The sequence below is a fragment of the Nicotiana tabacum genome, chromosome 4 (assembly GCF_000715075.1).
Source record: "Nicotiana tabacum cultivar K326 chromosome 4, ASM71507v2, whole genome shotgun sequence".
In the NCBI taxonomy this organism is placed as follows: Eukaryota; Viridiplantae; Streptophyta; class Magnoliopsida; order Solanales; family Solanaceae; genus Nicotiana; species Nicotiana tabacum.
In genome coordinates, this window is record NC_134083.1 from 28,390,382 (window position 1) to 28,534,560 (window position 144,179).

Sequence of the window (144,179 nt, forward strand, 5' to 3'; positions counted from 1 at the left end):
GCTCTTCTTGTTCTCAAAAATTAATCCTACTTTTACTTCCTCAAGCAATACATTGTGCCTAAGTATTTTACACGGTGGAGATTCTTTCAGCTTTCTCCTCGCTCTTTTTTTTTATTTCTTAGAAGCAGTAGAAGTTTCAGCAATTTCTCCAATTGTATCTGATGTTATCAGTATAGTTTATGTATTTTCTTCATCTTCGTAGTTGCTTATCATTGCAGGAGATAACAAAAAACTTTGTTGGATTGTGTGTTGGTTATCTATTTACATTATTAGTTGTCCTTATTCTTCTTGGGCCTCACCAAAGTGGTATGAATTTATTGTAGCGGCAGGTAATTCTTGCAGCGTTCCATATTCTGAAGCAGCCGTAATGTTAGAAGGTTGTTGCTCATTGTCTACTTCCATTATTGGTTGCTCTAGTTCATGTTGATAATCAACAAGTTGTTCTGAATCTATTGTATGTGCAATAGATGGTTTGAATATTGCAGATTCTGATGTAGCTATACTGTTAGAAAGTAGTTATATTTTTTCGACGACAAAATGGCAATTCCTGAAGGCTAAATCAGTTGTTAGCAAATGTATACAGGTTTTGAGTTCTTCATCTGAATTACAAGCATCCCTTTACTTGTATTTAGTTTGATATCAAACCATATATTTAGTGAATATTTGGTTGAATCAAAATCTGTAACTTCACTAATTCTCTTCAGGAAAGTATTGAATGATACTTGTTTATTAAGCAGAATAAGTTTTGTATCATGATCCAAGTATTTATAATCAAAAGTCCACCTCAAATTGAAAGTAATAACAAGGAAAATCGAACTAATCGTGCAAAATGAAAAGGCAAAATGACTTTCGGGCTACCTAAACTTGCACTTGTTTGTCATACCGGTATATAAACTTAGAATTTTTTCATTTAAACACTTCAACTCATACATTTGCATAATATTAAACCCTTTCGCCCATCCGACCATAGCGCGTGTATTACAAATATGCATACATGGCCATCTAATTAGCAAAAGACCACTAATATTACTACACATAAGGGGGCACCAACTCCCCCCTTAACCAATTTTCTAAGTCCTACTTTTTATTTCTTTCTCTTTCTTCTCACCATGGCTAGTTGAGATCTAATATTCTTCACTTATCTATAATACAACAAGAAGAGACTAGAATAAGCAAAAAATGAAAAGAAACAGCGAAGAATAACTCTCGCTGATGGCTCTAGAGGATTCGAACAATTGAATTTCTTGTAAATTTATATGTGGGTCATTGGGTGTAAGAATGTTGGAGATGGGTTTCCACTGATCTCTGCTTTTGAGTTCAAAAATCACACATTTTGAAATAAAGTAAAGAATTCTAGAAGAATTTGTAAAATTCAAGAAAGGAAAGTCTAAATTGACGAGGAGATTTAACCATCTTCTCCACTACCACAACAACACAAAGCAACTCACATTTCACCATTGACACCTACACGCAAGAAACCCTCAACTATTCGATCGCTTTCAACTTTCTCCACAATTATTTTTTACAATCATCACTTAACACCTACTTCCAACTACCTTAACCACCGGTCACAATCATAGAAAAATTGAAGCTTGCTATTACGCCATAATCACTAGCCATATAAAAAATTCTCTCTCGAAAACACCTTCAAGTTGTCCCCTAGAACAACTAGTAGTAACACATTTTCTCTAAAAAATTATATTAAAAAAAAGGCAATCACGAAGTGGGGGAAGAGGATTTGGAGGAGAGGAGGAGAAGGAAGCAGCGAAGTAAGGGATTGGAGAAGATGGAAGAGTTAGGGGGATTGAAGGGACAGAAGGAAGAAAGAGTGGAAGGGAGTGGTATTTGGCTAATTCTATTTTACATAAAGAGGGAAGGGTGAAGGAAGAAACGAGGGGTTTGGAATTTTCCATTTATTTTTTTTATCCTTTTGTTCTTTAAATCAACAAAAAGATCAAGAAAATTATATTTACGTGCCTTATAGCAGTGATGTGCATGCATTGTTGCCATGTCAGCTACCCCTCCTCTATATAGGCGTAGTCAACGGTCATAGTGGTTTATAATATTCATTTCAACAATTAGGAGTGCTAAAATGGAAAATTCCTAAGTTTATGTACCGGTATGACAAATGAGTGCAAGTTTAGGTGGGCTGAAGGCCATTTTTGCCAAATGAAAACTTCAGCATGTTTAGTGTCAAGTGTTAGGAAAATGAACAAAAAAATTAATTAGAAAATTACATACTGCAAGACAAAAACTTAAGCATGTTTAGTCTGAAGTTATAGCAAATGAACTAAAAAACTTCAGCATGTTTGGTATGAAGTCTAAAGTTTTAGCCTTCATAAATTAACATACTGCATGACAAAAACTTCAGCATGTTTGTCTTGAAGTTTTAGCAAATGAACTAAAATACTTCAGCTTGTTTAGACTGAAGTTTAGGAAAAAACTAATGATAAAACTGTTAAATGCAGGACAAAACTTCAGCATGTTTTGGTATGAAGTTTTAGCAAATGAACTAAATATTTTTAGCATCCATTAGCAAAAATTCATTAGAAATTAACATACTATAGGACAAAACACTTAAGAGTGTTTATCCTGAAGTTTTAGAAAAATAACTAAAAATTTTCAGCTTGTTTGGACTGAAGTTTAGGAAAAATCTCATGACAAAACTGTTGAATGCAGGACAAATTTTTTTAGAAAATTACATACTACAAGCAAAAACTTAAGCATGTTTAGTCTCTAGTTTTAGCAACTGAACTAAAAAACTTCACCATAATATAAATGTGATGACCCAAAATGTCATCTTTAAATTTAATAAGTAATTCTGTATTTTAAGACCTCAAAAAGTATCATTTATCATTCCTCGACTTGCGTGCACAGTCCGTAAAATTTTCCGAAAAGTTTTCATGTGAAAAATGGATTAAAATATGAAATAAAGCCTTAAAACTCAACTGAGTATACTTTGGTCAACATTTTAAGCAAACAGATGCGGATTAGTATTTTGATAGTTTCGGTAGCTCCGTATCGTGAATTGAGACTTGGACGTATGCCAGAAAATTAATTTGGAGGTCCCTATCTCAAGTTATGACCATTTAACGGAAACTAGTAATTTAAAGGCTAAAGATTTTCAAGTTTGACCACGGGGTTGACTTTTTGATATCAGAGCCGGAATCTGATTCTGAAAATTTGAACAGCTCCGTTATATCATTTATGACTTGTGTGCCAAATTTGAAGTCATTCCGGATTCATTTAATATGTTTTGGCACGAGATTTGCAAATTGAAAAGTTTAAAACTCAAAGTTCGAATTGGGGTGTGAATTGTAATTCCAGCGTTGTTTAACGTGATACATGTAACAACCCGTTCGTTCGTTCTGAGAGTTATAGCCCTGTTTTCCCCATCTATCCTTATTTATGTGTTGTTCAGCTGTGTTGAGTTGTATCGGGTTAGTTGGTTCGGGTCCGAAAGGAACTCGGAGTGAAATAAGACACTTAGTCTCATAATTGAGAAATTTAAGTTAGAAAAGTGGATCGGATATGGATCTATGTGTAAATGACCTCGGAATTTAATTTTGATGATTCCAATAGCTCCGTATAATATCTTAGGACTTGTTGGTATATTTGGTTAAGGTCCCGAGGGGCTCGGGATGATTTTGAATAGTTAATGAGAAGTTTGGAAGTTGGAAATTTCATAAGATTAAAGTTTCAAGTGAGTTCGCATAAGACCTAAATTTCATTGAGCATAACACTCATTATACTAAGTGTTATATGGTTTATTACCTGTCAAATGAAACATCTTTGAGTCTAATTTCTAACGCTTCAAACCGTTCGTCATTTGGACATTCCTACAAGAAGTTATGACCAAATTACCAAAGGCTAGCGGAGGAGCCTGCGGATGCGAAGCATCCGAGGTCGCGTTCGAAAGAGAGGCTGGCAGTGAAGTGCTGCCATAGCGTCCAGGTCCGCATCCGACCTTCAAAGAGGAGTGAAGTGGCGAAGCATCCAGGTCCGCATCCGAAACCCAGAAATCTGGGCCTATAAATACAAAGTCGGGGAAGGGAGATATTTTGAGTATTTGGGGGTTAGGGTTCTTGAGGTGAAGGGACGATTTTGAGCTCAAATCAAGTCCAATCAACCAAGGTAAGCTGTTAATGATGTTTTGGGTTGATTATTACTCAATATACATGATTTCTAACATCATTCTTACATCCAAATACAAGATTTCATCATCAAATCCTCAAGAACACAAAAATCACCAAAGTTGTGATTTTTCAAGATTGATCTACTAGAGGTAATTCCAATGCTTCAAACTCGTTTATTATGAGTAGTTAGAAGTATTTGAAGCATTTGTTACAAGTTTTAATGGTTGAAAGATTGGATTATAAAACTCTAGTTCATGGCATGAATAGTACTTTTGAGAAAATAAGAGAGAAGGTGAATGGTAATCTTGGCAATGAAATTTATGAATACAATGAAACTATGGAATGGGTTACTAATGTTGGTCCCAATGGATGTTGATATTGTAGATTGAAGTTGCTTAGTAAAGTAGATCGTTGTATTATCATTAAGGGGTGAATTTCAGTTTCGGATCGTTGGCATTGAATTGAGGAGACAAGAAAGCATTCAGAGGTGGATACGCACGGAGTGGAAATTTCCTGAGTATTGATTAGCTTGCTCGATGTTGGGTTCATCTTGTTGAGGTAAGTAACGATTGTAAATATAGTCCTGAGGGTATGAAACCCCGAATTTTGTATCATTCTATTATTTTGAAGTGACGCACATGCTAGGTGACGGGCGTGTGGGCGTGCACTGTTGGGGATTTGTGACTTGGTCCGCCCCGTAGCAACTGTAAAGTTGCATACTTTGTTGAAACCGTTGATACTTATATGATTTAGAAAGAATTTCTGTAAATTGGGCTGAATGCCATGTTTGGGCCTTGCGCCAATGCTGTTTGGACCCTTAGGGGCTGTTTTGTATCATCCTCTCACTGTTTTCGATTGAAAATCTATACTCAGTCATGGTTATACTTGTTTAATGCATAACTCAGTCTTATGACTCTATTTTGATGCATATAAATGTTTTGGACTGAATGCCTTGTTTTACTGAAATGCCCGAGTGGCTTGAGATATTTATGACTGAGTGAGGCCGAGGGCCTGATTTGTGAGGATGAGTGTGGATCGGGGTTGCCCGCCTGCAGCATACTTGTGACTGAGTGAGGCCGAGGGCCTGATTTGTGAGGATGAGTGTGGATCGGGGCTGCCCGCCTGCAGCATACTTGTGACTGAGTGAGGCCGAGGGCCTGATTTGTGAGGATGAGTGTGGATCGGAGCTGCCCGCCTGAGGCATACTTTATTATTATTATCGCACATGAGTTGTCCGTGCAGATTATAGTGCTTGGGATGAAGGATCCCTTCCGGAGTCTGTACACACCCCCAGTGAGCACAGGTACCTACTGAGTGCGAGTGCCGAGTGCTGAGTGATTGTGAGGTATGCCTGAGTGGCAAGAGTGATTGTGAAGTATGCCCGAGTGGCAAGAGTGATTGTGAGGTATGCCCGAGTGGCAAGAGTGACTGTGAGGTTTGCCCGAGGGGCTGTTTATGATTTCATCATTTTTACTCACATTTGCATTGAGCCTTTGTTTGAAAAAAACTGTTGAAAAATGTCTTTAAAATGATTTTTACTGGAACTGGGTTTAAACGAGATGTTTGATTCAAATCCTGATTTTTAAGAGCATGTGGTATTTTGCTGAGATTTCCTGATATGAACGTTACATGCTTTATTGCTCGTCACTACTGCTCAGTCTTTATTTATTGTTGTTACTTACTGAGTTGGCGTACTCACGTTACTCCATGCACCTTGTGTGCAGATTCAGGTGTAGCTGGACACGGTAGCGGTTATTGAGTGTTCTGGTTGCAGGTTTTTCTCGGAGATAGTAAGGTAGTTGTTTGGTGATCGTAGCCCCTGCTCTTCTCCCTCTTATCTTCCTCTAGTTGTATTTAGCTATTTTCCAGGCTAAGTTAGCCTTGATATTGTTAGACAGATTATAGTAGATGCTCATGACTAGTGACACCCCGATGTCGGGCTTTTCTTTTCTGCACTTCTGTTTTTCTTTGATTTGAACTCTTTAAATGGAGGTTTTTACCTTGAAATTATCTTTGAAATGAATATATTGGTTTGTTTTGGAAATGAGTCGGCTTGCCTAGTTCCACGATAGGCGCCATCACAGCAGGGTTAGTTTTGGGTCGTGACAAATTGGTATCAGAGCCTAGGTTACATAGGTCTCACGAGCCATGAGCGGGTTTTGTAGAGTCTTGCAGATCGGTACGGAGACGTCTGTACTTATCTTCGAGAGGCTGCAGAACTCTTAGGAAAATTTCACGTTTTTGTATTCTATCGTGCAAAATTTATTTAGTTTGAGACATAACTCTTTTAATTCCTTCCACGCATCTCGTATGCGCACATGAGCGCTCGATATCAGTTGTGCATCGTCGGTTTGTGATTCTATGAATGAGGTTCGAGATGTGTATTATGTGTTTTGGTGATGGGCTAGTCTGGAGGACTTGAGGCCAGGTTTAAATCGTAGTTTTGGCTCGGTAGCTTCAGTTGTAATCTATACATTTGGACTCATATGTCCGATAATGTCCCTACGAGTGGAATTGTGGCTCGATGAGCAGTGGAATGGCTTGTGGTAAGTATGACGTAACTGCGGGAAGTGTTAAGACTATGTGAATGTGACGAGAAGTGTTTTCTTGAAATGTAAAGGAAGGCCATTTGGTGCTTGGATTTTCATTTTGATACGACGTACCGTCTCGAGTGTGAATGTTTTGAAGGATCTTTCACGTTGTTAAATTTTGGGGCAAATTAAACTCTCATGTATGTCAATGAGTTTGAACTCAAGAAGAGTAAATGGTTGTGTAGTAATGGTGGTTGCGAATGGGTATTTTGATGTTGATGGCTCGAGAAAGATAATATTTAAAGAGGCTTAGAGTCGGTAACATTTTATTGGTTTAGGTGCGAAAGAGATACATTTTGATTTGATGCAGCGGTTGGGTAGAAAAGTATAAGGGAAGACATGATGGGAAGAATTTCGCGGTGGTTGAAGTACTAGCAGGTCAAGTAGGAGAAGTAGAGGTTGAGAAGTTTCTTAAAGGAGATGATTTAACCGAAGTAAGAGTGGCAGATTAGCATATGAATTCACTAGTAGGGTAGTCGTGTGCCTTGAGAAAGTGTAGAATGGTTTGGAATCGTGTTAGTATGTGAATCGGCCTGTAAACTCTATTTGGAGTGATGGTTAGTGTACAAAGGAAAAATTTAATATGGCAGAAAGGAGTATGTTTGAAATGAATAGAGGCGTGGAGATCTGATTATCGTGTCAGGTGCAATATGACTTGAGTTCGGAAGGTATTGTTGACGTATAGTTGATGTCAATAGGGAAAGTGCAGACTTATACAAATAGTGGGCGAGCATGAACTCAGGAGAATTTACGGATTTAGTGGTCGTTGCACTCAGTGCAGTGTCATTGGGAAATGTCGGTAAGGAATTCCACATGTGGGTTATCTCCTGTGTGCAGCTAGCGGTGGCGTGATGTTGATGAAGCTTTGCGAGGAATATTACTTGCTACCCGGTAGGAGGTCGTGTGTGTGATTTTGGCTGGAGATTCAGAATGTTCATGAAAGGCTTAATAAAAGACTTCGAGAAGTCTGGCAGGTTAACGGTGTGAGACCTTGGTAACTGAGAAGGAGAAATCCTTACGGATTTTAATTTTATATAATTGCAGCTTAAGGCTAAGTGGGGGAGTCTTCTATTGACGAGTTGATTGCACGGTTATGGGTCGTATTAGTTTCGGTTCGGGGGTATACCAGTGAGTCAGTTATGAGTTGCAGAGGTCGAGATCGAGGATGACTCGGGTAAAGGAATTTCTGGACACAAGTTGTATTACACTCTATGGTTATAGGAGGACCATAAAATAATTGAGCGGTTATTCACAGAGAATATAGTGTACATGGAGTGGAAATTTGCTCGGTTGCGTAAGAGTGCGGGTTACTCTTTATTCCCTTATTTGTTGGTGTGCTAATGGGGCACATGTCGTTTCAGTCCGTTTGGTCGGTTAATTCAAGAATTGAGTAGAGTGGATGACTCTCGAGAATGGTTCCAATGGATTCAAGATTTATAAATATGGCTAGAAAACTGGGAGTTGCATTGAACGGTGTTGAGACTCATGGCATCTTATATCATTGTGAATTATGCATTTCAGTATCAAGAAGGTGAAGGAAACAGTTTTAGGTTCACATAAAATCTCTTCGGAGTAAGCATTTTTGGTTGTGGAGCCTTTGGAATACATAAAAAGGGAATTCGGCGGCTTATAAGCCTTAGGACGGCCTGATTCTATGCTAGAGTTCGTGGGGTAAGTTTTAGTTAAGGATAGTAGTGTTCTAACAAGGAAAAAGTAGCAATTTGAAGGCAATTTAGAAAGGACTTGGAGAAATAGGACAGCTTGGTAGTAGGTTGGGTTAGCACAATAATGGGTATGATCGGTTCTTTGGATACTTATGATGTGGCTAGTATCTACAGGTGTTTCGTGGCAATACTCTCGAATTTGGAAACCTGTGTGGCTTGGTGGAGTTAGAGGAATTCAGTTCAGATAGCTTGGTTATGTGCAAATGGATTTCAAAGTGTTCATGATGGGTTCTACCATGGTTTGAACCAGATATTTTCTACCGATGTACGGAACATGTTGTGTGTTATGGTTTCCTCCTAGAAAGAAGCAAGAAAGAGGTTTCTGACTAATAATGTATGTAATTTGCTAGTGACTCAGAGTTGATAATGAAATTCTTATGCTTGTCATATGATGGCATAACAGATATGGTGTGTTGTGCGGGAATAGGATTTACATGTACCAGGTCACAGTTCAGTTTTGAAGGGAAGGACATAAATTCTTAGGCAGCATGAATGGTTTCCGATGACTAGGTGGCACGAAAGAAGTTTCAAAGTATTTCTCGTGGAAGGATTGTGTATGAGAGAGGTTTTAGGCATTCGGGCGATGGAGGTGGAATCAAATAGGGTGATTCATGTATTCTATGGAATTGAAGATTGGGAGTTCTCATGAGCAGATTATTTCATGGTGGTAGACTGTGAAGTTGTGGCCGGAGCTAGCCAGATGATGGAAGGTGTTATGATTCCGTCATTGTGGACGTTCGGAGGTTGTTTATCTATTGGTGGCTGACCATAGTTGATTCGGGGCCCATTGGTAGGCCCAATTAGGATGTGTATTCTACACCGAGCCGGATTGATTGGCTCCATACTACTATTGTTGAAGGATGTGCCATTCGGTTGATGTGAAGCTTATTCGTGTTCTGGAATGATCTGTGAGTTACTCTTCTATGCTACGAAGAGTTGTGATTCATTGGTTATATGCACATATGGTGCGGTTCTATTATGGCCTTATAGCGGAATTTGAGCGAGAATAGTATTGGATATTGCTTGGTTGATGACGTATTGGTCACGTTCTTTCAGATTTTATGTGGCATGGTGTCGTTTGCTTCTCTGTGGTTATAGTAATGTACTTTGGGTACTTGATGTCGAATTGCGCATGGTTATTGATTTTAGCAGGGTGGCTTGAGGTGTTTTATATGGACCAATATTTGGATAGGGTCGCGTATTGCAGCAGGGTTATGTGGAAATATGATCCCTTATGTAAGATTCGTATATTATGGTTCTGCGGTGTGTAATGGGTTATTAGCATTGCGTTGGGGTGGTACTCGTCGAGCTTGCGGAATGGTTCTCCTGTTTGGGTCATTATTACGATTGGGTACATTTGGAATGTTGCTATCTGGTGCACGGATTGCACGGGTTGTGGCTTTAAATTGTATTGATGTGTCATGTCACTAGAGTGGTCGTGCTGGAGGAGACGAGGTCATTGGGCCTAGAATGGATGCTATCAGATTGATTGTGGTATAATTAGGAGGATAATATCGGAAGTCGGCTTTGAAATTTGCTATAGTTCTTGTAGAAGGAACGGGAGCTCCATGACATGTTGGTCTAATGAATGGTTATGAATTCGGTATGTTTCTTTTATCATCGGTAGTGTACGAAGGTTTTAGAACGAGGTTTTGTCTGATATGAGGTTTATTACCAGCACTTATTGATTTGAGTCGATACTGTGATTTGAAATCATTGCTTCGAGCATTCGAGCTATGCGGTATTTGAATTTGAGTGTTTGAGTTATGGTTACGGCTTTTGGTACAGCTTGTTCAGACTTATACGGTATGTAGAAGCGAACTTCTAATCTTATAAGAAATTTCGGATGTCGTAAATTTGATTCGAAGGCTTGTGGGCTAGGTTGAATTGAGGAATTTCAGTTATGCTGTGCTATCGGACTTGTATGGGTTAGAGTGATGTGGGATCACCCCCGGGTATGTGCATGGGAAAGTTACACAGTGATTTGATGGCTTTTGGAACAACTCTGGGCATGTTCGAGGACGAACGTATGTTTAAGTGGGGGAGGATGTAACGACCCGGTCGTTATTTCTGAGAGTTATAGCCTCGTTTCCCCCATCTATCCTTATTTATGTGTTGTTCAGCTATGTTGAGTTGTATCGGGTTAGTTGGTTCGGGTCCGAAAGGAACTCGAAGTGAAATAAGACACTTAGTCTGATAATTGAGAAATTTAAGTTAGAAAAGTGGATCGGATATGGATCTATGTGTAAATGACCTCGGAATTTAATTTTGATGATTCCAATAGCTCCGTATGATATCTTAGGACTTGTTGGTATATTTGGTTAAGGTCCCGAGGGGCTCGGGATGATTTCGAATGGCTAATGAGAAGTTTGGAAGTTGGAAATTTCATAAGATTAAAGTTTCAAGTGAGTTCGCATAAGACCTAAATTTCATTGAGCATAACACTCATTATACTAAGTGTTATATGGTTTATTACCTATCAAATGAAAGATCTTTGAGTCTAGTTTCTAACGCTTGAAACCGTTTGTCATTTGGACATTCCTATAAGAAGTTATGACCAAATTACCAAAGGCTAGCGGAGGAACCTGCGGATGCGAAGCATCCGAGGTCGCGTCCGAAAGAGAGGCTGGCAGTGAAGTGCTGCCATAGCATCCAGGTCCGCATCCGACCTACAAATAGGAGTGAAGTGGGGATGCGAAGCATCCAGGTCCGCATCTGAAACCCAGAAATCTGGGCCTATAAATACAAGGTCGGGGAAGGGGGATATTTTGAGTATTTGGGGGTTAGGATTCTTGAGGTGAATGGACGATTTTGAGCTCAAATCAAGTTCAATCAACCAAGATAAACTATTAATGATGTTTTGGGTTGATTATTACTCAATATACATGATTTCTAACATCATTCTTACATCCAAATACAAGATTTCATCATCAAATCCTCAAGAACACAAAAATCACCAAAGTTGTGATTTTTCAAGATTGATCTACTAGAGGTAATTCCAATGCTTCAAACTCATTTATTATGAGTAGTTAGAAGTATTTGAAGCATTTGTTACAAGTTTTAATGGTTGAAAGATTGGATTATAAAACTCTAGTTCATGGCATGAATAATACTTTTGAGAAAATAAGATAGAAGGTGAATGGTAATCTTGGCAATGAAATTTATGAATACAATGAAACTATGGAATGGGTTACTAATGTTGGTCCCAATGGATGTTGATATTGTAGATTGAAGTTGCTTAGTAAAGTAGATCGTTGTATTATCATTAAGGGGTGAATTTCAGTTTCGGATCGTTGGCATTGAATTGAGGAGACAAGAAAGCATTCAGAGGTGGATACGCACGGAGTGGAAATTTCCTGAGTATTGATTAGCTTGCTCGATGTTGGGTTCATCTTGTTGAGGTAAGTAACGATTGTAAATATAGTCCTGAGGGTATGAAACCCCGAATTTTGTATCATTCTATTATTTTGAAGTGACGCACATGCTAGGTGACGGGCGTGTGGGCGTGCACTGTTGGGGATTTGTGACTTGGTCCGCCCCGTAGCAACTGTAAAGTTGCATACTTTGTTGAAACCGTTGATACTTATATGATTTAGAAAGAATTTCTGTAAATTGGGTTGAATGCCATGTTTGGGCATTGCGCCAATGCTGTTTGGACCCTTAGGGGCTGTTTTGAATCATCCTCTCACTGTTTTCGATTGAAAATCTATACTCAGTCATGGTTATACTTGTTTAATGCATAACTCAGTCTTATGACTCTATTTTGATGCATATAAATGTTTTGGACCGAATGCCCTATTTTACTGAAATGCCCGAGTGGCTTGAGATATTTATGACTGAGTGAGGCCGAGGGCCTGATTTGTGAGGATGAGTGTGGATCGGGGTTGCCCGCCTGCAGCATACTTGTGACTGAGTGAGGCCGAGGGCCTGATTTGTGAGGATGAGTATGGATCGGGGCTGCCCGCCTGCAGCATACTTGTGACTGAGTGAGGCCGAGGGCCTGATTTGTGAGGATGAGTGTGGATCGGAGCTGCCCGCCTGCAGCATACTTTATTATTATTATCGCACGTGAGTTGTCCGTGCAGATTATAGCGCTTGGGATGAAGGATCCCTTCCGGAGTCTGTACACACCCCCAGTGAGCACAGGTACCTACTGAGTGCGAGTGCCGAGTGCTGAGTGATTGTGAGGTATGCCTGAGTGGCAAGAGTGATTGTGAAGTATGCCCGAGTGGCAAGAGTGATTGTGAGGTATGCTCGAGTGGCAAGAGTGACTGTGAGGTTTGCCCGAGGGGCTGTTTATGATTTCATCATTTTTACTCACATTTGCATTGAGCCTTTGTTTGAAAAAAACTGTTGGAAAAATGTCTTTAAAATGATTTTTACTGGAACTGGGTTTAAACGAGATGTTTGATTCAAATCCTGATTTTTAAGAGCATGTGGTATTTTGCTGAGATTTCCTGATATAAACGTTACATGCTTTATTGCTCGTCACTACTGCTCAGTCTTTATTTATTGTTGTTACTTACTGAGTTGGCGTACTCACGTTACTCCCTGCACCTTGTGTGCAGATTCAGGTGTAGCTGGACACGGTAGCAGTTATTGAGTGTTCTGGTTGCAGGTTTTTCTCGGAGATAGTAAGGTAGCTGTTTGGCGATCGTAGCCTCTACTCTTCTCCCTCTTATCTTCCTCTAGTTGTACTTAGCTATTTTCCAGGCTAAGTTAGCCTTGATATTGTTAGACAGATTATAGTAGATGCTCATGACTAGTGACACCCCGAGGTCGGGCTTTTCTTTTCCGCACTTCTGTTTTTCTTTGATTTGAACTCTTTAAATGGAGGTTTTTACCTTGAAATTATCTTTGAAATGAATATATCGGTTTGTTTTGGAAATGAGTCGGCTTGCCTAGTTCCATGATAGGCGTCATCACGGCAGGGTTAGTTTTGGGTCGTGACAATACAAGACCCCGAGTAAGTCCGTATTATGTTATTGAACTTGTTGGTATATTCGTACGGGGTCCCTAGTACCCTGAGAGATATGGATTGAAATCGGATCAAGAATTGGACTTAAGCAAAATCTAAATTTTTGCCTTATGTTGTAATCGCACCTGCGGATTTTTGACCGCAGGTGCGAGCTCGCAGATGCGAGCCTTCCATTGCATATGCGCCCAGGCGTGTCAAGGCTTCGATCGCAGAAGTGGACAGCTTCTCGCAGAAGCGTGTCCGCAGATGTGCACCAATCACGCAGATGCGGGCCTGGCCTGACCTGGGGTCTTCGCAGGTGCGGCTATTTTGCGCAGAAGCGGATGTCGCAGGTGCGACAGGAGTGTCCGCAGATGCGGAACTTCACCTTGCAGCCTGGCATCGCAAATGCGAGCTTTGTCTCGCAAATGCGAGTCCGCAAATGCGGAACTTTTATCCGTAGATGCGAAAATGACTAGGCAGATCCCATAAATTCGAAAGTCGCCATTTTTACTCATTTTTTAGTTTCAAGACTCGAATTTAGGCGATTTCAAGGTGGATTTTCACGACTTTGAATTGAGTAAGTGTTCTTTAACCAAAAGTGATTATATTTTACAAATCCATGTTTATATTCATCATTTATTTCGGATTTAGATGGGAGAAATTGGACTTTTTTTATAAAATCTTTCAAAAACGAAAAGTTAAGATTTGAAGGCCTATTTGATATCGGAATTGGACAATTTTTATATGGTTGAACTCGTATCGGAACGGGTGTTCGGATTTCGCGAGTTTTTCCGAGATTTGAGACGTGGGTCCCACTGTCGAATATTTTAATGAATTTCAAAATTTTATCCGGAAAATTAGTAAATTATTATGAAATTAATTCATATGATTCGTATTGAGTATATTGAATTGTTTATGAATATATTTGAAGCTTTTGGAGATGAATTTAAAAGGAAAAGTTGTGGTTGAGTAATTGATTGGAATTTGCAAAGCGAGGTAAGTGTCGTGGTTAACTTTGACTTGAGCGAATAAAACCCTTAAATTATTTTTATGTGAATTGCATGTGAACGACGTATAGGCAAGGTAAAGAGTGTCTATACGTCGTCAAATTAATTGTTTGCCTGCTTACTTGAGAAATCATAAATTATTTTAAATCATAAATTAATTATTATAATAATTATTTATCTCCTATTCTTTGTCAAGTATTAATTCTTGAATTTCTGTATTAATTGTTACATGCTATTTGAATTGTGTGTTTTAATTGTTACTTGACATTTAGCATATTAAATATTAAACTACCTATTTTCTCTATTATTCTCATAATAAATTGTTATTTGTCATTGTTTGGTTCATAAATAAATTATAATTATTGTGTGCCTTGATGCTTAATAATTTTTCATTGGACGTGGTATTTATTGGAATAAGTTTTATTACATTTATGAGTTGTTTAAAATTATATTGGGGGAACGGGTTGCACGTCGCAACGAAAATGAAAGTGTATATATATATATATATTGGGGATCGGATTGCACGCCGCAATAGACTTATTTAAAAGTCTTTATATATACTTGATTGAAATAAATATATGACAGACTTGATTAAAAGGAATATATTGGGAGAGTGGGTTGCACGCTGCAGCAAAATTGAATGTGAATATATTGTGAGAGTGGGTTGCACGCTGCAACAGAATTGGTTGAAATAATAATAGATTATGACTGCTGAGTTGGCTTCAATTATTATAAATGAGTTACCTGATTTATTTCTATTATTTGTTGTTGTTATTAATATTGCGTACAGGTTAATGTAAGTGAACCGCCTTAGCCTCGTCACTACTTCGTCGAAGTTAGGCTTAACACTTATCAGTACATGGGGTCGATTGTACTAATACTACACTCTGCACTTCTTGTGCAGATTTCGGAGTTGGTCCCATCGGCGTACTATAGACTTGCTCGGATTTCAGCTACCAGAGGAGACTAGAGGTATAACTGCACGACGTCCGCAGTTCTGAAGTCCCCGTCTATTTTACTTTAGCTGTGTGTTTATTTTCAGACATCTTTATTTGTATTTATTCTAGAAACTCGTGCATTTGTGACACCAATTCTGGGATGGTATTTAAACACCGTTGTTTTATGGATTAATCATTATATTTCAGACTTTACTTCCGTATTTTTTTCTTTGTTATAAATAAATTTAAAAATTATTTAAAAATGGCTAATATTATTCTAACGTTGGCTTGCCTAGCAAGTGAAATGTTAGGCGCCATCACGGTCCGAAGGTGGGAGATTCGGGTCGTGACAACAAAACTTCAGCATGTTTGTCCTGAAATTTTAGCAAATGGACTAAAAAGATTCAGCTCGTTTATACTAAAGTTTAGGAAAAAGCTCATTACAAAACTGTTGAATGCAGGACAAAACTTCAGCATGTTTTGGTATGAAATTTTAGCAAATGAACTAAATAACTTCAGCATGCATTAGCAAAAATTCATTAGAAATTAACATACTGCAGGACAAAAACTTCAGCATGTGTGTCCTGAAGTTTTAGAAAATGAACTAAACACTTTCAGCTTATTTGGAACTAAAAAACTTCAACACAATACAAAACTTCAACATGTTTGTCCTGAAGTTTTAGCAAATGAATTAAAAAGTTTCAGCTTGTTTATATTGAAGTTTAGGAAAAAGCTCATGACAAAACTGTTGAATGCAGGACAAAACTTCAGCATGTTTTGGTATGAAGTTTTAGCAAATGAACTAAATAACTTCAGTATGCATTAGCTAAAATTCTTTAGAAAATTACATAATGTAGGACAAAAGTTTAAGCATGTTTAGTGTGAAATTTTAGCAAATGACCTAAAAAACTTTAGCATACTACAATACTTGAGTATGTTTTGGTATGAAATTTTAGCAAATGAACTAAATAACTTTAGCATGCATTAGCATGAATTTTTAGCTTGAACGTGAAACAATTTCACGCTATATTAGCATGAATTGTTTAGCTTGTATTTGATTAAAACTTCATAATTCAACGTGAAATAACTTTATTCTATATCCCCTATGCAAAGTTTTTTGAAGATCAATAAGTGAAAACTTCATGTTTTATCCGCCAAATAACTTCATGCAAGTGTGATTAAATGAGCATTAGTGAAAATATCTACAGGTGTTAATTGAATTCCGATTTTGTTTTTTAAGTTTAAAACTTAAACAACATGATGAATTACGAAAATAATTGCACATCAATTAGTTTCAAAAAACTAATTCGACTTCTGAAAATGGATTGCAATACTTATAATATAATTTTGAATTCGGAATTTGAATCTGGTTCAACACTTTCTGTTTTTTTGATAAAGTTGCTGAGAGGAGAGGAGATTTGAGGAGGGACAGAGTGATGAAGGAGAATGGTAACACGATTAATGCGTGATGCATCTTTATATCTTTTGTCAGGAGTGTAATTATATTTTTATTACGTATTTTTTGTAAGTTGGCTACCAAATCAATAATTTTTAAAAATAGGGTACAAGTTAAAAGGTGATACAAATATAGATTACGGCTGCAAATGTCCGTAGGCACGAGACCCAAACATACAATTCCAATTATGTCTTCCTTTCCCGCTCTCTCAATCGCATTTCACAAACCCATTTCCCGCCAAATCCAAAACGTTTTACTACTTTTATCCAAACCCTAACAAATGTAAACCAAGTAAAAGTAACATCTAAATCAGAGGAAGGAAGAGAGCAACAAAACCTTGATCGACGATGAAGATCAGATCCATTAAGATGCGAGAAGCTCACAAGAGCAGCAATGGCGTTGGGTCGTTTTGCTCGGTTTTATGGGATCAGCAAGGCGAACACATTGTCACTGCGTCTTCGTCTGATTCTTCAATTTGCATTCAAGATGCTTTTTTGCCAGCTAATCCCCCTAAAATTGTTCGACATCATAGAGATGGCGTCACCGCTTTGGCTCTCAGCCCTAATTTCACCTGTCTTGCCTCCGGATCTGTTGACCATTCCGTCAAACTCTACAAATTTCCTGGTATATGCTCGCTTTTCTCTCATCTCAAGTAGTTTGTGTCCACCGTCGAAATGGAAAGTAGAGTAATTTCAGTTAAGGGATAAGGAGTTTGTTTAATTCATTTAGTTTTCTGCTTCTCAGTTTCCTGTTGTAGGCAAAATGATTAATGAAGCTCTAAGTTGACCGAAAAAGGAATCTATCTGAATTGTTTGTCAAGTTATAATGAACTACTTAGGCGTGCATAATATTTCTGTTAAATTTTGTAATTTTTAATGTTTTTTTTGTATCATATGTATACCTGAATTTTGTGTTGTTTTTTCATGATTTTATTTCCAGAAAATGAATGTTCTGGACAAAGTGGTCAATCGTAATATTTAAGGTTAATTGTTTGAACAGCCAGAGTTCTGGGAGTTGGGGGGAGGTGTGCTGTTATCCGAACATCTCAAATATTGCATTATTTACCTTGGAAAATAGTATTTTTGTCCTGTTGCTATTCTACCAAAAAATCGTCAATCTTGTCCCATATAAGTTGGTCCCTTCATAAGAATCCCTTGTGACCACTGGTTCATGAAACCGCTAACCATACAATAGTGTATACACAATTACTTGTGTTTCTCTCATAAGGATGGATTTTCTACTATAATTTAGTTAGGACACCCTTTCAGTTCACGATCTATATGAGACCACATTATTTGTTAGTGTCAACATCAAGCTGGACTAAGGTGTTAGTTTGAGAAGTTGAGCTGGTCCTTTGTTTTGTTTTCCAACATTTGCAGCTGCTAACTATGATGTGGAATTTTTAGATAGTATGATAAAAATAAAAAATAAAAGTGCAGGTAAGGTCTTCATTCATTTGGCTCATACAAAGCTTTTCCTTTTGAACTATTTTTCTTGACATCAATTTTAAGGGCTGAATACTTGAATCAAATGCCGCGAACTCCTGAACTAAGTTATGAGAGTTTGGCAGCTTCCCAGCAACCTTTCTTGTGCTGGTTGAAGTGAAAAGTTTGTCTGCATATCTTGCCCCATTCACACCTCTCCACCCCTTTACATAAACGCAGAAATAGGACATAGTTGGTAAATAGAGTTAGTGCCTACGCCGGTGAGAGATAGCTGGTACCCCGTGAATTTGTCAAGGTGCCCGCAAGCTGGTGCGGACACTACAATTATTAAAAAAGAGGAGAAAGAGGAAGAAAAGAAAAAAAGAAAATAGTAGAAATATACCTCAACCCTTTCATTTCTTCCTCATAATCTTAATCTTTTTTTGCCTTGTGAATTCTTTTCCTTGATTTGGTTCCTTTCATCCACTTGTCTGTGTCTAACAGCTCCAGGCATTGTCGCTAGCTAATTAACAGAACTGATCTGGAGATATAGTTCTTTAATGATGCCTTAACAATTACTAAATCCATTTTGTTTTATTTAATGATTTTTGGATTGTATGGAGTTTAAGACATTGGTTTGACTTATTTATTATACTAGTGATAGTGGAAAAAAATAATAACATAATGGTTGAAAAGTTATTTTGATAGGGGAAACATCACATCAAAGTTTAAAAGGTTGAATAATTTAAGGAATTTGAATTCTTTAAAGTTGTAAAACTAGAATAAATATGGAACGGTGTCAAACATTTTGAGATGTCTCTAAATGGAAAGACTGCCATATAGATTGAAATGGAGGCATATACCAACTTGTCTTTTTATGTTAAATCTGGATTCTGGAATATCTGTTTGGTAGTCCAGCTGTTCATCAATTGCTGTTTACTGATTGCCATCTTGATTAGTTGGTTGTTTTGATTATTTGCATCAGGAGGGGAGTTTGAGACAAATATTACCAGATTTACATTGCCTATACGGACACTTGCTTTCAACAGATCTGGAACAATGCTGGCAGCTGCTGGTGATGATGAAGGCATCAAACTTATAAATACCATTGATGGCTCGATCGCAAGAGTTCTTAAAGGACATAGAGGGTCCATCACTGGCATAGCTTTTGATCCCAAAAGTGAATACCTGGCTTCAGTTGATTCAATAGGGACTGCCATGATCTGGGAACTCCAGTCAGGGAAAACAATTCACGTTTTAAAAGGAATAGCTCGTGTCATTGGTTCTGATTTTTCTTCTATGAACATAGTTAGCTGGAGTCCTGATGGGGAGCTATTAGCTGTTCCTAGCTTGAAAAATGATGTGGTGATGTATGACAGAGACACTGCAGAAAAACTGTTTTCACTTAGAGGTGATCATGTACAGCCCATTTGCTTTTTGTCGTGGTCACCAAATGGAAAGTATATGGCTACTTCTGGACTAGATAGACAAGTTTTGATATGGGATGTTGATAAGAAACAAGATATTGATCGGCAGAAATTTGATAATAGGGTAACTTGTATGGCGTGGAAACCAATTGGCAATGCATTGGCAGTAATTGACATCATGGGAAAGTATGGTGTCTGGGAATCAGCTGTACCTTCTTCAATGAGATCTCCGACGGCAAATGTTCCTGTTTTAGGTTCTAAAAATGGTCATGGTCTTCTTTTCTTTGATGAAGAGGAAGAAAACCCAAGTGCATCTGGCAGTTTAAGTGACCTTGGAGAAGATAGCCACGGTGAATCTGAACCATTTAGCAGAAAAAGATTACGCAAACAGCATAGTTATGATGATGATTGGGAAGAAGACGTTAAAGAAGAGTTTGAGTTGCTTCCAAAAGCTGAACTTCGTAAGAAGGCTCCTCACAGTCACAGGGATAGTTCAGATAATAAAAGAAATGAGCTCAAGAGTGTCCCAATTTCTGCAGGACAAAAAATGCAAGAAGCTTTTCAGCCAGGCACAACTCGGCAGCTGCTTGGCAAAAGACGCTTTCTATGTTACAGTATGCTTGGCAGTATAACCGTGATGGAGCATGATGGATACTCTCACATAGAGGTATTGCAGCTTGTTTGTTTTTGTATCTTTGTCTTTATATCTATTTGAAAACTTTTTATGTTATTTTTATTCTTACTATACAAAGTTGAACTTTGAACATGTTTCAACAATCATCTTTATTTCAAGTGATTGGCTTTTAATTGTTTCATGGCTAGAAACTGTGATCTTCAACTTGTCATCCAGAACTAACCAGGGAAAAAACAGCCTACCGATAATGCAAGCCATGTTGAGAGGGCAATTCATCTCATGTTTACCATCGACCTACGTATGAATGAGTTATTTAACTAACATGATAACTTCAATGCAGATTGATTTTCATGACACAAGCAGTGGTCCCCGAGTCCCTGCAATGACTGATTATTTTGGTTTCACAATGGCTTCTTTAAATAAAAATGGAAGTGTATTTGCAAATCCATGCAAGGGTGAGAAGAATATGAGTACGCTCATGTATCGTCCTTTCAGTAGCTGGGCTAATAACAGTGAGGTTAGTGATTTAATCTTTGATTCCAACTAATCCGTACATCAAAATGTTTCAGAAGTCTGGTGTTATGAAACTTGTTACTTCTGACATGGCTAACTCTGATTTAATTATGCAACATCAGTGGTCAATGCGATTTGAAGAGGAAGAAGTAAGAGCAGTTGCACTAGGAACTGGTTGGGTAGCTGCTGTTACAAGTTGTAATTTTCTTCGCATCTTCACTGAGGGTGGCCTGCAGGTATATATATTCAGATATTGTATGCTTAGGGTTTGTAAGTTGGTTCCGTTCGTGCCTTCAAAAATAATCTCCCTTAGTTTCAAATTGAATTTTTTTTTTCGACTTCATGTAATAGTAAGAAAATAACATTCACTAGTAATAGTTAATGGAGGTCATTCCCTTGTAATAGTTGATGGAGGTGCAGTTTGAATTTGTGTTACTTATTGACAAGGGTCTCTAGTTAATGATGGACTGGTTATTGGTTTATTTTATACCTTTGATGTTTAAGATAGGTTGTGAAATTGGTCATTGTTTTAGCAGTATCCGAAATAAACCTATGACAATCAACTTGAGATAGATGGAGTATTTCAAATGTCGTGGTCAATCTTTTGATTATTCTGGAAATGATTCTGAGACAGTTCCTTTTCTTTTGTGGATTGAAATACAAGAGACACATTCTTTCCCTCGACGGACCAGTGGTTACTGCAGTAGGCTATAAGGATGAACTTGCAGTTGTCACACATGCATCTCCCCCTCTTCCCTCTAACGAACAGGTACAGTTCATTGTTACATCATGTGGTTAAATTCTTTTATTTCACGTTTTGATGCATTGTAAATCCCTGTGAGCAGTTATCAGAATATGAAGAATTAATTTCAATAAGGCTATACAGTGGCTGCTTAATAAAAGGAGATATTAGGTCAATTTTGACAATGTTTCACAGTAGATTACTTATCAAAAAGTTGTGTCACAGTAGATCTTCACAACTTATTATTTAAAATGTCCTTGTTCATGGTGTACACTGATCAGATTTCAATCTGTCTGAATGATCACTCAAAGCTCCACTGACCAATACTCCTTTCTTAAACAAAGAATTTAATAAATTCTAACCTTTGTCTAGGCTTATGCTTGTTACATGCATGTTAAGCTTGTCTTACCCTTCCATATGTTTTTGACTTGGTCTGAAGAAAATAAATTCATTTCAAATGAAATGGATGGAGCTCAGGACTAACAATTTAGGGCCTACTTAAACTTTGCTTATAACCAAGGCAGATCATAACTATTCATGTTGATTAGAGATAGCAGGATTTGCTATGATTTGGTGGAATATATAGTTGTTTTTCTTCAGTTCCCTGGACTCGGATTTTATATTTAAATTTAGATATATATAAGTACTTTTTTGACTGATCGATTGATGATGATTGGAGAAGAGGTGGATTGGTGTATTGATCATAGAACTATTTGAAATTCCATACAGATTCTTGAATTTAGAGTCTTCAATATTCGTAATGGAATACAACCTCGCCGAGGAAGACTTCCATTGACTCCTGGTTCATGTTTATCATGGTTTGGTTTTAGTGAAGAAGGCCATCTTAGTTCTTTTGACTCTACGGTGAGAAATCATTGACCATTAAATCAGTGACCAGAGATTATTCTTAAGATTGCTAAATTTAAACTTGTTTTCTTAACTGCAAATATAGGGTGTGCTAAGGGTATTTACTAATCAATATGGCGGCAGTTGGCTTCCACTTTTCAGGTATAACTACCGCCCCACTTGTCCACTAGTAACTGTATAGATGTTACAAATACTTGTTCCTTTACAAATTAGAAATTTCAGTGCCAGCAAATTGAAGAAGCCAGAAGAAAACTATTGGGTTGTTGGGTTAAACACAAGCAAGTTGTTCTGTGTCATTTGCAAATCTCCGGACTCCTTCCCAGAGGTATGGTGCTTTGTTGCAGCGTGTTTCTTGTCATATATACTATCACACGTTTCTAATCCTCTGGCTGTATTTTCAGGCCACTCCAAAGCCTATTCTCACTCTGTTGGATCTTTCATTTCCTCTTGCTTCATCTGACCTTGGAGCAGAAAACCTGGAGAATGAATTTATAATGAATAACATGCATCTCCATCGGGTATGTATATGTTAAGATTTCCTTACAGTTGCAAAAAAATCAATGGGAATTCACGTTGATATATAGTTTTGCCGTTTGCTGGATTTGCATTCAGATTCAGAGCACAATTGAAGAAATGGAAGCTGCTGGTGAGGACACCAGTTTGCTTGACGATGAGGCTTTTAATACTGAAGCTGCTCTTGATAGATGCATCCTGAGGCTCATTGCATCCTGCTGCAATGGTTAGTTTTCTGTAAAGCTGGATGCAGCAAGCCTACAATACCTTAGTTTCCTACTTATCCACTATGTTTTCTTAAATTTTGATATTGGCTTTTTTCCCTTCTCTTATCAGGTGATAAGCTAGTGAGAGCTACTGAACTCGTAAAGCTTCTGGCTTTGGAAAAATCAGTCAAAGGTGCTATAAAGCTTGTTACAGCCCTGAAACTACCAAATTTGGCAGAGCGCTTTAATGCCATATTGGAGGTAGGGACAATACCTCAACGGAAGCATTTGATTGTCAGATATTAGTTACTTCGATTATTTGGGTTTCTTAGTCTTGTTAATTTGTATTTCTACAGGAAAGGTTGAATAAAGAAACAACTGGTAGCACAATTCCTGCATCCACTGAGTTGAAATGTGATACCTCCTTTAATGCTCAGGCTGCATTAACCAAGACCCATTTTACGGTTGAAAGCAGCAAAAAATTGGAACTAGTGAGTTCCCCCTCCCTAAATTTGTTAGCTCCTTCTCTCACGAAAAAACGGTCATTGGAGGAACCAACCAAGGATGTAGATGCAGATACAGAAAATGCTAGAGCCAGAAAACTGGAAATGGCAAGGGAGTTCAAAAATGCATTTGATTTGAAGAATGCTAAGAAATTGAAGGATGAAAAGGATAAGGTGGATGAAGTGAAAGATGCAAGAAAATTAGAGAATGCAAACAAACTGGAAGATGGAGAAGATAAGAATGGAGAAGCGAATAAGGTAACAACCCAACGCCCCTCTAATCCATTTGCAAAATCGTCTAACAACAAACAAAATACATCCTTGTTTGATTCCCTCAAGAAAAAGGTGAAAACTGACAGATGATGCATTTGTGACTGAAAAGAGTGGAGCGTTTTCCCAAAGTTGCTTGTAATAGAGGATGTTGTATATGATCGATATAGCATTAGGTTTTTAGGTAGCCCTTGTATCTATTTAAGCAATACAATGTGGAAGCAGTTGACAAGAGTTGAATTCGATAATCCGCAATAATGCTGAAATGAGTATCCACTTGTACCATTAGGTTGCTGGCATCCATTGATGTTGAAGAGTTCATGTGTTTTCAGTTTGTAGCGTTTATGCTTAAGTAATTATTTATATGCATCACATTGCCTGTTATTCGTTGTCAAGGTGATTCTCTTCCTTGTTTTATTGGTGGGTTGTAATTAGATGAATTAGTGAAGTCGAAGAACTCGAACGTGACTTTGTGAGAGATTTTGGGCTTTTGCAATATTATGTCTTCATGTTAGAAAATTACGTGAAACTGGTGAAAAAATTCATAGAGGATGAATAATAGCGCATTGCGTTAAATTTAAAATAGGAAGAAGGATTACTAAAGGGAATAAAATAAAGTGGATATGTTATTTTTCTTATAGATTTCAAACTAAAAGGAAAGTAAATGTTCTATAATATTGTAGCATATATATTCTACAATTAAGTAGATCCTAAATTAGAAGAAAAGTGAATATTCTAGAATACTTTTAAATATATTTTTACACTTCAACCTTCTTAAATCTTAATTAGCATGTAGAAGACCATAGGATTCTAAGTATAGGCAAACAACTTGCTCACATATATTGGTTTCACCAAATTATATTAATTTATCATGGTTAAGTGATAAATAAAGTAAAAATACATATCACTTAACAATAATTAGGTGATAAAAGTATTATGCAAAAAACATATAGTATTATCTATTTATTTCTTTGGTTAACTTAAAAAGTGACCGCAGGCATACGAGAGAAGGAATAAGGGACACATCACTGTCCGCCAAAATTTGACGAGGGTAAAATAGTCCAGAATAAAGGATGCCCAAGGACTCAATTTAAATTTCAAACACAGCTGGTCCAAACAGATATATTGATGTTTTAATAATTTCACACGCCAAGAAAATCAACTGCTTACACACACACACACACACCTACCAGAAAACCATCAATACAAGGAAACCCAAAGCCAAAAACGGAGTCCTCCATAAAAAATAGAGTATTTCCTCAGCTTCAGCAATGGCTCAGGTCTCAATCTCGCTGCTCAATTTCCTCAACGAAGGCGAAGACGACGTTAACGGACATCCAAACGCCTTTATTGAAGATCTCGACTCTTCTCCTTACTGGGCTCACGATTTCGGTGAAAACTTCGACGTTTTCACTGCCCCAGATCTCTCCGATTTCCCTACACGCCCCCAAATCTCTTTGACCCGTCAACGGCGCACGAATTTTCCCTTAAGCGACGACGTCTCAGAACCCGATTCGGTTATCACCACAATGGATCTTTTGGACCGGGAGAACCAAGTAAACTTCGTCATGGACCTGTTTCAGCAACGCGTAGAACAAGTCCAATCTTCTACCCGAGTGATTTCGGACCCTGATTTGCTTCATTTGTCGGAGCCGGAGTTAGAGGCCAGTTTCGGTGTGATTGAAGGGAATGACGTTATGGGCTTGAGTAGCTTAGACCTAGATTTTGGGCTAGGGTTAGGTTTTTGTGGGGACACCGATAATTCTGGGTTCCACGTTGAAGACTGTGATGGCCCAGAGCAGTTCGTTAGTGGGCTGCATGCTGTGGATATTAGATCGGATTCGGATCCCGATGAGAACTGCGTTATGGGCAGACTTTTCAATGTGGATGAAGGTGATGGTGATGACGATGAGGAAAATATTCGTGATAACGCCAGTGATGACCCGAGCCTTAGGCTCTGTTGGGATTCATTCCAGTTGGAGGATGATCATAGGGATGCGAATAATGACGACTTTGAGTGGGAAGAAATTGATGGCAGAGTTGATGAGAGAGAGATTCTTAGCATGTTTTTAGACGATGAGGAAATATCTGAATCTGCTCCTGCCCTAGAGGATAGGGCCAGAGAGTTGGAAAATTTGGAGTGGGAGTTTCTGTTGAATGTTCACAATTTGGAGCCTGACCCTGAAATTGGAAACGTGGAATTCGATTTAGCTCGTCATATTGATCAAGACGATTACAATTACACTGCTGAATATGAGCTGTTATTTGGACAGTTTGCAGAGGGCGAGAATGGTTTAGTTGGAAAACCACCAGCTTCTAAAACTGTTGTTAGAAACCTTCCGACTGTGGCTTTGAGTAAAGATGATATAGAGAAGAACGATGCTACTTGTGCAATCTGCAAGGACGAGATGAATTTGGGGGAAAGGGCTAGACAGTTACCGTGTGCTCATAGGTATCATGGCGACTGTATTGTGCCTTGGCTTGGGATTAGGAATACCTGTCCAGTTTGTCGACATGAGTTGCCCACTGATGATCCTGATTATGAGAGGAGGAGAAGGGTCCCGACTCAGAGAGTTGGTCAACTTGATTGAAGGTATACTTTTTGCATTTGGGTTGATGGCTTGACAGCATCAACCCTTTGAGCAATGCATCTGCTCTTTGTTGATCTGCTGTTGGAATTAGTTGTTGGTTTCCTTGAATTAAGATTGTTAATATATTAGATGATTTTGATGTTAGTACTCTGTTGACGTCTTATTCCCTTGACTATTATATGTTGAAAACTTTGTATATAAAGCAAGTTCAGTAGAAGGAATGAATTGTCTATTTAATTTGAGTTTTCTTTGTAAATTTACTGTTACACCTTATAGATTGTATAAAGCTCACAGATTATTAGACTCATTGATATTCATCAATGAGTTCTCGATAGCTCTTATGTTGAATGCACCATGTGAACATAGTTTCAAGTTTGGAGGGAAAAAGTTTTCCACTTTTTTACAGATGTTTAAGATGGGATGTTCTTGCTTGTTTTGATCATGGACTCTTCCAATGTCATACAAGACTGAATATTTTGAAATTGAGGTCCAAGGAGTCATTGGCAGTGGGAATCTTTGCCTAAAAGTTGAGCATAAGTAAAACAGCATTCGCTTTGAAAGACAACAAAGTCAGATGCTTGTTAGGGAAATCGGATTTTGTCAAATATTTGAGAAGCAAGCACATTTTTATCATATTTGCAAAATAGTCCATCCTGCTAGACATATGCATAAACAGGTCCTTAATAGCAGCTGCAGTTAAGTGTGTTAGACCTGAGAGCATGTATGAGCAACCTCATCAATGTCATGATAATTTCTGAGCCGAGAATAGTATAATGAGGCCATAGATGGCCAAATCAGGATTGACACTAGCACTAGTTCAATTTAAGCATGTGTTCATGCTCTGTATATCTGTTTTATCCATGTTTTTATTTTGTTGCTATTGATACACCGGGTCCGGTTCATTGGACTATTCAAGTACTATTTCGGACCACATTTTACTGCAACCGGATGATATTTGAATGTGATCTGAAGATTTTATGTCATCATTGGTGCATGGAATTTAACTCATATTCCCTTTTCAGGGTATAGTAGGCCTGGTTCATCACGAATAGTTATCAGTCGCTTCACAACTTGGCAGGGCAAAAGCAGATTTCTCAGTGGGACTGTGACTCCTTGCAATTAGAGTGCACCTCCTCCCAATGCCATCAGGATGTAAATTGACTTAAGAGCGCTGGTAGATAGAGAGAGAGAGAGAGAGAGTGTGATGGGCTAGTCGGTCAAGGTTGGAGAGAGCTTAATGGAAATTTGTTTGGATAACTAAACTTTTGTTCTGAAGCCAAGGGAACCTTTATCCCATCCTCTGGTATCAAAACAACTAGTAAGAGTTTTCTGTTTGTTTATATTTTTAAGAGAGTGAATTTATTAAGTTGCAGATCATGGGGAAATTTTTTAGATGGAGCTTGGTAGTTGTAGGCTGAAACGTGGAGAAGTCAGAGTGTCGTGCAGTGTAAAGTGACAGTCTTGCCAGCTTGTACATTATCGTTCTTGAATTTCTACTTTGATGGTGAGAATTAATGATATTGCAATGTGTTATACCATGCATATTCACATCGACACCACATGTTTAACTTTCTCTTGGAAAAATACGAAGATGAACAAAGATGTCCATTTCCTCTATTTCCTACGTCAGTAAGGTTAAACCCCCTTAAGCGTCAAAAGGCACTTAACAAAATTGAGGTCGATGTGGCAAACGCATTACATTCGTTAAATGGTTAAAGGACTAATTTCTGAAGCAACTTCTCCGATTAATCAGACCGCTAGAACTTCACATACACATTCAACTAAGATGAAATAGGTACTTTTCAAAGTTCAGAAAGTTCTTCTCTTAAAAATGAGTTCAGAAAATTGCAAATGCAGCACTCGGTCTTGCAAGAGTTGAAATGAAATCAATTGTCAGTGGCCCTAAATCATTTATATATACTAGCATTTATTGAAGAATAAAGTTGATTTATTTGGAGAAAGAAATGCTAGAAGTAAAACCAATATGATCTCCAAAATCACATGAAAAAGTATGGAGAATCCATTGAATTAACAACAGGGATTAGATAATGCTGACAGTTCCAAAGAAAAACCTCTGAAGTGCTAAATAACTCCATTCATCTCTTTTTGCCACCGCTTTCTCTCAGAGAGAGAGTGAGTGTTTCCGCAGATGCAACATTATAGTATGCAAGAGACAAGTTGTCCTTGAGAAAACCTGCTTTTCCACTCAGCTTCTGTTTGTTTGCAGGAAGCTGGATCTCCCCAGAGATCTTCTCTTTTAGACTGCCAACGGTTTCGGACAGAGATTGCACTGTGATTTCCAGAACTTGTCCTTTGAGATTCCCTTCCTCTGTATTCGCCACAGATACATTGATCCTTGCAGGTCCCGAGTTCTGAGCCAAAAACTGCTCTTCAGGAATGAGAAGAGACTCATCAAGCTTTTGCCTCTTCAGCTCTGGCTCTTCAGGAAGAGGAGGGGCTTCCTCTACTGGAGGTGGTGGCGGCATTCCTTGGGACATAGGAGGAGGTGGCACCATATGTATTCCGAGCTGGGACATCGCGAGGGGAACAAAGGGTCGAGGTGCTCCCAAAGGCGTAAATTGTGATACATGAGATGGTGGAACAGGAAGATTATGTGAATTCATAGTCATTCATACCCATTGGTGGATGATTCACCATGAGATTTTGCTGCCCAGGCATCTGTGGCATTGGAGGAGTTGGGGGCTGGACCTGAGGAATCATGTTGACCATAGGAGGTGGAGGTGGAGGCGGAGCAACGACTCCAACACTATTGGGAGTGTAATACTTGATTGTATTAGGAGGAGGCCAAGGAATATTCAGCTGCTTCGGCTCTTCCTTCTTTTTCTCAATCTCTGACTTGATTGCATTTGAAACTTCTTCCTCTGTAGTACCAAATATATAGGACGTGTTTGTGCAAGACCAACAATGTTCCTAGAAATCTCATCATCCTGAGCAAGAGTTGTCTCCCTAATCTTAGCAAACGTTCTCTCCTTCTGTTCCTTGTACTTGGGATCAATGAGAGATATCCTCATATGTTCAGACATCTCTTTAGTAGGTATTAACTCACCAGTTATAGGACAGACAACACACTTGATTGAGTCCCTTTCTGCCTGGATCCTCTCTTCAGGCCTCTTCCAGTTCTCCACAATTCGCATTGGTGGGTCCCCTTCTCTTGACATAAGCATTCTCTTCGACATTTGCGTCTCTAATACCTTTGATGGTAGGTTAGAAATCCGTGTTTTAGCAGTAGTATTGCACTATAATTATTGCATTTTACGTGTGTTTGAGCTTAATTGATAGTAAATTATACTTATTACGTATTTTATGCCTTATAGGAAATGATTTTGAACTATTTAGGTAATTTGGAGCGAAATCGAACAAGTTGGAGCTTTGAAGTCTGAGTAGAAGCCCAAGAAATTAAGCCGGGATCACGTTCGGGGGTCGAGGACCAAGTCCGGATATCAAAAAGTGAACATATGAATTTACTCTAAGAAAAAGCCACTACCGTGCCGCATGGGGCGCCACGAGGCGCGGCGCGACAGTGCAAAAGTTGTCTGACAAGCAAAGTGCAAGCTCTCTGGATTTCCTCACTAGCGCGCCGCATGAGGCGGCACAGCGTGCTGCGCGACTGATCAAAATTGTCAGGGTGATTTCCAAGTTCGGCTAGGAAAGGGTAGTTTCGCCTGGGCTTGTTTTTACACGGTATAAATACACCAAAAATATGATTTTGAAGGGACTTTTGACCTACGGGAGATTGGAGAACCGACCAAGGCAAGAAGACTCAATAATTCATCAATACTACAACTTGCAATCGGTGCAATACGGGAGTTTGTATCGAATCATTAGAATTGATGTTTTCTTTGTTCTTAAATTTATTTGAGATATATTACTCAATTATTATGGAGTAATTTCCATTAGGGTATTGACAGATACGGTGTTTCGATAACTCGAGTAGGGATTCGATTCTTGATAATTGTTAGAATTAATAGATGGAGCTTTAATTTTTATTGTGAGTTATTTATTATTTTGCTTAATCAAAAGAGGAGTTTGATATTGAATTTCTTCACATCTTATGCTCTAGTTTAAAATTGTGATTCAAATATGTAATCGAAAGAGCCTTTTGAATTGTTAATCGAGCTAGAAAATAGGAAAATATTCGTGAGAAGTTTTAGATCATAACCATCATTTGATTGTTGCAATTATTTACCGTGCTTCAATTGGATTAATTATTGAATTAACGTTTAATCGAAAGAGGAACATTAACTTCAAGTGCAATCTGATTATCGGTTGAATTCATGAGAATTAACCGTATTATAGAATAAATTAACTCAAGAATTGGATCCCGAGTCAGTTATCTTTCATCTATATAGTCAAATACCCTTATCCCCCTCATTGATATTTCTTTGTTGTTCATCTGCTGTCTTTTGTGATCAATTATTATTTGCTTAATTTTTAGTAGTTACCCGTAGTAACAGTCATCAAATCAAGTGTTAAATTTCCTGGATAGTAATCAACTGGAGATTATTTGAACACTGTTTAAATCCAATCCCTGTGGAGATAATAATTAAACTATACTATCTTTGACTAGCGAGCAATAATTTTGTGTTGTGTTTTGCGCTCGTCAAATTTTGGCGTCGTTGCCGAGGATTGACAATCAATATTATTTAAAATAGTTTTTAGTACTAATTCAAGAACCAATTTGTACTTTAGTTATTCACGTTTCTTACTTGTGTGCAGGATACACGTTTGATTTCTCTGGTGTATGACTCAATCTTCTTCAAAGGAAGTGATACCCTATAAACCAGAGTTGGAGAAACACCCGCGACAACTGAGAAAAGAAAGAGAATTAACAGAAAATTTCTTGGGTCAAACTTCGACTCAAGATAACATGGCAAACAAAGAGAACGATGGAGTAGACTTAGCTGCCCAAGAGGCAACACAACAATAAGCAGCCTGGAAAATTGCTCATGAGACCGTCAATGATGATGGGGGTCGAAGATTCAATCTAAACCAACCCTTGGTTGAAGACCAGTTCGAGAATGCAACACCCAGGCATGTAAGATCATTGGGTGACTATGCTAGGCCAATATATAATCAAGGACTGTTAAGTGTCAGACCCCACTCATAGCAACAAACAACTTCGAATTGAAGTAAGGCTTGCTTCAAACTATCCAAAACAACTGCACTTTCATAGGGAAGGTGAATGAAGATCCTAATGTAACGACCCAACCGGTCGTTTTAACTTTTAGAACCCCGTTTCCCTAAATAAAACTCCCCGAATGTATTTTTAATGATTTATGACTTTCGGGGATGGTTGGTTCAGGATTTGGAAGTGTTTGGGTTGAAATCGGAATCCTTGGTTCCTTAAGTTAGCCTTAAAAGGGCAAGTTTGACTTCGGTCAATATTTTGAGAAAACGACACCGGAATCGGAACTTGAAGGTTCCGGCAGGTTCATATGTTAATAAGTGAACGAGTCATATTATAAGTGATGTAGGGTCTAAGGAGAGCCCTAAGTCTTAATCAAGTTGGAAATTACTTGATAGACTAAAGTTCCAAATGAGTACAAACAAAAACCTAACTTTGGACGAGCATGCCTATATCTAATTTTGGACAAGCATGCATATATATATATATATATAAGGAGTTATATGGTGGACAACCTATCAAATGAAAGATCTTCGAGTCTAGTTTCTAACGCTTTTAACCGTTCGTCATTTGGATATTTCTACAAGGACTTATGGACGTTTTAGTAAAAGGTGTGTAGCAGGGCAAAACTTGTAATACGAGGTACAACCTGCAAAGCGCAAGGTACAACTCGCTGAAGCACCTGTGCCTTTATAAGGCAGTCACGGGCAGCAACCATTTTTGGGAATTTTCTTGAGCTAGGGATTGGTTCTTTCATAGTGGATTCGACCTTGGGGACTACTAAAGAATACAATGTGAGTTTTTTTTTTGGATATTTTAAGTTAATAACATCCTATTAACACTAGTATTAACATCCTTCAACCTTTGAAATCCCTAGAAATCTTTCAAGTTGTTCAAGAACACCAAATTTTCCAAATATTGGAATTTCAAGGAAAAACTTCAAGAAGGTAATACTAATGCTTCAAACTCATTTCTTATGAGTCGGTGAGAGTATTTCTAATATTTGTTTCAAGTTGTTATGGTTGGATAATTGATTTCATAAACTCTAGTTCATGGCATGAATAGTGTTCTTGAGAAAATGAGGGAAAGATAAATAGTGTTCTTAGAAATGAAATTAAAGGATGCAATAAATCTATGAAATCATTTTCTAGCTTAGTTGGAAGTATTCAACTAAGTAATCACCAAATTGAATGTTTTGGAAATGTTGGTTAAGGAAGACGATGAATAGTAATTTGGCGGTGTTGGAGAATTTATGTAGTATCATTGATGACTTCAAATGGGTATTGAATGATAAGAGTGGAGCTGAATGTGCTAGTAAGTGAACCTATTAGATGATTTGAGCTGGAGTCTTGTAGCCAACTTGAGAGCCGTAAATGGATATTGATAAATATTTTTGAGTCATATTTTGATTGTAATTGGGATTGTAATTGTAGATACCAATTTGTTGGTGGCATATGAGAATTTTACTCAATGTTGCGATGTCAGAGGAAGATTAAAAGCTTGTGAATGTTAATAAAGCGAAAGCGAGTTTTGGAGCGTTAGGCATCGGTCGAGTTATTTGAAAAGCTTGGGAGCCGGCTATGGAACTTCGGAGCGAGGTAAGTCTCTTGTCTAATCTTGTGAGGGGGAAATTACCCCATAGGGATTAAATTGAATAATTGTTGCTAATTGCTGGGGCTACGTATGTACGAGGTGATGAGAGTCCGTGCATAGCTACTATTAATGCTAAAGTCCGGGTAGTTTAGGACTCAAAGCATGAATTACTTGTGTAAATTGTATTTTTTATTTAATTAATATTAATTGATATATATGAATATATTGTGAATTTTTAGATAAAGATATTAAAGGATGGAAATCTCATATGCTTGATTTTTTGTTTAAATTAATTAATTATTAAAAGAAATTATTCTTCCTCCCGAATTTATCTTATAATAAATATACTCTCCTTCCGGAGGTATATAAGAAAATGTCCTCCTTTCTTGTAGAGCGGGCCGAACCTCTCAGCAGGATAGATGCATCTATGGATCGTGCCGCACATCCCTCGGCAGTGTACACGAAACTCTGGATCGGGCCGTACGACCTCGGTAGAAATCGTGCTGAATAATAATAATTACACGATACTTGGACAGTTTATTACAGCTTGTAAAGCTATTTGATAAATTGAAATTTTTATTGAATTTGAAGGATTTAATTAATAGATTAGAAATTATTTGAATTGAAGGAATTTAATTAATATATTGAGAATTATTGGAATTGAAGGAATTTAATTACTTCTGCTGGTTCAATAAAATTATTGTTAATTATGTGAATCACGTCGATATAAATATTTCTATTTTCATGATTATTTAATATTATTGACCCATAGTGAGTATCATAGTCGGCCATCTCGTCTCTACCTTTTCGAGATTAGGTTTGATACTTACTGGGTACACATTATTTTCGTACTCATACTGCACTTGCTGCACATTTTATTGTGCAGGTACATATATGTATAGCGGCCTTATGGGCGCAGAGGTGTGGTTAATAATTGTGGGGACATAGGTGAGCTGTATTCTATATTATGATCCACAGCTAACAGAATCTCCGTCAGAGTTATTATACTTTCCTGTCTAATTTATATTCTGGACAGATGCTGTATTTTATTTTAATTCACTAGTAAATGCTCATGCTCTTGTGACACCGGATTTTGGGAATGGTTGTGAATTGTTTAGAAATTTAGTTTTTAAAAATATTTATCATTTACTCTATGAGTTTTATCTTTATTATTTCATTGAAGAAATTTTTATTTCAAAAATACTAAAATGGGTAATTAAGTTAATTGATTATGGTTGGCTTGCCTGACAGTGGCGTCCGGCGCCATCACGACCTTTTTGGATTTTGGGTCGTGACACCTAATACTCACTTGATCGACTTTGAAGATATCATGAACACCTTCTATTACAATGGAGTATCAAAGGATGCAGTCTACTTAAGGGCATTCCTCTTTTCATTGAAATATGACACGAAGCAATGGCTTCGTAGCTTACCTACAGGTTCTATCAGGACATGGAAAAATATTACCAAGAACTTTCTTGACAAGTACTTCTCAGCTGCAAAAATAGGGAAGTTCAGAAGGGAAATCCACAATTTCTGCCAGAAGGAGACAGAAAAGGTTTTTGAAGATTGGGAACGATTCAAGGAGATAGTTAGAAAGTGTCAGCACAATGGAATCGATTTATGGATGCAACTCCAGGATTTTTGGGATGGACTGACACCATCCTCGTGACGAACTCTGAATACTGCATGCGGAGGTTCACTAATGAAGAAAATGCTGGAGGAGGCTGTCTTTATCCTTGATGAATTATCTGAGGATGCTAATCAGTGACCGGCTGAGAGTAATGACAAAAGAAAATCAGTTGGGCTTCACCAGGTGGACTCTAACACATCCATGCAAGCCCAGCTAGACACCATGGCCAAGGAGATAAAAAAGCTGACATTGGCCAAGGTATAGAATGAGCCGCAAATAGCATGTGACTTTTGTAGATTGGGACACCCTACACATGAGTGTCAAGCATCACCTGAGTAAGTCAACGCTGTGGGGAACTTTAATAGAGGATACTACCTAGGTGGGAACAACTATAATGCTATGGGTCAAAGACATCAAGGTTTTTCGTGAAGTTCACCTAGTGGGATCTTGAATTCATGGAAGCAAAATAATCTCAAACCCCAGGGTCAAGGACCACCAGGTTTTCAGAACCAGCAGAGGCAGCAATACCAGCCACAACTGTCAAATCAGTCTAGTATGGAAGATCTCATGAAAGCATTCATCAACAAATCAAATAAAAAATTTGAGACTCAGGGCACAGCCATTCGAGAGCAGGGCACAACCATTCGAGAGCAGGGCATGACCATCCAGAATTTAGAAATACAATTAGGATAGATTGCAAATTTGTTATCAGAGATGGCTCCTGGGACTTTGCCTTCTTACACTGAAAAGAACCCAAAAAGGAAACAATCAAAGATGTATCTCTGAGAAGTGGCAAAACATTTGCTGATCCAGTGGTGAAAGCTAGACCCGAGGCGGTGAACAAGCAGGCCGAGACACCAACGGAGAAAAAAGGTAAAGAGCAGAAAGGCAAGAGTAGTGGGGTACAAAAGGAGATTGGAGAAAGTAGACATATGCCAACTCTACCATTCCCTTAAAAGATGAAGCGGGAAAAACTTGACAAATATTTTGAGCTATTCTTGGAGATGCTCAAACAACTCTATGTGAACATTCCCTTCACAAAGGTACTCACTCAGATGCCTGCTTATGCAAAGTTCTTGAAGGAAATCTTGTCTAGCAAGAGAAAATTGGAGGAGATAACCGTGGTCAAGCTGAATGCCCACTGCAGTGCCATATTACAAAATAAAATTTCCCAAAAGTGTGGGGACCCAGGAAGCTTTACCACACCATGCTCGTTGGAGAGTAAAAAATTCGATAAAGCCCTCTGTGATTCTGGTGCGTCTATAAATCTAATGCCTCTGTTTGTATTCAAGAAACTGGAAGGTGATCTTGGAGTGATTCAATCAATACCAGTATCCCTACAACTGGCTGACCAGATTACCATTTTACCTAAGGGAATCATTGAGGATATTCTAGTACGGGTGGACAAGTTTGTGTTTCCCGTAGACTTTATTGTGGTGGATATGGAGGTGAACAAGGAGGTGCCTGTAATTTTAGGGAGGCCATTCTTATGTACAGGCAGAGCTATCCTTGATATCTATGAAGGACATCTTATGCTCAGAGTGGGCAACGAAAAAGTGGTGTTCCAGATGAAGAAGATGATGAAATACCCCAGTGATTAGGCGTCCGCCTACTCGTGTTTCAAGCTGGATGTTGTTGGAGAATTGGCTGAAAAATACAAGTATGACAAGCTTGTGGGGGATACTCTAGAGAGGTGTATTACTCAGTCTGGCACGGTGGATGATGAAGATCCTGAAATAAAGAAGGAGGCTAAAGCTCTTGAAACTGAGGATCAAGTGGTTGATGAGGAGGAACTAAAAGAGGAGGCTTCTAAGCCTAATGTGTAATTGAAAGTCCTCCCCACTCATTTAAAATATGTTTTTCTTGAAACTAACAATTTTTATGTGATTATTTCTGCTGACTTGACAGGTACACAAGAGCGACAACTGGTGGAGCTACTAAAGAAGCACAAGAAGGCCATTGGATGGAGTATAGCTGATATTCAAGGAATCAATCCAGCCATTTGCATGCACAAAATTCCGTTGGAAGAAAATAACAAACCAGTGGTGCATCCCTAACGCAAGTTGAACAAAAATTTGGAGGAGGTAATGCACAGGGAGATCATCAATTGCTAGATACTAGAGTGATTTTTTCCATCTCTGATAGTCAGTGGATTAGTCCAGTACAAGTTGTACCTAAGAAGAGGGACATGACAGTGGTGAAAAATGAAGATAATGAATTTATCCCCACAAGAACAGTCACTGGATGGAGAATGTGCATTGATTATAGAAGGTTGAATGATGCAACAAGGAAGGACCACTTCTCACTCCCCTTTATTGATCAAATGCTCGAGAAAGTAGCTGGACATGGATGTTACTGCTTCTTGGATGGGTACTCAGGCTACAATCAGATACCCATTACCCCAGAAGATGTTGAGAAGACCACATTCACTTGTCCGTCAGGTATTTTTGCTTACAGAAGGATGTCGTTTGTGTTGTGTAATGCACCTGCCACTTTTCAAAGGTACATGATGTCTATATTTTTTGATTTAAATGGGAAGTATCTAGAAGTATTCATGGATGATTTCACCCTCTTTGGTGATGACTTTGAGGACTGCTTGAAGAATTTGGAGCTTGTGCTTAAACATTGTGAAGCCACGCACCTGGTTCTTAATTGGGAGAAGTGTCACTTCATGGTGAAAGAGGGAATTGTTTGGGGCCACAAAGTAACTGCACATGGAATTGAAGTTGATAGAACCAAGGTGGATGTAATTGCTAGGCTCCCTCCACCAACTTCTGTCACGAGCATAAGGAGTTTCTTGATACATGTCGGGTTCTATAGGAGGTTCATCAAAAACTTCTCCAGCATTACCAAACCGTTGACTGCATTGCTAGCGAAAGATGTCAAGTTTGTTTTCAATGTGGAGTGCTTACGAGCATTCAAATTGATAAAGGAAAAGCTTGTAAGTACTCCTATTATTGTGACACCTGATTGGAGCCAACCATTTGAGATAATGTGTGATGCCAGTGATGTAGCTGTGGGGGAAGTTCTGGGGTAAAGAAAAGATAAAATGTTTAGGCCCATTTACTATACAGCAGGACGTTGAATGATGCTCAAGTCAACTATGCCACTACTAAGAAAGAGTTCTTTGCTGTGGTCTTTGCTTTTGACAAGTTTAGATCATACCTGATGGGGAGCAAAGTTATTGTACACACGGATCACTAAGCCTTGAAATATCTGTTAAGTAAGAATGAGTCCAAGCCGCGTCTGATGCGGTGGGTATTGTTTCTCCAAGAGTTTGACTTGGACATCAAAGATAGGAAGGGCATAGAAAATCAAGTCGCCGATAATCTATCTCGACTTGAGAGACCTCTGGTTGAAACAGTTGATGTAAGGGAGGAGTTCCCTGATGAGCAGATTTTTTCCATTGATGCAGTCTCTGAAAGGCCACCTTGGTATGCTGATTTAGCCAACTTTTTGGCTAGCGGATGGTTTCCGCGTGACCTCTTTCGTGATCAAAGAAGGAAGCTTCAAGGTGAGGTAAAAAATTATTTTTGGAATAACCCTTTCTTGTTTAAACTGTGTGCATATGGTGTGATTCGAAGGTGTGTTCCTGAAGAAGAGATGGCAAGCATTCTTTCTCATTGCCATGATGGAGCAGCTGGAGGATACTATGGTGAAAATCACACTGCAACAAAGGTCATGGAAGCTGATTTCTATTGGACTACTTTGTACAAAGACACACGGGCGTATGTAGCTGCATGTGACAAGTGTCAAAGGGTAGGTAACATTAGCAAGAGGGATGAGATGATACTAAACTCCATTTTAGTATGTGAAATTTTTGACGTTTGGGGCATTGACTTCATGGGTTTGTTCCCATCGTCTTATTCATATGAGTGTATCCTAGTAGCCATTGACTACGCCTCTAAATGGGTCGAAGCAATACCTACTAGGACCAATGATTCTCGGGTGGTGTGTGAGTTCCTATCGGAAGAATATCTTTACCCGCTTTGGGACACATCGAGTGATTATCAGTAACAATGGGTCGCACTTTGTGAACAAACAGTTCGATGCATTGTTATCTAAGTATAAGGTCACACATAAAACTTGAACCCCATACCATGCCCAAACTAGTGGGCAAGTTGAAATGGCTAACCGTGAACTTAACCGAATTCTTGAAAAGACGGTTAGTGCTTCTCGTAAGGATTGGTTTGCAAAGTTGGATGAAGCTCTATGGGCATAAAGAACTGCGTTAAAAACAATCATAGGGACTTCACCATTCAAATTAGTGTATGGAAAATCACGTCATCTACCTGTTGAGATAAAACATAAAGCTTATTGGGCAATTAACATGCTTAATCTTGATCTTAGTCTTGCAGGTAAACACAGGTTGGCGCAGATGAACGAATTGGAGGAGTTTAGACAGGATGCGTATGAAAATACGTGAATCTTTAAGGAAAAGACAAAGAGATGGCATGATCTTCTGATTAAGCGAAAGGAGTTTCATGAAGGGGACACAGTCTTACTATACAATAGTAGACTTAGATTGTTCCCCGAAAAATTCAAATCAAGATGGACAGGTTCGTATGTGGTGAAACACGTCTCACCGTATGGCGCCATTGAAATACAGGATGAAGAAGGGAATGAAAGTTTTAAGGTGAATGGGCACAGGTTAAAACAATACCTTGTTGGAGGATTTGACAAGCAATCCTCCAGCATCGTGATCAAATGAGCCTAAGTGACGGAATCAAGCTCACGACTATAACTCAGAACTACTTCTAACCCTCTTTATTGCTTTTGTAGACTAGATAGATAATAGTAATTTAGGATTATTAGAGTTAAGGAGTTTTGGTAATTGTTTTTGGTATGAGCATGAATCGAACACAAAATAAGTACAAAATAGAGTCGGGGTGCGACCTGTAAATTGGCCTACCGCGCCGCATGAGGTGCCACGCGCAGTGACGCGATAGTGTAAATTTTTTGGCCTTTAAGATTTTTAAAAAAAAAAAAAATTAAAATCTGATTTTGAAAAAAACGGGACAGAATATTACTCCCCCCCCCCCCACACACACACTTTTTTTTTTTTTCACTTTCCATCATATCTCTAACTCACCCCTAAATCCCCCATTCTTCTTCTTTTTGTTCAAAGTTCTTCACCTCCAATTCTCCCACCTCCATCACTCATCAAAGTAAGTTCTTCCTCTCCTTCTTTTAGTATTTAATTGTAGATTTTAGTTAACTTTAGTTTAAGTTCTCTAACCCTAGGTATTTTATTTTGTGCTAATCTTTTAGCTAAATTTTCTTCTATTTTGGCCGAAATTCTTGCATAAACTTGTGGGGTTTTCATTGTTCTTATGATTATAGGTGATTTTTGGTGTGTTTTTATGGTGTTGGAGTTAATTTATGTTGAAGCTTGGTGGGGGTGCCCAAGTGGCCGAAAATTGGTAAAGTTTTTTGTAAAATTATGCATTTTGTGCTATTAGGAAGATGTGGTGATGTTGTGGTTGTGGTGAGTGATGTTTTTGATGTGGTTGTACGATGATTCTAACCCACTTTGAATTTAAATAAGAACGTGAAAGGTATGCCCACAATGTGTTTGTTGAAATGTCTTAGTGATATAAAATTGTGTAGTGTTGCTAATGTTGAAGGGAAGTGCTTTGTGGGATGTGATGCTAGATGATAAGTGTGGGGTGAGAGGTCATGTTCGTATGTTGTGAAACTTTAATTTGTTAACTCCGAGTGCTAATTAATTGACCACCCCATATTAATGTGTTACTAGGTGTTAAATGGGGTGCCTGATTCATGCTAAGCACGTGTGTAGTGTTGTATTGTATCGTAAATTTTGTTAGTAGTGGATTAGACTAACTTCTTATGCTTCTTTTCTTAATTACTAGTTTAGCTTCTTAATTTTGTCTTTTACACTAGTATAGTCCGTGGTTATGTTGTTGTAAGGTTATGTTGGTGGTCGGATGGGTCGTGGATTACTCGTGGTGTACTTTCAATGGGGTAGTCTGAGTCCCCGATAGACATTGTACTTGTAAACATGCCAATAACATAAGTGTGGTGTGGTTACCCCGTTTGGTCTTGTTTTTTATTTTCAGTGTTGTGGTTAATGTTGTTCGTTTTGTGCAGGTACAATATCTCGTCGTCCTAACAAAGGTACCTCAGAGGTTGCCTCTAGTAGCCGTCGAGGAGGTAGGCGGGCACCTCCCTCCGCCCCAGTGGAGGAGGAAGAAGAGAGCATTGATCGTGATGCGGATGTAGTACTAGGCTGCAAGTATGGCATTCGGGTTGTGCCAACTCATGCTAGGATGTGGTACCGGACCTTTGTTTCGGCGGTGAGAGGAAGTTGGCATTGATGATGGTAAGCCAGTCAGGAAATACTCGGGGATTTACAACAACTTCAAATACATGGGTTTTGAAAGCTTGTTCCGTCCCGGTGAGTCGGTGAATGTGAACATGGTTAAGGAGTTTTATGCTAACTGGCAACCCGATGCCAGTTTAGATGCAGTGTATGAAGTGGAGGTGCGAGGCAAGATGATTCCATTTTCTTCCCAAGTAATAAATCAGATCATGAGATTCACGAAGCATTCACATAAGTTGTTCTTGAGGTTACTACTACTATTAAAAGTTAAAAGTTGTATTTGAAGGTGAATTTAATTTGAAAAGAAAATCCCATATATATACTTGACGTATAATAAGATTGTGTTATGGTAAAAGTTCCCCAAATTTTGCAGGAGCAAATTTCTCAATTCTACGTATTTTTATAAGCTTTGAGGGGCAATTGGATGTAAATTTTCATTGCAGAAGAGAAGTCAAAATAAAGTGAAACTTTTGCCCATAATGAAATTACTTGCTCTGTTAGTGTCAAACCAAGAGTTGTCGACAAGGTGGGTTGCTCTGATGGTAAGCACCCTCCACTTTCAATCAAGAGGTTGTGAGTTCGAGTCACCCCAAGATCAAGGTGGGGAGTTCTTGGAGGGAAGGATGCCGAGGGTCATTTGAAAACAGCTTCGTTGTTGTTGTTGTTAGAATCAAATCAAGAAAAACTTGTGCTCAAAATGTTTGAGTCCTCTTGGTTGTGCTATTTGTACAGAACGTCTGTTTACAATTTTAAAATTAAAAAAATAACCTTTTTAGATCTCTTGTGTATAAAAGATAAATCTCTTACGTGTAAAAGTAAATTTTTGGCGTGTAAAAATAAAGAGAGCAATTTGATTAATATTATACTCTGACTACTAAGCTTAGCTAATTTGATGTAACTGGAAGCTCGAAGACTCCAAATGTGCTTAATTAATGCAACTTCACAAAATAAATTGGGTAAATACATATGGTGGATTTTAACCGGTGATTCAACAAATCCTCGTGTGATATCCTTTTCTAATCCTGGTAAGGCGATTAACGTAATTGAGGTAGAGTGACAATATTCTCTATGTTCTTATAGTATCAAGGGTTTTAAAAGGACAACAATTTGTCAGTGGTACATCATACTATTCAAGCCGGAGCAACTAGGCACCACAGTTAGGGACAAGCAACCAACCAGCGGTCCAAATTCTTATCGTTGTCCTCAGAATACAACAACAATAACAATTATAACTACGCCTCAATTCCAAGCAAGTTAATATTTTTGTCCTCAGATATTGCTAAAAGTTATATAAGTTTCTCCGCATTGCTAGATGATCTACAAAAAATTTCAGATTTATTATAAGTGCAGGAGATTTCTACTGATTAAGAGGATGGTAAAGGAAAGAAATTCTAAGATTAGTAGCCTTTATTGGAAGGTTGCTGCCCATTAGCACTCAGTGGTGTAGTTTCCACTGTAGAAATTGTGTCGCTACTGCTATCATCATTAAAATTAGCAGGATCTGCATATGATTGGTACCCAGGAAATCTGGCAAAAGAAGAAGATGTTGAGGCAACAAAACATACAATTCAATCAACAAGCTGTATATAGCTGTTATACATACCTGCTTACTTTTACTTGCTCTCCGTTTATAGTCATTTTTACGTCAAAGATGTTTCCTGCAAACAATTGCCAGTGAAGTTATCATGACAACGAACTAATCACCTTGCTACTTCAGGAAAGCATAAAGTCAATGCTTTCCAGAGAAACGATTCTTAACCAACCAATGCCAACCTAAAACTAAAACACATTATGAAAACATTGAGTGCTATTGACCAAAATATGAAGTTTACTATATTCTCTTATAACTCAAAAGAGGTAACATATTCACAACTCGTACCTTCAACGAGAGGTCATCCAGACATGCCAGTTCTGAGTGCTCAATATCATTCATTTACAGAGGCCATAGGTCAGAAGAAGTTAAATTAAAAAAAAAAAAAAAGGGAACGGATTCAACTCTAATAATTAAGGGAGGTCGAGTCATTTGGTTCACCAGTGGCTAGTCTGTGTCCTGGTAACTGGTAGCTCTGCTATGCTAAAATAGATGCAAAGTGAAATGGCAGAACTAAAATAGTTGAAGAAGTACTGGTAAACCACTAGTCTTCCAACAATTTTGCTTTACATCTTATGAAAAGAAGAAACAGAAAGGAAGATGTCTAACATTGTCTCAAACCCCTTAAATCTTGTTTCGAATTATTTTAGAACAATTGCTTCTCAAGGCCAAATGCATTTAAATTTAAGCGCTGCAACTAAAATGAGAACGTAATGAGTTAAAAAAAAAACACTTAGAATCCTTCTCTATCAAGATTATGTATCAGAAGCTAAGAGGTGTATTTCAAAAAATCCCCTGGAGGGAACTGTTTTGTAATAACCTTGGCTCTCCTAGGTGGTTATTCAATCTGAATATAGCAGCAAATGGCAAGCTTCCTACAAAGGATAGGATACATAAATGGTGTTTCGTGGGTGAACAGATTTGTGTCATGTGCAAAAATTAGTAAAGCAGGTGATACAAAAAGTGTATTACAGGGGGTCAGATGAAGGCAAAGCTAGCAAGAAGATTAGCACAGTTGAACTTTTTATCCTTAAGCTAGGTGTAGTCAGGTTGCTATGGTGTTAACTGGTGTTGGGGCCTTCTGTCCAATTCCAGTTAGTTGGTTTTTCTTAGTTTGGGTTTTTTGTAATGACTGTATATCTTTTCTATGGTAAATATAATTACTTAATTACGGAAAAAAGACACTTAAATTAGGCAAGGGAAGATCGGTAAACCAATAAACAGAAAAATTCCTAAAACATGTGAATGGTCATAGGAGTATCCCTCAAGTAAATGCAGTTCTCCGACATACAAAATAATAGTAAACCTCCACCTTCAACAAGAAAAGAATCATTGTGGTTAAATACTTAGTGAAATAACCTTACCAAAGTGTTCTGTGAGAATATTTACCTCCAAAAATTGTCTTGTCCGAGAAGTACTTGGACATTAAATATCTGCTGGACTCAACCTCATACCTCTTGAACTTCTCAATCTGTCGGCTCTCCATATCACTACATGATATCATGGAAACAGTTAGGTATCAGGACCTCCATCAAGTTCAGATTACATTTATATAGATAGAAGACTTGCGCAGAACTTGGAATTAAAGCTGTAGCAGGATCAGTACTACATAATTAAGATTAACCATCACGGAGAACTAACAACACTTGATATAAGCAAACCAAAACAAACCTTTTCTTTCAATATTACGATTTTTCATGCTCAGCCGCAGCAAATTTAAAAGCTCATTAGTTGATCAAATGTGCACTATTAAATTATGTCTCTTCGTGCGCTAGTACTTGCTGGGAGACTTCGAGGTAGCTGCTATGACGTCCGCAGACCTTGACTCTCTTTCCTTTTATTTTCTTCAGTACTGTTCTATTACTCACACACAATTAAATTGCAAGTAGGGGATTATATAACAAGAGACATGATTTATATTTTTGGGGCAAATAATCAGAGTCCTTCACTCTGTCAAAGATTTTGCATGTTTTGTCAGAAAATTTTAGGTAGATTGCCACTCCAACCCACCCGAAGAAAGTATCAATTGCTTGCTGGTTGAATGTTAAGCTTGATAAAAGATACTTCTATAAAAAAGTACAGAAACTTTATTATAGCCGCACAAAAATCAAAATTGGAATTGCAAGGAAACATTCACTAATACCCGCACAAAACATGCAGCCTTGTGCACAGGCAGATTGCAGATAACACATGTAAATCTATACGAGAATGACTAGTCTGCAAGAGCTAATCCATAATCACAGAATAAACCAGCAAACAAACATAGGAAAACTAAATGGAAAAGAGCAACCTCTCCAATCAATCAGACTACCAAAACTTCATAACACATTCAACAAAGATGATAGGTCGTTCTTGAAGTACAGAAAGTCTTTTTTTCTTAAAAATAGATTCAGAGAATTGCAAATGCTGCACTCACTGAGGTGTCCAAGAGTTCGGCAATATGAACATAGTACGGAAACCCATTCTCCCAGTCTTAAATGATTATGTACATGCTAGTGAATAATTGGAAAAGTACGATTAATTTAGTAGATTGTGATAATACTAAACCAAAGCAACAAATATGCAAAGACATTTAATATTTGAACATGTGGAACAACTAAGAGGAATCTATAAGTGAATTATGATTGGGCTCAACAATAGTTTCCAGTATATGGCCCAGCAAAGATACTTCTCCACTAGGCCCACCAAGAGCCCAGTCCAACAAGTAGAAATTTTAGGACACCAGGGATAGAGTGTTTAAGATGCTCAGACTAATGGTCATCTTGCAAGAGTGTACAAACTACTAGTGTTGACTGTTGAGCTTAGTTATCACCAAGACAGCTGTTTTCAAGATATTAACTGTAAAAGATGAAAACCACACTTTATTGCAAAAATAGCAGCAACCTGAGAAAATTAAGACTTTTTAATGAATAGGACGGACAAAATCCAACTAGCGATGGCTTAACATGAAAACTTACACATGTTGTGCAATAGTCGGCACCTATCACGTTTTAATTGTTTTCCTATACTCCACTCCAAAATAAAATATTTTTAGTTGATTAGGCATAGACATGAAGGGTACAGTTGAAATTATTGTAGTGGGAAAAGTGGGGTTCAAATAAGGTAGCTGTAACTTTATTATGGTTTTGAGATTTTTTGACCTTTGAAGTAGTACGGTATTATAGAGATAATGAATAGTGGATTAAGTATTCAATAAAAGGAAAGTTTATTATCTTTCATAATAGAAAAGAATGAAAGTAAGACGATCTTTTCCCGACATACAGAGTAAAAGACTATGACCTAGGAGATAAAAATAGTTTGTATCAAATTATAATCATAAGCAGTCGGTGTAACAATCTGGGCAGTTAGTAGTCTAAAGACTCTAAACCATGTGTTGGTTTCAGTTATTACTCACCTAAAGTTTAGGTTATGTTTTTAATTAGAAGAGAGGTCAAAATAAAGTGAAACTTCTGCCTGTGATGAAATTACTACTTCGATAATATGTCAATCCAAAGAAACTTCTTGAGCTCAAAATGTTCTACTCGTCTTGGTTCCTCCTTGTCTGTTTCTTGTTCTCTACCGTTTCATTAACTTTTGCAATGGAACAAGATTATACTCTTACTACAAAGCTTTGCTACTTTGACACAATTAGAACTTTGAATGCTCCTAGTTACGTAATGCAACTTAACAAGATAAATTGGGTAAATAAATATGGTAGATTGGTAACTGGTGGATCCCATAAATCCTCATGTGTTACCCTTTTTAGCCCTCGATTTTGGCCCTTAATGTTTCCCTTTTCCTCGTGGTTTTGATCCTTCTAAGTAGGTTTCAATGGAAAATTTGGACAAAAATTATTCCACCACAACCGACAACGATGCCTTAATCCCAAGCAAGTTGGGACAAAATTGTACCAACCTATGCATTATATATGGAGTGACACAAAAAGTCATCTCCAGGCCCTACAGATGTAGACTAGTGGAAATAATAGAACAGTTCATTCATTATTTGGTTCGTAACAGAGAGAGCATCTTTGTGCTTACCAATTTAAATGGATAATACGTGAGAATTTCTGATAAGCATGCACTTAACAGATACCATGACAAGCAGCTTTTGCTATTTCAGTCAAAGTGCTTAAGTCCTAAATTTCTGTCATTAAATACAGAGCATGTATTCTGAGGATTCACCTAACATCTTAGTTTCAAACTCCAAATTCAATTTGCACATATAGGGGGATATTAACTTTAGAGGAGATAACAGAGACCAGAGTAGCTAATGGACTTTGCTTTTCAATTACTTTACAAAAAAATCGTTTACGCGTCTTATGCTTTCAAATCCGATTGTGGCACATGATACCAGATATAATTATAGGCTATATTCACCAGAAAGTCAGTATAACTTCAGATGGGCTCCAAAGGATTCACAATGAACATCTACTAGCTGAATCCCAACTATCACGTAAATAATTCTCTTGTTTTATTTCATTAGGATTAATCTATTTGAACTTGGACTTCGTGGAGGAAAGGAGGAATTAACAGAAAAGGCTTCTTTCTCGCTAAGCTTTCCAGCAACGTCCATCTCAGTATTTTCCATAATGTTGTGGTAGATAAAAGGGCAACACTGATTAGTAGACTCACGAAAGAAAACAGATAGTTATTGGGAAAAAGAACTATCAGCCATGAGTAAATTCTACTTTCCCATAGGTAAAAGTAATTCCTAAAGAGTGTATCTCCACAAAGATGTTCTTATGAACAAATGAATAGCAAGAAATCTCTTTAAATGCTTTCAAACTAAAATTGCACATAAGACCATGATTACACAAAGAGCTGCAGACCAAAAATAAAAGCAAAGGCTGACCCCTACACTTTCAGCTAAAATATCACAAGAAAATAGCAGTTATACAATAAAAGCCTAGTTATACACTTACTCAAGAGGATCTTTGACCACTTTCTCCTTTGACTCTTCAGGAACAGTGGGGCTTGAAACCTCCTACAGAAAAAGGAACAAAAATTGAGCAAGAAAAAAAGAGAGCAACTTAGGTTAAGCCGTAAGAAAATGAAGGAGGCAGTAAGGTAAGGGAGAGGGACCTGATGTTGTGGAGGGGGAGGAGAGTGAGCAGCGGAGGATATAGGGGAGTTTGTAACTGAATTTGAAGCTGAAGTTGCCATTTATCCAATGACAGTATCTTCTTGCAAATCTTGACTGGGCCAATTTTCAAACCGTAGCTATGGTTGAATCCCGCAGTGGTTAATTGATATTTACTGGCATTCGGCGTCAGTTACAAGAAACGTTGATTAACGAACCTACCACTTCGGAGTTGATGATATATACGGCCTAATTGAATTTGAACATGAAAAGAAGGGTAATGGGAGGTAAGGATCAGGCACTGTAAGCATTAAATAGAGCTTTGAGTTGTTGGATTCAGACTTGTAAAGCTAATAACAAGTAGTATATAGGGGAAAACAAGTGAAATAAATTGAAGAGGAAAGCATGCAGAGCGAAAGAGAGAGAATTTGATATAAAGTAGAACAGAGGGGATAATCCGCATGTATTAGCGGAGAGAACGAGCCGCTACTGAAAGTAGAGAGAAACAGGTGAAAGGTAAAGGGAAGTAATGATTCAGGGGGCGGAACTAGTAAGTAGTAATACTAACTGGGTTTAACTTGAAATCAACTGTTAGCTCATTTAAAACATAACTTAATATAATTGGGGATATTCAAGGAAAAAATAATTGCGGATATTTTGTTTTAATAACGCAGAATTTTATTTTTATTTAAATTCTAAGTGAGCATAATAATTATTCTCATATATTTAATCATCTATCTATAAAATTAGTATTTTTGTAATATGAAAGAAATTGCGACAATTACCTATTATAACATATTAAAATAAATTGATAGTATAAATATCATATACACTATCAATATATATATATATATATATATATTGGAGGAAATATCCATTAAATCCGGTAAACGTGTTAAGCTTTCGCGGCTCAAGACGCCACAATTGATCCCTATTAATGTGGAAGCATGTCTCATCTATTCCCAAACAATTAACAAATGATGCAGTTGTGGATAAACGAATCAAATAGTAATCACTTTTTATATGCATTGGAAGATCCTTTCTTAGTCTTATAGAAATAGAATTTACATAGTCAGAAAAAATTATATATTGAAACTTAGGAAAAAATGTTTTCACTCCATAATAAGTTACCCCAAGGATCGAAACCACTGTCAAAAACTTTGTTACATGTATTCTGATCAACAAGTACGCTTTGGCTAGCGTAAGTGACGGAGAATTGTTGCTCCGGAGATTCAATGGCACAAAAGAAATGTTGCATAGCATGGGGTCTTGCTTGTCTGTTTCTACATGAAGTTTAACTCAACCTCATTAATAACATATTAACTTAGCTAATACACATTAATTATGTTTAACTTCAAATAGTCAAGTAGTTACCAGTCAATATAAATTGATAAACGACAACCAAACTACTGTTATAGTAGTACTACTAATTATTCTGTAGTCATATGACCGTTAGACTAATTTTGTGTATGAGGTTAGTCTTGTACTTGTAGTCGGTGGATTGGAGATTGAATCAAATAGAAATGAGATTAATGTGCAATTTATTTGCGAAATTTGAACATGTGGTTTGGTTTGCGCATTTTCACTCATGGAACTAGTTGACAAGTTATACCTTCACTCCTCCCATTGATGTCAAATGGACGGAGAATACTGTTGGATATTTGGACTACAAATTCTTGTAAAGGGAAGGGACGGTATAGGATATAGAACATAATTCTCATTTCACTTAGCTGAAATACTAACGGTTTTCACTTCTAGTTATTTGGTATGGTTGGAAGAAGAGTAAAAAGTAATATAATTCATTCTCTACGACTAGTTCTATTGAAAGACGGCATGAAGAAGTATCCAACTCCTTTACTATACATCTTACATCCTTTTGTATTCCCTAACTAAAAACAACCCTTATCCCTCCATATTTAATTCCACTCTTAGAACTTCTCTTTACGCTCAACAAAACGAAGCTTTACATATAACAACATACAATGCTGAGAAGCACCAAGGGGATTCCAGCTTGCGATATCAAGGACTGATTCCTCTCTCTACAACAACAATGTACGAGGTCAGGGGCAAATTATTTTTGACTACCACAGAACTGACCCTTGGAATTCCAGCCTCATGTCGCTCATAATTTTTAAGAACTGAAATTTCAAGCTGAACTTAAGTTTCAAAATATCTTCTGAACTTAAAGTCGTTCTTTATAGAAAACACCATTTGCTATTAAAACAGAAGCCAAACTACAGAATAAGGATTATGATTCTGCCTTATATGTACATCTGAAACAATTAGGGAGGCACAAAAGCAGGTCAAAGTGACTCCATCCTTGTATCATCTATCAGGAGAAACCATCTTTAAAATAGTGAGAGTGCCTCTTCTCCAATCATTGTGACCATCTCCCTTACAATCATTGTTGGCAGTTGGCACTAACTTAAAGCACATTGGAGTAATTTTATGAGCTGCTATCCTTGAGGAAAACCTTGAATCATCAACAAGACGAACCCGCGTCAAGTGACAACCATGTTTTATAATCCCATGCCATGTGCCCATAGAGAAATAACGCTACTATTCCTCTAGGGAAATATGCGAGATAACGGCTTCCATAAGAGGGAGAGGTCATTCCGTCATGCAATAGCGTTCATCTAACTTGTCCTTCCTTCTCGTGTGCTAGATGATGGAGGCAGGAGTTCCTTTTGGTCATGGTACCAGGAAATAGAATCCTAAAGAGTTTCTTGCTGAGCTACCTCAATTTATTCTTAACCCTCTCTCTTCAATTGCTGAAGCACCAAATCTTCAGGTACTAACCAACTCAACTTGTTCCCTTTGATCACATCTGTCCTCACTATAGCTCTTATGGCTTGGAAAGCATATCGCCAACAGCGAAGTTATAGCTTTTTCCTCCTATTTTAATCCGACTGCAACCAATTTCTTTTTGCAAGCTTAACTCCTCCATCTTTTGCCTCAATTGTCTAACAGAATCCTAGTACCCATATCTAGCAAAAAAGTTGGATACCAAAACATATATTTCTGCTCTTTTTGGCTCTAATTCCAGCAACTTTTCAGCACATTTCTTCCCAAGACTTAATTGGACATGCACCATACATGAACTGAGCAATGAGCTCCAAATTTGAGTATCTGGCTGCATAGGCATCTCAGCCATAAGATTTAAGGCATCATCAAACTGTCCAGCACAACCCAGCATGTCAATTACACATGCATAATGTTCCAATTCAGGTTTTAGACCATGGACCTGCATCTCTCTAACATATTGTCGACCTTCTTCAATGAGCCCGGCATGGTTACATGCCATTAAAATAGAGACGTATGTCAAGCTCGTCGGCGTGAAGCCATATTTTTGCATTTCCTGAAATAGCTTGATGTCCTCCATTCCAAGTCCATGAACTGCATATCCTGTAATCATAGCCGTCCATGATACTATATCTTTGAGCAGAATATGGTCAAAAACTTGGGCATTCCTATAAATCCAGTTTTTGCATACATGTCTATGATTGAGCAACGGACAAAAGTATCCTCTATAAGGTGAGTTTTTAGTGCAAAGCAATGAACTTCTTTCCCCAGCCTGACAGCAGACAATGCTGAACAAGCCCCCAATACACTTGTAACAGAAATTTCTTCAGGTTGGAATCTAAGAGATACCATGTCACGAAACAAAAATAAGGCTTTGTCTGGTAGTGCATTCTGCAAGTAACCAGCTATCATCACATTCCAGGATACAATATTTTTATCTTCTATCCTGTCAAATAGAAGTTGTGCCAGTTCAGGTTTTCCACAATCCATGTAAAATGAAACTAGGGAAACCCCTGTAGACATATCTGTTTCTAGACCATTTCTAAGCACAAAACCATGAATTTGTGTACCACACAGTAGCTGTTTTAAACGGGAACAAGCAAAAAGAAGGCTACCAATAGTGAACCAGTCAGGAAGCAAACCAGAACCCATAATTTCAGAGGACAGAGTCAAAGCCTTGGATGGATCCTCGCTCTGATCATAGCCACTTATCAGTGCATTCCAAGAGCTTACTGTCTTATTTGCCACTCCACAGAATACAAGCTCAGCATATCTGGGCAATCCACACTTTGCATAGGCGGCTATAAAAGCATTTGTTAATAACTCATGGTATTCAAGACCATTTCTAAGCGAGTAGCCATGCAGTTCTTTCACTATCAACTGCTCTGATTCTGTTAAGCACACAGGCAAAACATTCAATAGAGTGACCTCATTTGCCTTCACATATTCACTGGCACTTTGCATCCTTCTCATAAGATGAAATGTTCCTCTAACATCTCCTTCTCCTGAATAACCCCCGATAATTGAATTCCAAGAGACCACATTTTTGCTCTCATTTTTCTCAAACAGAATTTTGGCATCAGCAAAGTACCCAAATTTGCAATACATATCCACTAAAGAATTATTCACTGTTAACTCGTTCGCCAGTCCTAGCTTTTCAGTTAAACCATGAATAATCTTTCCCAACTCCACTTCCTCTTTTGCTGCACATATTGGCAGCATAATAACCATGGTAGTTGCGTCTGGAACAACTACCGATCCGGGCAGTCACTAGCTACAATCAATGAAATTTTGATTGAAACTACTTTTTCATAGTACAACTCCCAACAATGGTAGTAGTAGAGCCATCAGCAAACTTTAGCTCACCCAATGATGTTGATGGGTTAAGTGAAAGGAGCGCTTAATATGCAGTTCATGACCCAATGGAGCATCATAGACAAGACGTCTCCTCTTTCCAGTCATTTAAATTTGAGTTTGGTCGATCAGTGCTTGCAAATTAGTTGTAGTACAAGCCTAGCAAATGTCAAGAGATTGAAGTTGTATGTTAAATAGTTACAAGTTCAGCTCCACAAGGAGACGAAGAAAGAAAAACCTAATCAGTAAGAGAAGGAAAGAATCCCTTTTTGGATCTAAGTTACTATTTTTATTTCATGAGCCCCTAAATTGATAAAAATTCAGGCACCAAAAGTTACATCATTGCTATCATTTTCTTTGTTTTGTTTCCTGGTCTCTCAGGCATAGAAAGATATTTTCCAAACTCCAACGATTGCGGTGATATTTTATTTTGAAGGACTTTAAGAAAAAATTGAAAAAAAAAATTAAAATTTGTAATCTTAAATATGTTATAACATTTGTGTAGCTATAAAGTTTTTAAAATTCATGGTATTATACATGAGATAATATTTATGTGATAAAATAAAAGTGTAAAGTTAATTGTTTCTAATTTAAAAGTGTGTCATTCTATATAAAATGAATTTAAAAGTAAAATATGTTGTATAAACTGAAAAAGAGAGTTGCACAAAAACTTTCTTCACTGGTTTACACTCGAAGTGCAATAACAAGTAAACCTGTACTCGTCGCTAACTTTGTCTGGGAACACGGTAGAAAGATGAAATTCCTCTCAAGTAAGGAGATATTCATCTTTAACTACCCTTTTCGCTCCCTTGACTTGTAGGAGATCTCGGATTCACATTTCCTCCCAATCTCCTGGCCGTGCGTTGGAGGGCTGCTAGTTTCTGGCGTTGCCTATGGCTTTTCCTTTGACTGCATAGTAAAAGTAAATTTACAGTAATGAAGTATGATATCATTAAGCATGCAGACATCATCAAACTTCCAAATACACTGATGATCACTCTAATGGACTAAGAATCATTCCACATGATTGTACAGCTGGAACTTGGAAAGTAACAACTAACATTCTAAGGCTACATGCCACACCAGAGAGAGTTCATGAAGCATCAAATAAGATTCTCTTTATTTTATAATTACTAAAAAAGAGTGGCCTCACCTGGTAAATAGAAGTCCTGCTGTAAGAACCATGCCTCCTACTGCCCAAGATATTCTCTCTTTAAATGTCATGTCCTCCACCCATTGTTTGAAATCTTCAATGAATCCAGAACTGTCCGTTTTTTCTTGCACCTTGGATTGTGAGGCCCTCCATGAATCAGCAATAAAATCCACACTAGATTTTCCACCATAGCAAGAAACTTCCTCTGGATCATCAGACAAAGACTTCACAGAAAAACCTGCAACGCGGCAGAGCTCTGTCCCATTAGAGATCCATTGGGATGCTCTACCACAAACAAAGTCGTTTACACCACAGGGTGCTAGAACCTGACATGTAATTTCTAATCAGATGTGAGATATGTCAATAACTGATTAATTCAGTACAAACATGATGAGAAAATAATTGAGGTTGTTGGCATTGAGGTCAACCAAAGGGGACAAAAGCATCTTCATTGAGACACAGCCTATACGATCCAAAATACAAATCATAACATCCAATGCAAGCTTATTGTTTGGTGAATTTTGATACACCATTGCTGAATAACTCATCTGAAAAATCTGTTAACAAACTGAACTCAAACAAACCTGTGTCTTAGCATCCATGGAGAAGTACGCATTGGAGCAAGCTTGGTATACTTTGTTACAGAAAGAGGTGCATAAAACAGGGGGTCCCGCCTGCACACCAACACGTGGATCACAGATTGAACATTCTAACATTTCCCATAAGTGCAAGCACTCTTGGCTTGCCTCTCCAGTTGAAGCAAGCCTCCTAATGGATAGCAAAGCAGGATGTGTCTGTGTTACATCACAGCAAGTTTTTCCGCGAAATATCCTGCAGAGGTTCAAATCTCTTGGGCCCTTTTTTACTTTTCTTGGAGGTTTTCCTTCATTTGAAAATCGAGGAAAGCGACCACCAGGTGAAATGCAAACTCCATTATCTTTTCCTGTATTTAAATGATTTGGTGACTCATTAGTAGAAAAGTAGATGTTAGAGAACAATGCCTTGAGCACCCCATTATCAAAGAAATTATAATCTTTTCACGAATCTACAGAAATTTTGACGATATCCCTATTCCCCACACAAATATGCTTCAATCTCAAGCTAGTTGGAGTCGGCTATACAACAAAAACAACAACAACAACAACAACAACCACCCAGTTAATTCCCACAAGTGGGGTCTGGGGAGAGTAGGATGTACGCAGCCTTACCCCAACCCCAGGGTCGCTATACAAATCCGCATTATTCATCTCACATCCTCGCTCCATTTAGACCTGTCTCAATCCATATTTTATAACTTACACTTTCTATATTTGCTATGACACATAAATACTCTAAAAAGATAAAAAGACTCCTAGCGAGCATCTGCTTTAAAGTAAGTATTTTTTTAAACTTAATTCAAATTAATTGGCATTGCTATATGGATCTTTTTCTTCGATTGTGCATATTTCTAGCTAAGCCTGCATGGGTTACACATGAGTCACCTATGAAACTTAACAGAGCAGTTTTTCTACAAGGTCCAAATATTCTTCTAGCCCATAGCCACAAAATGCTGCCTAGACAAACTATATCATCAATTCATAAATGTATAGAAGAGTTCAGAGATGAATTAACAAATTATGCATGCTTTTCTCCTATATTATAGCTAATAGTCTCATAAGGAAGTTGCTGCGACAATTGACTTTTATTGTCAAAGAATGTTCTCATATCTGGGTGAGGAAATGAGTAACTTCATATCTAGATGAGAAAAGGAGTAACTTCAAGAGTCTTAGAGTCCTTTCTTTTGTATCCTCATTGAGAGTCTTAGAGTCCTTAATGAGCAGTTTTTTCCTATATATTTTTTATATTTCTATTGAGATCCAAATAATTATACTAAAACTCGAAATCACTAATTTTAGAATGAAGAAGTATTAATAGTCCACCACAATCCTAATTGATACCAAACAGAAAACTTGCATAAGCTTTACATCCCAGAAGGCAAAAATTACTGTAACTTTGCTTTTCATGAGCTGAGAGTCTAACCGTCTTTCTATCTTTACAAGGTAGGAATAAAGTCCGTGTATATACTAATCTCCTCAGATCCCATTTATGTGATTACGCTGGGCAGGTTGTTAAGGAAAAAACCTTTGTTTTAGTAGCTTTTTTAATGTCCAAAAACACTTTTTTGATTCTTTTTTTTGTTTTATGGAAGATTCCTTTATTTACATACCCACAAAAGAACAAAAAATAGTAGTTGAATACTCTTCAAGGCTGGCTAGCTGGCTTTCTGGCTTTGCTCTAGACATTTTTTTCTTATATGATCATTTTAACGTTTGGTATTAGAAAAGGACAATACTCTGCTTCTTTAATTGTGAAGTTTCTCACGTGACTTCTAACTTTATAAGATTTTTTAAAGTAAAAGAAAGTACACTATACATTGAATAATTGAGTTGCGGATACTTTATGTTAATATTTCTTAAAATCTGTGGCTAACCCAGTGTTAGAAAAAGTTTAGAAGTCTAAACTTTTTCCTCTAATCTATGGTCTAAAATTCTGTGGATGATTTGTATTCCTAGGGCCTGACCATTGTAAAATTCAATAATACTCTCTCAGAGTAGTAACTGAATCATAATAGTGTGGTTTTCTTTTCCACACGTATAATAATTTCTTATAATTAAGTTACAAAATACATGTGATGATATCTTTGCTCTTCAGGCTAGTCCGGTAGTAAAAGTTTTCGTTGAAATCTCTTGGTAAACTGGAAATTAGAAGGTTAAGAAAAGGAATTGAGCAAGTACTGTTATAAGCATCATCACAGTAAAAATAAAGAACCACTTTGGAGGCTAAAAATCAGTTTTTGATGTTTCGATAGCTCAGTAGAAAACAAATACCTAGATCTACAGATGATAATAGCAATCTTTTGAGGAACGAGCATATTCATGCCCACGCACACCCACACCCTTTTCCCAACCCAAATGTGGTTCTGGCAACTTACATAACCCACTAGTGCTTCTTTCTTTCTGAGGGCAGCCGAATTGCAGCACTTGTATTAGATAAGTTAGGTGATGCTGATATGTTTAGCCCCAAATTCCTGCCCAAAAAACATCCTTATTATCCATAAAACAAGATGTGCGGGCATCTCTTATGCACATATACTTTTGGCATCCGTTCCAACAAAAGGTCTTGAATATTTCCTTTGCAAAGCTAAGCACTGTCTTTATTGATGCTTATAACAAGCATCTTACCTAAAAACAGGACATGTGATTCATATTTCACGTAAATTCTCACTTAAAAGCAATCCAGTTAGCTGAAAATATAACTTCTAACTCGTAGAATGCATTAGCAACCCCTCTCCTCAGGACATTGTCACAACTACCATTACCCATCTGACCCCAGCATGATGGGAAATTCCCCCTTGATGCGATGCCTTGATCAGGTTTCTACAAGACTTCTTTAACGCCATTAATGAATATCACATGATCTAGGACCACAATAACAACCACAAAACACTTCCAAACACTAGGCACTTCTTTCTAAGTCACTAATAATAATATGAATGACATCTAAAGCTTGAATCTTGTGAGTTTGGTGGTTTTGTAGATCACTATAATGGTATGTCACATGAGAAAAGAATTTACTATGTTAACATTCTGATTTGTTTGCAAAGGTGAAAATTAATGTTCAGACATGTACTTTTTATTTGACTATCATACGCACATGCTAAACCAAATCAAGCTCACACAGTTAAACTATAGATTGAATTTGAGCAAGATACACTATGGGAGGCTCATCCAAGCTTGAGCCCCATATTCCAAAGTTCAGTTCTTGCGCCCTGGCACTTATTAGAGGTGTAATATGAACAGCTAAACATCTGCATCCCTAGTAAAATAAAATATACTAGAAAGATGAACAACGGAAAAGGAAAAAGGAGTTTCTTTTGGAAAGGAAAAGAGAAGCATTTAATATTTTACTTTATCGAAAAGAAAAGAGAAACATTTATCCTAGTACGAAATACTCGTTAAGAGTAAATCAGTGATTCAAGGGCGGAAAAGGAGAATCAGTGATAAGAGCGACAAGATCAGGGGCGGAGTTACCCTTGTCCCAAGGGAGTCAACTAACACACCTTAGCTGAAAAAATAAATAGGTCAAATTCCGTTTGTGTATATATCATATATTGAATCCCCTTGGCTTCTTTGTGTGTATACTTCTTTATATTTTGAATTCTCTTTGTGAAAATTCTGACTTTGCTACTCGTCAAGATCTTCTTTTCGAGAAACATTCGCACTCTACACTCTACTCAGTTAATACACTTTTACTGACTGATCCACCGCTGTAAACCGGAAGTAAATATATCCAAAATTTTATTAGATTATCAAATGAATCACAACCCAATATAGCTCAATCGGCAAATTAGCTGCCTAATTGCTAAAAGAATAGGATTCGCTTGCCACAATCATTCATTTATCTCAGGTTTTCTTAGAGAGTAGAGAACATTAATTCAACAAAATAATCTGAACAAGATTAAATAAAAGGTGAATTTAGGATTTTACAGAAAATCATCAATAAGGGGCTTGTTTACAATTTGCACCTAGGGCTAGACTTAATGGTTGCGCACGAGCTAGAAAGAGCAGAGGGATGGTACCTGAGACGTACGGTAATTGAAGGTAAACGGAGGTTGTGAGCAGCAGCATCAACGAGAAACGCCATTTTAATCCCATCCTTTATTCCACTTGTCTTCTCACTTCTCCAATCTTTCCTTTTAAACAACCGCTTTACTTGCAGAGCTGAAAGTAGAGAAAACAGGTGAAAGGTAAAGAGAAGTAACTAATTAAAAGATTTTGCCCATTAATTTCCAAATTTGTTTTAAAAATTTAATTTGAGTGAAGTTTAGTTTGAAAATAAAAATTTGTTTGGACATAATTTTTCAAAATATATTTTACTTCTTTTTTAAAAATATGACTTATACCCATAAATTATAAAAACTATTAACAATATGCAACAATACCAGACAAACAAACTTGCTAATACACTATCCTAAAACCATAACTTGATATTTTAATATCAACTGCTAATAATACAATTACTAGCCACTATAATTCGTCAAATTGCAATGATATTACAAGATCCATTGGTCCAAAAGAAAATGATAGTAATTAGCTGGTGGTTAGTTGGTCATAATAGATGGTAAGATTTTTTATAAAATACAAAAGTTCAGGGTAATTTTTGAAATTGTTAAAAAAATTAATAGTGATATTTTGAGCCAAAAACAGGTCTAGAGTTGGTTTTGGTATTTGGAAATTTTATTTTCAAAATTTGACAAAACATAGATAAAATCTACAAACAAACATGTTTTGCCAAATATTTTTTGAAAAAAACTTGGCAAACTCTATGACCAAACGGGGCTAAGATATGGAACTAGTAATACTAAATCAGTTTTAACTTGAAACCCTATTAGCTCATTTAAAAGATAAGTTAATATAATTGGGGATATTCACAGCTAGGAAGCCATCTTGGAGTTGGAGTTGGAGTTGGATTTGGGTATAATTGGGTGTAATTACACAGTTTAACATGTTTGTCTGGCCAAATAATTACTTGGTGAGCATGAAATTAGATGTAATTAAGAGGTACTCTTCAGTTCTCAAGGGGAAGTTGAGAATTGGTGGTAATTACACTCTGTAATTACAAGGTAATGTAACTTTTCTAATTTTTTTATTTTTCTTTTTTAAATATATTAAGTACTATTTTTATAATATTTTTTTTATTTCTCTTATTCTCATTTTTAACCTTGTAACATGTTGATTATGGTATGCTTCCATATAGTTTTACAACTTCTCATAATTTGCTTCTTTTTTATTATTCTTTTGTTTCTTTATTGTTAAACGCAATTTCTTATATTATTAGCTTTATTTTCTATTTATTATTATAGTATGATTATTAATCTGAAGTCATATTTTTCTTGTTATTATTTAAAAAATACAACAAATCATAAATTTTATATTTTACCATATGAGTTGGTAAAAATTTTAAATTCATAATTAAAACTTTTTTCAATTATTTTAAGTTAAGATATTATTTACTTGAAGATAGTCAAGATATACATAATTCTTTACGATATTATTTAATAATTTAATATTTTAATTTTAAAAAAAATACACTTTTAAATACCTGATTATAAATAATATCTAGCATTTCTTATATATACATGTATTTATCACACATTAATGAGGTAGTAAAAAATTAAATTTTGATTTTAATTTTGATTTATTAATTTAAGTAATAATGTTATTCATTTTAAAGATATTTACTACTTTTAAGATATTATTTATTAATTTATAATTATTTAATATATTTTGATAGATTAATCTGAAAAAAGTTTATTTAACTATGTAATTACACCTGTCCAACCAAACATGAAAGTGGAAATTATACTGTAATTATCTTCTGGCAAACAAACAGGTCATTGTAATTACTATACTGTGTAATTACTAGGGTAGTAATTACACAACCAAGTAATTGCACAGCTAAGTAATTGTAGCACCCCAAAAAATTTTAAAATATTTAAGCGCTATTAAGAAAGTTGATGTGTGCTAATTACATTATTTTGTGTGCAGACGAGGACTATTAATATGATAAATATTAATTGGATATTATAATAAGTGTACGAGGTATATTTGAGGTAATATAGGGCATAAGGAGAGCCCCTCAGACAAATCAAGTTGGAAATTACATGATAGACTAAAGTTCCAAATGAGTACGCACAAGACCTAACTTTAGATGAGCATATATATATATATAAAGTAGTTATGTGATGGACAACCTTTCAAATGAAAGATCATCGAGTCTAGTTTCTAACGCTTTAAACCGTTTGTCATTTGGACATTGCTACAAGAAGTTATGACCAAATTACCAAAGGCTGGTAGAGGAGTGAACTGGGGATGCGAAGCATCCGGGGCCGCGTCCGAAAGAAAAGCTGGTAGTGAAGTACTGCCATAGCATCCGGGTCCGCGTCCGCGTCCGTGTCCGAGCTTCGAAGAGGAGTGAACTTCGTCCGTCATCCGGGACCGCGTTCGAAACCCAGAAATCTCGGCCTATACATACAAAATTGGGGGAAGAGAGTATTTTGTGTATTGGGGGTTAGGGTTCTTGAGGTGAAGAGACGATTTTGAGCTCAAATCAAGTCCAATCAACTAAGGTAAGTTGTTAATGATGTTTTGGGTTGATTATTACTCAATATACATGGGTTCTAACATCATTCTTACATCCAAACACTAGATTTCATCATCAAAGTTGTGATTTTTCAAGATTGATCTACTAGAGGTAATTCCAATGCTTCAAACTCGTTTATCATGAGTAATTAAAAGTATTTGAAGTATTTGTTACAGGTTTTAATGCTTAAAAGATTGGATTATAAAACTATAGTTCATGGAATGAATAATAGTTTTGAGAAAATAAGAGAGAAGATGAATGGTAATCTTGACGATGAAATTTATGAATACAATGAACCTATGAAATTATTTGTTAGCAAAAGATGGAAGTGATCAACCGTAACGACCTGACCGGTTATTTTGAGCATTTGTACTTCATTCGTTAGTTTAAGGACATGAGTAGCTATGTATGATATATTATGACTTGTGTGAATCGTCGGTTTGGTTTTCAGGTTATTCAAAATTGATTTGGAAGAACGATTCTCAACTAGGAAGCTTTAAGTTGGAAGAGTTGACCAAGTTTGACTTTTGTAAATTTGACCTCGGAACAGAGTTTTGATGATTCCAATAGCTCAGTATGATAATTTTGGACTTATATGCGTGTTCGAAAAATTGTTTGAAAGTCCATAGTTAAATTAAGCTTGAAATAGCTAAAATAGAAATTTAAGTTTGGATGTTTGACCGTGGAGTTGACTTTTTGATATCGGCGTCGTTATCCAGTTCTGAAAATTTTTATAGGTCCGTTATGTCATTTATAACTTGTATGAAAATTTTGAGGTCAATCGAACTTGATTTGATAGGTTTCGGCATCGAATGTAGAAGTTGGAATTTCTTAATTTCGTTGAACTTGAATTGGGGTATGATTCGTGGTTTTAGCGTTATTTGATGTGATTTGAGGTTTTGACTAAGTTCGAATTATATGTTAAGACTTGTTGGTATGATTGAATGGGGTCCCGAGGGGCTCGGGTGTGTTTTGGATCACTGGTTGAGAAACTAGTTAAATTAAGGATTTGGAGTTTGACCATGGTCAATATTGGGTCAAGATGACCTCTTTTCGGTGTTTTGAGTGCGCGAGCAGGTTCGTAGCATATTTTATAATTGAAATACATATATGGTTTGTGTCTGGGAGGTTCCGAATGAGTTTTGGGGTGCTAAAACGAAAATTCTTTCGTTGCTGATTTTCTGGTGTAAAATAATTACGAAAATGTCATTTTATTTATCCCTTAAATTTTCAGATTTCATTTAAATTTTCAAAACATCATATCTCCCTCATTTTAAGGCCAAATTGGGTGATTCAAAAGCCTAACTTGACTGAAATTTCATAAAGAATCTATTAGAGGTATCAAAAGAGAGTTTTGAGATTGTTTGATATATAAAATAAGGCAGAACAACTGAGCAAAAAATAATATTTAATATAGAGTGTTTGTTCATTTTCCATTTTTGACTAATTGGAGCTCGGGAAGAGGCGAATTTCAAGAGATTTTTAAGAAAAACAACGGGATAAGTATTCTTAACTCAATATTAGTCAAATCACCCGAATCCGTGGTTATTTTTAACATTTAATTGGTGAATTAAGTAGAAAAATTTAGAAAACCCTCTTAGTTTAATTTGAGGATTTGAAGGCCGTGTTGATGTCGGAATTTGGTAAAATTGGTATGGTTGGACTCATGGTTGAATAAACATTCATATTTTATAAATTTTGTTGGGTTCCGAGATGTGGGCCCCACGAGCAATTTTTTTAGTGTAATTTTGGATTTTTTAAGGAAAAAAATAGTATTTTGATATGGAATTAATTCCTATAATTTGTGTTGACTGAATCGAATTAATTGTGGCTAGATTCAAGCCGTTCGGAAGTTGATACACGCAGAATGAAATTTCTGGAGCATTGTTTAGCTTGCTCGACATTGGATTCAGCTTGTTCGAGGTAAGTAACATCTCTAATCTTGGAGCTGAAGGTATGAACCCTGATTATACGTGTTATGTGAATTGTTTGGAGGTGACACACATGCTAGGTGACGGGCGTGTGGGCGTGTGGGCGTGCACCATAGAAATTGAGACTCAGTTGATTCCGTAGAGTTGTTTAGCAAATTAACTTGTATTCTTCCATGTATTTTTATGTGTTAGAGAAACTGAGTTATGCCTCATGTTAGAAATCATGCTTAGGCAAATGTTAGTATTATTGGGACCCACTGATGTCATTTCTACTGTCGAATTATATGTTTAAACTGTAATTTCATACTCAGTCATATTCATTCATTGCATATCATATCTCAGTCTCTGCTGTTATTTATTGATACATTATATCATGATTTTGGGCTAGTTTCATGACGTTGTGAGCCCGAGAGACTGGAGAGATTGATGACTGAGTGAGGCCGAGGGTCTGATTGTGAGGATAATTATGGGATCGGGTTGCACGTCACAGCAGGTCAGATTGGCTTATTATAGCACGTGAGTTGTCCGTGCAACACGTGAGTTCTCCCTGCGGATCCACATATTGATACTATAGCACGTGAGTTCTCCGTGCGGATCTAGATATTGATACTATAGCACGTGAGTTGTCTGTGTAGATTATAGCGCTTGTGCTGAAGGAGCCCCTCCGGAGTCCGTACGCACCCCTAGTGAGCGTAGGTACCTACTAAGTGCGAGTGCCGAGTGTCAAGCGATTGGGAGGATTGAGTGACTGTGAGGACTGAGTGAATGTAAGGACTGAGTGAATGTAAGGACTGAGTGAATTGATACTCTGAGAGTATGCATATGGTTTTATTACTGAGTTGTATCGCATTGACATGCACACTTGACATACATGCAAAGAGATGCATTTTTCGTCATGCTGTATGATATTGCATCATTCATGACTTCACATACTCATTGACATGTAGACATAGAGATGTATTTTCCTCATGCCATTTGAAAATGAAACATCCTATCTGTTGTTGAAAAGCTTTTGGGAAAAATTACAGTTTTACAAAACGTTCTCATATTCTGGTTATTTCGGTAAAAGAATTCGGGTTTTCACTGAAATACTTGAAAAACAAGCCTATTTTTCTGGAATTGTGAACGAGCTGGGCATTTTATCTCTGAGCTACTTCTTTTATTACTTCTATTATGTTGTTATGAATTGTTGTTGGCTATTGGTGTTGGACTCTGACCTTTGTTCTAGCTCGTCACTACTTTCAACATAAGGTTAGGTTTGTTACTTATTGAGTACATGGAGTCGGTTGTACTCATAATGCACTTCTGCACCTTGCGTGTAGATATTGGATGTTGATGTTGCTGTGATTGACGGGAGCTGAATTTGAAGATGTACCTGTGTTCCGGTCATAGTTGCCTCTTGTTCATGGTAGCCTTAGAATTATAAAAAAATATGTTTATGTATATTTCGAACAGATGATATATTTATTTCATACCAGCTTGTAAATTCTAATCTTAGAAGCTCATGATTTGTACTACCAGTCCTTGGGGGGTGTATTAGAGTTAGTTAAATATTATTGGAATTGGATAGGTATTAGTTAGCTTACCTAGCGGGTTGGGTTAGGTCCCATCACGACTAGTTAGATTTTGGGTCGTGACAAGGTGATATCAGAGCTCTAGGTTCATATATTCTACAAGTCATGAGCAAGTGTCTTGTAGAGTCTTATGGATCGATATGATGAAATCCATACTTATCTTCGAGAGGCTACATGGCATTTAGGATAATTTCTTATCTTTCTTTCCTTATCGTGCGGAATTGATTCAGCTTGAAACATAACTCTTTGAATTCCTTCCATCCATCTTGTGCGCATGTGAGCGCTTGGTATCAGTTGTGTATCGCCGACTTGTGATTCCATGAACGAGATTTGAAATGTGTATTATGTGTTTAGGTGATGGGCCAGTCTGGAGGACTTGAGGCCAGGTTTGGACCGTAGCTTAGGCTCGGTAGCTTCAGTTGTAACTTGTACATTTGGACTCATATGTTCGGTAGTGTCCCTATGAGTGGAGCTTGTGGCTCGATGAGCGATCGAATGGCTATACGATAAGTATGATGTGACTGCAGGATGTGTTAAGATGTTTTGAATGTGATGAGAGGTGTTTCCTTGGAATGTAAAGAGGACCATCGGGTGCTTGATTTTCGTTTGATGTGACGTACGGTCTCGAATTGTGAGTGTGTTGAAGGATCTATCATGCAGTTTAATTGTGGAACGAATTAGATTTTCATGTTGTGTTGATGAGTTCAAACTCAGAAAGATTAAGTTATTGCATAGTAATTGTGGCTGCGAAAGGGTATAACAAGGTGCCAATGCGAGGCTAAACAAGTGGGTTATCTCCTACGGAGTAATCTACGTAGGTGTGTTCCTTAGAATGTTGAGTGGAGAGTTTCTTTTTCTACCTGCGGGGTGTATGTGTTGAGATTTGAATTTGAATCTGATTGAGAAAGTTGACTTGACTGTCGCGAGAATGAAGGCGAGCTTAGCAGATGAATTAAGGTACTTTATAGTTTTTGTTACTTGAGCTTGTGAAGAATTTTCGTTGAATTGACTGCGGGATTATGACAATAGTAGGGTATGGGTATGGCGAGTTATCAGATGTTTGGTTATATGGCTTTGAGCCAAGTGGGGGAGCCTGCTATTGAAAATTCAATTTTATGGTTATATGTTAAATTTTAGTTTTGGTCTGAGGCATACTTGTGGATTTGTTATGACCTGCAGAGGTTGAGATCGAGGATGACTCGAATGAGGAAATTCCTGGATACGGGTTATATTGCACTTTATGAGTATATGAAAATTATGAGATGAGTGAGTTATTATTTGTGAAAGATGTAGTACGCACGAAGTATGAATTTGATTGGTGGTGTCAATGCAGGGTTACTTCTTTGGGTGTTGTTGTACTAAGGGGGCATGTGTCTTCCGGCCCATTTGGGCGGTGCAATTTGGATTTGAGCAAAGTGGGTGACTCTCGAGAAGGTTCTAATGGATTCAAAAATGTATAAATGGCAATTGAAATTTTTTCAAATTCGTATATCGCTAGAATCAGTTATTTACATTGAATGGTGTCGGGACTTGCGGTAATTCTGTATGACTATGGATTCTACATTTCAGTATAAGAAAGGAAAAAGGAATAATTTTAAATTCACATAAGGTCTTCCGGAGTGGGTGTCTCAGTTGTGGTATTTAGGGGGTGCTTAAGAAGAATACAACGACTTATGGGCCTTAGGGCGGTGTGGTTTTATGTTAGGGTGTCTTGTAGTGAGCTTTGGGTAAGGATCGTAGTGTTCTAACAAGCAGAAGTGTCAACTTGAGGGTAATTCAAAAGAAACTTGGAGGAAATAGGATAACCGGGTAGTAGGCTAGACCAGTATGGTAATGGTATGTTCGATTCTTTTGGGTGATTATGATGTGGTGAGGCTCTACAAATATTTTGGTGGCAATACTCTCGTATTTGGCAACCTGTATGGCTTGGTCGAGTTAGAGAAATTTAGTTTTGTTAGCTTGGTTATGTGCAAATGGGTTTCGAAGAGTTCTCGATGGTTTCTATCACGGTTTAAGATGGATATGTCCTACCAGCGTGAGAAATATGTTGTGTATTGTGATTTTCTCCTGTATGGGAGCAAATGGAAAGTTTCTAACTAATCGGGTATGTATTATTGCTTGTGACTCAGAGTGTTAATGAGGATCACGTTTTCTTGTAGGATGGTCTAACAGAGGCGGTGAGTGGAGTGAGATTGGGATTGCATGTACAAGTATACGATTCAGTTTCAAAAGGGAGATAATGAGTTTATGGAGAACAAACAATTTCTAATATGGGCACTTGTGGTATTACCCGAGCAGAGTGTACATTCAAAAAGAAAGGGGGGCACACTGTGTTTTGGACATACGGATGTTTCGTGGGTATTGCGGTATTCGCATGATTGATAGACTGTCGATATTCAAATTATTGCTATGTGGCACGGAAGAATTATGGAAGTATTCCTCGTAGGATGAATGTGTATGAGAGATGTGTTAGACATTCAGGCGGTGGAGTTGGGAGCAGATATAGTGTTTAGTGTGTCTTGGTCCTACTATGTGTGATGGGTTCATAGCATTGCGTTGTGGTGGTACTTGTTGAGCTTGCGGGAAAGTTCTCTCATTTGAGTCATTTTTCCCGATTGAGTACATTTGAATTGTTTCTTGTTGGTGCACAGATTGCACGGTTGTGACTTTAGGTTGTATTGGTATGGCATGTCAATGGAATAGTTGTGTTTGATGAGATAAGGTCATTGGACCTAGAATGGATACTATCGGATTTGATTACAGTATGTTTGGAAGAATAACATCGGAAGTCGGCTTAGGACTTGGCTTTGGTTCCCGTCGGACGAGAGAGAGAGCTTCATGACTTGTTGATATGATGAGTGATTAAGAATTTCTACGTGTTTCTTTCATCATCGGCAGTGTACAAAGGTTCAGAACAAGATTTTAGTTGATATGAGGTTTGTTACCGATGTCGAGTTGGTTATCGAGCAGCTATTGCGGTCGAAAGTTATTACTATGAGTATTTGAGTTATGTGGTATATCATGTTATTGTGTCTCGAGTTGTGGTTATGGCTTTGTGAAACTTGTTTAGACTTAGACAGTGTGTAGATGCGAGATTCAGGTCTTGTAGGAAATTTCGGATGTTGAAAATTGGATTCTGGAGTTTATGGGCTAAGGTTGAAGTAATGATCTTCAATATGTTGTGTTGTCGGGACTATATGGAATAGGGTGACGTGGGATCACCCCCTGGTATGTGCATGGTAAGGTTACATGGGTGATCTGACGGCTTAAGAACAACTCTTGGCACGTTCGAGGACGAACGTATGTTTAACTGGGAAAGGATGTAACGACCCGACCGGTCATTTTGAGCATTTGCATTTTGCTCGATAGTTTGAGGGCATGAGTAGCTCCATATGATGTATTATGACTTGTGTGAATAGTCGATTTTGATTTTCAGGTTATTCGGAATTGATTTGGAAGAATGTTGCGACCAAACACACTCACGCAAGTATACGCGGTCGTCAAGTAATAAAGTGACTAAAAGTCGGATGTCGAACCCACGAGGACTTATGATTAGCTATTAACTAAATTAGACTATCCTAATTATCTAAACAAGAATTAAATCTAAAAATATTTTATTCCAACTAATTAAATAAGAAAAATATAAATAATAAACTTTGAACAGAGAAAGAGCAGATTTTAATGATATCAATGTAATGAAAACGATCTAGGGTTATGGGCTATCTAACAATCCTATTGTATTCTTCAATTGAATTGATCGACTAATTTATCTAGCTTATTGGTTGACAGGGTTAATATTGCTCATAAGAATCTGTCGAGTTCTTACTCGCCTATTCAAGCTAACCTAACGCCTATATGTCTATGGAGTTAGAATCAACAAGAACACATTTATAATTCCTGTAAATCAACCAAGCAAGGCAATTAGGTATATGTCTATCCTAACCACGAATCCGTTCCCCGATGCCCGAGTTCAAGAACTTGCCCTACTCAATCCTATATGCAATATAGAATTCCCACTTTCGAGTTCAATTCTAGATTTGTAGATAATATTCAATTGGTGATCAAGCAATTAAATAATTAAGTGCAAGATTGAATAAATAAACTAATATGATAAATCAAGAAGTCAAAATCAATATCCGAATAACAATAGTCATGAAAGAACCACAACCCTAGAACGTGAAGTTTAGCTCCACATAGACATGGTAGCCAAACAACAAATCATATAAAGAAACATAAAAATTACTAAGTTTGGTGGGAGAAAGAAGAAACTTGATGAATTCCGGCCTCCACAGCTTTGTCGTGGCTTTTTCCCTCTTCCCAATATGTTAGATGACCTAAAAGAGGCGTTTTTGGCTTATATATTGCGTACCAAAGTCGTGGGCCAAAGTTCTCCTATTTCTAATCCAAATCAGCTTCAGGGATTGATGCTAGGGTGGATGCGTCGCATCCACCTCGTCCTCCACTTCTCAGCTTCGGATGCTACGGTGGATGCTTCGCATCCACCTCGTCCTCCACTTCTCAGCTTCGGATGCTACGGTGGACGCTATGGGCCGACTTCACTGCTAAGGGTGCACGAAATCTGATCTTTTTCTAGATTGGATGCGACGCATCCAATCTCTCTTCCTCTACCTAGAGCACCTTTTATTCATATTTTTGCACTCCAAACACCCTAATTCACCACACACAACTCAATTAGTCATAAAACCAATAATTAAACCATGTTGGGCATTTTAAAGATCAAATAATATCAAGAAGCAGTTAAAATATGGGTAAAGTAACATCAACACATATCGAAATATGCCAAACATCACTACCCCACACTTAAACCTTTGTTCGTCCTCGAACAAACCATCATATAGTAGACGAAACAAAATTAAGCTCTTATCATTCAAAGCACACTGCACCTATGACCATGGTTATTTGCAACAATTAGGCTCTAGACTATGCATCACATACACTTCCCTTTACTTATGCCCTTCTTTAAACATATTCGAACAAAGACAACATGCTCACAACAACCCTAACCTCAAAAACCGACTCAATGTCACTATGTACTCATGGCTTGAACACCCAACATCATAGAGAAGTCTAATAACGTTACCTATCCCTCGTGAAACCATGTGCCCTCACAACAAGAACAATAGAGCGAGTTCAATCCACACATTCGAATCTCATGATCAAATATATTTTAATGACTCACATATATCAAAGAAAATCGCTCACTCTCACAAAGAAGTCACATGCATGAAATTAGTACCATAGGCTTGCCCTTAATGTAAATCTCTACTAATGTAAGCTCGCTCGATCTAAAATCAATTAGGACTTTTTTATGGTTGTAATGTGGGCTAAGGGACGGGTAGGATATATTTAAGGAATAGTGACTCACCCTCCTAAGCACTTTAATACATCACAAAATTACTTTAAGCGCAAATTCTTCAACACCACTTCAATTTCACAAACAATATCACCCCCCAAAACAGTCCCTTTTTCTTTAAGCACTACTTTAATTCATACCCACTAGCAAGAACAAGATAATAATTTATTCATTTATATTTTTCTTTCTTTTTTTTCCCAGATTTTTCTCTTCTTTTTTTCTTCTTTTAATTTCCGCTAGTGGTGTATTATTTTACAAAATAAGTGCACCCTTCTTTCTTTCATTGGTTCCACTCAAAAGTCACCCCACACTTAGTCCCTTCTTACTTCTTTTAGCGCTCATCTAACAATTAAAGTGCTTTAAGAGGTAAAAGGATCAAAACAATGTCAATTAAGAATAAAAAGGGTATAGGCTTGTAATGTGGGTACCAAATAAAAGGTCTACAGGCTCAAAAGGGTTAACTAGGGATAGATTTTATTTGTGATAAGCAATAAGCTCAAAAAGATCAAAGAAAGCCTAAAATTATTTTTCAAACCGAGCATCACCTAAAATTTCGCTTCAACTCACATACCGGGCAAGTTCTAGACACAAGTACAATACATGGACTACACAAAAACCTCACCACACATGGCACATGACTCATTAAGGACGGTTACATTCCGACTCTCAAGTAATGCAAGTATTCACGGAGCCACGAGATATTAAGCATTAAGCGCAAAGTGAACACAAGTCAAGAAAATGAGAAATAAGCGCCACAAAACATGCTATCCATTTTAACAAGGCATCATCAATAATTTCAAATCATACAGAAGATACTACACATGCGAAAGTATAAATATGTTACTATCAAACAAGTCAAGGGCGCCTAGGTCATCATTCTTGCTCCTTTTATTCCCTAAATTCCTAATCTACTCGGAAAGAAAAAAACTACCCGGTTCAAACTACATCCCATGGAAAAGAACCGAGGCATAAAGAAAAACCACAGGGGATTATTACTACCTAAAGAAAGCTAAAAGATATATTTTGGATTTTTGTTTAGACTTTAATCCCTCAAGAAAACTGTCTAGGAGATCAATCGTCGGGAAAAGTCCAATTTTTCTAATTTTTCATTTTTTTTCCTTCACAAAAGCTACTACACTTAAGAATGAGTACTACAACTAAGCTAAAATAGCACAGAAACTTATCCAAACGATCTCCTTACCCCACACTTAAAATTTTGCAATGTCCTCAATGCACATTATAAATAATAAGAGGGTAAACGAGACTCCCTGGTAGGCCAAAGGCCGAAGCAATAGCGGCTCACGAGGTACTCAGACTTCCCCAGGCATCGTCCTTTGTGTGGGCACCCCACACTTAGTCCTCACCATCTAGCTCGCTTTTGCACTCTTCTAATGGCTTTGCTTCCTATGCTCATAATCCTACAAAACAAAAATAAATACTACAAAATAATAAAAATAAAATAAAATAAAAAGTAAACAAAAATAAAAGAAAGCAGTAACGCTGGGTTGCCTCCCAACAAGCGCCTGATTTAACGTAGCGGCACGACGTGAACCACTTTTTGCCTCCACCTCGAACTTATGAATTGAGCCCCTAACATGGCATCCAGTTTGCGGCTATGCTCCAGTGGTGGGGCTACAAAGATAACCAGGCCAAGTAATAAATTTTTCACTCTACACTTCTCGGCCTTTAGATGAGGAATGTATTTTTTGCTTTTTGGCATGACAAATTCAAAAATATAGGCATCATGTTCCTCTTCCATTGACTCCTCCAAAGGCTTAGATGACTCGATTTCCATGTCATCATCCAAATACAATGTCGAAAAATGTTTAGAATGAGGACCAACACGCCCCAACTTTAGAATTGTATTACTATTTATATCCTCATATGTGCACACATTAGAGTCTTCAAATATAACATTATCTGCTACCTCGCATGGCTCTAGTGTACTTTTCTCAACATGGGCATCATCAACAGAAATATGCTCGAATGATTGGCTCTCCACTTTTAGCTCCTCAATTTGGCGTATAAGCTCCTTTTCAGCTTCTGACAACTCATTACTATTTTGTTGTGCGATAGACGCAACAACCTTTGCATTTAATTTATCTTGCAAGTCGTGAATAGTAGTGACAAATTTATAGATCCCTTGTCCCAGTTTAGATCTTCCCTCTATAAAGTATCTCATCCCATCAGTAAGTTCCTCATGTTGAGCTTCATATATTTCTAACTTTTCAGCCTGTTCTGCCTGCCAAGTTTGGCTCAAAATCTCCTCTTTTTCAAAAATTTTCTCTTGCTGGTACTCGATCTCTTCATTCAATTCTTCCATATTGGCCTTCATTCTTGTGATTGCTGCCCTCATTCTTTTCATATCTTTTTTGAGTTTATCCTGTTGCTCTGCTACTTGCCTCAGAATATCCCTAATATATGCATCAGGCTCCATATCCTGCACTTCATTGCCCCTATCAAACTCAGAAATATCATTAGAAAGATCATAATAAGGGCTCAGAGAAGGATGAACAAAATTAGGACAACCATCCCAATGGCCATCTTGACCACCACACATATTAAAAATATTCCACTCAAAGGATTGAGATTGTGCGCACAACTCGCTCCTGGGAACATTCTGACAATTTTTTCACCAGTGGGGTCCTCCACAATATGGACAAGGATCATCAAAATAAGAATAACCATCATTCGAACAATTTTTATTCCAAGATGCCATGCTAAAATAAATAAAAAATACTAACTAAAATAAAATAATAAAAAAAACATGAATAGATAAAAAAAATGTCTAATCTAGAAAAATAGCAAATTTCTAAGTCCCCGGCAACGGCGCCAAAAACTTGTTGCGACCAAACACACTCACGTAAGTATACGCGGTCGTCAAGTAATAAAGTGACTAAAAGTCGGATGTCGAACCCACGAGGACTTATGATTAGCTATTAACTAAATTAGACTATCCTAATTATCTAAACAAGAATTAAATCTAAAAATATTTTATTCCAACTAATTAAATAAGAAAAATATAAATAATAAACTTTGAACAGAGAAAGAGCAGATTTTAATGATATCAATGTAATGAAAACGATCTAGGGTTATGGGCTATCTAACAATCCTATTGTATTCTTCAATTGAATTGACCGACTAATTTATCTAGCTTATTGGTTGACAGGGTTAATATTGCTCATAAGAATCTGTCGAGTTCTTACTCGCCTATTCAAGCTAACCTAACGCCTATATGTCTATGGAGTTAGAATCAACAAGAACGCATTTATAATTCCTGTAAATCAACCAAGCAAGGCAATTAGGTATATGTCTATCCTAACCACGAATCCGTTCCCCGATGCCCGAGTTCAAGAACTTGCCCTACTCAATCCTATATGCAATATAGAATTCCCACTTTCGAGTTCAATTCTAGATTCGTAGATAATATTCAATTGGTGATCAAGCAATTAAATAATTAAGTGCAAGATTGAATAAATAAACTAATATGATAAATCAAGAAGTCAAAATCAATATCCGAATAACAATAGTCATGAAAGAACCACAACCCTAGAACGTGAAGTTTAGCTCCACATAGACATGGTAGCCAAACAACAAATCATATAAAGAAACATAAAAATTACTAAGTTTGGTGGGAGAAAGAAGAAACTTGATGAATTCCGGCCTCCACAGCTTTGTCGTGGCTTTTTCCCTCTTCCCAATATGTTAGATGACCTAAAAGAGGCGTTTTTGGCTTATATATTGCGTACCAAAGTCGTGGGCCAAAGTTCTCCTATTTCTAATCCAAATCAGCTTCAGGGATTGATGCTAGGGTGGATGCTTCGCATCCACCTCGTCCTCCACTTCTCAGCTTCGGATGCTACGGTGGACGCTATGGGCCGACTTCACTGCTAAGGGTGCACGAAATCTGATCTTTTTCTAGATTGGATGCGACGCATCCAATCTCTCTTCCTCTACCTAGAGCACCTTTTATTCATATTTTTGCACTCCAAACACCCTAATTCACCACACACAACTCAATTAGTCATAAAACCAATAATTAAACCATGTTGGGCATTTTAAAGATCAAATAACATCAAGAAGCAGTTAAAACATGGGTAAAGTAACATCAACACATATCGAAATATGCCAAACATCAAAGAACGATTCTCAACTAGGAAGCTTTAAGTTGGAAGAGTTGACTAAGTTTGACTTTTGTAAATTTAACCTTGGAAAGGAGTTTTGATGATTCCAATAGCTCTGTATGGTGATTTTATACTTAGGAGCGTGTTCGAAAAATTATTTGGAAGTCCGTAGTTAAATTAGGCATGAAATGGCTAAAATTGAAATTTAAGTTTGGAAGTTTGATCGGGGAGTTGACTTTTTGATATCGGGGTAAGAATCCAGTTTTGAAAATTTTCATAGGTCCGTTATGTCATTTATGACCTTTGTGCAAAATTTGAGGTCAATCGGACTTGATTTCATAGGTTTCGGCATCGAATGTAGAAGTTGGAATTTCTATATTTCGTTAAGCTTGAATTGGAGTATGATTCATGGTTTTAGCGTTGTTTGATGTGATTTGAGGTTTCGACTAAGTTCGTATCATTTTAAAGACTTTTTGGTGTGATTGAATGGGGTCCCGAGGGGCTCGGGTGTGTTTTGGATCACTAGTTGAGAAACTAGTTAAGTTAAGGATTTGGAGTTTGACCATGGTCAATATCGGGTCAAAATGACATCTTTTCGATATTTTGAGTGCGCGAGAAGGTTCGTAGCTGTCACGACCCAATTTTTCGTCCGTTGGGTATCGTGATGGCACCTAGTCTTAGGGACTAGGTAAGCCTATCAATAATTAAAATAACAACATTATTTAAATAGAATCTCTTAAAATTTTCAAAATCGATAGTACAAGTCATAAGCTCTACAGAGTGTTTGCTAGAAAATTTCTAAATACAACTGTCCAGAAATAAGAATAAACAGTGCAAAACGAAAACTGGAAGGTGACTCCGAATCCTGCGAACGCAGCAGCAGGTTTACCTTGAGTCTCCACCGCAATAGTCCACACAGCTAGCTAACGAACAAGTACCTGGATCTGCACAAAAATATGCAGAAGAGTAGTATGGGCACACCACAGCGGTGCCCAGTAAGTATCAAGACTAACCTCGGTGGAGTAGTGACGAGGAACAGTCAAGACACCCATTGGTCTAATAAACTGAACATATATAAGCACATGAATAACAGAAGTATGATGTCCACATAAAGACTATGCAATATGGCTCACAATACAGTAATGGCATTAAAGCAAGAAACAACAAGTATCGGCGGAATATCATGAAAATGATGCAGACAAAGTAAATGGAACACAACCTAAATCCGGAATCACGAATACAGCAAGGACAAGTAATAACTCAGTAATTACAACCGCTTTTACATCAGGTTTTAGTCAACAACTCTATGAAGTACCGAACCTCGGACAATTCACAACTCACGGGTCTCAATACCTGAACCCTAACACTTGGCATCCTATGCCATCATAACACCTCATAACCACACTGACGACTCACGTGCCAATAGAGCCATTCTCACATAGAAGACAAGTAAACAAGGGTGAGCATCTATGCTCAACGATATCAAGAACACCTCTTATCCAATAAGAGTGCTTAACTACGTGTATGCTTGTGCAAGTGTCCTAACATAATCCATACCAGCAAATAAGCATAAGGAAGAAGAAGAACGGACAACACGTAGAATATTTTCTCACAACTTTCACAAGATAAAGCTCACACAGGTACGTATACCACTACACAAATAGCAACAACAAGAATGTCCCCAGGCCATAAATTATCACAAATCAATCCCTGATACAGCCCACCTTGTCTCGCTATACGTGCATAATAATATCCTCACCTTGTCTCGCCACATGCGCAACCCCATATATATATATATATATATATATATATATATATATATATGTATATATCCCACCTTATCACGCCGCATGTGCAAACATCAATAGTGACAATAGCACGGCAGAAACCTCGTGCAACCCCATAACACAACCGCACGGCAAATACCTCGTGCATCACAAATCACAATAATAACAACCGCACGGTAGAAACCTCATGCATCACCACAACAAATACAACAACAACAATGGCAATAATACAAAGTACGACAAGTAAATCAACTCAAGAACTTTTAAATCACAGGAAAAATGTGGGACCAAATCACAAGGAATAACCACAGTAAAGAATGCTAGGCGTAAAGAGAACAACTCAACAAAGGGAAACTAATGTGTATCAACGATCCCACAATATACATTTCAACAACAGGAAAACTAACACGAGTCAAATAATTCCAAATAAAACAAGTCGACTAATATATAGGATATCTAAAACTTCTTTTAAGGTTGAGAAATTACTAAGAATTTTTAATAATTTAATTAAGGATAAGCAGCGGAAAGATAATCATAACCTCAATTAAGACTGAACAATTTATAGAATGAAATAATATAAATTCCAAATAAAGATAAACCGTTATGAAAAGATAGCGTGGCTATAAAAGAGATAACAGTTTCAATTAAGGCACATATGAATCAAGTAACGATAATAGTGGATCATGAAATAATTTATTCTAATTAAGCAGGTAGATGTGAATCTAGTAATTAAGATATATAATCATAACAAGAACAACTGCATATTCAATGAATACAATGACCTAAGAACCCTAAAAGGCCAACTTTCCACAAATAAGTCCGTGCACGCACTCGTCACCTCGTGCACACGGGCTACAATCAACATAGAAAACTCAAATCCTAAGGGGGAAATCCTCCACACAAGGTTAGGCAAGATACTTACCTCGAACCAAGCTCAAACAATCGATAAGAATGCCCTTTCTTAAATTATCCAAATTTGAAATTTAATGAAGAAAATAATTATAGATTAATGAAATACAACCAAGAGCGAGTTGAAAATCGTTACCCCAAAGCTCTATCTGAAAATCCCTCTAAAAATTGCCAATTCCCGAGCTCCCAAGTCCAAAAATGAATAAATGAATCAAACCCTCGATTTGCCCCATTTTCTGCCAGTTAAACCGCATCTGCGGACCTTCCTTCGCACATGCGTCACCGCACCTGCAGAATTCCTATCGTAGGTGCGGATTCCACTCAAAACTTAGCGTCCGCTTCTGCGATCCAAGGGTCGCACCTGCGTGTGCGCACCTGCGGATCCATGTCCGCTTCTGCGTGTCCTTCACCGCTCCTGCGATTGCTCCATCGCATCTGCAGGCATCGCACCTGCGACCACTAGCACTCCTCTACTTTTTCGCTTCTACGCTTGCCTCTCCGCACGTGTGCTCTCGCACCTGCGATCTCTTCACCGCAGGTGCAAAAATACCAGAAGCCTGAAGACTTAGCAGTAACACAAATCAAACTTTTAATCCATTAAGCACCCGAAACTCACCCGAGGCCCCCGGGACCTCAACCAAACATACCAACCAATCCTAAAACACCATACGAACTTAGTCGAGCCCTCAAATCACATCAACTAACGTTGAAACTACGCATCGCACCATGAATCGAACTTATAAATTTTCAAATCTTTCAACTTCTAAAACCCGTGTCGAAACCTATCAAATCAACCCGGAATGACGTCAAATTTTGCAGGCAAGTCCCAAATAACATAACGGAGCTATTTCAACTTCGAAATCGCATTCCGACCCCGATATAAAAAAAAGTCCACTTCCGGTCCAAATCTTCAAAAATTTGACTTTTGCCATTTCAAGCCTAAATCAGCTACAGACCTCGGATTTACAGTCCGTATACGCTCCTAAGTCCAAAATCACCCAACGGAGATAATGGAACAGACAGAACTCCGTTCCGGAGTCGTCTTCACATAGTTCCGACTACGAAAAAAATCCTAAGACTTAAGCTTCCGTTTTAGGGACTAAGTGTCCCAAATCACTCTGAAACAACCGGTAACCGAATTCAACCACGCACGCAAGTCAATACACATAATATGAAGCTGCTCAGGGCCTTATGCCACTGAACGAGACTTAAATTCTCAAAACGACTGGCCGGGTTATTACATCCCGTATGATTGAAACGCATATATGGTTTGTGTCCCGAAGGTTCCGAATGAGTTTTGGGTGCTAAAACGAAAATTCTTCCGTTGCTGATTTTCTGGTGTAAAATAATTACGAAAATATCATTTTTTTATCTCTTAAATTTCCAAATTTTATTTAAATCTTCAAAACATCACATCTCCCTCATTTTAAGGCCAAATTGGGTGATTCAAAAGCCTAACTTGACTGAAATTTCACAAGAAATTCATTGAAGGAAATTTTCAAGAAAAACAATATGATAAGTGTTCTTAACTCAATATTAGTCAAATTATCCGAATCCATGATTGTTTTTAACATTTAATTGGTGAATTAAGTTAGAAAATTTAGAAAACCTTCTTGGTTTAACTTGAGGATTTGAGGGGCGAGTTGATGTCGGAATTTGATAAAATTGGTATGGTTGGACTCGTGGTTGAATGGGCATTCATATTTTATAACTTTTGTTGAGTTCTGAGATGTGGGCCCCACGAGCAATGTTTTTAGTGTAATTTTGGATTTTGTAAGGAAAAAATAATATTTTGATATGGAATTAATATCGATACTCAAAGGTAAGTTTTATAGAGCGGTGGTTAGACCGGCCATGTTATATGGGGTAGAGTGTTGGCCGTTAAGAACTCACATATACAGAAGATGAAAGTAGCAGAAATAAGGATGTTGAGGTGGATGTGCGGGCACACTAGTATGGATAAAATTATGAATGAAGATATTCGAGAGAGAATGTAGGTGTGGCTCCTATAGATGACATGATGCGGGAAGCGAAACTCAGATGGTTCGGGCATGTGCGGAGGAGAAGCCCTGATGCCCCGTTAAGAAGATGTGAGCAGTTGGCTTTGGAGGGTACGAGAAGAGGTAGAGGACGGCCTAGCAAGTATTGGGGAGAGGTGATCATGCAGAACATGGCGTGACTTCAAATTTTCGAGGACATGGCCCTTGATAGGAAGGTGTGGAGGTCGAGCATTAGGGTGGTAGGTTAGGAGGTAGTTGAATATTTTTCTACTTCGTACAAGGTGTGAGGCTAGTCTAATAGGGTTTGTCTTAGACTGTTAGGGGATAATGTTGTGTTCTCACTATTCGTCTATTTTTCATAGCATCGGGCCTTAACTGGTTATTGTTATTGCGTTTCATCTATTTTCTGGTTCTTATGATGTTATTATTTCTATGATTTATGTTGATGGCAATGATATATTATCTCTTTTTATCTTTTTCGTTTTTTTGAGCCGATGATCTATCGAAAACAACCCCTCTACTTTATCGGGTAGGGGTAAGATGTGCGTACACACTATCTTCCCCAAACCCCCTCACCTATAAGATTTTAGTGGGTTGTGGTTGTTGTTGTTGTATGACTCATCTATTCCCAAACAATTAAAAAAATGATGCAAGTTCTGGGTAAACGAATCAAATAATCACTCTTTGTATGCATTGGAAGATCCTTTCTTAGTCTTATAGAAATAAAATTTACATAGTCATAAAATAGTATATATTGAAACTTAGGAAAAATCGTTTTCACTCCGTAATATGTTACCCGAAGGATCAAGACCAATGTCAGATTCTGCTCAACAAGTACCCAAAGTCTATAGCTTTGGCTGGTGGAAGTGACTAAGAATTGTTGCTCCGGAGATTCAATGGCACAAAAGAAATGTTGCATAGATTGGGTCTTGTTTTTCTGTTTCTACATGAAGTTTAACTTAGCTAATACACATTACTTATGTTTAATTGATAAATTGATAAACAATTAGTTACCCGTCAATATAAATTGATAAACGACATCCAAACTATTGTTAAAAGGTGTGTTTGGTACGCGTGAAAATATTTTCTAATTTTTTAATGTTTGGTTGGCTTAAATGTTATGGAAAATATTTTCAAAATTCTTTTTCAACATTCCCCACCCCGTTCCCCATCCCCACAATCTATCCCCATACCCTATTACTTTATTTTCATGTTGTAGAAAGAGTAGTTTCTTTTTCAACCAAAAAAAGAGTATTTTCTTTATAGTTATGTAGCATAAATTTCAACGTTGTTTTGCGTAAAAAAAAATAAAGCAACACATTAGTTCTTTTAGGTTTGTGTGAATTTTTAGAATAATAATAATTAAATTGTTGAAAAAAATAGAGTCCTGAAAACGTTAGGTATTTGGGGGTTTAGGGGGGGGGGGGGGAGCAAGGAACATGGGGACTTGGGGGAAGGGGGTGAGGAGAGTAGAATAAATTTTTTTTTTTCTAAAAAAATATTTTTTACTCTCTAACCAAACACTAGAAAATATTTTCACTCACCGACCAAACAAGAAAAAATAAGTGATAAAACCACTCATTTTTCATGAAAAACATTTTCCTTCGTACCAAACACACCCAAAGTAGTACTATTAATTATCGTGTAGTCATATGACCGTCAGACTAATTTTGCGTGTTAAAGTTACAGAAAATGACACATCATAGCCGCTCTCAAAATAATAGTAAAAAATATTTTTTTTTTTGTACATATATATATACACTATATTAAAATTACCTTTTTACCCTTTAAAAATCGATTTTATCTTAGATAAAATTATAATTTAATTTACTTTCCTAATATTTAGGATTTTAAAATCTATTAAAATTACATTTATTAAATTGTTCTATATTTGAACTGTGTAGGAAGTCCTATTATTTAGAATTAAAAAATATATTATGCGAATAAGTAATAAACATATAAAACTTTCTCCAACAAGTAAATTAATCCTATTACATAAAATCTTTGAAATTGTATTGAACTTTAAAAAACTTTTAGTTTTCGACGATAAATAACTTTGGAGTGATTATCGACATTTCATATATTTAATATTTGACCTCCTTTCATAATATATTTTCTTTTCATCGTTTCTTTCATAATATTTGGAACTATACTAATGAACAAATCACTAAGTATGTTCTTTTCATCGATTATATGTGTAGTACTTGAAAACTACTCTCAACAATTTGAAAAATAAATAAGAAAATTTTAAAGAATGTAAAAACAATTTCACGTGGACAATATTGAAGGATAACAATCTTGAGATAGAAAGTGAGATTATTCAATTTTATGATTGGTTGAATTTACATTTTCGACATAAGAAATTTATGAAAATGGTTATACCATAATTTGGTACTATTTTGATTTTATATTCAATGTGGGATAAAAATATAGAGATTAGCTATGTATCCCAAGAAAGAATATAATCAAATGACCAAAATATCCTTCTCTAAAGCTCTTCGCCTTAATTATTTTAAAAGTCCAATGTTAAAATAAAATTAAAAATTTATTCAAGTTTATATATGATAAAATCAAACAAATATTTATATTATACTCTATATTTTCTATTTTAATCCAATAATTCAAACATCTACCAAAATAAGTTATATCCAATAAATAATTTTGATATTATTTAATCACTACATTATAATCTATATATAACTGTTTGCAGTATTCTAAATGAGCTTTTAATAATTATTTTTCTTTCTTTTCCATTCATTCCAACAAATTTATATATTTTTTATATATTACTAAGTTATTTGTTGTAAAATATCAACTGAACATTAGTCATCTTTGTACTATACACTATCGTTAAAAAAATTCTTAAACTATAGGGCAAACTCTTCATTCTCAAATCTCTAAAGAGATAAAGATTTAATTTTTAAATATGTATTATTAAATAAATATTTAAAGAATTTTAATTAAAGTATTTATGCATAAATATTTACTTTTAGTATTATGTCACAAAAATAACAATAAATTTCATAAGATATTCCCACAGAAGTCTTTAGAAATTACAATAAGGCATCTTAGGATTTATGTGGAGAAGGATTTCTTTCTTTATTAAGTTAGCTTAGTGGGATCAACATTCACTATTTTCAAGAACTTACACTTTTTTTTATTTTTTCTTTTATAACTCAAAGATATTATTTAAATATTATTTATATAATTTTTAAAAATTATATATTCATTAGTGTGGGGTACACGCGTGAAACACATACCATAAAACTAGTATATATACAATTTTGTATGTTATATACAAAAAAATATACAAATTTTATACACTTTTGCGGCTACCAGATACAAATAGTTTCAACTGCAGGCTAAAAATGAACTCTGCCCGTTAAGTTACAGTCTTGTAGTCGGTGGATAGGAGATTGATAGCATGTTTGGCCAAGCTGGAAAAATCAACTTATTTTGAGAAGTGTTTTTTTTTTTCAAAAGTACTTTTGGTGAAAAGCAATTTGTGTTTGGCTAATTAATTTGAAAAGCACTTCTAAGCATCAATTTGTGTTTGGCCAAGCTTTTAAAAATGCTTCTAAATATATTTTTCTCAAAAATGCTTCTCAAAAAAGTACTTATAGGAAGAAGCTACTTTTTTCTGCTTTCCAAAATTACTTCTGCTTCTACTCAAAAATATATATTTTTCTTCTAAAAATTGGGCGAAAACACTTCAACTTTGAAAAAAAAAATACTTTTTTTGGAAAAAAAAAGTACTTCTCAACTTGGAGAAGCTTGACCAAACAGACTATGAATCACATAGAACTGAGATTACTTTAGGCTGTTATGGTGCTACTAGTAGCAATAAACGGTGATAAGAATTCTTTGGTAAACACATGTTTTAAGTCAACTCGGGCGGAAGATTTTTCAGCTACCATTATAGCTAGTACAACCTTAAAGAATGAAGATTAATGTACAATTTAATTGCGAAATTTGAACATGTGGTTTGGTTTGCACATTTTCACTCGTCGAACTAGTTGACAAGTTATACCTGCACTCCAGGGGCGGATGTAAAGGGGAGGGGTGGATTCACGTGAACCCATCATCCTCTCCCTAAAATCATGTATAGCATTAGTGAATTCAACAACAATACTTAAATTAACACGGGTGAACCCAAGCTCAAATGAACATTTTAGTACATTGGTAAGTGAGGCTTGTTCAGTTGGTAAAAGCACCTCCACACACAACCGTTATGTCCTGGGTTTGAGTCACGTTGGAGGGGAAGTGTAGAAACACTATAGATCCTCCTAATTTGGGAGGGATTTAAAAAAAAAAACCTACAACTTCTACCTTTTAGTTAGAGATCCGTTCCCCCTACTCTTTTTTCTTTTAAATTATATTTTAATAAATAAATAGGGTTAAATCCCCCTGCCATTTCTTCTAATTAAACACACTTTTTTGTTTCTTTTTTCCTTTTTTATTGGTTACACATTTTCTTTTTCTTTTTTGTCCTTCTCTTTTTAGTCTTTATTTTGACTTTTAAAATTCCAAAACCAACAATATATCTCTTAGACATCGTCTCGAAAACTCGGATATCTAGTGCTCACGGTGCACTCATACTTTTGAAATCCTGAATAAGCCTCTGCTCCACTCCTTCCATTGGTGCCAAATGAACGGAGAGTACTGTTGGATATTTGGACTACAAATTCTTGGGAAGGGAAGGGACGGACTAGGATGTGGAATATAATTCTCATTTCACTTAGCTGAAATACTAACGATTTTACTTCTAGTAATTTGGTATGGTTGGAAGAGGAGTAAAAGTAACACTACTCCACTTCATTCTCTACATCTAGTTTTAGAAAGATTGAAAGCTGGCATGAAGTAGTATCCAACTCCTTGTTTATACTTTATAAATCCTCCGTATTCCCTAACTAAACGATGAAATCAACCCTTATCCTCCATATTTACTTCCATCTTTACACACAACAAAACGAAGTCTTACAAATAATGCCGAGAAGCACCAAGGGAATTCCAGCATGAGAAAACCAAGCACCTAAAATCAATGACATATTCCTCTCTCTACAACAATAATGTACAAGATTAGGGGCATATTTTTTAGACTACCACGAAATTGACTCTTGGAATTCCAACCTCATATCACTCATCATTTTTAAGAACTGAAATTCCAACCTGAACTTAAGTTTCAAATATCTTCTGCCACACTACAGAATAAGGAATATGATTCTGCCTTAATATGTTCATCTGAACAATTAGGGAGGCTAAACAAAAGCAGGTCAAAGTGACTCCATCCTTGGATCAGCTATCAGGAGAAACCATCTTAAAAAATGTGAGAGTGCTTTTACCCAATCCTTGCGATCATCTCCCTAGCGATCATTGTGGGCACCGACGTAAAGCACATTGCGGTAATTTGTAAACTGCTTCTCATTGAGGAAAACCTGGAGTCATCAACAAGAAAAACCTGAGTCAAGGGACAACCGTGTTTTATAATCCCATACCATGTGCCCATAGAGAAACAAAGCTACTGTTCCTCTAGGGAAATATGCGAGATAACAGCTTCCATAAGAGGTAGAGGTCATTCCGTCATGCAATAGTGTTCATCTAACTTGTCCTTCCTTCTCTTGTGCTAGATGATGGAGGCAGGAGTTCCTTTTGGTCATGGTACTAGGAAATAGAATCCTAAATAGTTTCTTGCTGAGCTACCTCAATTTTGTTCTTAACCCTCTCTCTTCAATTGCTGAAGCACCAAATCTTCTCAGGTACTAACCAACTCAATTGGTTCCCTTCAGTCACATCTATCCTCACTATAGGTCTTACGGTTTGGATAGCATATTGCCAACAGCGAAGTTATAGCTTTTTCCTCCTATTTCAATCCGACTGCAACCAATTTCTTTTTGCAAGCCCAACTCCTTCATCTTTTGCCTCAATTGTCTAACAGAATCCCAATCCCCATATTTAGCAAAAAAGTTGGACACCAAAACATATATTTCTGCTCTTTTTGGCTCTAATTCCAGCAACTTCTCAGCACATTTCTTCCCAAGATTCAATTGGACATGAACCGTACATGAACTGAGCAACGAGCTCCAAATTTGAGTATCTGGCTGCATAGGCATCTCAGCCATTTGATTTAAGGCATCATCAAACTGTCCAGCACGACCCAGCATGTCAATTACACATGCATAATGTTCCAATTCAGGTTTTAGACCATGGACCTGCATCTCTCTAACATATTGTCGACCTTCTTCAATGAGCCCGGCATGGTTACATGCCATTAAAATAGAGACATATGTCAAGCTTGTAGGCGTGAAGCCCGATTTTTGCATTTCCTGAAATAGCTTGATGGCCTCCATTCCAAGTCCATGAACTGCATATCCTGTAATCATAGCCGTCCATGATGCTATATCTTTGAGCAGAATATGGTCAAAAACATACTTGGACATTCCTATAAATCCAGTTTTTGCATACATGTCTATGATTGAGCAATGGACAAAAGTATCCTCTATAAGGTGAGTTTTTAGTGCAAAGCAATGAACTTCTTTCCCCAGCCTGATAGCAGACAATGCTGAACAAGCCCCCAATACACTTGTAACAGAAATTTCTTCAGGTTGGAATCTAAGAGATACCATATCACGAAACAAAAACAAGGCTTTATCTGGTAGTGCATTCTGCAAGTAACCAGCTATCATCACATTCCAGGATACAATATTTTTATCTTCTATCCTGTCAAATAGAAGTTGTGCCAGTTCAGGTTTTCCACAATTCATGTAAAATGAAACTAGGGAAACCCCTGTAGACATATCTGTTTCTAGACCATTTCTAAGCACAAAACCATGAATTTGTGTACCACACAGTAGCTGTTTTAAACGGGAACAAGCAAAAAGAAGGCTACCAATAGTGAACCAGTCAGGAAGCAAACCAGAACCCATAATTTCAGAGGACAGAGTCAAAGCTTTGGATGGATCCTCGCTCTGAGCATAGCCACTTATCAGTGCATTCCAAGAGCTTACTGTCTTATTTTCCACTCCACAGAATACAAGCTCAGCATATCTGAGCAATCCACACTTTGCATAGGCGGCTATAAAAGCATTTGTTAATAACTCATGGTATTCAAGACCATTTCTAAGCGAGTAGCCATGCAGTTCTTTCACTATCAACTGCTCTGATTCTGTTAAGCACACAGGCAAAACATTCAATAGAGTGACCTCATTTGCCTTCACATATTCACTGGCACTTTGCATCCTTCTCATAAGATGAAATGTTCCTCTAACATCTCCTTCTCCTGAATAACCCCCGATAATTGAATTCCAAGAGACCACATTTTTGCTCTCATTTTTCTCAAACAGAATTTTAGCATCAGCAAAGTACCCAACTTTGCAATACATATCCACTAAAGAATTATTCACTGTTAACTCGTTCGCCAGTCCTAGCTTTTCAGTTAAACCATGAATAATCTTTCCCAACTCCACTTCCTCTTCTGCTGCACATATTGGCAGCATAATAACCATGGTAGTTGCGTCTGGAACAAGAACTTCATTTCCTGTAAGTATATTTCTGAAAAGATCAAAACTTTGTTCAATATACCCATTTGAAGAGAACCCAGAAATCACTGAATTCCATGAAACCAAGTTCCGCTCAGGCATATGATCAAACACTTTCATAGCTTCTTCAATAAGACCAAATTTCCCATACATAGCAATTAGCGCATTACTTACAAATACATCCCTAACTAAACCCATTTTTGATGCCATCCCATGAATGGCTTCCCCTAAACCAACATCAACAAGCCCTCCACAAGCCTTAATAACACAAGGAAACGTGAAATTATCGGGCCTATCCTGGGATGAAGTGATCAGCTCAATAAACAAAAAAATAACATCAAACCAAAGTTCATTCTTTGTGTATCCACTCATAAGAGCATTCCATTGGTACAGGTTTTTGGTTCGCAGCTGATCAAAAACGGAGCGAGACGCAGAAGGATACCCACACATAGAGTACATTGTGATGAGCCGCGTACAGAGTACAAAGTCATCTTTGAATTGGGTCAATGAACAAACCATCTCGTGAACCTTACGGCCCGTTTCAATGTCCTTTTGGTTACCACAGGCCTGTAAGAGTACGCCTAAGGCCTCGGCTTTTTCAGACGAGTGGTAAAAGCCACTGTTTAGGTAATCTTGAAATGTAGGTAAGACTTCCGACAAGGTTTTGGATTCGGACAGTTGCGCAATTTCTTCGGACAGTGTTAATGGATTCTTAATCCGATTCTCTAAAAGGTGTGTTATAGTTATAGAACCTTCATCAGGTGTTGGAGTGCAAAGCGAGCCTACCGATTTTGGAAGAGAGGTAGTTGCAAACGTGCCTTTGTTGGTTTTTGGACGGAAAATGACGGTCTGAAAATGGGGCTGTCGATGGCGTTGGTGGCGACAGCATGAGATCGGCGGTGGCGGCGCCAGAGCCATGGGGAAGCTCGCCAGTGTGAACATCAAACGCGCATAGCAAGGCTAAGTCTTCGCATCCCTTATCCTATTCGAATTTTATTTTGTAGCAGGAGTAGTAAACACATGGGCGTTGTCAGTTTCTATAAATTCAATCTTATTCAGTAAAATCTTATCCAAACTTATATATTATAGTCTCATAGGTAAAAATTAAATAAATAGAAAAAATACTTGTAGTCACATAACAGATAGTCAACTTGCAAACTTTTTGTTGCAAATGAACCCAACATTTTCCGGCTAGCCGGCCGAATTGACTTTGCCTTTGCAGTAAAACCTTGGAGAAGAGGCAGGGGCGGATCTATTCAGTCCCGAGTGGTACGCCACCCGGAAGCTTACATCCAAACTTGTATACTTAAAGAAATAATATAAATAATTAGGTTGCCATCCGCATTAATAGATGTATCCAAGGCGCCAGTGGCAAAATGTTGCTTTTTCCTGCTACAAGATGAAAGTTCGAACTCCGCTATTTTTACAAAATCAGTTAACTTTTTTTTTAATTTATCATTGACTTTTCTTTTATTTATTTAAGTATAAAAATAAAATAAAATACCTCTTAATTTCTCTCTCTCTCTGTAAAACAAAAACCTACCCAACAGAAGTAACACATCAGTCGCCTCTGCTTTCACATCCTAGGGTCGCTTCTCTACTTCCATTCTTTCACCGGAGTTCAGACCATCGCCTCTATCTTCCAACACCCAACCATTGTAAGGCACTACCAGTTGATTCTTATTTATTTCCTAGCCCTATTTTGCATTTTTTTCCATCAAATATCAGTTCAATTTTTATTTTCTTCTGTTTTATTTAGTTAATCAAATATCTGTTCCATCTTGTTCTATTTGGTTGTGTATCACAAATCACAATATTGTTCAATTTTAGACTTTGAATATGTGATATCTAATTGAAGAAAAGCAACGATTTAGACTTTAGAGCACACTTCGATGGAACTTAAAGCAACGAAAGTTAGTTAATCAAATATCTGTTTCGTCTTATTCAAATCATATGTTGTTACCTGCCGTAAGTTTATTTTATTTTGCTTGGCAGTAGATGTGTAGAATCCAAACTTCTAAGGATTCTTTAAGATAAAGAAGGATGCTCTTCTATACTTAGTATTTAACTTGGATTTCTACTATCAAATTGTTCTTGCATTTCTGCTAGAGAGGAAGCTTTCTCATTTAATTTATTTCTTACTTCGTGACTGAAAGCATATAACATGAGATGGAATGAACTTTATTTTACAGGAAAGTGGTCCTAATATTTGTGATTGAGATGGATAAATTTGTCACGAGGTTGGATCATTCTCAACCAAGTCCATCCTTGAGCCAGGTGAATGCCAATCTTTCTCATCTAATAGATGAACTCAATTTGGAATCACTTGAACCCGATCCAGGAGAAAGAATACCAATTGCTAACTATAACCCTCGAATACGAGATGAAGTGAGAAGACACTATATTCAAAAAGGGCCTTGTCAACCTTCGAGCATCAATTTTCCAAAACTAAAATAGGAAGGAGAATGCGTCAATTTGTTCCAAGTTGGTTCAAAGGTCAATTTTCTAGATGGTTGGAATATAGTGTGAAGAAAGATGCGGCATATTGCCTATGTTGTTATTTGTTCAAAAATAAATTTATTCATGGAAGTGCGGGTGAATTCTATACAAAGAATGGTTTTAGGGCTTGGAATAAGAGCCTTGAAAGATTGCGTCTAAATGTTGGTGATGTTAATAGTGTCCGTGATAAATGTTTCAAAAAGGATATTATCAATGCTTATGCAAAAGAAACATTGAAAGCTATAATTGGAGACTTAAATGGAGATTAATTTGGTATATTGGTTGATGAATCCAAAGATATCTCACACAAATAACAAATGGCGCTTGTTTTGCATTACGTTGATAAGAATTGTGAAGTTGTAGAGCGATTTGTTGGTCTTGTCCATGTTAGCGATACATCGGCATCATCATTGAAGGAAGCAATATATTCTTTACTTTTAGAGCACTCACTAAGTCCATCTAAAATACGTGGACAAGGTTATGATGGGGCTAGTAACATGAGGGGAAAGATAAATGGTCTTAAGACTTTGATTATGAAAGATAGTCCATCAGCATATTACATTCATTATTTTGCTCATCAATTGCAATTAACACTTGTAGCTATTGCTAAAAAGCATTTGGATGTTGAAGATTTCTTTTGTCATATTACTAATGTGTTGAATGTTATTGGAGGATCTTTTAAGCGTAGAGATTCGCTTCGTCTTCTTCAAGCTGAAAAGTTGGAGAAATTAGTTGAGTCTGGTGAAGTTCATACTGGACAAGGATTAAATCAAGAACGGGGGCTTCAAGGACCAGGTGATAATCGTTGGGGATCACATTTCAAAACATTAGATAACTTTATTGTTCTTTTCTCATCTATTGTCCGTGTGCTTGAAGTGATTAAACATGAAGGTTCTACCTCAAATGATAGAAATCAAGCTAAGTATCTTCTGAGTGAGATTAAAACATTCAAATTTATTTTTATGCTACACTTGATGTTGAAAGTGTTGGCATTGTCAAATGAGTTGAGCAAGACCTTACAAAAAAGGGATCAAGATATTGTTAATGCTGTGGAGTTTCTTAATATTATAAAGAAAAGATTGCAAGATATGAAAGAAAGTGAATGAGAATCTTTGTTGGAGTGTGCTTCCTCATTTTGTGCTATTCATGATATTTTGATTCCCAAGATGGATGAGTTTTATTTTCCCGGAAAGTCTAAGCGGAATTCTTCTAGTATTTGTTATTCACACCACTTGCGTGTTGAAATATTTTGTGTTGTGATTGATGTGCAACTTCAAGAGCTTAATGACCGTTTTGATGTAGTGAGTAGTAATTTGCTTCTCGGGATGGCTAACTTAAATCCAGTCAATTCTTTTGCTAGTTATGATAAAAGGTAGAATAATGACTTTAGCAAAGTGTTATCCAAATGAGTTTGATGAAGTACAGATTCGGGATTTGAGTTATCAACTCGATACTTTCAGAATTATGCGATGTGCTAATGCCAAGTTCTCCAACTTGAAAGGAATTAGTGATTTAGCAAAAGCATTGGTTGAGGCAAATCTTGTGAAAACTTATTCATATATTTACTTACTTTTGAAGTTGACTCTGATTTTACTTGTTGCTACCGCAACTGTGGAGAGAGCATTTTCATCTGTGAAGCAAATAAAGAATGATGAGCGGAATAGCATGGGTGATCAATATTTAAATGATTGTTTAGTTTGTTACATAGAGCGGGATGTATTTACAAATGTAAGTAATGATGTTATTATTGACCGTTTTCAGAATATGAAAATTCGTCGAGGACAATTGTAAAGGAATGATGTATATTTCTGATATTAGTAGTATTTTTGGAAATTTTATGCTTTGCGCCAAGTTGAAATTTTTGGACCAACTTGGCACCTGAAACCTTCAAATCCTGGATCCACCTCTGTATAGAGCGGAATGTATTTATAAATGTAAGTAATGATATTATTATTGACCGTTTTCAGAATATGAAAATTCGTCGAGGACAATTGTAAAGGAATGATGTATATTTATGATATTAGTAGTATTTTTGGAAATTTTATGCTTTGTGCCAAGTTGGAATTTTTGGATCAACTTGGCACCCGGAATCTTCAAATCTTGGATCCGCCTCTGAGAAGAGGTAGAAGTTGTAGTTTGTGTAAGGATAATTTCAGTATTCCTAAAATACTTACCATCTTCCTCTCAATTCAACTCTATGTTAATTCAATTACCAAGTAGCTAGGAGTTTAAACTGTATAATGTCGTAGAGTGGAGGGCCAAATAACGGTAAACTTAAGCTTTTGTAAGTTTAGTATTCTTTATATGTATATGTGCGAAGTGAAGTTCAAGAATCTTTATAAGTGCAAAACAAAAGGTAACTAATTTTTAGTTCAAGAAAGTAGTTGTTAGTAAAATTTATAAAAGAGTGTAGTCCTTGAAAGCAGTAGACAATTCCTGAAAACATATATTAACCTTTGTCGTTATCGTCTTCTCAGGGAAGAAGGTGAGCAGGCCCTAGGTGGTGATTGTGGTTTTCTCTTTCTATTAATTCACAAAGATATTATTGAATTGGTACCCGACTTGTCTATGTATGTATATTCTAGCAAGGGATAAGGGATAGTCCATGCTGTGCATGACACAATAATACTATTACCTAAATATTAGTGTCGTAAATATATGTATGGTAGAGATAGATCGAGTTCATTTTCAAAGGATGCTAAAGTTATTCTTAAAATATCTAAAGTCATTAAAAAATTACTTATAATTTTATTGGTCCCAACTATTATTTCATATCTAAAATAAATATCTTTTTAAATTTTTTGTATGCTCATTAAGGAAATCATATAAAATATTTATTATAAGATTTATTTGATTAATTTATGATTTATATCATAGTCAAGTTACTCATTATATTCTGCAGGTAATTTATTAGATTGAAAATAGATTTGGAAAAACAGACTAATGTTATTTTAATTGCCCAAAGCAACGTTTATTTTGGCCAAATATATTTAGCTAAAGTGACATTTATTTTTAATGGAAGCGGATATAACCTAATTAAAATTATTTACATGTGAAATAAGGAAAATAACATTGTAGAAGAGGAGGACTATTGTTTTTTTGTTTTACGTCAAATTGAACTCTATTTTACTGAGGAAAATTGTTTACTCAAAGAAGGATTTTAATTTTTATAAGATTATAGAAATGTATATACTAAAGTTAGATGATTTTAGCTTCAATTATTGATTATGAAATTTCATACTACTACTACTTTATAGGAAACAAAACTCTTAAAATTTGCATGATGAGAAGAAATTTACGTTTAAAAAGAGAACTTTTGAGAGCATAGGTTTCCGACTAATTATCTGTACAAATATTAACTATACAATTTAAGTTAATAGAGATCAATTAAAATATATTCTTTGTGTGTGAAATTTATGATATTAATAGCATATAAAGTACCACTTATTAATCATGGATTATTTTATTTTTTTGCATATTTCTAGTCTTTTTTTGGGATATTCAAAATATTTTACTCCTACCATATTTTCTTAAACTTTGATTTTTGAACTTACAATCCTGATTTTTCTTTTTGTTATCCAACTAATAAATACTCAAAAGAGAAGATAAATCCATCAACATAAGTCTAGTTCTTTAATCTAAAAGGTAAGATGTACGCGCATAGAACAATCGAGCATTAAATTTGGTCCCTTTTTTTAAAAATTTCGTATGAATTTTTTGAATTTTTTGTAAAAAAATAAAGCTTTTGCACAAAATATAGAATGTGGAAGATAAAAAGATATGGAGTAATATCCAATCCATAGAACAAACATTCAGAGATGGGCCCACTTGAACAATAAGTGCCAGTTTAAAATGCTGCAATAACAATAAGTGGCATGAAAAGTTGAGGTGGAGCCCACACTTTCAATAAACTTATCAAGTGTACAAGTAATAAAGCTAGCAAGTGCAATATTTTAAAAGCATATAAACTATGAAATTTCAAAAATGTCCCTATGCCACGCAGACATATTGACCATGAGTTGCCTAGTTATCCCCGTTTATAATATAGGAATAGATATAAAGTTGGAAATCGGAAAGGTGATGTGGCATCTTTCTTTGTGTAGGGATTCTATTTATCTTTATTCTTCTTTTTTTTTTAATTTCATTTTTCCTTTTAATCTTATTTTAAAAAAGTTCACACCCCATAACTTACACCTCTTAATGGTGGGTTATAACTCAAGAAATAATGGTACAATTGTTTGACCAAAAATTATAACTTTCGGCTAAAACTATTATATTTATGTAATAACGGGTTAAACCTAATTAGTGATAATATCTCTAGATGCGAATCTTGAAAACGTGTGTGAGGTGGGACAGATCCAGTAAAGGGTTAACAATAACAAGCATTAAACAATCATAAAGTATAAGCTATAATGAAAGAGTGGCTAATAATAAATAGCAATAAATGACATTTGAGTAAATAGGAGGAGTGATTCACCCAATAAATAATGAGCTAGGTGATTATTCCTTCTAACAATGATGAGTGATAGACAGATCTTAGAACGTTCGAAATCTTCTCGGATCTAATGAAAAAGTGGAGGAAAATATGAACAAGAACCTTGATAAAAATGTGTTCTTTGTATCTTTTCAAGAGAGAGGGAATATTTTTTAGCAAAGTCTGCTCTTATCACAATGAATATCCCATGCCCCTATTCCTTATCTTTTTCCTTATTTATCTGGAACATACCTCCAATAAACCCTAATAGTACAAGTACAAAGAATATCCAATTGAATATTCTCTTTAATATTCTGCCCTAATAAACTAGTTGTTACAACTCTTTTTGCAATGCTCGACATCGACCATCTTTTGCTTCTCGCCCATGGGCTTTGCCATTTTCTGTTCGACCTCGGCTGACTCTTTTCTCGATGTTACCTAGTCCCAAGTACTGAGGCAGATTTCGACCCATATAGTAGTCCCTCCGTTTATTAAGGCCGACCCAGACGATCTTGATGAGCGGATTCTGTTTATCATGTTTGGCGAAATTGGGCAGTAGGTTGAGTAGTGACGTTTTAGACGGGATGATGACATGACCTTTCGTGGGCTGCGACTTTCGAGGTCATATCATTTCTATTCCAGAATGACGTCATGATATCATGCGTCATTATGGCATATTTTCCTAATATTTTACATCGTTTCCCGTGCACCTGTCATTTCAATACCAGCGCTAGGTAATGATGGCATAATTTCTCGGTTTTGACGCTTTTAATTCTTATAAATAGGGAGATGAGGACATTCGTTCGTGTTTTGCATATTCTTCATATCGAATCTCTTTGTCTTCTTCTCCTTAATTCATTGTTGTGTATCCTCTTTACTGGTCTTAGCGATTCTTGTTGTTTGTAATACTTACTTGTCTGAATATCCTCTCTAAAAAATATGGCTAATGTATCCTCTGGTTTTGGTGTGGGAACTGACCCTATTTCTTTGGCGGTGCTTATGCCCTTTCGCGCTGTAGGCGTCTCTATCGCCGTTGAAGATGAGAATTTTCCTACGGTGGAGGAAATAATTCCTTGTAGTGAGAAAGTTAGGTCCGACTTTTAGAAGGCGCCTGAAAGCGAGCTCGATGTCTCGGAGTCAGCGATGAAAGAGGTCGATCTAGCTGATCTTAGGGCAAAATTCAACATTCCTGCCCACATCGATCTGGTCCCAGCGGGGCGTGATATGGTACAAATCCACCGCCCCGGGTATTGCGCGTTCTATGCATATCCTTTCCATGTTGGCTATTCTCTTCCCCTTCTCCCATTGGCGGAGGAATTTTGCCGCTACTACGGCGTTTGCCCGGCCCAACTCTCTTCATACATTTACAAGCTTATTAGGATGCTCACAAAATTTACGGAATTGGCCAGGGACGAGGTCACGCTCCGCCATTTGATGCATCTCTTCGCCTCTAGTTTCTACAGGGGACGATGTTGCATCTTCGCCACCGAGGAAGTAAATGCCTCGTGGTGAAGATGGATGATAAGGCAAATCATCAGTTCTGGCTCAACTACTTTTTTGTCAGAACCGAAGACGTGCTGACCAATGCGAACAACTTGCCTGAGACTTGGAATTACACTCGTAAGTATCTATATATATATATATTTTTTGTTGCTAAAAGCACTTGATCTGTCTTAGTTGCCGGCTCTGACATTTTTTTTCTGCTTCGTACAACCAAGACTACGCCCCCTCCTTTGGTCGGGGACATTTCAAACTTGGTTGGCCGGGGTTTGCCTCACATTTGGGGATTCGTGAATGGCCGGGCTTTCTCAAAAAGTTTGGGCCTGCTTCTTCCTCGGCCGGTGAGTTCATATGTATAAACTTTTTGCTATCTTGACCTCATGGTCGCTTGCTCGTTGCAGTTTATTCTTGGTGGTGATACCCTTCAGTCTTTCTTTTTCAATTCGAGGATCTTCGAGGAGGCCGAAGGCTCCTTCTCCTGCATTTCATAAGAGGAAGGCTGCCTTTTTCTTCGGCGTCTATTTCTACTGTGACCGCGGCTAAGCCTGCCTGGTCGTCTAATTCTGTTCCTTTTTCCGCCACGGCCAGGTCTGCTTGGTTGTCGGTCCCACTTGCTGCTGCCTCAACATCGGTTTCTTCTCCGCATGCAGACATATCGACAACAAAGCTTTCAGCTTCCCCTTTACATCGTCTAGTGGATGAGGAGGAAGAGTCGTCGCAGAGCAGTGGGAATTTAGTTCCCCATAACGGGGTCGCCCGGGCCATAGATTCAGTAAAGGGCGATTTTGTCACCCTTGAGATGACGACAATAGTGCTTGGAGATGACATCGAGTCATCGTCTGAGATTTCGCCATCGGCTGAGGCCACAGAGGGCGTGTCCCTTCCCGATGTCACAATGGAAGCTGAAGGGTCATCTGCGAGAGTCTCTGATATTTTACAGCAAGATGAGCCATCGGCCTTGCGACCGGCTGATGGTCCTTCTTCGCTGGCCGACAGGAAAGGAAAAACCATTACCGAGGATGGCTATGAGACGTGCTCTAATATTGACACCAATGAGGTGAGGATGATGGGGGATGGTTTTACCCGACTCGAAGTAAGACTGGACGGGTCCATGCAGATCATTACGATCCCCATGGATCAAGATTTTTTGGTAAATACGAAGAACGTGGTTCCTTTCCTTGGTCCCCTCTGTTCGAACATGGAGGGTAAAACCTTGAAAAGCTGGATGACGCTACCTTATCAAGGAGCATAGCCGGCCTCGCTCTCAGGGTACTCTCGACTTCTTTCATTTTTGCTTGTCAAGTTCAATGTTTAGGCTTCGTTCTTACTCTCCATTTTCTTTTTCTTTTTCTTTCTCTTTCAGACTGTGATTTTGGAAATTGAAAGCGCCCGAAGAGAGGAGAGATGTAAGGCTATTTTTTTGAAGATGGAGCGAAAATACCGCGAGTACCGTGGCATGTACCGCGAGATTTGTAGGCGGTTTGGTGAGAGCGGTAATTTCCAGGCTCTCCGAGATAAACTGAAGGAAAAGGATGACGAGTTGGTGAGGGTCATCGAAAAATACAGCATTCTTGAGGGGGCACTAAGAGATAAAGAAGAGGAGTATGGAGATCTCCAAGTCCAGGTGGTCTCGTTACGCGTCGAGCTCGAGGAGTGTGAATTCAAAGCGGATGCTTTAAGTGGCGAGGTCACCGAGAAGGCAACAGATCTCGAGAAGGCGGAGTTAGCTTGGTCGGGGGCTATGAGGAAGATGGAGGCTTTGGAGATCGTAATCCATGTTCTTCATTTTGAGCGAGAGAGTGCCTTGGAGACGGCAAGACTCAAAGAAGAGTAGTTTGATGAACGGATTGGATAATTAGAGAAAAAGGCTTCTGGCCTTTGTGATCGCATCACCGCTCTTGAAGCCGAGAAGTCACAATTACTGGCTCGACCATCCTCTTCCCGCACTTCTAATTTCCCTGATGTTCCTCGAGATTTGTACGAGGAGTGGATTCACGCCGAGGCCCAGCTGGATATATTTAGAGATATGATGAGGGGAGACCGTTTCAGAAGCCGTTCTTGAGGATGCTCGTGTTATGGCACGTGGAGATCGGGTCTCTTGTAGCTACGATCCTACTACACCGGAAGGCGGTGATGATGAGGGGTATGCAGGCATGGATCGGATTGAAGAGGACGCCTGGTATGAGGATGAGTATCCTGAGGGCGATGGTGATGATGAATGGGCAGATGGGGATGGCCTAGCTGATCATGCCGATAGCACTTCTGGGCCTGGCAGCGATTAGTAGTTTTTCTTTTCCTTCCTTTTGTTTTGCCGCAAACTTATGCATTTTTTGTGGGCGTCTTTTCGAGCCTTTGTAAAAAATATTCTAAGTATGAAATACCGGTTTTGTTATTTGTACCTGATTCTTTTTCTTCGGTTTGAGCTTGTATGCTTTTTGATCTTGTTGCTTGGTTGCCTTAGTTTTCTTAGTCGTAATCACTTAGCTCGAGTAGGGTTGAACATATCCTTAATTTAATTACGGTCGCGGGTCAAAAGGTGTTAGTTCGATCGAGGTCGAAACAAAACCTAAGTTTGATTATGGCTGAGGGCCACTAGTTGTCAGTTCGAACGAGGTCGAACATATTGTATGTTTTGATATGGCCGAGGGCCGGTTAGGTGTTGATTCGAACGAGGTCAAATACAACCTATACTTAGTTATGGCCGAGGGCCGGTTATGTGTAGATTCGAACGAGGTCGAATATAACGTATACTCAGTTATGGTCGAGGGCCAGTTAGGTGTTGATTCGAACGAGGTCGAATGTAACCTATACTCGGTTCTGGCCGAGGGCCGGTTAGGTGTTGATTCGAACGAGGTCGAATATAACCTATACTTAGTTATGGCTGAGGGTCGGTTAGGTGTTGATTTGAATGAGGACGAATATAACCTATAGTTAGTTATAGACGAGGGCCAGTTAGGTATGCCCCTAGGTGCGGCATTTTTCGATGTTGTGATCTTTAAGGCAACGTTTCCTTGGTTGTACATTTGGAGAAATAGAAATAAACTTCATGCAATTGTGATTTGTTCATACACTTGGATAAATTTACATATTTTTTCGGGCGTTGGCTGGTATTTCAGTCTCAGTCCCAGTCCTAGTCTATCCAGTCCATTCATTGGTCGATCTGGGGAAGTATTGAGAGGTCGAGTAATGAACTAGCCGGCCTGTGCGCACTTTATCATGAAGTGTCCCCTCCGTCACCTCATTAAAAACCTCCTTGAGAAAACCCAATTGAGACAAAACTCAAGTGAGGGAAAAAGAGTACGACTTTGAGGACGCTTTATCTCTTAAAAGTTGAAGTACTTGAGGTTTGCAATGTTCCAGTTGTTTCGTAGTAGCTTTCCTTCCATTGTTTCTAGTTGAAATGACACTTTGTTTGCTATTGCTGTGATTTTGTACGGGCCGTCCCAATTTGTTCCTAGTTTACCTTCTCGTGGGTCTTTCCTCGCTTGTGTTTTAGCTTTAAGCACGTAGTCCCCGACTTTGAGTGGCCTCATCTTTGCCTTTTTGTTATAATAGCATTCTGCTTGATGCTTTTGGGCGATCATCCTTACGTAGGCCATATCTCTTCGTTCTTCGACTTCGTCGAGCTCTTGCCTTCTACTTTCATCGTTACTAGGTCCGCTTTCGTGGGAGTATCTTAGGCCGGGCTCCCTGACTTCGACCGATATTATTGCATCAGTCCCATAGACCAATGAGTAGGGCGTCTCTCATATGCTTGTCTTCGGCGTTGTTCGGTAGGCCCAGAGTACTTCTAGTAATATTTTCGGCCACAATCCTTTGGCGTTTTCGAGTTTCTTCTTCATGATGTCTAGTATTGACTTGTTGGAGGATTTCGCTTGTCCGTTGCCCGCAGGGTGGTATGGCATTGAGAGTATTCTTTTGATGTGCCATTTTTCAAAAAACTCAACGACCTTTTTTCCCGCAAATTGGGGTCCGTTGTCGCAGCTGATCTCTTTGGGGAGACCGAAACGGCATATGATATTTTTCCATATGAAGTCGATCACTTCATGTTCCCGTATTTGAGCGAATGCTCCTCCTTCTACCCATTTAGAGAAATAGTCAGTTAAAACTAAAAGAAATCGTACGTTACCTCGTCCTACCGGGATGGGGCCCACGGTGTCCATTCCCCATTTGATGAACGGCCAAGGGGAAGTCACTGAGTGTAGGTGTTCGCCTGCTTGGTGAATCATTGGGGCATACTTCTGGCATTACTCGCATTTTTTCACGAAATCCGCGGCCTCCTTTTTCATGGTGGGCCAGTAATACCCTGCCCGTATAAGGCATCTGACCAAAGCCCGATTGCCGGATGAGTTCCACAGTGGCCTTCGTGTACTTCCTCAAGGACGCACCGCGTCTGATTTAGGCCCAAGTATTTCTCTAGAGGGCCACCGTACATCCTCTTGTATAGGTCGTTGTGAATGACGTTGTACCTTGCTGCTTGCATCCATAATTTTTTGGATTCTTTTTTATCAATTGGGAGTATCCCGTCCTGCAAGTATGTAACAATACGGTTGAGCCAGTCCCAAGTCAGGTTTATGGTTCTTACCTCGATTAGGTCTTCTGATGAATTGAAAAGATGGACTTCGCTTCTGTCTCCGGTTGCAATATTTTTGGTGGCTGCGGCTAATTTGGCGAGGTCATCCGCCTCGGTATTCTATGCTCGGGGGATCTGGTCGAGTTGACATTCATCGAACTAGGGTAGCAACTTACATATTTCGGTCTGGTACTTTTGTAACCTTTGTTCCTTGATTTGGAAAGTCCATGCGACTTGGTTGACCACGAGTTGAGAATCGTAGCGCAGTCTTAGCCGCTTCGCTCCGTATTTGAGTGCTAGTCTTAATCCTGCGATTACGACCTCATACTCGGCCTTGTTGTTAGTCATGTCCAGGTATCTTATGGACTGGCGAATCGCTTCACCTGTTAGGACTTCGAGTACAAGTCCCAGCTCGGACCCTGACGCGTTAGACGCGCCGTCAGTGTACAGGACCCAGAGGTCTTGCATTTGAAGAGAAGCGTGGATGACTTCTTTTTCGACTTCGGGCATTATTTTTGCGCTGAAGTCGACGACGAAGTCTGCGAGGACTTGTGATTTTATCGCTGTTCGCGGCCGATATGTGATATCGTGCTCGCTTAATTCGATGGCCCATTTGGCCAACCTGCCTGATAGCTCGGGTTTATGCAAAATGCTTCTTAGGGGGAAAGTCATGACGATTGAGATGGGGTGGCATTGGAAATATGGTTTAAGCTTCTGTGAAGCTACGACTAAGGCCAGAGCTAGGTTTTCGAGGTGGGGGTATCTTGTCTCAGCGTCGACTAGTGTTTTGCTAATGTAATAGATGGGAGACTGCGTACCTTTATTTTTCCGGACCAGGACCACGCTCACGGCTACTTTGGACATGGCGAGATAGACAAGGAGGTGTTGCCCCGGTTCTGGTTTTGAAAGCAATGGTGGCGATGACAAGTACACCTTTAACTCATTCAGTGCTTGGGCCCACTCAGGGGTCTATTGGAGGCCATTATCCTTTTTTAGTACGCCAAAGAATTTATGGCACCTATCAGATGATCGCTAAATGAACCTTGAAAGGGTGGCGATATGGTCAGTCAACCTCTGAACCTGTTTTTTAGTTGTCAAGTGTTCTGGTATCCCTTTGTTGGCCTTGATTTGGTCGGGATTGACTTCGATACCTCGCTATGACACTAGGAAACCTAAGAATTTTCTTGAGGCCACGCTGAATGCGCATTTTTGGGGTTCAGTTTCATTCCGTATTGCTTGAGTATGCCGACGGTTTCTCTCAAGTGGTCGATGTGATATTCTTTCCTTTTGGATTTGACCAACATGTCGTCAATATAAACTTTCATTGTTTTACCGAGTTGGTCTTTGAACATACTCGTCACCAACCTTTGATAAGTCGCCCCTGCATTTTTCAGCCTGAATGGTATGACCCTGTAGCAGTACGTCACTTGATGGGTGATGGAGGTGGTGTTTTCCTGATCCTCTTCCTCCATCTGATTATATCCTGAGTAGGCGTCCAAGAAGCTTAGTAGTTCATGCCCGGTCATTACGTCGATGAGTTGGTCGATATAGGGTAATGGAAATGAATCCTTGGGGCATGCTTTGTTCAGGTCAGTGAAGTCTACGCACATCCGCCATTTGCCATTCTTCTTTTTCACCATGACCACGTTGGCGACCCATTGGGGGTATTTCGACTCCCTGAAGGAGCCATTTTCCAATAATTTTTCTACCTCTTCGCAGTGCGTCATTAATTAGGGAGTTAAACTTACACCTAACCTGCCTTACCAGGGGGTAGAATGGATAGACGTTCAATTTGTGTGTGGCTATCTCCTTTGGGATACCTGGCATACCTGCATGGCTTAAAGCAAACAAGTCCGCGTTAGCAGTTAAGAATTGACGAAACTTACCCGGTTCCTAAAGTTTTCAGCCGATGTAAGATTTCTTATTGTGGTCGTTGCTGTCTAACTGAATGGGGTCGAGGTCCTATACGGTTGATTCTGCAGCTTCGACCGTATCGGGGTCTCTGATGACGTCCTCTATGTCGTTACACATCGACTTCGACCCTATTAATTTCTATGCCTTTTTTTCTTTGTCCTTTGTTTGTTGGGTGGCTGTATAGTCTAGGGTGATGCGGTAGCATTCCTGGGATGTGCGTTGTTCACCTTGTATACTGAGTATTCACTATGGAGTTGGGAATTTGATCACTTGGTATAAGCTGGAGGGGATGGCTCTTATGGTGTGTATCCATGGTCACCCTATTATGGCGTTGTACGTCGTGTCTCGGTCCATGATATGAAATGTGGTTTCCAGAGTGATGCCACCGGCTAGGACGGGGAGTGTGATCTCGCCGGATGTTCGCTCAACTACATTGTTAAAACCCGTTAGTGTGATGCAGCGCGGCACTATCTTATCCTCGAGTTTCATTTGTGCAAGTACTCGAGGGTGGATAATGCATGCACCGCTCCCATCGTCTACAATAATGTGCCTCACATCGGTATCTAAAATTTGTAAAGTGATAACAAGAGCATCATAGTGAGGAAAAACCAAACCGTTGGTATCTGACTTATCGAAGATGATACTTTCTTCGAGATCATCGTACCGTTCGTGAGTGATCGACTGTTTGAGCTTGTGGGTTGTGGTGAACTTCACACTGTTGATGAAAGCATCGTCGCCGCCACCAATGATCATGTAGATGGTACGGGTCGGTGAGGGTGGTTTTGGCGGTCCTTGATGTTGTTCACGTCCTCTGGCAAAGTTGGTCCTTCCTCGGTCGCTCAACAACTCTTTTAGGTGTCCCTGTCGTAGCATGTTTACGATCTCCTGTCTTAGGGCGATGCAATCTTCGATTTTATGTCCTCGCTCTTGTTGGAACTCGCACAGGGCATCTGATTTTCTGGTATTCGGGTCTGACCTCATCTTTTGTGGCCACTTCACCTTCGGTCCAAGCTTCTCCAAGGCGTAGACTATTTCTGTAGGTGACACACAAAAATTATGAGCGGATAATAAAGGGGGCATACCTTTCTCGTTCCGGTGAGTCCTTATTTTTGATCGGGGTGGGCCCTCTTTGTGGCGGGATGAGAACGCAGTGGCGGTTCTGACATATGGTAGATGCCATTTCCGGTTGGGTCGCGAGGCCGCGAGATCTCTTCTGATATCATTTCTTTAATCTTTCCTGGATTCTGCTTGCACCGAGGTCAGTCGATGGGTCGGCCCATTGAGGTCATCCTCGTCTGCTCGGACTTTGGCGCAATATGAGTTGTGTATCTCATCCCAAGTAGTTGGGGGTACTTCATAAGCCGACTTAGTAGTTTTCTTGTTGCCCTCGAACCGTTTCTGCTCAGCCCATTTTGAAAAGCTGCGACCGCCATCCCTTCCGATACATTCGGCAACGTCATTCTTACCCGATTGAACCGGGCAAAGAAGTCCCTCAATCCTTGTCTAGGAGATTGTTTAATAGCAAAATATGTCGTTTACTCTCGCCTCTGCCTTTTTGGCCCCAACATGGGTCGTTACGAACTTATCGGCCATTTCTTCGAAGGTTTCAATAGAACGTGCAGGCAGTTGTGAATACCAAGTTAATGCTCCTCCCGTGAGGGTCTCACCGAATTATTTAACAAAATGGAGGATACTTGTTCCTTGGCGAGGTCATTGCCTTTCATGGCAGTGATGTAGTGAGTCACATGGTTTTCGGGGTCGGTCATTCCATCATATATTTTCAGATAAGGCGGCATTTTAAAGGTCTTCGGTATAGCATGTGGGGCGGCATCATCACTGTACAACTGCTCGACGAATCGACCGGCATCTCTCTTTGGCAAGAGCTTACGGGCGCCCGGTATCTTATTGACCCTTTCTTGGTGTTCTCTCATTTGGTCCCGAAGCGCTTTGTTCTCATTTTCCATTTCCTCCATCCTTTTCAAAATGGCTGCGAGAGTGTCGTCACCTACACTGTTAATGACATTGTGAGTAATACTTGTCGTTGGGGGAGGAGGAGGAAATTGATCATGTTGCTCGTCCGCTGGTGGTATAACGCAGGTCCTTGCGTTTTCTGTAGCCGAATCCCGGGCGGGCTTATGGAGGATGCTGGTTAGTGTGTCAGTTAGCTAGGCCTCTAAGAGCTTTTTTATTGTTGATGGCGCCTCCTCCGCCACGGATGTGGAGTCTCCCTCACCAAGAGATTTTGTGATGCTGCCGTGGGGAAGGGGTGACCCACCTCGCCTGGGGGAGGCATTGGGCGTCGCGTCCTCGTCCACTGCTTCAGAGCTCTCATTGATGATGTTCATGAGGTTAGTTAGGAGGTCACTCATTATTTTTATTCTTTCTTCTTTGTTACATGTCATATTAGATCTGTCTGCAGAATGAAAAGGATCTTGTTCTTTTTTTTTTTTACGTTAGTAACCAGTGTCAGTTGTAGATCTTGAAGAAACTAAAAGATTTAACTAGATAATCCCCACAGACGGCGCCAAATTGTTTGACAAAAAAGTATAAATTTTGGCTAAAACTATTATATTTATATAATAACGGATTAAACCTAGTTAGTGATAACATCTCTAGATGTGAATCTTGAAAACGTGCGTGAGGTGGGACAGATCCAGTAAAGGGTTGACAATAACAAGCATTAAACAGACATAAAATATATGCCATAATGAAAGAGTGGCAGCTAATAAATAGCAATAAATGGCATTTGAGTAAATAGGAGGAGTGATTCACCCAATAAATAATGAGTTAGATGATTATTTCTTCTGACAATGATGAGTGATAGACAGATCTTAGAACATTCGAAATCTTCTCGGATCTGATGGAGAAGTGTAGGATAATATGAACAAGAACCTTAATAAAAAGGTGTTCTTTGTATCTTTTCAAGAGAGAGAGAATATCTTTTAGCAAAATCTGCTCTTATCATAATGAATATCTCATGCCCCTATTCCTTATCTTTTTTTCTATTTATCTAGGACATACCCCCAATAACTCCTAATAGTATAAGTACAAAGAATATCCAATGGAATATTCTCTTTAATACCATGCCCTAATAAACTAGCCGTTACAACTCTTTTTGTATTGCTCAACATCGACCATCTTTTGCATCTCGCTGTGATGACCCAAAATATCATCTTTAAATTTAATAATTAATTATGTGATCTAAGCACTATTTACCATTACTCAACTTGCGTGTGCAGTCCGTAAAAAATTTTCGGAAAGTTTTCAGGTGAAAAATGAATTAAAATGTGAATTAGAGCTTTAAAACTCAACTGAGTTGACTTTGGTCAACATTTTGAGCAAACGGACTCGGATCAGTATTTTAATAGTTTTGGTAGGTCCGTATCGTGATTTGGGACTTAGGCGTATGCCCGAAATCAAATTCCGAGGTCACTAGCCCGAGATATGAAATTTTGATAAAAAATTAAAAGTTTAAGTTCAAATAGTGATCGGATGCCAAATTATGTGCAAACGACCCCAAAATAGAATTTTAATGATTCCAACAGCTCCGTATGGTGATTTTGGACTTAGGAGCGTGATAGGAATTTTATTTGAAAGTCCGTAGTGGAATTAGGCTTGAAATACCGAAAGTTGAATTTTTGGGAAGTTTGACCGAGGGGTTGACTTTTTGATATCGGGGTCGAAATCCGATTCTGAAAATTTTCATAGCTCATTTATGTCATTTATGACTTGTGTGCAAAATTTGAAGTCATTCCGAATTGATTTGATGTGTTTCGACACAAGATATAGAATTTGAAAGTTTAAAGTTCGTTGATTTTGATTTGAGGTGTGATTCGTCGTTTTGATGTTGTTTGATATAGTTTGAAGCCTCAAATAAGTTCGTATGGTATTTTGGGACATGTTAGAATAATTGGTTAAGGTCCCAAGGTTCTTGGGTGGATTTCGGAAGGTAAACGGAATGGATTCCGGACAAAGAGTGCTGGAAATTTCTGTTGCAGAAATTTCGTGCATTGAGCCAACTTTGGAAGCTTATATCTCGCAATTCATAAGGAATCAGAACATTTTTAAAACATGAAAGTTGTAGTAGTTTGATTATAGTTTCTAGAAAGTTAAACCATTTATTATTTGGACATTTGTACAGAAAGTTATGACGGATTGAATGAAGGCTGGTAGAGCAGTTTCGCCAGAAATTTCTGATGCATGGAGCCGATTTTGGAAGCTTAAATCTAGCAATTCATAAGGAATCAGAACATTTTCAAAACATAAAAATTGTAGTAGTTAGATTATAGTTTCCAGAAAGTTAAACCATTTATCATTTGGACATTTTTACATAAAGTTATGATCAATTGAAAGAAGGCTGGTAGAGCAGTTTCTGGTGGACTTTTAGTGACGAAAAATAGACTTTTAGTGACGGATTGGCAGGACTTTAAGTGTTCCTTATCCTATATTGATTATATTTCATAATTCTATACTCAAACCATTTATTATTTGGACATTTGTACAGAAAGTTATGACGGATTGAATGAAGGCTGGTAGAGCAGTTTCGCAGAAATTTCTGATGCGTGGAGCCGATTTTGGAAGCTTATATCTCGCAATTCATAAGGAATCAGAATATTTTCAAAACATAAAAATTGTAGTAGTTGGATTATAGTTTCCAAAAAGTTAAACCATTTATCATTTGGATATTTGTACATGAAGTTATGATCAATTGAAGGAAGGCTGGTAGAGCAGTTTCTGGTGGACTTTTAGTGACGAAAAATAGACTTTTAGTGACGGATTGGCAGGACTTTAAGTGTTCCTTATCCTATATTGATTATATTTCATGATTCCATACTCATTTACATCATGAATCCGTGAATTTATGGAAGAAAAATTAAGATTTTTGCAAAATCTTCCAAAAACGAAAATTTAAGATTTGGAGGTCGAGTTGTTATCGGATTTTGGTAAAATTGGTATGGGTGGACTCGTAATTGAATGAGTTGTCGGATTTTATAAGTTTTGCCGGATTTCGAGATGTGGACCCCATGAAAAAATTTTGAACTAATTTCAGATTTTATTGAAAATGTAATATTTTCTTATGAAATTGATTACTATAATTTATGTTGACTGTATCGAATTAATTATGACTAGATACGAGTCGATCGTAGTTGAAAAATCGAGAAAAAGGCATAATACTTGGTTAAATTGGAGCAAGTAGAGGTAAGTGACTTGTCTAACCTTGTGTGGGGGAAATTCCCCCTAGGATTGGTATTGATGTGATTATTGAAATTTGTTGAAAGTCGTGTGCACGAGGTGACGAGTGTGTACACGGGCTAAATTACGAAAGATTATATTTTTAAATTGTGTAGATCACTGTTGCGCATTTATTAAATTATTTTATCTTATTATATTCTTCATCATTGATCTGAGATATATACTTCAAATTTGTTTGATCTTTTCTTACTAGTTGTTTTACCTGTTTAGTTGAAACTTGGTTTCTTTTATTCTGTGCATTATTTGAAGGTTGATTTTTTTAAATTAAATATTATTAATATGAAGTATTTGACATTTTTAAACTTGATATTGAAGCAACGTAGTAAAGATTTTGAAATATTATTTTTCTAAATTATTTACTCCTGAATATTTTTATACTCATTGTGAGGGAGCCGTGAGCTCTTTATTGTGGAAGAATATTATTGTTGAATTATTTTGACATGAGCCGTGAGCTCTTTATTGTGGAAAAATATTATTGTTGAATTATTTTGACATGAGCCGTGAGCTTTTTATTGTGGAAAAATATTATTGATGAATTATTTTGACATGAGCCATGAGCTCTTTATTGTGGCAAACTATTATTGATGATTTATTTTGGCATGAGCCGTGAGCTCTTTATTGTGGAAAAATATTATTGTTGAATTATTTTTGGCAAGTTAAATTATTTGAGCACTTGAGGTGCAAATTGTGATATATTGTGATATTGATACGCATGCGGTGGTATAAGGTCTGGGTGTTGAAACGCATGCGGTGAGATAAGGGTGGCTTGATACGCGTGGCTAGTAGGGGTGACTACTAGAAGTCATGCGGTGTGATAAGGGTGGCTAAAACGCGGGATGCTATTTCGGAAAAATTTGTTTTCTTTAAATAAATTGTGAAGGCCCGCGGTGATATAAGGAAATGAGATATTATAAAATTATTTATAACTTGGGACTACGAGGCGGTACCTCGGTAGTGCCCTTGTTGATATTGATTTATGGCCATAGTTGCTTTCGATTAATTGTTGTGATTTTCATAAAGTTGAAGGAAATTCTGTTTTGATTCCACGAGATATTATTTGCAATTATTTGGTGTCATTAAATGTGACATACTATTTGATTCATTTCTAATGTTATTTTATTTTACTACATTGATAAACATTTTACCATGCCATTATTATATTCCAATAGGGCCTCACCTGACCTCGTCACTACTCTACCGAGGTTAGGCTTGGCACTTACTGGATATCGCTGTGGTGTACTCATACTACGCTTCTGCACATCTTTTTGTGCAGATCCAGGTACATTTTTACCAGCCTAGACGTCAGTGAGTTACCTGCGCACGGAGACTTCGAGGTATATCTGCCAGCGTCCGCAGACTCCGGAGTCCTCTTCTATCATTTTATGTTGCTTCCTTATATTTTATTTAGACCTTGACATATAGAGACATTGAGAATAAATTCTTAGAAGCTTGTGACTTATTTCTACTGGATTTTGGGAGTTGAAATTGTTTGAATTATAATTTATTTATTTCAGATATTTATTATTATTCCGCATTGATAGGCTTACCTAGTCTTAGAGACTAGGTACCATCACGACATCCTACGGAGGGAATTTGGGGTCGTGACACTCGCCCACGGGTTTTGCCATTTCCTGGTCAACCTCGCCTAACTTTTTTCTCGATGTTACCTAGTCCCAAGTACTGAGGCAGATTTGGACCCGTATAACAATCATAAATCATAAATTGAAAAAAAAAAAAAAAAAAACCAATGCAACAGTTGCAGTAGATGGAACGTTACCATCATGGAAATAATGATAGTAATTAAAAGTTGGAACTAATCCTTCTCTCCATCCCATTTTCCAGTAGGGGACTTTCTTCTTCATAAATAGCACAAAGAACATACCTAACTGAGAAGAATTCTCATGCCTTGCGTATTACGAGCAACAAATAATTTGGCATCCTTCCAATTTCACTTCTCTATATCACCAGATGGTGCTCACCCATGAAACCACATGTATGTTTTTGTTAAATTTTTATTCTTCATCTTTCTATTTCATGATTGTATGTTTTTACTGTTTTGGTCTTTTCAAATTTTTAATTGGTTCTATCTTTCATTTTTTTAAATAATTTTATATCATATGTTTAACATAATATCATAAAATTAAAATTATTAGTGCACTGAAAGTTGTGTTGGATTTTTGTCTGCAATGTATGTATGTATTCCTATACTATTTTTAATTAATTGAATATTATAAAATTTTAAACATATTTTATTTATATCTTAGTTTTTAAGTTTATAAAATACTAAAAGATTAAAGATGAGGCTTACGGGGATTTTTTTTTTGTTCTTACAGATATTAGCTTAAGGAATTTGGCTAACAGGTTATGCATTGCAATTGCTCTGTTTGTGATCTTACATAACATATCATATATATGCAGATTCGTTTACTTTTTTACCTACTAACAATTGACTAAGGCTTTGCTTTCCGGGTTTACTGCTACTTGACTCATGCTTTACCAAATACTATTTCATATGTGGGTAAACTTCTTCAAATATGAAAATTCCTTTATTACCTCAGATACAATTTGACTTCTTATTTTCGTTATGGAGGGGAAGTATTTTATTTTTGCTTAACATAATATCATAAAATACAAACTATAAGTGTGTGTGTTTGTGTGTGTGTATATATATATATATATATATATATACATATATTTTAAAGAGAGAGAAAACTAAAAGTTGTGTTGGATTATTGTCTGCAATGGAGAACTTCTTGGTTGTTGATAGGGATTAGTGATGATAAAAGCAAAAAGAAAAAAGGAATAATTAATTGTGTTACGACAAGAATATGCAAAAGATGAAACTGAACTGATCAAATAGTACTACTTCCACTATCATTCATTGTATGCTCTTGAGAATAAATTTTGTTGAAACTCACTTTTGCTATTACATAAAATTTAATATTATTCCTAGAGATAAAATACTAGAATAAGAATTATATTTTAACGGTGAATCTTAAGGATGACTTTAAAAGTTTCACTCCATGAGTTATCGCAAGACCATGAGGTTACAAATTATTTTTTTCTCTTTTAGGCTACTTCTTTGATTAGTAAAGACTGACGCCCTCGATCGCGGACTCACAATTAGTAGAGTATCCGCCATATTTTTATTCTCTTTTGATGACCGCGCTATTTACTAGTTATACTATAAAACCGAGCTGTACCTGTATGCATAAAGCTTGAGCTTTGAAGCAACAATAGTTCCGCTACTGCATTTACCAAAAGAAAGAAGTTGGAGAAAGAGAAAAATGAGAATAATACACTACTAAATCGTAATACATCTGTACTTTACACATGGCCGTTTGCACCCCATGGATCTGTCTGTACGGACATGATGAATCATACGGAACAGGAAGTACAAAGTGGAACCTTTTCAAAGTAACATGTAGTTATATCAGAATGTCAAGATAACTCCCGATTCGAGTGGTACCTCCATACCCTTATTTGTGATAAGGAATTTGAAACCCAGAAACTGCTCACCCTGAATTCAAATCAGCAAGAACTTATATATATGAACCTGAAATTACTGTAACTTTGAGGTAAATAAATCAAATAACTTTTTACAAGAATCAATCTATTCTTTACCACCTATCCATTTGTTTCATTTTCTCACCAACCCAAGACCTAAAATTAAAACAAATTGAAAGTTCTATACTGAATACAAGAAAAGAGACAATTACCTGTAACTTTTACTTTCTGAAAGGAAGCAGAGCACCAATGTTCCCAAATTCCGCATCCCCAACAAAAAGTAAGATCCATGTATGAATTTTTTGCTCCAGCAAATAATAAAATGAGATATTTCTGATGCAACAGTATACATCCTTTCGACTTTAGAAGGAACTGAGGCAATCTTTTATCAACATAAACAAGGGATTGGTGTAAGCGGCTCCTCCTAGTTTCTCAAACATGACCCCGTCCATACGGGCTTGGATTCCATCAGATGATGCCACATCATTTAGCAACTCTTTTAAAGTTCTATCTGCTCCGACTAAAGAGCTCCCTATGCCGCTTAAAACTTCCGGTAAGGATGCGGATGGCCTTGACAGCTCAACAACAGAAACCTGCAGTTTTAACAACTTATTAGGAAGACTAAGAAATTCATCTCCATTACATCAAAGTGATAGAGAAAGAGATGAAAGTACAAACAAAAAAGGAGGAAATTAACTCAGGAGATAGTTTCTACTCTTCAAAAAACATTTTTGCTTTTCCAGTCAAAGTTTCTCGCCTCTGACTACATTTTCAGTTACTAATAGTAGAAAGCAGCTTCCAAGCTTTTGTTAGTTGGGCATCAAACATCAAACTCCTCACCGTTGTTGAAGAAGCTTTTGAAATTTGTTTTTGAGCATTTTATAAACAAAAGAAGCACAAAGAATGTGCAGTGGTCACATCATGATCCTTACAAGTATTTCAATTCCATATCCAGGAATCTTCCAAAAACTCAGTTCCTACATCATCATGTATTTCTTTTTCTGAATAAAAGACAAAGGGATGAGTACCATACATGGTTTGCATCTGACTAATGAAAACAATAACTATTGTTTAGATTTCCAAAAAATGCTATTCTTAAACCCATTATAATTTGGCAACAATGAAAGGTGGCTCAGAGTGCACAAAAACAAAGCTAAATCTGCTGCTTGACAGCAGCACACATTAAAGTATCTTGCAAGAAAGTTAGAGCAGACCGCGCCTAGGATGTAGTGAGCCTTTGTCAAGCTATTCCCTTTTGCTACATATTTGACTTCTTTTTATCTCAAAGTTGTGGCAACTATTGACGAAAGAAGCAACTGAGATGATCTAGAACCCGGTTTTGGCAGGAAAATTCACCAGCTCTCTATCAGAAGATCAAGAGATTCAGATCCTGAGGTTCCCAAGAGAGTTCCAGAATTTAACTAGAATGACAGTTGACAAAGATCCAAGCATAAACTGAAATAAAGACTTGAGAATCATGCTTCAGAAAGCACAGCACTACAATCTATGTGCTCAAACTTGAAATAGCTGTTTTTAACAGCAAAATAAGATTTGCTTATGACGCACCTGTTTTTCCTGAGGTATATTGGCCTTCTGTTTTGCAATTGCGACAGCACGAGAGAGACCACCAATAGCATCAACTAGACCTCGTGAAAGAGCATCATTTCCAGTCCAGACTCTCCCTTGTGCAACCTCCTCCATTTTATCCACCTAAAATGCAGTGCTTCGTATTTTCAATCAACTGATAAGTAAAGTAATGACTGTTCCATTCTAAGCTGTACTCTTCACCAGTAGCATACCGTCATTGATCTTGAAAGGGCAGCCTTGTCCCGGAATTGGGTATATGCATGCTGTGCAGATTTGGCAAACAGCTCTGCTTCCTCAGGCCTGCAGATGAAGTTCTATCTGATAATATACTAAATCAAAATACAAGACAATAGTTGGATTTCCACTTGTAGGCATTTAAAACAGCAGCTAAGCCCAAAATCCACTAAGTACAGAAGTGGAAGTTCTGATTTTGGTGTTCTGCGTAAGTACAGAAGCTATCCTACTTTTTACGAGCAAACTTCAGCTGGCTTATAGAGGCCCCAAAAATGAAGCAGTAAGAACAGAAGGATGTAATGTGAAATTCACAACTTAAGGTTATGTTCTTATAAATGGGGCTCAAGGTGTAACGGACCACCCAGTGACATGTATAAACCTCAAGGAAGACAAAAACATTTCACCTGAATGGTCGCTGTTCAGCAGCAGTAAGCTCTGCATATCTTCCCCTTGATATTATCTCCTTATTGAAGCCAATTTTATCATATAAATTTCCCAAGTTGAATTTTCCTGCCAAAAACATGTAATTTTAACAAATTGAATAAAAAAGGGCAGCCCGGTGCACTAAGCTCCCGCTATGCGCGGGGTCCGGGGAAGGGCCGGACCATAAGGGTCTATTGTACAAATTGAATCTGATTAAATATTTTGCACGGGGATATATGTGAAATGGGAGTCCTAGCTCATAAAGCCAATTCCACTATGGAAGACCTCGTACAAGTAAATTTTGTGAATATTAAGGACCAAAAAAACTAAATATAAGGGGGCATGCAATGGCAGAACGAAAGACTTCCAGAACAGCATGGATATCAAAAGAAAACCCAGAGGAACCAAGGAACGGAAAAATTGAAACTATAAAGGATTGGCACTCGTGTGGAAGCAAATACATGGACCGGCATAATTGCCGCTCCCACAAGCCAAAATCTTAAAGGTTTCATCAAGACACACATCAACTCGACCCAATCTCCTCTACTTGCAGGCACACCCACCAACCCACCCACCCACACACACGCACCAAAGAGAGCTGTCATCCCAATTTTACTACTATCAGTCCAAGCTCAAATTGCCGGTGTTCTAAAAGAATTGGGAGCAACGGGTGGGTGAATGACCGAGTTGGGATAAGGGAAGGGGAGGGCCTAGTGAAGAGATAGAACGCAAGGGCTCTAGCCTCTACCTGATGAACTACCATCTCTAACTACATAACCTATCTGTAAGATACAATTTATCCTCCGTCTTAAATTTTGGTTATTCATGTTATTTTGTGGAAAAGATCTTTAATTTCCACATCAGGCTTGTTATATGGACAAAGCACTAACATAGCCTCAACCCCAATGATATTCAATTCTATAGCTGGACTTAACTCCAAATACTTTCTCCAAATCCAAAGCTTGGAAAATTCGGCTATTCCATTCAATATTGAACTGTCTAGTTACACTTCAATATATTCTGAGATGGTAAGTAATGGAACTAAATTTGGTATACATTGTGAAAGACAGGTTATTGGGACAATTAAAGGAATCTTGCCCCCTCATAATCCAGTTCTATGGCCTAATCTGGAGGGCGTAAAAAGAATATCAGTACAATCAACCTTGTAAGAGCACCAAATCTGATACAAGAACATACAGTTCAGGCATGTGCGCTGAGTTTTCGTAGTAGTTGGGACTGATTACTCCAATGGTGGCATTCAAAGAGAGAACATTTTGATTTTGATTTATCCTCTGGTGAAGATGGTATAAGAAAGATCTTGGAATTAGACAAGATACGTTTATGCAAGGAATCATTGACCAATCATGCATTCTAGCAAAGCAGCACAAAGGCTTCAAACAAGTCGTACCACACAAGGAAAAACACCTGGCATTCAAGATCGAGATTTTTTCCCCTCAATATCTTCCTTTAAAAGGTAAAAGAGTGTGGATAGTTCAACTGGGTCAAACATGAGTAGAAACCTTCGTCAATTTGGAGATATAAATAAATCTGGTCAATCAATTACCAATCCATGCTTCTGCACCTAAAGTGTATCCCTCAGCCCACAGACAGGCGAAACGTTTTACTTTTTACTTTTTTTTTTTGATAACGTAAAAGTTTATTAGGTAACCTACAGGCAAACTAAAAGCAGTCGGACCAACCAATGATGAATAATTCAACAAACATAAAATTATAAGGCCAAAGGATTACGGACAAACAAAAGCAATATTGATTGCATAGTAACCACTTGGGTTTTATGATTTTTCTTCTAAAACAACTAGGATTAAGGAGTTTCTGAAGAGCACAGGTCATTCCAACTTAAGTAAAAACACTGTCTAACCATCACAAGGAACATAGTTCACCTGCATGGTGATGCTTTCAAGCGGTTGGGAGCTATTTCTAATTCTTAAAGGTGGATGGTAAATTTTACCTACATTTCAGTTCCTGAATTATGTTTGGATCAAGATATGCAACAGTAACTGCATTTCAAGATATCTCTTAATCAGTTACAAACTTTTGGGAGCTGATAACACCTGCACAGAAATTATCTTGCTAGTGCAAAGTACAAGTTCTAAAACACAATACACACACTTGTGAAGCATAAGGTTCTCCGGAAAATTATTCCAGCTCTGACATTAGCCCCCAAATTTAGTTTACCACTCAATCACAGTTTGTAAGGAGCTAGAATTTATTCTAGTAGCTAGATTTACCTGTCACCACACCTATTGAACCTGTCAGTGTAAGGTTCTCCGCCACAATAGCTTGTGTAGCCATTGCCATATAATATCCTCCACTGGCTGCCACATCAGCCATGGATGCTATAACAGGCTTAGTTTCTGCCAGCAGTCTGATTTCTCTCCACATTCTGTGGAGAAAAGCATCCTAATCAATCAACAGAGAACTTGGTTTGAAAAAAATAAAATAATGTTCGTCAGAGTCTAGTACAGAAGCTTTTATATGTGGAAAATATATTGACTGCTTTGAAGACAGGGAAAGAACAATATCGCATTCTATTTTACAAGTGATTTAGCTGAAGTATCATCGAAGAACTCAAAACAGGAGATTAAATGAAAATAAGAGTTGAGATTTCCATTGTACAAGACAATCAATTAAGCAGTTAGAATTTTATGTTTTACTTTACCTATAAATAACGTGGAAGAATGTAAATGCAACATTATAGAAGTTAAAAGGAAAAAATTCAGACAGCCAAGTGGCTCCTAACATAGTGCATACAAAGGAAAGAGCCACCATATAACAGGACTTACAGATCAGAAGCAAGAGCATCACCTCCAGGACTATCAATTCGAAGGACGACAGCTTTATACCTTTTCGACTCTGCATAGCATAGCCACACATGAAATACAAAAGAAAGAAGAAAAATTGACAACCAGAAGAAAGAAGCCAAAATAAGCACGCAATCACCTAAACCTATCAAGCTTTTTCCTCCATTCATCTTAAATCAGCACATATGAAGCATCCAAATCTGCTGAAATTTAGAGAGTTTACAACACATGCAACAACAACACCAACAATATACCCAATATAATCCCACAAGTGGGGTCTGGGGAGGGTAGTATGTACACAACCTTACCTCTGTGCAGGCAGAGAGGCTGTTTCCGATAGACCCTCGGCTCAAAGCAAGCATGCATACAGTTTACAACACATGCATGAGCCTTAAAGGACATCTTCAATGACTTCCTACTGGTTAACTGAAAATTTTACATACCGTTCTTCTAAAATAACTTTCATAGCTGATAGCAACTTCATGCATTACATGAAAAAATAAGCCTGCAACTAACAATAACCAAGCTGGCCTTACCATCTTTAATGTTCGCTATTAAAGTCTGAAAAAGAAGAAACATTGAATATGAAGTGTAGCACTTTGATTATTCAAGTACACCACCAGCAACATAACACTAACACAGTCCTAGCAAGAATTTTTCTCCTTCATACTTAGCAAACGCTTTTCAAAAATACAAGTCTCTCCAGAATCTAAGTTGGAAAGAGAGGAAAGAGCACTAAGCAACTTGGAAAAGGAAAAAGAAAGGTAGCCAGAACTGTACAGAGTGGATAATGCCTTGTTTCTGCAAAGTGTCTTTTTGAGACTAAAAACTTGGTATTCATGATTTATGGCTAATCAAGATTCACAGTGTAACGACCAACTGCTTTCACATATCTTGACCACTTAATGAATCATTCACGAATTGTGCACATATAAGGACAATTCATACCTCGTACACTACGAATTTTCTCAATTAACTGCTCTGCTACAATTCCTGAACTGGATGAACTAAATCGACCACGTGTGCGACTAATGCTCCCAGAGGCTCGAATCACAGCTATCTGTTCTTTATAACCTGTCAGACCGAGAGTCCATCTCCTAACTCTTGAATACTTCCTGTGTCAGAATATAATAACCACAAAATGATTTTACATACAAAAGGAAAACAGTGCATAACAGATGAAACAAAGAAATTGGAGAGAGGATACTAAAATACAAGACAATTGATGGTTGACGAAATCCCAAGTCGAACTGAAACAAGTTATGACACATTCCCTGTTTCGCATTAGCCACCCGGGATATTTTGCAGAATTACACAAAATAATTTTTTTTTCCTTAGTTTTGATACTCTCTGAAAATTCAAGGGCCATAGATTAGTCCAAAAACAACAGTAAAGTGCAAGGCCAAATTCCAAAATATTGCATCTTCACTTCAATTAATAAAGATCATCAGTTATCATCTCATGAAAAGAAGCGTACAAAATATTGGTGCAAAAAAGCAATCCTGAGAAAAACATATCCAGGTGACTTGAAATTCAGAAAGAAAAAACCTGTAATCAACTGCAGGGAGATTTTTGTCCTTCGGAATTTCCAAACGCTCTTTCAACATTGACATTACCTGAGTGTTGAACAATCAGTGATCCCTTCATTAACCATGGGAAAAAAGTGATTTTTAAGTTCTTATGCACATGTCAAGTTCATGAAGCAATTCAAACATTTTAATGCAGAGTGACTAAATTCAGAAGGCCAGATGCATAAATGACGCAGCCTGTATCAGCTTAACAGCTTAGTACAATAAAAGAGATTACAGTGTGTGCCAGTCTTGTTTTCCAGGCAACAATGCTAGTATACAACTTAGTTTGCTCTCCTTATAATCACATAGACCTGCAATACGTATGTCATCTGATGAATACGGACTGTTTACTTATTATAATAATTTTTTAACTAGAAGGCAACGAAACTGATGTACAACTTAGTTGCTCTCCTTATAATCACATATAGACCTGCTATACGTATGTCGTCTGATGTATACTGACTGTTTACTTATTAAATGATTTTTTAACTAGAAGTCAATGAAACTGATTTCCAAGCTTTCATCACTGGCATAAGCTAACTGGTAAAGTTGCTGCCATGTGACCAGGAGGTCACAGGTTCGAGCCGTGGAATCAGCCTCTACCAGAAATGCAAGGTAAGACTGCGTATAATAGACCCTTGTGGCCCGGCTCTTCCCCGGACCCCGCGCATAGCAGGAGCTTAGTGTACCGGGCTGTCCCCTTTTTTTTCTTTTCATAAGTTAAAAATAATATAAGAAAAGGGTGAAAACATTGGATACTGAGGTCTGCTCATCATAAGACTGTAAAAGAGTACAGAGATTACGATAACCTGTGCAGCTATCACATTTTGTATATAAAGTTCAGTCCTCATAAAAGTTTGGTATATCCTAAGCTTTCATTTCCAGTCCCAGATTAGAAGACCTGCTTTTGCGAGGTCCCTTCGGATACAATCGATAAAGTTGGAATCATACAGAGGCCTAGTTTGGCAAGCAAAGAGAGCAGACACAATGTTGAAAAAGTTTAATAGATTACTCCCTCCGTTACAAAAAGAGTGAAGGGTTCAGAGTATGAGAGTCAAATTGTGAAATCTCAATTGGGACATTGAGTTCTTAATCTTTTTAAGATAAAATTTGCAACAAATGTAAACTATATAAAGAAATACTATAATTACGACTTTTTTTATAAATAAAAACATTTGAAAAATATATGAAACTTTTGTGGTCAAAGAAAAAGATGTTTGATCACATAAAAAATAATAGTGTCATATAAACTGGAATAGAGGGAGTATTATTTAATATGAGAATATCTCAACATTCCATGAACAAAACATTTATATCATATATATAAAAGCTGAATTCTTGATTTAACTTCTAATGCAGAAAGAGGTAAATCATCCTAGAATCACCTACACCAGAATGGTCAATTAAATGGCACATACTAGTAGTTGACTATATTTTTTTCCCTTCATGATATCTTAAGAATCGACTTTCCGTGGAAAAGAAGTAAATCCATTACCATTCCCAATTTATTTGAAAAGAACCCCCCCACCACCACCACCACTACCCCACCACCCTCCCCCACCACTCAGCCATTAAATCAGTTGAACTTACAAATAATCACAGAACTGTTTCTCTCAAGTAATGCCTCAAGACACCTAGCAACTTACTGTACCTCATCATCGTACTTTATATCTGTTATCCAGCTCTCTTCCTTTAGCCTTTCAACTTGGTAAACTCCGTCATTGACGAAATGTTCAATGTCTTCTTTTTTCTTCCCTAAGTAAGAAAATCAGATCATGAAAATCCCCACTGGAATAGCTTTATATCTCCACTTATGAACTTCAAATCTGAAGTCACCTTTAGTGAGAGCAACTTTTTCGAGCCAATTTCCATAGATATTATCAAGTAATGCAGTTAGCATCTCTCGATTTTCATCAGATATACTTTTACGCATTAGTTGATCTCCAGCACTCTTATATCTACCAATTCTTTGCACTTGTGGCTCAATTCCAACTTTCTCAAAGACACCTGCAGAGCAACATATTTGCTGCAGTTAAGGGGTGATCATAAGCAATTTAAGATCACATTTGCACTTTTGTTAAACAATTGAGTCTGCATTCACCCACTCACTGAAACTCCAATAACACTGGGTAGCAAATTCCAGTAACTCTGGAATTAAATAGGTTTTTACTTTTTGCACTTTTGCATAAATTGGAATATAAAAAAAGTATTATTGCAATGATGACTAACTCAATATTCCAAAAATGAAGCTCAGCCAGCATTCCATACATCCAAGATTCAGTAAGAATTTAGCACTTCCGAGATAATTAAGGGAAACTTGTCTCGCCAAGATTCTATTTGTATCAGCTGGGAGCTAAAGAACTAACCTCCCAAAAATGATGCTTGAACTGATAGACCATACAAGGCAAAGTAAGCACTTGGAGGGGCATAAAGCTCTTGACAAGCACAGCCGATGTAATACTCCTTTTCACCACAAGCAGGTGCATAGCCAACTACAAATTTACCTGAAAAATAACAAAGATTAATGCTCTTCTTTACTTTCTTTTTCCTAATTGCAGAAAAAGTATCTCATATTGAACTCTTTCAACATGGGAAGCTTAACTAATCCAAGTAACTTTTCAGTGTATGCAACATTATACTCATTTTAAATTTAGACTTGTTGCGCAATCAGTTACCTCAGATGCTACTATGAAGGAAAATACTTCTACATAATGATCAAAAATAAAGAGATGTACATATAATGCTAAGACTTGATAAGGTAGTAATATTGTTATTCTTTTAGCATTTTTTTTACTGGAAAGGTAAGAAAGATTATTTTTCTAGCACTGCTACTTAATCAGTCAAGCATTGATAATATTCTCTCTTCAAAAGTGTCTTGAAAGTTTAGATTTCTTATAAGATAGTTTCTAGTCTAATATTCATCTCACCTGAGACATGGCATTACTCCAATCTCATAACATAGGAAGCACTGAAATATGCACGTACTTCAAGATGCCGGTCATACTTGAAAACTTCATCACATATGAGACATACAGAATGAGCACAAGAATTTTCCATTCATTTGCATTGAGGAATTGGGACTAGTAGGCACACGGATAAGATGGGGAAAGCACCGACCACTTCTTGTAGTAAATCATAGCGAACGTGGAAAACGTTGTGACTTTATTGTTCTTCAAAGCAATAAACAAAGACAGAAAGGCGTACTTGCCTTAGAGTCTAGTATGTTGGACTTTACATAATTCTGATAATGTCCAGATAAAACAACTCCCAGGGACCTTGAAATTTCCATCACCTCTCAAATTAGTTCACAACAACTTTTGACATTGATCTCCAATAGTCACTTATCTTATTTTGTGGTCTTGGTCCAAGAGGACAAAGAATATTTCCTCCCTTCCAGTCCCTCAACCTAAAAGTTCCTATAGTACTAAAGGCTTATATATACGAATACCTTCATCTATTCATTATGTCCTAGATTTTTTTTTGTTCCTACTTGGATTAAAATATTTCTCTTCCTTGGTTCAAATTCAACCCTTACAAGCTTACAGCGACAGATATAACTAAATGTCATATTTTTCCTCGTTCCCAAGTAAGTTATATAATCAAGTGACAAGCACATGAACATTGTACAGCTTTCACCATTCCATAAAAGTATAAAGACGAAGCCTTGCCTGATTTCCTGAAGTCCAGTATATGCCTCCGAATTTCTTCAACTTTGCCCCAGCCACAACTCAAAGGTTCAATGTGGAGAAAAACACCAGAGATTCGAGGATCATACGCGGCCTTTATGAAGTTCTCACAAATTTGAGGTAGAGATAATCCTGAAGAGAAACGGCTCTGTAACTGATCAGATATCTGACATGACAAACAGTACAAGAGTTTCAACTACTTCAACTAAACAGAAAAGAAATAACTAAATAAGCATTAGCAGAATAAAAGTATTCTATACCAAATCAATAAATGTGTGACTTCCCCAACCTTCGTCTCTCTACTTAGCTACATTTAGAAGTTGATTCACTTCCCATAAACTCTATATCCAATTGAACTCCAGAACTAATCAGGAAAATACTTTTCTTCGAGAAAAAATGTTACTTATGATTATTATGACCAAACCGTGTGGACATTGTCAAATGTCAATACGATTAATTCAAATTTCGAAGTTAACCTGGCCACGCAATTTCATAGTGAGAACACTGCCTTTGCGGACGCGCTCCCAAGGAAATGCAAAGAGCATTCTGAACTTCACTACTAACCTCTTCCAAGCACCGTACTCCTTAAATTCAAATTCTCCGCTCGGATATTGATCTTCCTTGGTAGAATTACTTTTCGCGCTATCATCATTGCCGTTGATTTCAGTACCAGGCTCGTCCTTAATATCATCTTTGGAAGACGACGATACGTCGTCGTTTTTTGTGTCGAAGGCTGAAACGGAGAAATTCCGATGAATTCGGCAACGATTGTCGACAGAGGGAAGGTTGAGGAGACGAGTACTGAAGTGAAGAGATATGAGAGAACGAGTGGGAGAAGTGTGAATTGGAGAAGAAGAAGATTTGGAGAGAGTGGAAGTGACTGTGCGGAAGTGAATGGAGGTGAGACGAGGTGTGGATAAAAGCTTCGCCATTCTCTCTCTCTCTCTAGTTTCCCACGCTTTCGGGCTGTAAGTGGAGAACTCCTCAAAAAGGATGCCCGAGTCTTGGAACACGGTTCGCTAAATGCCACGTCGTCGTGTACATTACTACACAAGCACACATCGCCTTTTTCCCTTTATTATTTCTTTCCTAATTCCTAATATGCTCCAATAGAGAAATTATGAATTATATCATTACGTATTAACTTGATTAATTTAGATTTTCATCGTTTATAATAAAGTATGTAAGGGTAAAATTGGAGGGCAATGTCTACCCGGTTCCCCGACGAGAGAATGAAGGAGGAGCACGGATCCGCGAGATTGTAATCGAGGTCAAAGATCCTTCGTATCGAGATCCAGGAAGAGTGAATGGTATATCCGACATCGGACATGGTAAAACGACGCGTCCCGGGCCGAATATAAGTTCTAGACCTCGGGAGATACGGTGAACGGTTATGCATGACGGATAGAGGGCCGTAATACTAGTCCTCAACTGGATATCACGGAGGAATCTCGCTCGATGTCGATTATGGATTAACAATTATCGAAAAAAGAAGATTTTTATCTTTTTTAGACTTATACTAGGACTGAAACTCTCATATTATATAAATAGAAAGTTTTCTTTAGTATGACACATTGTAACACGCAATTCAAAGAAAAAATTATTTTTGTCTTCTAACTATTGTTAAAGGCACTAGTGTTAGAACTCACGCGATGCGCGAAAAATTTGACAGAATATTAATCTTATAAAATTATGATCTAATGTATTATATTATTTTAATAAATATTAGTTATTATTTTATTATTTAATGTAGTGTACAGACATATAATAAAATCTATAAAATCAAAGGATACACGTCATATAATAATCAAATAAATTATTTATTCCCTGTTTATTATTTATTAAGTTAGATAATTCTTCCTTTATGACTATTTGTTTATTATGATTTTAGTTATGTGTATATGTACGACTTTTCTCATAATAATTCTAATAATAATTCTTATACTTTTATGTTTGTCCATAAATTTATATTTTATTTCTTTTTTGTTCCTTGATTATTTAATTGTATTATCCATTACTTAATATTATTAAATTAATATATGAATTTTTAATTACTCCCAAATTTGAATTGAAAGTTTTTTATTTCTTTACTTTTATTTTTTATTTTAAAATAATTTTAAAACTCCAACTTAAAACTAATCCCCAATTTGAATTTATAAGTTTTTTTTTTTAATTTCGTGTTTTATTTTAAAATAATTTTAAAACTCCAACTTTATTGGAACTTTATTCTATAAATCTACACTTGTTGTCTTATGGTTATGCCATTTGGCATCGTAGAATTAAGTCTATGGTACAAAAATATATATATTTAAAAAGATAATATAATATATCTATACTATATTAAAAGCACGAAGGCCCTTAGCGAAATGTCGTTCGTCTTTTTTACCCTTTTAAAATAGAGTTCACACTAGACAAAATAATCATTTAATTATTTTCCTAATATTTAGTACTTTAGGTCAACTAAAATTTTACTCATTAAAGTTTTCCTTATTTGTAAGACTACTTAAAATTGTTTTTAATATTTAGAACATTTATCGATTTTAATTCTTTTTCGCACCATGCATTGTTCGGAAACTCGTGGAGCTATTTTTAAGCCAGTCATTTCACGAAGTAACCATCTCTATAACTTTTCCATACTCAACAGCCTCACAGATATGTTGCTCAACATGCTTTAAGTATCAGTTTTCAGCAAATAACATGGTCATGGACATAACCTCTCTTTTTCTTATCATTTTTTTTTTTACTTTTTATATTTATTGTTGGCCTAATTTGTATCCTAATAAAGGTAAACTTTCAGCAACTTCAAACGACATGGAATTCCAATCTTGCTCGAAAATCGAAAAAGATAATTTTATGGAAAATCTAAGTGGGCATTTGGACATAAGAATTGTAAAATTCCGTGAAAAAAAATTTCAAGTGAAAATGGTATTTGAAAATTAGAGTTTTGTTTGGACATGAATATAATTTTGGGTTGTTTTTTAAATTTTGTGAGTGATCTGAGTGAAAATTTTGAAAAATAATTTTTTGTAGTTTTTCAAATTTTCAAAAAATTCCAAAATGCATCTTCAAGTGAAAATGGAAAATTTTATGATCAAACGCTGATTTCGAAAAAAAGTAAAATTCTTTTGAAAAAAAGTAAAAAATTTTTTATGTCCAAACGGGCTCTAAATGTCATTAGTCTTATTTTACTTTTTTAAAATAGAGTTCACACTAGACAAAATAATTATTTAATTATTTTCCTAATATTTCGTACTTTGAAGTCAAACTAAAACTTTACTTATTAAAAGTTTCCTTATTTGAGGGACTACATAAAAAATCCTAATATTTATGACATCAAAATCAATTAAGTTTACCTTATATTCAAACAACTCGATTTATTCTGCGTACATAAAAACAACGAACGCGTTTGAGAAAATATTTCAAAGATCACTTTTTCTCCAATAAAATATTTAAACTATCATATACACATCAATTTATATAGTTATTTACTTGAAAATATATTTATACCATTAAGTGTAATTCATGTTTTTGACTACTTATAACTTTAATCCATTCTAACCATTTAAAAATCATAAGTACTATACAAAACTTAAAACCCAAGTTTTGAAATAATGCGGGACAACTATCTGAAAAGATAATAAAGAATATTAAATATACAACGTATTGTAGTTGAAAAATAAGGTAAAATACTCTTAACTTAATCATTGGAAAAACTATATTTTAATTATTTATTTAATATTTAAAACTTTCAAATCAGTTAAAAATTTAGTTATTAAATAACTCTTCATTTAAATTATGTAGGAAATCCTAATATTTAGAATTTTAAATCAATTAAGATTTTATCTTAAATAAAGTATTTACTTATTTGAAGTATGTACTATAACTATAATACCTTCCATTTTAATATCTTTTTAATATTTAGAACTTTGAAATCAACAAAAAAATTATTTATCAAACTTTTGTATAATATTTGAAACTACACTCAATAATTATGGTGAAAAATGATGCACATATATTTTGTGGCTATAAATCATTGCATAAAGGTAATTATTTCTAAATATAGAAAGGGGTCATTCGTTTTGGCATGGACTCAAAAGGAATAGGTTCACATAAATTAAAACGGAGGGAGTACATTTTATTTTTATTTTTATTATAGCTCAAAGATATTGTTTAATATTATTTATGTGATTTTTAAAAAATTATTTATTTATTGACATTGGGTACACGCGCAAAGCGCGTACCCTAAGACTAGTATATATATATATATTAAAAGTACAAAGATTCGTTCGCATTTTTTACCCTTTAAAAATATATTTCATGCTAGACAAAATAGTCTTTTAATTATTGTCTCCTAATATTTAGGAGTTAGTAATCAACTAAAATTATAGCTATTAAATTTTTCCTTATTTGAATAATGTAGGAAATCCTCAAAGTTAAATACCTCTTTAAGTTTAGGTATAAAATACCAATTTTAACTTGAAACTGAATAACGATATTGTTATTGAGAATAATTGCAACGTTTAGCACCAACTAAGTATCTAGGGTTCTATTTATAATAGCATTAATTAATGCACCAAACTAACCGGCTAGAGTCCTATTGATAATAGCAACATCCCTTGTTCATAAAAATGAATATAGAACTAATAGTTTTAAAGAGATATAACTCTATGAATAAAAATTAGTGCAAGATTTTAAGTAAGATTAAATCTCTTGCCATTTTATATGTGAAAATAGTAAAATAAATCTAAAATTATAATTGTCAGAAGCCATTTATGAATATGTTTTATGTAAGTAAAAAATCAATACAGTAAACACTAGAAAATCTTAATAAATATTATTAGAAAAATAAACAAGCAAAGTATTTATGTAAAAAAATTCTCAAAAAATACTTTTTCACAATATAGACAATTAAATATATATTTTTGAATCAAGTCTGAGTTATCTTTAAAAAGTTCCAATTTTGTAATGACCCGACTGGCCATTTTGAAGATCTGTACTTCTCTCGATGTTTTGAGGGCTCGAGTATCTCCGCATGATGTATTATGACTTGCGCAAACCGTCGGTGTTGGTTTTCAAGTTATCCGGAATCGATTTAGAAGAATGAACTTCAAAATTTAAGCTCTAAGTCGGAAGAGTTGACCAAGTTTGATTTTTTAGCATTTGACCTCGGAATGGAGTTCCGTCAGTTACGTTAGCTCTGTTGGGTGATTTTGGACTTAGGAGCGCATCCGGATTGTAATTTGAAGGTCCGTAGTCGAATTAGTCTTGAATTGGCGAAAGTTGAATTTTTTGGGAAGTTTGACCGAGAGTGAACTTTTTGATATCGGGGTCGAATTCCGATTCCGGAAGTTAGAATAGGTCCGTAATGACAAATGTGACTTGTGTGCAAAATCTGAGGTCAACCGGAGGTGATTTGAGGGGTTTCAACATCGGTTGTAGAAGTTGAAGTTTCAAAGTTCATTAATTTTGACTTGAGGTGTGATTCATTGTTTCGAGGTTGTTATGCATGATTTGAGGCTTCGAGTAGGTTCGTTTCGTCAAATGGAAATTGTTTGCAAAATTTGGCGCCATTCAGAGTTGATTTGATATGGTTCGGACGCTCGGTTGCGATTCTAGAAGTTCTTGAAGTTTAGTTGATCTCCATGTGTTTTGGCATCCGATTCGTTGTTTTAGAAGTTATTTTGATGATTTGAGCGCGCGAGCAAGTTCGTGTTGTGTTTCTAGACCTGGGTGCATGATTGGTTTGGAGCCTCGAAGGATCGGGTGAGTTTCGGATTAGTTTCGGATTGATTCTTCATAAATTTTGATTGCTGGTACTGGTATCATCGCATTTGTGATGTATTGGTCGCAAATGCAACAGCCGCAATTGCGAAGCAGCCATCGCATTTGCGAAGTCTGGGTTGCTGGGGAGAGTTCGCATTTGCGAAGAACTCTGCCGCATTTGCGAAATTTCTGCCTTCGCATTTGCGAAGTATAGGGTCGCAATTGCGACCTAAGCAGGAGGCCCTCCAGTTCGCATTTATGACACATTGTTCGCATTTGCGAGGGTCGCATTTGCTAACCCCCTGTCGCAAATGCGACATCTGCAACCTGTTAAGTGCTGAGAATTCTGAGACTTAGCTTCATTTGGGTATATTTTGAACCCTAGGTCCAAGAAGAGGCGATTTTGTGAAGGGATTTTCATACCAAATCATTGGGTAAGTACCTTTAATCATTTCCCAACTACATTTCATGATAATATATATGAATTAACATCAAATTCATGAGAATCTAAAGGAAAATTTGGGAAAAATTGTAAAATCTTTCAAAAATGCAAAATGATGATTTGAAGGACAAATTGGTATCGAAACTTGATAGTTTTAGTATGGTTGAATTCGTACCGAAATGGGTATTTGGGTGTTGTAAATTTTATCGAGTTCCGAGGTGCAGGCTCGGGGAGTTGACTTTTATTGACTTTTTAGAATTTGAATAAAAATCACACCTTTATTAATTGAAGTAGTTTTCCCTTGCATTGTGTGATGTGTTTAAGTCGTCTTTGACTAGATTGAGCCGAGCGGAGGTGAATTGGTAGAATTAGCCGAATTGAGGTAAGTATTTTGCCTAACTTTGTTGAGAGAATTTTTCCTACTATTTGACATTGTTTGCTACATGCGGGGGTGATACATATATGAGGTGACGAGCATATATGCATGTGCCAGGGTAACCATGCTCGGGGGTAAAATATGTTATAAACTGTGCCTTGTAGAATCATGTGATCTTCTTGCTTCATGCCTTACTTGGCTCCTAGATACTAAGAACATAGTATTAAATGTTAGAAACTAAGACTTAGCTTATTATAACTTGATCAAATTTGATGAAAATTCTGAGAATACATTGGTGTATTTAATTCGGTCATCAATATGTATAATCGTAAATACATTGCTACGGCCGATATTCTTGAGATACTAGATTTTATACTTGTGTTGTAGATCATATGTGAAATTTGTTGGAATACTTGAATAAAAAGGTTCTTGTGGGTTTATTGAACTATTGTTGGCTTGGAAAGTTGTGATTGAGATTCATTTGAAATATTCATTTAAACACTCCCCTTGATATTATTTATGCTTCCCGTCTTGTTTGTCATTGATATACATATGCTTGGTAAGGAGGAGTGTAAAGCACAAAAGGTGATGTCGTGCCTTTGTTTATGCATTATTATGTGAGGGAGAGTGTAAAGCACGAAGGGTGATGTCGTGCCATATTATTGAGAGTAAAAGCATGAAGGGTGATGCCGTGCCATATTATTGAGAGTAAAAGCACGAAGGGCGATGCCGTGCCATAACATTATGAGTAAAAGCACGAAGGGTGATGCCGTGCCATGTTATGTGAGTAAAAGTACGAAGGGTGATGTCGTGCCATTGTATTGATATTATTACGCTTTCATGTTATGGTGAGTTCATGGAACGAAGGGTGTTTCCGTGCAAGTGAGGACGAGAGACATGCATTATGTTATGATATCTCTTTCTTGCAGATATTTTTATGTCTTTACCCGGAGTTGTTGTTATCGTGTTCATGGTTCTTATGTGATATATTGTTACTGTTCTGTCTTATCCTCTATCACCTTTGTTGTCGTGTTATCATGCCTTCTATTTACTTAAGCTTGCTAATATCATGCTTACTTCCTGCTGTTATGATTGCATCCATGTCATCTGTTTTGTTGCACTTAAGTGTAGGTCTTCATCCATACTAGTCGTTCATATCCCTACTTGCTAATTTATAAATATCATATGTTCGCTTCCTTATTTGCCATATCTATTTTCTTGCCTTCACCTTTCTAGTTAGTCGAAGTTACATCACTTTTTCCTAATCGTTATTATTACCTCTATGTTTTCTGTTCAGTCTGTTACTGACGTTCTCATGTACATTCTCGTTCTCCATAGCTAATTGCATATTTCCTACACTATTATTTCTATTATCGGTATTTCTGTCATTTGGTTGGTACTGTTTTACGCATAATTGGTGAGGATGAGATAAATGCACGAAGGGTGTTGCCGTGCTGTTGGATTTGATGTCTTGAATATATTTCTCACATTATGAAAGTTTTGAGGTGACTGTTGTGATTTATTGGCTTTCGCTCTAAGAAAAAGATTGGGTGAGATATTGATACCTGTTGAATTGTGTTTTCTTCTAGTACTCCGTTATTGCTTTGTATATTCGTTTCATGTTCTCTATTATGTTGTATTGTAGTATAGTTCTATTGTTAGTTTATATTACCGGTTTTATTAGTGAGCATCTTTTAACTAAAGCCTCGTCACTACTTCGACGAGGATAGACAAGATACTTACTCAGTACATGGGGTCGGTTGTACTGATACTATACTTCTGCACATTGTGTGCAGATGTTGGCTGTTGTTGTTGTTGTGCTCGACGATGCCGGAATTGAAGATGTACCTTTGTTTCTGTTGTAGCTGCCTCTTGTTCATGGTAGCCTTAGATTTATAAAAACTCTGTTTGTGTACTTTTCAAACAGAAGATGTATTTACTTCATATTAGCTTTGTAAATTCTATTCTTAGAAGCTCATGATCCGTACTACCAGTCCTTGGGGATGTATAAGATTCAGATAATTCCTTTGTATAATTGTTTTATTAAGTTAATTGAAAATGGATAATCGTTAATTGACTTACCTAGCGGGTTGGGTTAGGTGCCATCACGACTAGTAGATTTTGGGTCGTGACAGGTGGTATCAGAGCACTAGGTTCGTAGGTTCTATAAGTCATGAGCAAGTGTCTAGTAGAGTCCTGCGGATCAGTTTGATGACGTCCACACCTATCTTCGGGAGGCTACAGGGCATTTAGGAAAAATTTCCCTTTCTTATTTCCTTATCGTGCGGCCTTGTTTCAGCTTGAAATCTATGACTTTGACTCTTCCCAATCGCTCATATGTGATATTTTGCACTCAGTATTCGCTATGCGCCGATGATCGATGATGGTGTATATAGATTACGACGGGCTTTGGATGCTTGATTATCATCGTGATGTGTTGTCTAGTTTCAGAAGCAGATGCAGTGTTAAATCTTCTAGTCGTTCATTTGAGGTATGAGGCAACTTCATATGTCTGGTTGGTAAGCACAGATTTGGGAAGATTGACTGGTGGCTAGGCTTTTGTGATTAAGGTGGGTTCATGGCAAGGTGTCAATTTAAGTATAACCGGTGGGCTATCTCCTGCGTGATGAGTTTGGATCGTGTGTCTCGTATAAGGTTTCCATTCGGTGGAGTGCATATGTTATCATTTCAAAGCATTTGGGAAAGTTGTTTGACTATTGCAATGATAGGTAAGCGCTTGGCAGAGTCTTCGAGGTGTTCTATGATCAGCATTGCATGAGTTTTGAAGTATTCAGCTAAATAGTCATGCGAAATCGGGGCATGCTGTGAAGATATGGTACTTTGGATTACTGATGAGGTGATCTATGGATTCGAACTAAGTGGTGGAGTCTGCTAATGGAGATCGGATTGTAGGATCATGGGCCGTATCAGTTTTCGGACCGAGAGATTGCTTGGTTATTTCCTTGAATAGGCATATGCTGGTGAAGCATGGGTTGCTCGACGCGTATTAGCTATGTATTTAAGATCAAAGTAAGATGAGTGGTCATCGAGAAGGTTCTAGCGAGTTCCAGGTCTTATGTAGCCTTTAAGGACTTTTGAATTTGTCTACGGGCAGACTTGAAATCGGTAGCGAATGGTAATCGTATCTAAGGTATTTCCTTGTCAAGAAAGGTCTACATGTCAATGTTGGAGTGATGTAAGAAAGGCTTCGGGTTCCCAGGAAGTTCCCTCAAGGCAGTCATATCGGATTGAGTTACTTTCGGGTTGGCAGCCTGCGTGACCCGGTTGAGTTAGAGGTGATTGGTTCTGATTACTCGATTATGTGATACTGAGTTCTGAAGAATTTATCATGGTTATGACCACGGCAAGGGTTGGTGTTTACCACAGGTATAGAAGCTATATTGTGTATGGTGGTGTTCTCCTGGATTGAGTTAAATGAAAGATTCTCGGTTGATGAGGTATTCAGTTTGCTTATGGTTCAAAGTTGACTATGAGATTTTCATAGTGTTGCGAGTTAGCATGTTAGAGGCGATGCACCGTGTGAGGTTGAAAAATTGCACGTGCAAAGTTGCAGATAGTTTCGAAAGGGAGTATATGAGTTCTTGATGACACAAACGATTTCGGGTGTTTAAGGTTTTGCTGGCACCATGTGTTTCCACTCGGGGAGAGTTCGCATGTTGGTAGGTACGATGTGTTTTGACTTATGGGTGTTTTTTCGTGGGATGATGGAGTATGAGTCACGTATCAGCCATTTGAGTAGCGGTGTTGAGAATGGGTATGAAGATTCTGGTATTCGTGAGGCTCAGAGATTGAATGTTCTTGTCGGTAGACTATTCCTTGATTGCGAATTGTGAAGAAATGTAGAGGATTGTATAATTGATAGTAGGTGTTATGGAAAGGTTGCTATAGACTTTTGGAAGGTTAATTACATGTTGGGGATGATCGAAAATTTGTTTGGGAGTTGCTTTTGAGCCTAATGAGAATATGTATTCTGTATCGAATCGGATTTGTTTGTTCTTGCGCAGTTGTTATCACATATATATCATCGGGCAGAATGGATGTTATTCGCGCCTTGGTTTATGTTATATGTTTCTCTCTTATACTACGACGGGTTGTGAGGGTTATATGATTCTTCGCGGGCATATTGTGATTTAGTTTAGGCCTCATGGCATTATGGGCGAGATGGCCTTTGTGATGTTGATTTGTTTATTGCACCATAGTTGTGCTTGTCTTTCTCATAATTGTTTGTTCCTAATGATTTTCCCATAGTTATATTTTTTTTTTTGCACTCGGTTGTACTTGATATTGACGCACATGTGATCAGTGAGCCCGAGTATTATGGCTCGACGAGTACCCTATGAGGATTGATATATTGGGATCGGGTTACACGCCGTAATGGTACAGTGATGAAATGTTACTCCTTATTCCTATTTCGTGTATTTTTGCTTTCACCTCGTTGAAAATAGTTCATAAATTTCCCTGCCTGCTTAACTTGCTTAGTAGTCTTCTTATTTAGTTTTCTTACGGTTATCTGTCATGTCTGAATTATTACGTGTTAGTATACGGAACCGGATTGTGTAGGGCTCCATATGATTATTGTTGATACTTGTCGGTGTGGCTGCTCGTATTGGCTGAGATGAGGTTTCTAGACCTGAGATTTGTGCTATTGTATTGGGATGAGGAAGGTTCGGAAGAATAACACTATATTTTGTTGAGGATGTGGACAACGGCCTGGTCGGGTGACTGAGTTTCTTGGCGTATTGATCAGATGAGTGGTTAAGCAGTTACGTGTGTTTCTTTCATCATCGGTAGGGTATGAAGGTTTTGAACGAGGTTCTAATCGATAGGAGGTTGCTACCAGCACCAGATTTGTTTTGGGCAGTAATGGTGGTCAGCAGTTCCTACTGTGAGTGTCGAAGTGATGGGGTATATCATGTGATTACATCTTGGGTTATGGTTATGACTTGATAAAGGTTGTTCAGACTTATACAATATATAGATATGGGATTCAGGTCTTGTAATGAATTCTGGATAGTAAAGATTGGGTTCTAAGGTTTCAAGACCAAGGTTGAAATAAGGATCTCTAATGGTGTGGTGTTGGCGGGCTTATGTGGAGCAGGGTGACGTGGGATCACCCCCGGGTTTATGCATAGTAAGGTTACACCGTGCTTTGATAGCTTCGAAATGACTCCTGGCACGTTCGAGGACGAACGTGTGTTTAAGTGGTGGAGGATGTAACGACCCAACTGGCCATTTTGAAGATATGCACTTCTCTTGATGTTTTGAGGGCTCGAGTATCTCCGCATGATGTATTATGACTTGCGCAAACCGTCGGTGTTGGTTTTCAAGTTATCCGGAATCGATTTAGAAGAATGAACTTTAAAATTTAAGCTCTAAGTTGGAAGTGCTGACCAAGTTTGACTTTTTAGCATTTGACCTCGGAATGGAGTTTCGTCAGTTTCGTTGGGTGATTTTGGACTTAAGAGCGCGTCCGGATTGTAATTTGAAGGTCCGTAGTCGAATTAGTCTTAAATTGGAGAAAGTTGGACTTTTTGGGAAGTTTGACCGGGAGTGGACTTTTTGATATCGGGGTCAAATTCCGATTCCGAAAGTTAGAATAGGTCCGTAATGACAAATGTGACTTGTGTGCAAAATTTGAGGTCAACCGGAGGTGATTTGAGGGTTTTCAATATCGGTTGTAGAAGTTGAAGTTTTAAAGTTCATTGATTTTGACTTGAGGTGTGATTCATCGTTTCGAGGTTGTTATGCGTGATTTGAAGCTTCGAGTAGGTTCGTTTCGTCAAATGGAAATTGTTTGCAAAATTTGGTGCCATTCGGAGTTGATTTGATATGGTTTGAAAGCTCGGTTGCGATTCTAGAAGTTCTTGAAGTTTAGTTGATCTCCATGCGTTTTGGCATCTGATTCGTTGATTTAGAAGTTATTTTGATGATTTGAGCGCGCGAGCAAGTTCGTGTTGTATTTCTAGACCTGGGTGCATGATTGGTTTGGAAGCCCGAGGGCTCGGGTGAGTTTTGGATTAGTTTCAGATTGATTCTTCATAAATTTTGATTGCTAGTACTGGTATCATCGCATTTGTGATGTATTGGTCGCAAATGCAACAGCCGCAATTGTGAAGCAACCATCGCATTTGCGAAGTTTGGGTTGCTGGGGAGAGTTCGCATTTGCGAAGAACTCTGTCGCATTTGCGAAATTTCTGCCTTCACATTTGCGAAGTGTAGGAGGCCCTCCAGTTCGCATTTACGACACATTGTTCGCGTTTGCGAGGGTCGCATTTGCGAACCCCCTGACGCAAATGCGACATATGCAACCTGTTAAGTGCTGAGAATTCCGAGACTTAGCTTCATTTGGGTATATTTTGAACCTTAGGTCCGAGAAGAGGCGATTTTGTGAAGGGATTTTCATACCAAATCATTGGGTAAATACCTTTAATCATTTCCCAACTACATTTCATGATTATATATATGAGTTAACATCAAATTCATGAGAATCTAAAGGAAAATTTGGGAAAAATTGTAAAATCTTTTAAAAATACAAAATGATGATTTGAAGGACAAATTGGTATCAGAACTTGATAGTTTTAGTATGGTTGAATTCGTACCGAAATGGGTGTTTGGGTTTTGTAAATTTTATGGGTTCCGAGGTGTGGGCTCGGGGAGTTGACTTTTATTGACTTTTTAGAATTTGAATAAAAATAACACCTTTATTAATTGAAGTTGTTTTCTCTTGCATTGTATGATGTGTTTAAGTCGTCTTTGACTAGATTGAGTCGAGTAGAGGTGAATTAGTAAAGGAAAAGCTAAATTGAGTATTGAATTAGCCGAATTGAGGTAAGTGTTTTACCTAACTTTGTTGAGGGAAGTTTTCTTACTATTTGACATTGTTTGCTACATGCGGGGGTGATACATATATGAGGTGACGAGCATATATGCATGTACCAGGGTAACCATGCTCGGGGGTAAAATATGTTATAAACTGTGCCTTGTAGAATCACGTGATCTTCTTGCTTCATGCCTTACTTGGCTCCTAGATACTAAGAACATAGTATTAAATATTAGAAACTAAGACTTAGCTTATTATAACTTGATCAAATTTGATGAAAATTCTGAGAATACATTGGTGTGTTTAATTCGGTCATCAATTTGCATAATCGTTAATACATTGCTATGGCCGATATTCTTGAGATACTAGATTCTATACTTGTGTTGTAGATCATTTGTGAAATTTTTTGGAATACTTGAATAAAAAGGTTCTTGTGGTTTTATTGAACTATTGTTGGCTTGGAAAGTTGTGATTGGGATTCATTTGAAATATTCGTTTAAACACCCCCTTTGATATTATTTATGTTTCTTGTCTTGTTTGTCATTGATATACATATGCTTGGTAAGGAAGAGTGTAAAGCACGAAGGGTGATGTTGTGCCTTTGTTTATACATTATCATGCGAGGGAGAGTATAAAGCACGAAGGGTGATGCCGTGCCATATTATTGAGAGTAAAAGCACGAAGGATAATGTTGTGCCATATCATTGTGAGTAAATACATGAAGGGTGATGTCGTGCCATGTTATGTGAGTAAAAGCACGAAGGGTGATGTCGTGCCATTGTATTGATATTATTACGCTTTCATGTTTTGGTGAGTTCATGGCACGAAGGGTGTTTTCATGCAAGTGAGGACGAGAGACATGCATTATGTTGTGAATGTCTTTACTCGGAGTTGTTGTTATCGTGTTCATGGTTCTTATGTGATATGTTGTTACTGTTCTGTCTTATCCTCTATCACCTTTGTTGTCGTGTTACCATGCCTTCTATTTACTTAAACTTGCCAATAACATGCTTACTTTTTGTTGTTATGATTGCATCCATGTCATCTGTTTTGTTGCACTTAAGTGTAGGTCTTCTTCCATACTAGTCATTCATGTCCCTACTTGCTAATTTATAAAGATCATGTGTTCGCTTCCTTATTTGCCATATCTATTTTCATGCCTTCACCTTGCTAGTTAGTCGAAGTTACATCCCTTTTTCCTAATCGTTATTATTACCTCTATGTTTTCTGTTCAGTCTTCGATTGTTGTTGTGATACTAATATTGTCTCACTTTTTGCCCTTTTGTCTTTTTATTTTTTTGAGCCGAGGGTCTTTCGGAAACAACCTCTCTACTCCTTCGGGGTAGGGGTAAGGTCTGCGTACACACTACCCTCCCCAGACCCCATTAGTGGGATTTTACTGGGTTGTTGTTGTTGTTGTTGTTGTTTTCTGTTCAGTCTGTTACTGACGTTCTCATGTACATTCTCGTTCTCCATAGCTAATTGCGTATTTCCTACACTATTATTTCTATTATCGACATTTCTGTCATTGGTTGGTACTGTTTTACGCATAATTGGTGAGGATGAGATAAATGCACGAAGGGTATTGCCGTGCCGTTGGATTTGATGTCTTGAATATATTTCTCACATTATGAAAGTTTTGAGGTGACTGTTGTGATTTATTGGCTTTCGCTCTAAGGAAAGGATTGGGTGAGATATTGATACCTGTTGAATTGTGTTTTCTTCTAGTACTCCGTTATTGCTCTGTATATTTGTTTCGTGTGCTCTATTCTGTTGTACTGTAGTATAGTTCTATTGTTAGTTTATATTACAGGTTTTATTAGTGAGCATCTTTTAACCAAAGCCTCGTCACTACTTCGACGAGGTTAGATAAGATACTTACTCAGTACATGGGGTCGGTTGTACTAATACTACACTTCTGCACATTGTGTGCAGATGTTAGTTGTTGTTGTTGTTGTGTCGACGATGCCGGGATTGAAGATGTACCTGCGTTTCTGTTGTAGCTGTCTCTTGTTCATGGTAGCCTTAGATTTATAAAAATTCTATTTATATACTTTTCAAACAGAAGATGTATTTACTTCATATCAGTTTTGTAAATTATATTCTTAGAAGCTCATGATCCGTACTACTAGTCCTTGGGGATGAATAAGATTCAGATAATTCCTCTGTATAATTGTTTTATTAAGTTAATTGAAAATGGATAATCGTTAATTGGCTTACCTAGCGGGTTGTGTTAGGTGCCATCACGACTAGTAGATTTTGGATCGTGACAAATTTATATGAGAACTGACTATCGCTGCACAAGAACTAACCCTACGTGAGAATTGGTTGAAAAAATAAATTCAAAATCTGATTGTAATATTCATGAAGTTTGTATTTTTACTTATATTCTGGGATAGTATTAAACTCGAAATCTGATTTTAACATGCATGAACACTATATTTTTCAATCATAAACTCTTTGTTCTATAAAAGCACAACATCTAGATGTTAAATCTAGGATGCATGGTTATGTGCTTGGACAGAAATGAAAGCTCTCTCGAAAATGAAGAAAGCGTAGATTAATCAAAATATAGCATTTACTTTTTCAATAGAGATTTATTCTTTTCTAATCTGTTGGAAATAATTCTCATATTATTTATCTTTGATCAAAGAAATAGAATAATTGATATTTCGCTTGACAAAAAACATGTCATATAATTTAGCTATCCTGCTTGTGTTTTCTGAAATTAACTTAAAATATTTGTTTTCAGAAAAATTCAGAACTACTCTTAAATCTTCAAGAGTTACCCGTTCATTGAGATGATCGAAGACTTCTATAAATATAGTTTTTTTCTTGAGTTAGTTAATTAAGATCAACAATTATCATTTTTAGTATCCTGTACCTTTTCTTCAACTTTTAATTTATACTAACTCATGTATATTTTTATAACAATTATGAAATTTTAAAAAATATATTCATAGAAACGAGGTACACGCGCAACTCGCGTACTCTTAGACTAGTATATATATATATATATATATATATATATATATATATATATATATATATATATATTGATATTTTTTTTTTTGTATTTTTATTTTTTATAGATAATTATAAGATGTCTATATTTATTAATTCAAGTAGTGTAACCAATTAATTCAAATTTTACAATTCAAAAAAAATTTAGTTAGAAATGTAGTTTATTTTGTCTTAACATTGACACTTGGCTTTTTGTGGTTATGCCACTTGTCTTACTATAGTACTTTTGCTTCTCCTATTCTATATATAACAATAACAATAACAATAACAATAACAATAACGAGGTACACGCGCAACGCGCGTACACTTAGAATAGTGTATATATATATATGAATTGGTATTTTTTTGTTTATATTTTCCTTTTTTTCCTTTTTTTTTTATAGATAATTATAAGATATCTATATTTATTAATTCAAGTAGTGTAACCAATTAATTCAAATTTTAAGATTCAAAAAAAAATTTAGTTAGAAATGTAGTTTATTTTGTCTTAACATTGACACTTGGCTTTTTGTAGTTATGCCACTTGTCTTACTATAGTGCTCTTGCTTCTCCTATTTTATATAGATAGATATTAATTAAATTAAATTGTCACCAGGCTTGTTTAAACATATTAGATCGTATTGCTTTAATAAATTTCAATTGTTATCTTATTTGTCAATATGATATACTCAATAATAAAATCTCTATTAAATTAAAGAACTTATATATTCATTGAATAATTTTTTGTTCTGTATTTTTGTTTATTATATTATCCAATGTTTAGTATTTTTACATTGTTAATAGAATTTTTTATTAGCATATTATTTTGTTTAATATTTTTGTCTGCTCGCTTTCTTTTAATCTATTAAATTAAACGGACATATATAGTCATAGAATAACTTTTTTGTTCAGTATTTTTCTTTATTGTATTATCCAATATTTAGTATAATTACATTGTTAATAGAAATTATTAGCATATTACTTGTTTAATATTTTTGTGTGCTACTTTCTTTTTGTAATATAATAGAAGATATATATTTTACTCTTGAAAGATTTTTTTATTTTAAATTTTATTATGTTGTTCTCAATAATATTGTCTGAATTTTAATGAATAAATATACTTTTTATTTAAGAAACAAAAAGAAAAGCGAAAATGATTTAATAAAATAAAACAAAGAAATTAAATAACCTAAACCAACCCTTACATTGTTAATAGAAATTATTAGCATATTACTTATTTAATATTTTTGTTTGCTACTTTCTCTTTTTAATATAATAGAAGACATCTATTTTATTACTCTTGAAATATTTTTTTATTTTGAATTTTATTATAGTGTTCTCAATAATATTGTCTGAATTTTAATGATAAATACACTTTTTATTTCAAAAAGTAAAAAAGAAAATATTTTTTTAAAAATGAAACAAAGAAATTAACTAACCGAAACCAATCCTCACCCATGTTTGAGTAGTTAATTTCTTTGTTAATTAGACTTTTCTTCTATGTTAAATTCAAATCCAAAAAGAGCAACTAATTATTATTAATAAATAACACATACTTTAATTTTTTTTAAATTAAAATTTAAAAAGAAACTAATTATTACTTAACCTAACTAACTTTGTCCTAAAATTGCCAAATGACTTTTTATTATGTTGCCACATGGCTTACTATAGTGTCTTTGGCTCTCCTTTTATTATATATAGTTATAGATTTAATTTTAAAAAACATATAAACAGATAAGAAAGTTTACTATTTTGTCATAAATTTACTGATATTTTTAATAATTTCTATTTTTACATCATCTTCCATAAGCAAGTAAACTTTTATTATATATCTACTCAAATATTTCTATCTATAAATTTAAAATAATATTTGTTGTTCTTTAAATTCGAAATCAAATTATTTTTTGTATAAAAAAATTATTATTAGTATTTTATAGATGTAGACTACCATATTAGGTAGAAACTACCCCCAATTTGGATTGGCAATTATTTTGTTTTTTGTTTTTTTATTTTAGAATAATTTTAAATCTCCAAATTTGTTAACTCAAAGAGAGTAACTAATTATAACAATATATAATGCGTAATGTAAATCATTTAAAATTTAAATTAAAAAAATTAACTATTACCTAACTTAATTAACTTTATCCTAAATTGCAAAGTGGCCCATTGTGAGGTTGCCAATGTGGAGGCTTTTCCTCTCCTTTTAACAATATATAGAAGATATAGATTTTTTATTTTTTTTAATTTTAGTTTTTTATTTTAAAATAATTTTGAAAAAATTTAAAATAATTTAAAAACACCAACTTGAAACTACTCTCCAATTTGAATTGACAGTTTTTTTAAAAAAAATTTCTTTTTTTATTCTAAAATATTTTATTTTATTATTTTATAAATATTTAAATTAAAAATAATAATCAATAACTAATTATTAACTAAATAACTAATTATTAACTACTTATGCCATATGGCTTTTTTCTGGCTGTCACTTGGCTTAAGGAGAAGGTTTTTTCCTCTCGTTTTAATAATATATAGATTATTCACTAGTACTATTCTTTATTCGCGATTGGGCTTGAGCCGAGGGTCCAACCGAGGACGAGCTCATTATTCAATCTAAGATCAGTCCTGGTCTTAACATTGCAGTTGATTTGATCGTTTATATCATCATTAATTTATTTATATGTTATTCTTAATTATTTGTGTTGAATTAAACCACGTATCCTTTAAACCGCGTACAAATTTAATTGTTACCTAATTTTGGGACAAACAGTTTGGCGCCCACCATGGGGCTAAGAATAATAGTGGTAAATTGACACAAATCTCCATAACACACCATATTTTATGCTTGTTCTTTGAAATCTTACTTTCATGTCAGCTTAAAAATGTCAAACTCTAAGTCGACTCGCTTGAACGTTGACGCTGAATCAGGCCACCATAGCAAAAATAATAATGCGGTGCCCAGCATGATGTGTTTCCTACCGATCCCAACGGTGTCCTAACCGCCAATTCGGTCGATGCTAACTCGCACGTGACCATCAACATCAATTTTCCAACTGATCCCAAAAATAGTGTCCGCAGAGGACCCTGACCAACAGCTCAAGAAGCGGCCAAAGGTGAAGGTGATGGGGCGAGCCTACGACTGATTTTTGAAATGATGCAGGCTCAACAAGTGACAATAGCACAGCTGCAGAATCAAAGCCCCGCCCCCAACAGGGTTGAGCCCGAACAATCCTGGGAGAGCACTCGAAGAGACAAACAAATTACCGAGAGACCAGGTGAAGCCGAGCCCGGGGTAAATTCTGAGGTAATGAAGATGCTCGAAGCACTGACAAAGCGGGTGGAGTCATGCGAGAAAAATATTGAGGCTAATGACAAGAAGGTGAAAACATACAACTCCAGGGTTGATCAGATCCCGGGAACACCCCCGATATTGAAGGGATCGGACTCCAAAATATTTATCCAGAAGCCCTTTCCTCTGAGCGCGGCTCCAAGGTCGATCCTAAAGAGGTTTCGTCTGCCCAACATCCCCAAATATAATGGGACCACAGATTCGAATGAGTATGTGACCTCCTATATATGCGCAATCAAGGGGAACGATTTGGAAGACGATGAGATTGAGTCGGTGTTCCTGAAAAAGTTTGGGGAACTTTGTCCAAGGCCGAATGATATGGTATCACAACTTGCCCCCAAATTCCATTGAATCGTTTGTTATGCTTGTAGATGCTTTCGTAAAGGCTCATGTCGAGGCCATCAAGGTCGAGACCAGAAAGTCAGATCTTTTCAAGGTCAAACAAAGGGATAACGAGATGCTCAAGGAGTTCGTGTCAAGATTCCAGATGGAACGGATGGACCTACCACTGGTTGTAGATGATTGGGCCATTCAGGCATTCACTTAGGGGCTCAACCCCCGAAGTTCCTTGGCCTCTCAATAGCTGAAACAAAAATTTGGTGGAGTACACAGTAGTAACCTGGGCCGACGTCCAAAACAGGTACCAATCGAAGATCAGCGTCGAGGACAACCAACTCTAGGTCCATTCTGGATCTGTTTACCCCATCAGGGCTGATGATAGATCTAAGAGAGCCATCGATCAAGATCCAAGACCTGTCCGAGATCAGTATCAACCCTTCAATATGGACCGAAGGGGAAATGGATCCGGGCATCACCCCATATGGAACGAGAACAGAAGCGATTGAGGGCCCAGTGACCGAGGTTTGTGAGCAAGAATGGATTCGAAAAGTCGCTCGGGAGCAGGGAGGGACCAAGTGGCCCCCAACAGTTTCAGTCCGATCTAGCCCAAAAAGATCCTAACTTGATGTGTAAGTATCACGACACTCACCATCATAGGACCGAAGATTGCTGACAGCTAAGAGAAGAAGTTGTTCCACTATTCAACAATGGGCACCTCCGAGAATTCCTAAGTGTACGAGCCAAAAACCACTTCAAAAATAGGGACGCCAACAAATAGCTCGAATAAGAGGAGCCTCAGCACGTGATCAACATGATCATTGGAGGAGTCGAAGTCCCCCAAGGGCCAATGATAAAACGCACTAAAGTGTCTATTGCGAGGGAAAAATGCACCCGAGATTATGTTTCGGAGGAGCAATTTTGTTCAGCGACGAAGATGTCGAGGGCATCGTATAGCCTCAACAATGAACCGGTAATATACGTATTTATCAATAAATCTCGAGTTAAACATGTGCTGATTGATCCAAGTAGCTCGGCCAACATCATCAGATCAAGGTTCATAGAGCAATTGGGGTTACACGACCAAATCGTACCAACAGTCAGGGTATTGAACGAATTCAACATGGCATGTGAGACCACGAAAGGAGAGTTAACTTTACCAGTAAACACCACCTGGACAATCCAAGAAATAAAAATCTACGTGATCGAAGGGGACATGAGGTACAACGTTCTATTCGGAAGGCCATGGGTCCACAATATAAGGGCGGTACTCTCGACCTTGCACCAGGCGTTGAAATTTCCCACATCGAGGGGAGTCAAAATGGTCTACGGAGAACAGTCAGCCACAAGGGAGATGTTTGATATCGACGAGGTAATCTCGGCGCTCGCAATTTCAACATCAAGGAACATGGAACCTACCAAAAAGGAAGAGATTAAATAGCAATCACTGATACTGGCATCAACCGAACCAGAGAAATAGGAAGAGCGAGGAGCAGACGATGAGGATGATTACGGTGTCCCGAGATCATTCATAACTTCTGATGACATCGACGCCACCAAATCAATGGTTGAAGAGTTGGAGCAAGTCATATTAATCGAGCATCTATCGGATCGAAAGGTATACCTGGGCATGAGGTTAACCCCCCAGCTCAGAAAAAACTTATTTATTTTCTTAAAGCTAACGCCAATTATTTCGTTTGGTCCTATCTTGTCATGTCAGGGATCTCACCGGAGGTAACCACTCACAAGCTAAGTTTGGACCCGAAGTTCCATTCGATTAAGCAAAAGAGGAAACCACAGTCCGAGATCAAACATGCATTCATTAAGGATGAGGTATCCAAACTTCTAAAAATAGGATCCATCCGAGAAGTTAAATATTCGGATTAGTTAGCTAACGTAGTGGTAGTACCAAAAAAGGAAATAAACTAAGGATGTGTGTGGATTATAAAGATCTAAACAAAGCATGCCCAAAGGATTCTTTCCCTTTTCCTAACATCGATCGAATGATCGACGCGATCTTCGGGTAAAACCAAATTCCGATGGACCCGAACGATCAAGAAAAGATTTCTTTCATAACCAAATTTGGCACCTACTGTTATAATGTAATGATGTTTGGATTAAAGAACGTCGGTGCCACGTACCAACTTCTAATAAATCGTATGTTCAAAGAACAAATAGAAAAATCAATGAAAGTTTATATTGATGATATGTTGGTCAAGTCCCTGCGAGCAGATGACCATTTGAAACATTTACAGGTAACCTTCGACATACTAAGGAAATACAACATGAAGCTAAACCCAGAGAAGTGCGCATTCGGGGTCGGTTAGGGCAAATTCCTCAGGTTCACTGTATCCAATCGGGGGATAGAGATCAACCGTGACAAAATAAAGGCCATAAAGGACATCACCGTAGTGGAAAACTTTAAGGCGGTTCAAAGATAGACAGGGCATATAGCCGCATTAAGCCGATTCATCTCGAGGTCCTCGGACAAGAGCCATCGATTCTTCTCACTATTGAAAAAGATGAATAATTTTTCCTGGACTCTAGAATACCAGCAAGCTTTGGAAGAACTCAAACGGTACTTGTCGAGCCCCCTTTACTGTACACTCTAAAGGCACACGAACGACTGTACCTCTACTTGGCGGTTTTCGAGGTGGCGGTAAGTGGTGTCTTAGTCCAGGATGAAGAAGGTACACAATTTACTATTTACTATATTAGTAAAACCATAGGCGATGCCGAATCGAGGTATTCTCACCTAGAAAAGTTAGTGCCCGCTTTGTTAAGCACTTCCAAGAAGCTAAAACTGTACTTTGAATGCCACCCTATATGTGTCGTGACCTCTTACCCGCTGAGGAATATCATGCATAAGCCCGAGCTCTCGGACTGGTTGGCCAAATGGCCGTGGAAATTAATGGGTACGATATTGAGTACTGACCTTGAACTGCCATAAAATCTCATATTTTGTCAGACTTCGTGGCCGACTTTACGCCGGCCTTAATACCCGAAGTCGAAAAGGAATTCTACTCACCTTGGGGGCTAATTCAGGAATCTGGACCCTATTTACGGATGGTGCCTCCAACGCGAAAGAGTCCGGGCTCGGTATTGTGTTAAAACCACACGTGGGAAGCATAATTAGGCAGTCTATTAGAACTATAAAATTGACTAACAATAAAGTCGAGTATGAGGCCATGATTGCAGGTCTAGAAATGGCTAAGAGCCTTGGGGACAAAGTGATCGAAGCCAAATGCGACTCCCTTCTCGTCATAAATCAAGTCAACATAACGTTCGAAGTGAAAGAACGGATATGGAGGTACTTGGACAAATTGCAGGTGACCTTGCACCAATTCAAGGAATGGATTCTGCAGCATGTACCCAGATATCAAAATAGTGAGGCCGATGCACTGGCTAACTTAGGGTCGTTTGTCGACTCCGATGAATTCAACTCGGGGCCAATGGTACAACTGATGAACTTGGTGATAAAAAAAGGCCACACCAAAGTAAACTCAACAAGTTTAACTTGGGATTGGAGAAACAAATACATAGACTACTTGAAGACAAGAAAATTACCTTCGGACCCCAAGGAATCGAGAGCCCTACGCACCAAAGCTGCCAGATTTAGCTTAGTCGAAGGGGCATTGTTCAGGAGATCTTTCTTCGGCCCACTAGCCAAATGCTTAGGGCCAGGAGAGACCGAATACGCTATGAGAGAAGTTCACGAGGGCACATTTGGGAACCATTCAGGGGCAAAATCCTTAGTTCAGAAGATAATTAGAGCTGGCTACTACTGGAATGAAATGGAGAAGGATGCGAAAGACTTTGTGCGAAAATACTATGAGTGCCAAAGACATGCCCCGATGATTCATCAACCAGGAGGTGCTCCACTCGATCTTGTCACCATGGCTATTTATGAAGTGGGGAATGAACATCGTCGGTCC

General features: G+C 37.2%; 8 protein-coding genes, 1 non-coding gene and 2 pseudogenes across 15 annotated transcripts; 4 read left to right on the forward strand and 7 right to left on the reverse strand.

Annotated features, from left to right (window-relative positions):
- Positions 1 to 16,978: 16,978 nt before the first annotated feature.
- Positions 16,979 to 24,280, forward strand: LOC107814793 (protein ENHANCER OF LHP1 1-like). Of its 2 annotated transcripts, none has more exons than XM_016640253.2 (12): positions 16,979 to 17,436; positions 19,222 to 20,330; positions 20,638 to 20,814; positions 20,933 to 21,046; positions 21,475 to 21,579; positions 22,282 to 22,416; positions 22,505 to 22,560; positions 22,642 to 22,744; positions 22,821 to 22,937; positions 23,032 to 23,158; positions 23,269 to 23,399; positions 23,495 to 24,280. In XM_016640253.2, the coding sequence occupies exons 1-12, from the start codon at positions 17,160 to 17,162 to the stop codon at positions 24,002 to 24,004; spliced, it is 2,961 nt and encodes a 986-aa protein (XP_016495739.2). In that variant the 5' UTR covers positions 16,979 to 17,159; the 3' UTR covers positions 24,005 to 24,280. The 2 variants fall into 2 exon arrangements, with proteins under 2 accessions (XP_016495739.2, XP_075107719.1); XM_075251618.1 differs by lacking the exon at positions 16,979 to 17,436 and adding an exon at positions 18,091 to 18,251 and having other exon boundaries at positions 19,196 to 20,330.
- Positions 24,281 to 25,039: 759 nt separating this feature from the next.
- LOC107814792 (uncharacterized) lies at positions 25,040 to 28,020 on the forward strand. Its single transcript, XM_016640252.2, has 2 exons — positions 25,040 to 26,504; positions 27,525 to 28,020. The coding sequence occupies exon 1, from the start codon at positions 25,183 to 25,185 to the stop codon at positions 26,500 to 26,502; it is 1,320 nt and encodes a 439-aa protein (XP_016495738.2). The 5' UTR covers positions 25,040 to 25,182; the 3' UTR covers positions 26,503 to 26,504; positions 27,525 to 28,020.
- Positions 28,021 to 28,598: 578 nt separating this feature from the next.
- Positions 28,599 to 30,185, reverse strand: LOC107814791 (putative splicing factor 3A subunit 1; annotated as a pseudogene).
- Positions 30,186 to 34,751: 4,566 nt separating this feature from the next.
- LOC142180486 (small nucleolar RNA R71) lies at positions 34,752 to 34,858 on the reverse strand. Its single transcript, XR_012709109.1, has one exon. It is a non-coding gene; the product is annotated as a small nucleolar RNA R71 (small nucleolar RNA).
- A 7,516-nt stretch (positions 34,859 to 42,374) lies between these two features.
- LOC107770464 (uncharacterized) lies at positions 42,375 to 48,415 on the reverse strand. Its single transcript, XM_016589773.2, has 5 exons — positions 47,872 to 48,415; positions 47,712 to 47,773; positions 44,198 to 44,298; positions 42,821 to 42,875; positions 42,375 to 42,744 (listed from the first exon to the last, which is right to left on the reverse strand). Exons 1-5 carry the CDS (start codon positions 47,950 to 47,952, stop codon positions 42,615 to 42,617), a joined length of 429 nt encoding a protein of 142 aa, XP_016445259.1. The 5' UTR covers positions 47,953 to 48,415; the 3' UTR covers positions 42,375 to 42,614.
- Positions 48,416 to 49,997: 1,582 nt separating this feature from the next.
- LOC107770463 (folate-binding protein 1) lies at positions 49,998 to 58,454 on the reverse strand. Of its 2 annotated transcripts, XR_001644619.2 has the most exons (5): positions 58,297 to 58,454; positions 54,263 to 54,621; positions 53,679 to 54,004; positions 53,239 to 53,434; positions 49,998 to 52,684 (listed from the first exon to the last, which is right to left on the reverse strand). XR_001644619.2 is itself a non-coding variant. In XM_016589772.2 (4 exons), exons 1-4 carry the CDS (start codon positions 58,370 to 58,372, stop codon positions 53,314 to 53,316), a joined length of 882 nt encoding a protein of 293 aa, XP_016445258.1. In that variant the 5' UTR covers positions 58,373 to 58,454; the 3' UTR covers positions 49,998 to 53,313. The 2 variants fall into 2 exon arrangements, 1 of the variants encoding a protein (XP_016445258.1); XM_016589772.2 differs by having other exon boundaries at positions 49,998 to 53,434.
- Positions 50,715 to 52,438, reverse strand: LOC107770465 (pentatricopeptide repeat-containing protein At1g18485-like; annotated as a pseudogene).
- A 25,117-nt stretch (positions 58,455 to 83,571) lies between the features above and the next one.
- LOC107818058 (pentatricopeptide repeat-containing protein At1g18485) lies at positions 83,572 to 87,154 on the reverse strand. The gene has a single exon (XM_016643980.2). It carries the CDS (start codon positions 87,034 to 87,036, stop codon positions 84,370 to 84,372), a length of 2,667 nt encoding a protein of 888 aa, XP_016499466.2. The 5' UTR covers positions 87,037 to 87,154; the 3' UTR covers positions 83,572 to 84,369.
- Positions 87,155 to 87,607: 453 nt separating this feature from the next.
- Positions 87,608 to 89,758, forward strand: LOC107818060 (uncharacterized). Its single transcript, XM_016643982.2, has 2 exons — positions 87,608 to 87,752; positions 88,287 to 89,758. The coding sequence occupies exon 2, from the start codon at positions 88,911 to 88,913 to the stop codon at positions 89,697 to 89,699; it is 789 nt and encodes a 262-aa protein (XP_016499468.2). The 5' UTR covers positions 87,608 to 87,752; positions 88,287 to 88,910; the 3' UTR covers positions 89,700 to 89,758.
- Positions 89,759 to 89,973: 215 nt separating this feature from the next.
- On the forward strand, positions 89,974 to 90,384 carry LOC107818059 (uncharacterized). Its single transcript, XM_016643981.1, has one exon. It carries the CDS (start codon positions 89,974 to 89,976, stop codon positions 90,382 to 90,384), a length of 411 nt encoding a protein of 136 aa, XP_016499467.1.
- Positions 90,385 to 109,578: 19,194 nt separating this feature from the next.
- LOC107818061 (serine protease SPPA, chloroplastic) lies at positions 109,579 to 121,174 on the reverse strand. Of its 5 annotated transcripts, none has more exons than XM_075251622.1 (15): positions 120,614 to 121,174; positions 120,120 to 120,303; positions 118,818 to 118,955; positions 118,288 to 118,458; positions 118,103 to 118,206; positions 116,429 to 116,496; positions 115,829 to 115,995; positions 114,863 to 114,932; positions 114,308 to 114,462; positions 112,040 to 112,145; positions 111,614 to 111,701; positions 111,381 to 111,524; positions 111,029 to 111,177; positions 110,027 to 110,407; positions 109,579 to 109,827 (listed from the first exon to the last, which is right to left on the reverse strand). In XM_075251622.1, the coding sequence occupies exons 1-13, from the start codon at positions 121,067 to 121,069 to the stop codon at positions 111,112 to 111,114; spliced, it is 1,917 nt and encodes a 638-aa protein (XP_075107723.1). In that variant the 5' UTR covers positions 121,070 to 121,174; the 3' UTR covers positions 109,579 to 109,827; positions 110,027 to 110,407; positions 111,029 to 111,111. The 5 variants fall into 5 exon arrangements, with proteins under 5 accessions (XP_075107723.1, XP_075107724.1, XP_075107722.1 ...); XM_075251623.1 differs by having other exon boundaries at positions 111,029 to 111,204; XM_075251621.1 differs by having other exon boundaries at positions 111,029 to 111,269.
- Positions 121,175 to 144,179: the final 23,005 nt, after the last annotated feature.

Excerpts from the sequence above, each read along its gene's own strand:
- LOC107814793 (XM_016640253.2), top strand. The coding sequence starts at position 17,160 with ATGAAGATCAGATCCATTAAGATGCGAGAAGCTCACAAGAGCAGCAAT. Across the intron at positions 20,815-20,932 it reads GCTGGGCTAATAACAGTGAG|TGGTCAATGCGATTTGAAGA; the intron begins GTTAGTGATTTA and ends ATGCAACATCAG. Across the intron at positions 23,159-23,268 it reads CATTGCATCCTGCTGCAATG|GTGATAAGCTAGTGAGAGCT; the intron begins GTTAGTTTTCTG and ends TTCTCTTATCAG.
- LOC107818061 (XM_075251620.1), bottom strand. The coding sequence starts at position 121,069 with ATGGCGAAGCTTTTATCCACACCTCGTCTCACCTCCATTCACTTCCGC. Across the intron at positions 118,459-118,817 it reads TCAAGCATCATTTTTGGGAG|GTGTCTTTGAGAAAGTTGGA; the intron begins GTTAGTTCTTTA and ends GTTGCTCTGCAG. Across the intron at positions 111,525-111,613 it reads CCCTTTCAAGATCAATGACG|GTGGATAAAATGGAGGAGGT; the intron begins GTATGCTACTGG and ends ACTGCATTTTAG.
- LOC107770464 (XM_016589773.2), bottom strand. The coding sequence starts at position 47,952 with ATGGCAACTTCAGCTTCAAATTCAGTTACAAACTCCCCTATATCCTCC. Across the intron at positions 42,876-44,197 it reads GGACAAGACAATTTTTGGAG|GAAACATCTTTGACGTAAAA; the intron begins GTAAATATTCTC and ends AATTGTTTGCAG. Across the intron at positions 42,745-42,820 it reads GAGCAAGTAAAAGTAAGCAG|ATTTCCTGGGTACCAATCAT; the intron begins GTATGTATAACA and ends TTCTTTTGCCAG.
- LOC107818058 (XM_016643980.2), bottom strand. The coding sequence starts at position 87,036 with ATGTTCACACTGGCGAGCTTCCCCATGGCTCTGGCGCCGCCACCGCCG.
- LOC107770463 (XM_016589772.2), bottom strand. The coding sequence starts at position 58,372 with ATGGGATTAAAATGGCGTTTCTCGTTGATGCTGCTGCTCACAACCTCC. Across the intron at positions 54,005-54,262 it reads CCATGGATGCTAAGACACAG|GTTCTAGCACCCTGTGGTGT; the intron begins GTTTGTTTGAGT and ends ATTACATGTCAG. Across the intron at positions 53,435-53,678 it reads GCAGGACTTCTATTTACCAG|TCAAAGGAAAAGCCATAGGC; the intron begins GTGAGGCCACTC and ends TTTACTATGCAG.
- LOC107818059 (XM_016643981.1), top strand. The coding sequence starts at position 89,974 with ATGACTTTAGCAAAGTGTTATCCAAATGAGTTTGATGAAGTACAGATT.
- LOC107818060 (XM_016643982.2), top strand. The coding sequence starts at position 88,911 with ATGGCGCTTGTTTTGCATTACGTTGATAAGAATTGTGAAGTTGTAGAG.
- LOC107814792 (XM_016640252.2), top strand. The coding sequence starts at position 25,183 with ATGGCTCAGGTCTCAATCTCGCTGCTCAATTTCCTCAACGAAGGCGAA.